The sequence below is a fragment of the Echeneis naucrates genome, chromosome 13, assembly GCF_900963305.1.
Source record: "Echeneis naucrates chromosome 13, fEcheNa1.1, whole genome shotgun sequence".
Lineage (NCBI taxonomy): Eukaryota > Metazoa > Chordata > Actinopteri > Carangiformes > Echeneidae > Echeneis > Echeneis naucrates.
In genome coordinates this window covers 13,170,360-13,284,750 of record NC_042523.1, presented here as the reverse complement: position 1 = coordinate 13,284,750, position 114,391 = coordinate 13,170,360, and the positions used below count along the sequence as shown (strand labels likewise).

Below are 114,391 nucleotides of genomic sequence, written 5' to 3'. Positions count from 1 at the left end.
ACAGCAATGTGCTATTCGTGTACCAGATAACACAGAGTTGATTTATATTGAGTACAATACAAATGCTGTGGAACTTCAAAGGCTATGTTTCCTTTAACAGCTTGACAGAAAGATAAAATGCAACCACAGAGTGTCATCGCACCATCTCACATTTCAGCATGCTGTTGGTTGTGATACTCTACATGTTGGTGTTTAGTAGTAGGGTGACATGGTGAATTATAAGACCACACATATGAGAACAACAGTAATGTATCTATATTACACTAGATTTAATATTCTAAATGCCAAATCTAATCTAATCTCAGACAAACCCAAAAAAGGATGTTGTCTGCATTAAAAACACCCTCAGCGAATGGACCAATGCTGATCATTACTAATTTTAACATTGTAAGCATTCACCTTGTTTGAGACAACAGGATTTTTTTCTGTGTGATGTTTATACTGTGTTTCTACCTCTGCCCATTTCTCACAACCCCCAGGTGCTGAAATTGACCCAGATGCAGACTTTGTATATGGTAAGTAACTAAAGCTCTGAAAAGGTGAAAGGGTATAAAATGTATTGAACTTCTGGCATTGCACACGAACAAGGAAAAGTAAGATTCTGCCAGCACATGTAGAGGTTATATGGACAAGTAAGGCTGGCATATGTAGACAGGGGGGTAAAAAGTGTTAGAGGGATGTGGGAGGAAAATTGAGGACACATAGACAGGGATGATGTGGTGACAGTGTCCTCCCTATGTGGATTTGCAGATTACCATACGCTACGTATTGGCGGTTTGGTGTTTGCTGGGGTCATTGTGTTCCTTTCCATCATCCTGTTGGCAGGTCAGTCAACATACACATCCAGAGTCTGTGTGTGTTTTTGTGTTTGATCAAACTGACGTGTGTAAAAAAAAAAAAAAAAAAAAAAAAGCTGCAGATGCACACAGAGAAAACAAACAGCTAAATGCCACAGATGTGTGTGAATATACTGTACTTCTGTCATATTATGCTGTTGGAAAGTCTAAATACTGACAATTGTTCATTTGAATAGTCACGTGAATCATGATAACAGCATATACATTGTGGCTCAGTGATACAGTATCTGCTCCCACCTTACACCTTTATTTCCATCCTTTGACAGCAGCTCTCTTCAAACAACACACTGTAATACGTAGCTCTAATTACTCATTTTCGTTTTCCTCTACAGGCAACAAGCTGACCAATTGTGGCAAACCCAAGGTAAGGGAGTCTGTGTCCAACAGCTGTGAGAAAAGATGACTTTGCAGTGGCATCTCCTGCTCACTATGACTAAATACAAATTACTAAAAAACAAAGACATTACAGTCAAAGGTTTCAAGTACCAGTCAGGATAAAAATGAAAAAAAAAAAAAAAAAAAAACTAAAAAAGAAAGAAGACAAAGTCATTGGTGAGTTACCATATTAATTCATTAATGTATTTTTTTGTCTATAGCAAAGACATGTTGAAGAGGACTGACCTGTGCTGAACCAGATAGGAACCCAGAGGAGATACAAGCTGCGACATTGTTGACAGTTATGTGTGTGAAATGTACATAAAGTGTTCCTAAAATTAATATCACTGTGGCACTGTGGTTCTGAAACCTGTGATTTTGAATGCCTTTGTGGATCAATGCAACAGGTACAAATTAACCTTGATTCTTGGGCACATGTTTAAAAATCAACTGTATGTAAACACAAATGTTAAAAACACACACACAAACACAGCCTGCTAAATCTGGATGTGACAAATTGAGAAATTAAACAAAGGCAATCAAATAAGCTCACAATAACAAGGACTATAAAGAGAAATAAGGATAAATAAAATATTCAAAGCTACATGGTTTAAACAACTAGAGGCACTTAAACCTGTATTTTAGGTGCAGGAAGAGAGTTAGAAAGGGATGAAAATAGGAAACTACTTACATTTCTATAAGCAGTTATGTCAATACTGAAAAATATTTTCAATGTTGATCATCAAATCAAATCACAAAAGTACATGGTGGAACAACAACATAAACAAATATAGTTTAAAAAATATAAGCGTATCCAAATGCATAAAGCCGAGGTTGTTAAAGTTTGGGGATCGGAAACAATACCGGAGGTTCGAGACCACCTGGAGGAAAATTTCCATTTCATGCCGATCTTTGTGAGTGCCTTCTTTTTTTTTTTGTGTCAATAAAGATCCAACATTAAAAACACCCACAGACAAACAAAGTCATCATCAATGGCCGACACGTAGCTTAAATAAAAAACATTAGATTGGAGACATGGTTAAAAAAAAAAAAAAAAAAACTAACCCGGAACTAAAGTGCCAAAATAGTGATTGAAGTCGGCAGATTAATGGCAGCGGACCAATAAACAAACTTTGACACCGAGCAGCGGCAGGTTAGTGTGAGATATAACCTCACTGATGGATTAATTTTTGACACGGACCACAAAAGTTTGCGATGGGAAGGACATCAAGTTACTGGCTGCTACTTCATTCAATTTGAAAACTTTAAGCGCATTTTATTAGCTTTGGCATTAGCATTAACTATGCTAACTATGGAGGGTGCAGGTGTGGCTCTAACCCCCCCGTCCAAAGATAACAAGTTACAGAATAACTGATGAAAAGTAAGAATATAACCGCCCAGACAAACTGTGCAAAAAATGGGATAATACACACATCACCAAGATATTACCATAACAATTGGTACCAGGCAGCTTCACTGGACATTTTGCAATTAACTTCGCAGGAACCGGGTTAAAACCCTGTTAGAGCTTTAAAACAAAGCGGTTTGCCTGGTCATGAAGTTCATGGGACTGGATTTAACAAACACAACCACAAGATGGCATCACAAGACCAGCATGACCGAAAGAGGAAGCAGGCGATCGGCCGCAACTTCCCGCCTGTCATGTGGAGAGTTAAAATCTGCTGACAGAAGAGGGACGACAAACCGTGGAAAATAAAAGTGGCTGTGATAGAGGTTTGAAGGCTCTCAGAAACCATCTTCAGCCGTACGTGTGAATAAATCCTGTGGGTTTCCTCAGAGGGCGAGTGGCAACACTTGAAACAAGAAGTGTGTGATTTACTGGAGACTGAAGAAAAATAAACCCTTCCTGCAGTGAATGTGGTCAACAACATGAAAGCTATTTGTTTGAATTTTATTTTTTACTTTCACGGATCATCACTACTTCAAACAGGATGTCCTGTTTTGCAGAGGCACCACATGTTACTGTCTCTGCTCTGCCGCAGCGCTCGAGACAAAGCGCATTAATCAAACCCCAGAAAACTGCGCCCGATTAATTATCCCTGAATAAATAAGTCGTTACAGGGAAGCGACGGGATCTGTCAGCTGGGTGAGTCCCAAGGACTCCCCGCTCCCCCTCTCTCCTCCTGCTCTCCGTTCAGCCTGCCGGATTTGTGGAGAAGTGAAGGGCCGAGCTGTAAAGGTTAACACAGCGTCCTGCCAGGCGGCGGAGCAGGAGGTTTTACCGGTTGGATCATCCCTCTGGGCTCAGGTCAGCTGCTTTCCATAAGGGTTTCAGTTGAGGTAAGCATGAGAAGCCATTTATCACACAGTTCACTGGAGCTGATAACATCACAGTACCTGGAGGAAGTGTGCAGAACACACACACACACACACACACAGATCTGCACGTGTGCTAGTGTGAGAGGACGGACCAGGTACTGTTCCCATAAATATTTAGGATGGCTCTTCTGGTCACTATGGATACAGGGAAATTTTAGGGAAAGGTGTGAATGAAATTTGTTGCCCTCACATAGTTTACACAAAATTTTTCAGAACAAGTGGTGGATAAAGTGACCGAAACACATTATGACACAGAACCTTACCTCCAGTATCTCTGCAGGTTGGTTCAGTGTCTGACTGCAGCTCTTCAGTTAGTTTACACAGGTTGTCCTTCTTCGAGCTAATTCAATTGTTTTGTATTTAGGTTTGTATTTGTGCCCTGCAGCGTAGGTTTCCGTGATCTCTTAGTCATCTCATTTTATCTTGAAAACTCAAACAGTGTTGATGACAGGAGTCATTTCATAGCTGACAGAATGTTAATTACTGGCCTTCAACTTAATATAACCAGCCTTTGTTACAGTGCAGTGAGCATTTACACAGTCCATTAAATATTTGCATTCATCTGTCTGTGCCCCATATGTTACATTTGGCTGTCTGTGAATTAAGTCTGTAAATGCTTCCCCAACCTGTTGTTTGCTCTCCAGTCAAAGCGCATGGTGTTTTTTTTAGGATAGATTTGTGAAAGTAGCCATAAAAATTTTAAATAATGAAATCATTGCATAAGAGTTAATTATATAACACTGATTGTTGAAAGTTACCAAACATTAATCAAACAAGGGCAAATTTTGTTTTTGTTGCAGACTATCTTTAGCCAAAGACTGGATGTGGCAATAAATATTTAAAGCCCAGACTAACTTCACTTGACTTGATTTAATTTATGATTGAAATAATCATCAGTTGCAGCCCTATTTGTTACTTAAGGGGCTGATGAGGTGGACAGGATTCTTGATTTTATTCAAGCTCATATACAATAAGTGGTCCCTTTTAAATCAGCTTAGGCTACTGCATGCTTTAACATATCAATTTGCCATTTTCATCAGACTAACTAAACACACAATTGGTTAAAAACAAATGCTAATCCAATCCATCGATTCAGTTTAATTTTTTTGTAGTTTAAAGGTGACAGTACTGCTGCTGAAACAATGTTAAAAATGTATTATTTTTATATTTGTCAGTACGTACATTCTTCTTCTATGTTCTTTTTGTGTGTGCTTGTGTGTTTTTATGTGGAACTGGTTAACCAGGTCTGTTACAGCGTGGGAAAGTGATAAGATCAAAGACCGGAGGGTCAAGATGGAAAGTCTGCCCTCAGCTAAGCTCTTCAACGTCCTTTTACACCTGCCTTTCCTCCACCTCCCTCCCTTCCTCCTTCTCCCTCTCCATCTCTCTTTGTCTTCATCTGTTGCTGACTTTTACACATCAGTTTAATGTTGACTTTATGTAATGTAACAGAGCAGAACTGCTAAGAGCTGAGTGTAAGCGGCAGTTTATTTGTGTTTGCTCATCCCTTATTTATATGTTACTCTGCTAAATGCCACGGAAAAGTGAAGATGCACAATCGTACAAAATTATTTACCAAATAAGGTGGTTCTGTGACTGTATGATAAGGAAAAACAGACTAGTTTTTATTTGATAACATTATTCACAGGTGATTTTTCGCTTGCATTATCCACACCAACATGTGTGTATAATAACCAGTTTGTTGACACCGTCTTCTGTCACGTTCCTGATGTGAGTCTTCATAGAGTGAAAAGGTACTACTGCATGCAGTTGTGTCAACATATTCCACTCAAAATGATGTAAGCGATGGAACCCAGGGATTTGAGATAAGTTACTGTTTTAACAGTCACAGTCTTAAGAAGGTTCTGGGTTTGAACCCCGAGGCTTTGGCCTTTCTTTCTTTATGGACTTTGCATGTCCTCCCATTTCTTGTGTGGTTTCCCTCCAGGCACTGGACTCTCACTGTCCAAAAATATACATGTTAAGGTTTATTGGTGACCCTTATTACCTGTCGACCTGAATATAATAGTTAATTTTTGTTTGTCTCAGTATATCTTGATATGTTGGTCCTGCTATGGGTTGGTAATCTGTCTAGGGTATAAATAATAAATGGATTGATGGAGGGAACAGTCCTGAGGTATTGTTTGTGTAGAAATTTTAACAATTAAAATATTTCAATATTGTTTACAGTATACAATATAAATATACATGAAGTGAAACATAGTTATCTCGTTATTTTAAAAATATATAAATGCCTGTGTCTACAGCATCTGGTTTTGAACGACATACAGAGAGAGAGAGAAAGAAAGCGAGAAAGAGAGAGTGAGGCTCAATTGGCAGGCCGGCTTTTAAGTGACAAACTATTTTGCCATACTGAAAACTGCTGAGTACTGCTGATACTGAGTAGACAGCAGCGTGAGATCTTGAGATGATAACATCTTTAATTGTCACCACTGGGTGTCACTAGATATCTCTGATCAATATCTCTGTACAAACCCCAACCAGCTTCATTTGACTAAGTCTTAAATATATTCAAATACCAATGATAAATATTAATCCTTTGCTGAGCGGTTCACAGTTCATTCTTCCCGTTATGCTTGAGGAACACGGTCGAAGTCAGAAACTGTGTTTGTGTGTCACCCACTGTGGAGAGTAAGCAGCGGTTCTCTTAAGCTGGTCCCACAGAGGACGCCTCCAGCGGCAGCCATCTTGAAAGTGGTGGTATCGCCCTGGCACAGTATGTTTTTGTCTGTGGGCGTTCTCTCTGCCTCAGAATCGCATCATTCCCCATCATTCCTTTCTCTTTTTCAGTCCCACCCTCTTTTTCCCCCATTGCCCTATACTTCCTTGTTCTCAGCCATGCAAATAGTCTTATTTGCAAATGTGGAAAAACAGGTAGGGGGAATAAAAAAAAAAAGAGAGAGAAATGGAGAAATGAACCTCTAGCCAAAGAAGGAGCCTCCTCGCACACACCACCTTCGCCTCTCACCCCTTCCTCTCGTTATCCTCCCCAGCTCATTTGAATAAATTAACACCCCTTAATGTCTACTGTGCATAAGCACGTACAAACTCAAGCAAACACTGTAGGGTAGAAGAGCAGCCAGAAATGTATGTCCTGCACTTTGCTGTTGTGTAAACACATGCTTGCACGGGTCCTCTGATAGCTGATACACTATCACACATCTGCCCCAACAATCACGAATGCTTGGTTAAAGATGAATACACTCCATTAGTTAGCGCTTTTCTGTTAATGTACTGCAGCATGGTGGTGCGAAGTTCATTATTTGCCTAATTTTCATACACAGCATGTGGAGCTAGCCAGGCAGCCCCACTGAGGGTAGGTAACGGATCAACTCAGCACACACCATGACTTTTTTTTTTTTTTTTTTTTGAGGGTCTAATTTCACTGTCATGATGAGCTTTTACTGGATTGTAATGCCACCGTTTGACCTAACATTGAATGATTTACCCTGCAATTCTTCGGACCTCAATCTTCCGTCATCATCCCTGACCTTGCACAGAGCTAAGCAGCAGCACCATGTGCCCTTACCCTCTCCTAATTCTGACCTTGCCAAGATTTCATTGGGCTGGGGGCTATGCATTAATACTGGACACATTAGTGTTAATATGATCCTAGCATGTAGTCGGTGCCTGAGGGGAGCTGTGATTGTCTGAGCATTAACATTAACATCCACATTAACTTATCTGCCTCATCGCTCTCTGTCTGCCCCGCACCCTTCCTTCCGAGTTCTCCACTTCTCTCCTGTCCTTGCGCCTCCATTTTCTTCCTCAGTCAACAAACTCTCTTCCTCTTGCTGTCTTCCTCCCCTTGCTTCCTACCTCCTTCTTTATCTCCAGGCAACAATGGAGCGGCGTGATGGATATGAGTCACATGGTGCTGTGGTTTTTATTGGCTTGGTGGCAGGCCGTACTGGGTTCAGTGAGAGTCACTCAAGCTGTCTGGGAGCTGCTTGCCTTTTCTCTGGCCTGGCTGGCCCAGCTCAGCCTGTCAACCCCCATGATGATCACTGGCTGATATACAGTACAACCTGCCTGGTGCTGTCATTCCGACTCACATCAGCCCCTTAACCATCTTGCCACGCTGCCTTTTGAAGTCCTGACTGAGACTTTGTGTTGCCATACAGAGCTGCTGGTTGGAGCATCTGTGTATGAGGAGCTTGCTTTGAGTAGCCATGTGTTATTTGACTAATTTGACATTGGGAGATGAGGTGGAGTGTACATGATGCAGAGTCAGGTTATATTTCCTGAGGGCTGTCACATTTAAATAGTGCCCATTTCACTCAGAATGCTCGATAGGCAGCACTTTTAAACTTGACTTATGGTTTGAAGCTGGAGAAGTGCATAAAACTGAAAAAATAATTTTTTCTAAGTACACATCTGGATGTACAGAATATATTACAGAAGTGCTCTTGTGCATTCTCTGTATACGTCTCTGTCATGTGGTGATTTTGTGCACATTTGTAGATCTGCGTGTGAGGAAGAGAGAGAGAGAGAGAAAGAGGGAAGGGTGTGTGGGTGTATGTGTTTCCACCTGTTACATAATAGAGTGGAGGCAGAGTGTGCTGCCTTGCCTGCCACACTTCAGTGGGAGTGAGAGAGGCCACAGCCTGCCTAAGCTTGACTCTACAACCATGACTACTTTTGGTTACAGTGCTCAAAGCTCCACATCACACCATTAAGAGAGAAAGAGAAAGAGTGATGGCAGAGGTTAGAAGGGAGTTTGTGTTAAGTAGACGGTGTTTGATGTCAGATAAGTGTGACTAAGTGGAGGACAAGTGGAGTCTCTCTCTGGTTGGTCTGAAATGAATCAACAACATTGAGCCATGCTTTGGTGTTTATTTTATTGTTTTCATCATTCTGGTGAAGAACTGAAATATGACAGTGCTGAACTCAGAGACTGTGCAGTCTGGTTGATCGATTTTATTAATAATTGATTTTGAGTAAAATATAAAGACCTAAAACTAACCATTCACTCACTCACACAGGGCTGCATCACGGCAATGCACAAAGCAGGGAATTCCAGACCTCCTTCGCCCCAGCATCACTTTCCAGTTGCTCCTGATGGATCGTAAATATTCCCAGGAGAGCTAAACCCATAGTCCCTTCATGGAGTTCCTCCTTCCAGTTTGCAATACCCTGAGAGGTCATTATCAGGTGCAAGAGCAACCTCCTGTCTCCCTTCTGTAAAAAGTAGGAGCTCCCCTGCAGGCTCCCTCCAGATGTCTAGGCTCTTTATCTTCTCTTATCACATTTATATTTATAAGATAAAGGAGTTGAACATACAGAAACTGCATCAGATGGTGGGATGTGGAGTTGTTGGGGAAATACCCTGTTTTGGATATTTACAGCGCAGACTCAACAGTGAGATGTAGCTCTGGAGTAAGATGTTTAGTTTTGTCCAGCTCAGGCGCTGAGCTACAGTATAAATACATGCAAAACAGACTTGTGTGACTGTTTGCAGGTTGTTTGTGCTGGCTCTTTCCCTGGCTCTTCACACCTCTTTGGTGTCTGCAGACTGCAAAATTAAAGACAAACTTGTGAGGCCGTGTGAATATTAATATTTCAGTTGGGTTTTTAGCGCAACCAGATGTTAAAGAAAAATAAGAGTTCATAGGCACATTTCTTACATCACTAAGCTAAAAAAGTGGCAGTGATATCAGTGGAACTGATCTTTGCCCTCCACGGTTTGTTTGTGTGCGCTTGTTTGTGCAAACAGCATCTCAAATGTCACAGATCAAATTGAATCATTCTGATCTTTTCGACCACAGCATTAAATTGTGAAACTCTTTAACTAGGCTGAAAGTGTTTGAATATAAAAAAAACTATAGTGTGGACAATAAAGTCCATTTGAATGCCACAGTGTTGTGCTGAAACAGGTGCATTTCACATTCCCATCTTCCCCTCAGTGGAAGCGGAGGCTGCAGTTCTTCTGTGCTCTCCTCTTCACCTTCCTCATCCTCTTTATCCTCCTCATGGTCCTCATAGTCTTCATCTTCCTGATCTTCCTCAGCTGGACATTGCACTTGTCTTTTCCAGTGGCACATAATGGTGGTATGGGCAATTTGACCTTCACTTCCTGCACTCAGCAAGGCACTGACAGGTCAAGACAGTGACTGATTACTGAGTTATGGAAATTCTTAAGATGATTTGATTAGGGGGAGGATGTGCGAAGACACCCCCCACCCCCACCCCCAAACACACACACCGAACTGCTGTTTCCCGATCTTGTTTGCATGATTTGTAATTTTGCCTTCTTGAGATTTTACTTGTAACTCCCTCAGTCCATCAGTGCGCGCTGTGCAGGGGTCCCGCTGGCTCTCGCTCGGTCCCTCACTGGACCTGCGCCTGGCTCACCTCTCCATCACGGCGCATCATTAGGATACTGGGGGTGGGGCAACGGCAGCCTGTCCCGGTAAGGGGAGGAGAGAGCAGGAAGCAGAGGCGGTACTTTCTCCGCGGCTCGTTTCTCGGCGCCGGAGAGTGTGGGACCAGGGCTGGAGAGACCGCCGGGGAGCATCAGCAGAAACCAGTCCAGCACGGAGCCTCGCCTGGCCGACCGCTGCGCCGTGCACTCTTCTTTGGGGACTGCACAACATTCCTGTGAAATATAACTGCTTTTAATGGCATGTGGCTTGTAACTTTACTTCTGCTGTATTCTTTGCAAGAAGGTAGGTCAGAATTGCGTCCTTTCAAAGTGTGTTGCTTATCTGCATGCTGTCTCTTCTACAATGCAATGCTGAAGTTACCCGTGCGCATTTGTCAGATTTTCAGGTTGATAAATGTTGTTGGATTGAATTGGTCGGATTCCCAGAGGAGGGGCAGAGACGTCAAATGAAACTCTAAATCACCTTTTGGAGAAAGACATAACTTTTTCTAAATGTTATAGGCTATGTTTTTCCGGCAAGCCTTAATTTCCCCCCTGGTGAACAAGTGCTCAGATTCTCTCCTGCATGCGTCCTCAGCATCTTATAATGTTGATCTGATAATGTGATTAGAAATGATATAAGGGGCTGATAGCGATCATAAAATCAACGCGCACTTAATTTAGGTGGGCACAGAGGAAACCGCAAAAATCCCTCAAGTGCACACGGTGCTCGTTAAAGTGAAAAAGACAACGGCATTTGCATTTTGCATTATGAATATGAGGAGGTGTCATGACTATGGAGTCTGTTGAGGAGGAGGAGAGGCTGATAAGGATCTGCAGGCGCGCTCACGGACAGACGGGCGAACTGGAGCGCCGGTCACAGCTGTAGGGTGTTTACTAGGAAAAGTCTAAGGGGGCGGGGGGGCAGTGGAGGGAAAGAGTTTAGCCTTATTCATTTACTCACTTTTTATCGTCTCCCTAAAAAAACATAAGGTGCCAGCGTGTGCGTGTTTGCATGTGCGCATATTTGTGTGTGTGTGTGTGTGTGCGCGCATGTGGAGATTTGGAAGAGGAGGAGGGTGGGGGTGATGGATCTCCAGATGTTAAATCATCTTTTGCATCAGTTAATTTTGTTGGGAAAAAACATTACAATAGTGCATAAAAGCCAATGTGTGTGTCTGCGTGTTAAAACAGTGAGGCAACAACGGTCAATACATTTTACAAGAGACGTGTGAACTGATGCTGGGGGGGTTATTGAGCGCCGGCCTTTAATTTGTAGATAATATGCCCCAGTTGGATATTTGAAAGACTAGGATGTATATTCCAGGTAGTTTTCATTGATCAGATGCAGGAGTGTCAGTGCAGGAACACTCAGTTATCATCACTGGTCTAATTATTCAGCCACCATTTTCTGTGGCACCAGATTCTACTGATTGGCTTCGCTCTAAATACTGCAGATGGGTGTGTGTGTGTGGTGGTGTTGGTGGTGTTGGTGGTGGTGGGGGGTTATTCTCTTGTCTTTAAATCTAAATGTTTTTGGTCTTGTGTAATGTATGGATGTCGTGGGAAGGGTGGCGGGACCAAGATTTAAATTTCTGACCTCCTCTTTAGTCGATTTCTCCTTTACGCGTCGGTTTTTTTAAGTGAAGCAGCCTGATTATGAGGCTTATTAGATAAGAGGTGTGGGATAATTTAAGCATTTGTTTATTGTTGTGGGCAGCAGAGGCTGTGTTTGATGCTCGGTCCTGGTCTCCATCACTGGCCTGTGCAGTGCCCTCTGTGCCACGCTGCAGCTGCGGCGAGGACTTCTGCTGTTTTTGTTGTATGTAATTGGATTACAGGGTCTATTTCGATTATACACACTGTACATCGCTCTGGCCCGTGACTGAACGAGATGTTCTGTGTGTGTGTGTGTGTGTGTATCTGTGTGCATATATGCGGATATGCGTGTGTGTGTGTTGACTGGAGGAGGGTTGGGGGCTGCAAACAGGCAGTGGACCGGAAAGAGTGCTTGAGATGGGAGAGATGTAGATAACGCAGTGGAAAACAAACTTCCATTTTCCGTTGCTTCTCAGCGCCATGTTCCGCTTATTTTCGCACAAATCAACTGTGATTTGTTGTCTCGAGTGGCAGCAGTGTATTTTAGATGCATCTAATTTTTTGAATAAAGTTTATTTTAAGGAGGAAAGGTAGCTCTATTATCATACATGCATATGCATTAGTACTGCGTATTTTCCTGGCTCGGCCGCGCCTCCAAGAATGGCACACAATTCTCTGCTCATTTTTCCCCCATCAGTGTGATACTAGATTTCAGATCACACCACTGCATTTATTTTAGATCATTTATTTTTATTATTTTTTTCTGTCTTTTCTGTGACTCGACATTCATTTGATCTGACTGTTTGTTGTCTTGGTTTGGCTGCATATCAGCACACCTGCACCCATGAGGGGGAGGAGTAGGAGGGAGAAGAGGGATGAAGAGATGGATGGATGGATGGATGGATGGATGGATGGATGGATGGATGGGTGTAGGGAGGGAGAGGAGGAGGAGGAGGAGGAGGAGGGAGAGGGGGTCACACTCATTCCTCTTTGTCACGGTTTGGGAGGCGTCTTGTCATTTTGAAAGAGGCTCAGCTGAGGACTGTGTGACAACGTGATATTTAGGCCTGGCAGGCCAGAGCAGGGCCTGAAAAATTGAAGGAGGCTTAAATAATTATTACAACTATGATGTGTTTTGAAAAATCAGATCGAAAAAGGAGGCGTCATTGTTAAATCTGACGTATTTCAATCAGTAGAAAATTCAAGAAGAGACTGTTATGGGGTGCTGGATATTGAAGGAGAGAGCTCCTGCTCTAATTATTTCATCAATTAATATGATTCCGGTTTTATCCAGTTTCGGTCGACGGGCCTTCTGCAACACATGCTCGACGTTAAACTGGATATTGACTGCCTGGATGTGACACACACTTATGCATGCACCTAATTTGTGTATATGATGGGCTGAGTGTAGGGTGTGTTTTTTTTTTTTCTTTTTCTATTTTTCCGGTGTGTGGATTAAATGTCACCTGTAAAGGTTATAGTGTTTTAATTGGTCTCCCCTGATTTCAGTAAAATAACAGAGCAGATTTCAGGGCCACCGGGGTTGAGGCTCCCTTTTTCCTCCTTTAGCCGGCACTCTCGGATGGTGATCTGCGTGTGATCGGTGGTGGAGAGGAGAGCCGGCTGGGGGAGAGCAGGCCGGGGGAGCCCGCTGATTGCGGGATGAGTCAGACTCTGGTTGCCATCAGGCTCCTGACGATGCGCTCACAGTTGTTGCGTCTGGCTGGAGAACTGAGGTTGACGGATGAAGTAGCAGATATGGCAGAAAAACACCCACCCAAAAATCTCTGGACTTGCCTTTCCCAGTCACCATCTTTAAATATCACGCTGAATTTCACTTGAATTTGTTATGAGGTTATTTATTGACTTGGAGCAGTCAGCAACCGCGGATGTGTATTTGTACAGTCATTTCCTCAGAACTTGGGGTGAAGGATTGTGTATGATTTTTTTTAAATTCATCTGACATTGCAAAATGTAAGGAATTGTACCACAATGTGATGTTAAAAAAGGACAGAAAAAAGGGCACACGTGATCATGCCCGTGTAGATGTTTGTGAATAGAGATCAATAATGTGATGTGGGATTCAGCAACATTAAGTCCATGTCCTATAAAAAGACTCTGTGCTCTATAAAAAGGCACATCAGGTCAAACAGGCTCAAAGGCCTGTCAGCTGTCTCTGAGAGAGTCTAACAGCTACATGTCACTCTCCTTGTGCTCCTGCGGCCAAAGCCTGCTTTCATTGTCAAGTGTTGGTTCTGCTTTTGGCAGCTGAAAGGTGCATCAAGTCAGCGGGTCTCACATCCAGACTGAAGGTTTTATTGGTCTTGAAATAAACCATCATTTCAAGTTGGCTTGATGACGCATTAAACCACATCTTTGCACTTTTAGTGAAACAGGAAATTCTCTGAAAAGCTTATCTCATGATTCTCTTTTCACCTCTCTGAAGTAAAACAAGTCTGTTAAATTCACAGACCTGCAGGCTTGGACTTGCTAAAACGGATAATCTTGCATTGAGTATATTCACTTGTCATGCACCACTCACAAAAAAAACCCAAACAAAACAAAAACAATTCCAGCGTCCCCTGTGGGCTCAAATAACTGACTGATTATGCGGCTGCATATAATATAGTCCATAGCAACAGCTTGTTGTTGCGCTGAGCCGTCGGACAGACAAGTGGGTTGTGACCAGTAACTCAACAGGTTTTACACACAGCAGAAGCGTCTGGGACGCCCCCTCTCCAGTGTGTTCAGAGAAAGATTGATAGTTCTGTCTTGAATGACAGTAAAAAAAAAAAAAAAAAATAATAAATCAAACAAGCACCCAAAACGATCACACTTTACCATCTTGCAATCAACTCTCGCTTTGACTCTGCCCCTTTTCTGTGTTCTGCTTACTATCAATTTATGGCCCCATCTCTGAGGGGGAATGGTAAAAAAAAAAAAAAAAACCTTCTCTACAAATCTGACACTCACTTTACCAGCAGAAATCATCTTTCTGAAGTGTGAGATGTGTATTTTCAAATGCTGAAATGACTGCCTAATATTTTACTGACACTGCACAAACTGTGCATAGGGGTTGTTTACCTACTCCTTCCTCCTACCTCCTCCCCCCTTATATGTGTGTATGTGTGTGGATGTGCATACATAGTAAACTCACATCCATCCAATATCATGCCATGCTGAATTTTTTCTTCTCTTGACTGCAGTATGTCTCCCCATGAAATGACACCATGTTACAAATTATTTCCTCTCTGACTGCACACAAAGCAAGCAAACACATTGTCATGCAACCCCGTAGCATATCTCAATCTGGAGTCATTGTATAGTAATCAAACGTGATAATATCATTTCTGTATTATGTTCTGCCATTTTCCTGTTGCATTGCTACAAAGACTGTATTTCCACTGGCTTCAGTGCTTCAGCTGTTATTTGACCTGAAAGTGTTTTGTGTGCCGTTATCTGTAGTGTTACATTGTTCACTGAACAGGAAATCTACTTGCTATAATGAACGCATATATGCAATCTGAAATGTATTTATGTGACTTTTTTTCTGTGTGTTTGAAGGAGAGAAAGAGTGAGAGCTGGGGGAGAAGGAGAGGGATTTATAGCCCTGTTTTTCTATGCACGTGATGGTATGAATCTCTTTGAGTGTGTGTGTGTGTTTGAATGAATGTAGATGAGACAGAAAAAGCTGCATTATGCATAGCGGTTCACCATAGGCAATATCCTTGCTTCTCCAGCATACATATTCATAATCCATTTTCATATCCACTGCAAAAACAGGAAAAACTGCAAATGCATTTGAGTGCACAGCAAAGAACGATTTGAGTCAAAAGAAAAGCAGAAAAGGAAACAGGCAACAAGAAAAGAGAAGGTTTGAGGGGGGGGGATAACAAAGATAGTGGAGGGTTCACTTGACAAGAAGCACGTTTGTGGATGTCTCAATGACCTTGTTTATTATAATCACCTTTTTTTTAGACTTGAAGAACACTATCAAAATAGAGTTCATGAATGGAGGAATGCTGCTGCTTTACTCCTTATTTTTGTCCTGGGGAAAGGGCAGAAACAGAGCCCGGGGCTATGAGAGGGCTCCGATCACCACCGGAGGTTTGACATTGCCCAAATAAAATAGAAAAAAGGGTTTTTGTCTTTCAGCTTCTTGCTCTATCGTTTATTATGATATTGTTTACTTTACTTTGCTTGTGGTCATTTAATTTAGATTTCACGAATGCTCTGGGTTTGATCACTTTTGTGTCACCGTGCGGGCAATTTGATGTTGAAGTCCAGTATTGTCTAACAAAAAGTTACGTATCCCACATGACCGATAGCTACAGCCTGGGAATGCCTAAAGCTCAGTGAGGATGCCGAAACCCACTAGGTGTGATGACCATGGTCTGTTTATATGTTGTTGTACATATCTTTGAGTGTGTATGTGAACTCAGTGACCTGAATTTTTACTGTAGGACAAAGCGGCTAGCCATCACTTCATAAGCGGCTGTTTGCTAGAGGCCTGTTTTTCTAGGGGAAGCTGTTGCAGGATCAGCACTGTTGAGTTGTTGCATCTGAGCTGCTTTGAATTATAGTTTGAAGCATCTTTGGTGACATTGCAGGGCGGTTAAAGGTCTGTTTGTTTCTGAACAAATTATTCAGTTTAAGCTTTGAGTCAGGAGTCAGATGTGAGAGGTTAAGAGATGATTAACAATCAAGAAAAGCAGGAAATACATATTTATGTGTTATAATATTATGTGTATTTATGCAGATATTTCTCCAATCTTTTTTTGGTGGGAATAATTTAACCTTTTTATATCTTTAGTTATCTGGATTGTAATTATTCAGTCTTGTCAAAGGGAACAAAAGCCAAAATGTTGAGCAACCAGTGATTTCTGACTCTGCTACAGTGTTTGAAGTGTTTAAAAAAAGTATTTCAAAAATGAGAATAGAACTTGATGAAGGAAAAAAAGATACGCATAAGCTATAGCCACATATTTGTGTTTAGGAGAAATGTCAGTACTCAAATTGGATTACAAATAGGGGAGATGTCAGATTTTTATTTATTTATTTATTTTTTAAACTGTGACAACATTGCATGCTTTGGCATGGATCCAATTCAGTTCCTTGTTCTTTGAAAAAAGTGAACAATGCCTAAATGCTGACACCTCCAGGACTGCTAATATGTATTTACATTATCAGTCACAGGCCCACCACAACCACTGTCTTTGCTGTAATGAAATATAACACAGCAATTTCATGAGACGCCTCATCTCTGAAGGCGTGCTGAAGCCTGCAAGGGGACACTGGGCAACAGTGTCCACTAGTCTGAAACATGTAACGATATTTTCAGTTTACAGGTGTTTGACAGGATGATAGTGTTCTGAACACATTCCTCTAAGGTGACATTATTACTTTTGTGGAGGCTTTTACAGTTGGAATAAGTTGTTTTAGTCATGGAAGCATTCTGCTATTTTTAACATTTGCCATTAGAGATAAGCGGGTCACAGCCAACACCTCATCTGCTAATAGTTCCTCCTCGTTACCTTGTACGAAACACTTCTGTTCACCCAGCAGTACACTGCGGTGCTCTCTTTGATGCTGAAAGTGCAAAACAGTCAGCTGAGCAGCCTGTGAGAGTGATTGACATGGATTCGAACTGTAGGATGGATTGAACTTGACCTGGATTTGGATTTTTGAACACAGAGGATCTGCTCCAATTTTAGCTGGTAGGCAGGAGAACAATGTCTCTCTACCTCCTCAGCATCTCTCTTGTGCTTGTACGCTCACACGTTTACAGTCTTGCGCTGGAGCAGCGATCCCAGCATTTTCCTGAACACCTTACACCTCCACTGTTGGCTGATTTTGACATCAAGAACTGAGGCAGTCATTTAACATTAACCTCTCGATCCCTCTGACCTTACCACACCAACACCAAACACAAACACGCATACAAACACTTGTTCACCAGGTTACATCTAAACACCTTCTCACCTCAGCACCTTTGCCCCAAGCAGCCACCCGCATCCTGTCTACAGCATTTCACTCGCACCCGGCTCTTCGATGTCTCCCTCTGTTCCACACCCACACATGCATGAGAAACAGGGAAGTCAGACGTCGGCCTCCCATTGCAGTGTGATTATAGAGTGGATAGACTGTGTGTGTGTGTGTGTGTATATGTGTGTGTTAAATGTGAGGGGAGATTATGTGGATTTAACTCTCTGTGTCTGCCATACAAATTCCAATCACATAACATTGCCTGTCACTACTGTGGCAGGAAAAGACAAGAGAAAATATGTTTGTGTCTTGCAGTTGTATCTGGGAAGAGTGAGAGAATGATGACAGATGCGAAACAAAAGGATTAGAAAAAGTAACAAAAAGGATAAGATAGACGATGCAGATAGATGCATAACGTAGCAGACAACAAACAAAGGAGTGAAAATCACCTCATGTCAGTCAGGGTGTTATCCCTGATGGCTGCCTTTCACTTTTCTCATGTGATCCATCCTGTTCATACTATTTAATTAATGTCATTATGCCATTGCACAGTACTGTTTATACTGGACAGGGCGGATTTAAAGAATGGTCTTTTGTATCAGCTATTCATGCATGTTCTCGCCATGTGTAAAGATCTTAAAAAGATGGCCACCAGGCCTCAGAATTTCATTTTATGGCTGTTTACTAATGATATCCATTGATGTAGAGGATCTGTAGAAATTACGGTTTAAATCACATCTGATAGTACCTTTATATCTCCATTGATATGCCTTAGCCAACACCATATTTCCTTCCTGCGCAGAGAGAATTAAAGCGATAGGGCTAATCCAGGCATTGTCAACACAATCCAGGAAAAGGGATTAATTAAGTATCATTGTCTGAAAAGAAAATTCTCTGGCTTGGGCCACAGCATCTTCCCCTGGCCTCCAGCCAAGCTGAGCTCAGCGCTTCTTTACACTACTCTACACCCCTGCTTCCTCCTTTACACACCCCCCCCCCCCCCCCCCCCCCCCCCCATACACACATACACAGATCTTGAAACAAACCTCAATGCCTTGCTCTGTACAAGAGTAGGGCATTCTGAAAAAGAGAGGATCTATGATAGTGTGTCTCCCCAAGGGCAACTTATCTGGCAGCAGCTCTTCACATGTGCCACAACAGCATTGTGTTATAACATCTGTGGTATCTGGCCAACTCCTTATGCTGCTCCAGCTACAGATGGAGGTTTTCCGACAGTGATATGACAGTTGTTGAGCAAGACATGCAGGGGTTTGCTATCATTCCTGTGTGAATGCTTTGTTTGTGTGACCGAGGATACAGATAATGACGACGTTACCAAAAATTCAGGGGCAGGTTTCCAAAGGACTCCCTGGATGCATTACATTAGATCAGAGATATTAGGTTAATGCATATGGGATGAGATGATGGTTTTAGCCTGGCACGCATAGACAAAGTTGTTGCGGTTGAAGTGACCTGAATGACTGTAGCTCCAGCATGCGTTCTGCTTTTTTGTGCCTGTGCAAATTTTGTTAAATCAAGTAGAGTTTTGTGTACATATTGTAAAGTAAGTAATGGTCACTTTCGGTAATTAATATTAATATACACAAATATGATTATTATTTGAAGCATTTTAAATACATTTGCAAAAAAATAAAAGTTAAAACAGAAGAACAAATCAAGAATGGAACATCAGATATAGGATTTTCTTTTTAATGGACTATTTATATCATAGTTTGTATCATATGATGTGATACATGGTTGACGTTTCACTTTGATCAAAACTTTTTCCACTCAAAACAGAACACACATCTTACAAGTTATTACCTCAGCATGCAGTTCTACATACATTTTAAGAAAGAATTAAGACAGAGAGACATTCAAGCAGTAAATAAGTAAAATCTGTACACATTGTGTATAGATACATATGTGTCTTCATGTGTTGTTTCTAAATGGAAGTTATATGTCTAGGAACAGTAATGAGAATGAGCATGATGCTCAGATTCTTTTAATGGGCAATTTTAAGTAGAGCTAAAATGAAGATTTTAGCTTTTGTCCCTTTCTTCATACCTGTCTGACCTGTGAATATCACCTGGCACTTTCCAACTAAACTGTCTCCCTTTCTCTTATCCAACAGTCAACAGTGAAGATGTTGTCTCTACGCGGCTGTACTTTGTGAACGCCTCCCTGCAGCGGGTGACCTTCTCCAGCTCGGTGGGGGTGTCCCTGCCCTGCCCTGCGGGCGGCGCCCCCCATGCCGTCCTGCGTTGGTACCTGGCCGCTGGAGACGACATTTACGACGTGCCCCATATCCGCCACGTGCATGCCAACGGCACCCTCCAGCTCTACCCCTTCTCTCCCTCCGCCTATAACAGCATTATCCACGACAACGAGTACTTCTGCACTGCTGAGAACCAGGCAGGCAAGATTCGCAGCCCCAGCATCCACATCAAAGCAGGTAAGACTGGACACCCTGGAAGTGAAACACAATAGGCTCTAAGGTATTTGATTTATCATCCAGGACACTTCACTGACTTTACCTACTTAACATGTTTTAGGTGCCAGCGTGCATTTTGAAGGTATTTTGGATCACCATTTGAGTCAACTTATCACTATGGTATCTAGCAGCCGTTAAAACTTGAGAGTAATTGACATATCAACATAAAAACAGCTGCAGTTGAACATTTGAACTATTTCTAAACATGCTCACATGAATCTTGACCATGTAAGCAAATAAAGAGCCCCAAAAGTATTCTTAGACCATGTGGATTTTCAAAATGACTGTATTCAACACATGTTGTGATTACATGTGATTACATGTCACATGGAAATCATCACAACATTACATAGCAATAACCCAACATCTGTAAAGTTGCTCACCCAAACCACACTCATATTGGCTTTTGTAAATCAGCAACTTCTCTCAGCGGGGGTGAAACCTTTAAAAGCACCGCATCTTGACCCTGTGTATTAAACCTTAACTTGAAGAAAGACACAAAGCCACAAAGACAGTTGGTTTGGTGACCTGTCTGCACTCCCTGCCAAGGTCAAAGCTGGAGAGAGGTGCTGAACACACTGAGGAAAGGTGTTACTGCTATTTCTCACAACTAACAAACACACACATAAACACCCATAACCACATGCATATGACCTAATTTGATACACACAGAATACACGTGTATACAACAGACTTGCCTGATTGTATGTTCACATGCATATCCAGACACACACACACACACACACACACACACACAAACACTTACATGCACACCAGCCTGTGCATAGCTCATGCCAGCAAGCCTCCTGTCTCCCAGTCTCTCCATCTGTCCATGGACTGGAAAGTCCCCTAACTACACACACACTCACTCACACACACATAGACAAGCAAACACACACACGCACACAGCCATTTTCATCAAGCTGGCTCTTGCTGTTTTGTTGCCAGCTCTTTGTCAGGGTGTTTGGCAAGAAAGATTTTGAAGAGTCAGCTACAGACAAGGAAAGATGTGACAAAATCATGAAAAAAAAAATTGACTCACAGGTAATGGTGTCAAAAGACATTTTGACTCCATTGATGAATCCTGCATGGACAAACTGGCGGCAGCTCAGCTCTGTTAAATGCATGTTTATGAACAAAACTAGTCTCCAAAATGCTTCTCGATTCTCCTCCTCACCATCATCAGACAAAAAACACACCCATATGGCCAGGATGGTCTCTGGAGGAAGACAGTCCTTCCAGCGTGAGAGTGACCTTCTAGCCGGCCTCAGTGTTGGGATGACCTTCCCTCTCAAATAATTACAACAATTAATCAATTAAATGCTGAGGCAACCACAACTCCACAGCTCCATAAGCAGGGCTCACGTGCATGTGTGTGCACCTCATTACCTCCATTCTACTACCCTCACTTGTGAGCTCACGCACATACACAACCATTTAGTTGCCATAGGCGACAGAGGCGTGAGCGCTAAGGTGTGGCATGCCCTGTCTCAGGTGGTGCAAGAGAATGATGACAGCTGACAGCTCCAAGTGTGACACAACCCCCCCAAAAAAACTCTGTCCCACCCCCACAACCACCTCTCTTTCCCGTTCTCTTCGTCTCCTTTCTCTTCACATCTTCAACATCTTTCTTTATCCCTCCCCCTCTTTCTCACCCTCTCCTATGCATGCTGATTGTGGTCCAATAATAGCACTAGCACCTGTCTGGATAGCTCTACATTTATGAAATTCACTATGTGGGCTGCTTTTCTTCCTGTATATATTTTTGTTTGGCTCTGTGATTGCAACTAAACTAGTTTTCAGTATTTCGCCTCTTTTTTTGTCCTTGTGCACACATTTATTCTTCTTTGAAAGATTTTGAATCGGATTTGAATGAAATTATAATAACCATTTTGGGACTCTTACAGCAAACTTGCTAAAGTTGAGTAATAATTTGTTTGTCATCTCTTGATTATTTTCCCAGTTGTGTTAATAATAGGGCTGTCAAATAATTAACATTTTTAATCAAATTAATCTTGTGGTCGCTGTGGATTAATTTAGATTAATCACAATTAATATTCATTCAATATTAATTGTGTTTCATTTTTGTGGGGGCGAAAAACTCATGAAAGAAGGCAATATATAAATACTACAAATGCGTTTACTTAAACTAAAGAGCAGATGTGGTTTCCGGATTGCAATATATTGGGGGGAAAAAAACCCATACCAGCCACATCATGTTTAGACACCACTCTTTTTCTTTCTTCCTTTTTGGCAACAAACAAATGTCCACATTGATATGGCCCTCTTATTCATCCTTTAGCCAGCTGCTGAGACACACTCACTTGTTTACTTGTTTATCGGAGAGGACTGTACAATGTTACCTGGAGTGGCGAGATATTTGTGAGCCAGCAGTGTCAGCTTTTCACGGGCTCCTGAATGAGCTGACCACAAGTGATGGAGGTATCGATATATCGATACCCACACACAACTAATTTCAGTATCATTACTGTAATAAAATATTGATACTAATAAATACATGCGAAATAAAAGCGCATGTGTCACTTCCTAATCTTTCATTGTAACTTACTCCAGGGTTTTGTGCCCTTCATAGGGGACAGACAAACTAATGCTCTGCTTTGCTGTGTACTACTTCAAAGTCACTGGCTGCGATGAATGGCAACTCCAACTCCAATTAGACAAACTTCAGACGCTACCCAAAATGCATCGCCAGAGACAGTTTTTATTTTTTTTTCGGGACTTTGAGATGCATTAATTGCGTTAAATATTTTTTATCAAATTAGTCCTGCAAATTAATTCATCTGGATTAACGCATTAATTTTGACATCCATCGTGTATATATATATATATTAATTAGAGTAATTAGAGTCTCCTATTTGGTTGTCATATAATATGTAACTTTTTCAATTAAACATGCACATGCTGGGATGAAAGGAGAGGTACGCTCAATTCAAATGTGAAAAACCTACTTTTGCACTCTCCTCACCCTGTCTCACCCTATACTTGCACCGTATGCACACAAGCATACACATTATAGTTGAGGAGGACAGTTAAGTTTTATGCTAGTAGTTACCTCATGCTCTTACTTAACTTTCTCTCATTCCTCATTGTCCTTCTGCCGCATATCACACTAACCCTGTCACCCAGAGAAAGCTCCAATCCCCATTTCCCTTGACCAATCATAATTTTTTTGGGAATACAAGAACAAAATGTATCATGTAACAATAAATCATTTATCTTTCGTTCCCTAAATGACTCGAGGCTGCATAACCAAGACAAACACTACAATTAGTTATTTAATTATTATTAGCATGAAGTTATAGTTGAATGTACAGGATGTCCTTTGCCATATACTGGCTGTACAGTAATACAGTAATAGTGTACAGGGTACTTCTACGTGTCTTTATTAGTCCCAAAACAAATATTTATAGATCATTTTTAAAACCATATATTTTGTGCATTGTTTCTTAAAATCAGTGTTTGAGTTCGAGGATGTTTTGAAACTGAATTGTACCTGAGTTAACATAGCATCTTGATGTATACCTTCGTTTAGAAGAATAAGGTTGGCAATCCGCCAGCTGTCAAACTGAGTATTATCCCAGAAAAAAGGCAGAGAAAATCAATTTCACATTGACGAAAAGATTTAGTATGAAGCCATTTTTTATGAATTGGACCCTAACCCCGTAAAAAAGCCTTTTGTGTACGTAACATATTCAGTTGTTTGTAGCATCTATGGCTTCAGGAATACTGTACTGTGTTATAAAGATCCTCTTCTCTAATTTAACACCTTCTTTCACAAACTTCGTAAAGTGAAATGAGGACACCTGTTCAATGAGATCACCTCAACTTCCTTTTGTTCTGCCTAAAACACAAACCTACATAGGCCCAGGCCAAGACAGCAGGTGTTTAGATCCTTTTCTTCCATCTGCCCTCCTCATCTTTTCTCTGGCTGACATTTTCTCACTAATACACTAAGTAGGGTCCCTGAACCTGATACACAAGAACTGCTTTTCTTATCTATTCAATAATGAAACCTGCATACACTCATTTCTCCCGTATTTCATTATTTGTCTCCTTCTCTCTTGCTCCTCTGTGTTTTTGCTGCTCGCTTTATGAATAAGTAAATGCAGTATTTGGTTTCCCCGTCGTTAATTATTGAAGTGACAGTGATACAGGACTTGCCTCCCGGTGCACCCAGTGCACCAGACCCATGTTTTAGCTCGTTCCTAGGCAACCGGACTGCATATAGTCAGGCATCAGTAACATCCTAATGATTCTGCTGCACATGTGATGAGGGGGAGTGCAATTTACACACAAATCAGTTGGGTTACCATTTGCATCCTGTCACTAGGCTTAAGAGAATGAATATGTAATGTTTTCTCCCTCTGTGTCTTTCATATCTTGGAAGAGGAACGTGTGTTAAATGACAATGCTATCACAACAGCTGCTTGTTGTGTACAAGTACATATTGCCATAAGGTAGCTAGACAAGACTTTTGTTGTTGTTGGTTCGCCAGGGTAGGAAAAGCTGAGGTCAAAGCCCAGGAAATACAAACCTCAAGTGACCTTAACATATTTGAAAATTTACTGAACTGACATGTGATGACCGTCATCATTGCACCAAACCTTTACAAGCTGTCAAGCTGATTTTAAACACTCTATGAAAGTCGCAGTGGGCATTGGGGACTTTCCCTGTTATTGATTAGAGGCAGCAGGGTCAATGAGAGAGTAAATAAATGATTGAAAGAATTGGCTTGGCCACAACAGCCGAGGCTGCTCTGTCAATTCTGAGTATTGATCTGCAGGTAGATGGCATCAATGGGAAGCAGGGGCTATTTAAATGAAGAAGTGAAATGAAGACTTAATGGAATTATTTGTCCTTTAGTTTTGATTTGCTCACAAATGAGACTTCAGTTCAGATTAGCGCTCTGTGTGCCAGGTGACCGATGTGAGAAGTGATGTGCTCCCCAGAAGATATCTTTCTGCAACCACTGATTCAGTCAAGATACAACGTCGCCAGGCAGCACCACAACTGGTGTTTAATTCTACTGTATGGTGAAATGTTAACTTCCACCAATCCTGCTCTACTCCAACATCACCTCCTGCACAAATCAGGAAAGAAAGGGTCTAAGGTTCAGCCAATTATTTAAGTAGAGCAATGTAAAAACAATGGGCCCCAATCAGACAAAGAGTTGGACGTTTAAACCTCTGATTTAAAGGTGAAAGACTCCCCACCATTTGGACAAGGACACTGGCTTTGGTTCCACTGGGTGCCAGTGACAGTGGCGGCTGGCATAAAGCATTATTAATGACCAAGGAAACTGGCCTTCAGGCAAGGCGTTAATTATATCACTGGAGAGCTGGGGGAGAGAGGGTGAACACACAGAAGGGTGGGGCCACTCTCTGTGTTGTGTGTGTGTGTATGTGCTTGCATGTGTATTTTGCATTGCTAAGCCATCGCTGTCTCATTTTTAAGGAAACCTGGTTGATAAATTCTGTTACAGTGTCATAACAGAAACAAGATGAGTCAGTCGTTCCATCTGTTTCCGATAAATTTACTTTTTTTTTTTTTTTTTTTGCATCTTACTAATGTCAAGAAGCTTCACTTTTGTCAGCTATTGTGTAAAAAAAAAATCACAACATCCTTTTTATGGGATGGAAGCTCATGCAGTTGAGCTCAGATCAGTTTAAAAAATGCAGATCCCCATTCATTTAGTCAAGCTCACGTGCCCTTGAACCACCTGTCTCTCCCTCTCACCAAAATAATCCATTAATTTAATTTCTCTTTTCTTAATTTATTTAATGAAAATTTATGCTCTGATTCAGCATTTCACATTCCTCACTAATCTGAATGTGACAGAGTTAACTGGAGAGATAATTTGGTTAGCTACAGGCTACTGTTTTCATCATTAAGCCTGTCACCACCATCCTTTCTGTACACTGGCACAGATTCACAGCCTAGTGCTCTGCATGCCATGTGCAGGGGGTGTGTTTTTGCTGCCTGGCACCTACATGTGACAGTTTCTTCAGCAGCGAGCAACCCTCGACTCCTTGCCGTCTCTTAGAATCTGTGGCGTTGTTCTTTAAAAGGCGGAGGACCACTCACTGTGTATCCCCTCAATGCAGATCCAAGGCGGCCCTTCTTACATTCGCTGTGTGACTTAGAATCTATGGCTAAAGAGAAAAACAATGGTCTAATGTCAGGGGACAGAACACAAGACAGCACAACACCAGTTTGTTTACAAGACCAGTTCCTCCTTTTCGATTGGTTAAACAAGATGAAAGGAGGTCACTGTAAAATCTTGCAGCAAGGACGATATGTTACTTCTCACACGGTGATATTACAGTACTATTAGGTGACAATAACAATAGCAGATAGACCAGCATTCAACCATAACGTATTACCAGAGGAATTTCTTTGGGTTTCAGACTGTTGTCTGGACAATACATCCGACATAGAGATGTCACAGTGGCAATTGATTTTGCCAAGCTCAAAGTTTTCGAAAAATTTCACAACCTTTTGTCAATGGTTAAGTTTCCTGAAGCTTAAAAAGGCTAAACATTCTCTGGTTCTACCTAATGTGATGCTTTGCAATGCTTTATATCATTATTAATTCAATAATTTTGTTTTTCTGTCTCTTGCTCTGACAAAACAAACACAAAACAGAAATATCAGGCTGTAGGAAACTGTGTTCTTTTACATTCTCTGACCTCTGATGGATCAACGTAGCTATTACTTGGGCCCTGACTCTTTAGTTTTACTCCCAACTGTTTCAGTTCTTTTTCTCACTTTCTAAAACATCCACTGTTACCACTGATCAACACCCATACTCTGACTAACTACAGCTATTTTCTTTACACACCAGTGTTCAGGGAGCCCTACACAGTCCGTGTGGCAGACCAGCGCTCCATGCGGGGTAATGTTGCCGTATTCAAGTGCCTCATCCCCTCAGCTGTCCAGGAGTACGTCAGCGTGGTGTCTTGGGAGAAAGACACTGTGTCCATCGTCCCAGGTAGGAAGTTAAGCAACGGCAGTCATTGCAACAAGATTTGCAGGGAAAACTGACTCCACATCTACGTGGTGTTACTGTCCTTTTGCGATTTTGCCCCCCTTAGTCAAGTGGTCTTTCTTTGTCTGACAATGTGTGTTTTATTTGGCTGAGTGTGTGCTTGCCATGTTTGATCAGTTGGTGGGTAGTAATGGAAAGCAAATCATCTAATGTCATCCCAATATGTCAGGTGACTCATTTGCCCTTCGAGAAATGAGCAATCTCTGCTTTTATTTTTATACTGAATAAATCTCAAACCACAAATTCTGAGCTGTATTGGTAACCTTTAAATTCAGATCTTCTGCTTCAGGTTTCCTTTTTGTTTGCCCTGTTTGATCATTGACAGCCTTTCATCAATACTAATCAATTTATTTGTGCCAGTGACATCTCCTATTTTGTCAGTGGGAGGAGAGAAAAAAAAAACTGCTCCGATCATTCAAGTCTGATGAAATGGCCTTTGCCTGGCGCATCCCTGGCTGTTCACTCACTAACTGACATTGGTGTGGTTAATAGCCGTGTTACAGGGATAAATCAGGCATTAGTAGACGTGTGTGTATGTGTGTGTGTGTGTACTGAGGTCTAATTTGTTGAGTGATAGATTTGTTTAGCTGCTCATCACAGTCACCCAAAGAGAGCAGCAACACCTCCAGGGCTCTGCTATGTCTGAAGCTGTTTTCTCAGCTTCATCTGATCCTCTATTCAAGTCATTCAATGTTTAGCTGAGGAATAATGATATTAGTTTGAAACTGAGCCACCAACATGCTGCTTTATGCCTGTGAATTGCTGTTTATGCAGAGTTTGTGTGTGCGTGTAAGTGTGTGTGCAGGCTTGTGTGGTGCAGTGTTAACATTTGCTCCACGGAGCAATGGCAAATTGCAGGGTGTCACATGAGGCTGTTTAGGTCAGATGATACGTATTGCTCCCTCTGCTTCTTATCTTGCTTTCTGATACAGAGCAACCCTTTCAACTCTCTCAATAGTGTTTGCAAGTGTGTGTGTATGTGTGTGTGTGTTTATAAAGGTGTGTGTCTATCTGCATTTGTGTGCCTCTTTGTATAACTCTGTCCTTCACATGGGAGCACTCATTGATCCAGCACAGCTGTAGTGTGTGTGTGTGTGTGTGTGTGTGGCCTGAGGGGGGTTTCCAGTCTGGATCGATAAAGCTTGCTGTTGGATTCCCCTCTCTCTTGTCACGGATCCCTCAGGGTGAGAGTGGTGAGACCAGGCCATTCTATGTGACTGATAGCTTTGTGTGGTCGTGTGTGTCAGTGTCTGTACAAGCCACTGTATCATGGTAGTGTGCTCAGGGGGAGTTTGTTATTGATCAGCTGATGGACGTGCTCAGTAAAACATGCACATATGAACAAGCAAGAGCATGTGTCAGCATGACCACACGCACACTAACACATGCATACGAACGTATATGTACATGAGCTACATTTTCTGGATGTGCTGGTTAGTTTTTCCTTATGTCTCAATGAGATAATTTGCCCCATCAATGGGACCATAATTCAATGTAGCTTTTTATGTGAAAATTAGTTCGCAACAAAAAGCTTTGATCATTTTTAGAAGAAGAATAATAATAAATCATATTGATTGATTTATACTCATTGTATATACTGTAGAGCACAATACAACACTAATGGAAATGATTGGTCAATTAGTCAATTATAAACTTGAAAATATTTTAATAATAGCATTTTTTATAATCCCCTTATCACTTCAGTTATTCAGTTTTGCTTGTTCTCCCTTCTCCATGTGAGGATTTCTTAGTTTCATCTGCTTTATTTCAATATGATCTTTTATATTTTTTGGTAACAGTTTGTTGACGGAGCAACACAATACAGGAAGACAAAATATCTGACATTATTAAATTTTTTTTGTGACAGTTTATAGGTGAGATTAATCAACTCATCAAAAAATTAATTGTTAACTCATTTGATAATGAAAATAATCAGCACCATCTGAATTTCCATTTGAAAAGATTTGAGAGCTCTTTTTGTTTTCTTTCCCTCTCTCTCTTTCGTTCTACAGAGCTGATGAATAGGTCTTATTAGTAACACAGTGCTCCTCTTCTTCTTCCATCCATCTTCTGCTCAAAGCCTCCTCACATCTCTCTCCCTCCCTGGTACAGACTGGTGGCCTGTGTCAGCACTGTGGTCACACAGACATGAACGCACACGTGTTTGTGTGTGCCTCTCTCACTCCACCACACACTTCATCCATCCATCCATCCATCCATCCATCCATCCATCCATTCATCTATCCATCTATCAGCTCCTGGTGGAATGGAGAGCTTTTTCTCTTTCAATAGCACTCGAGATGCTCTAGTGGTTTGCCATTTATTAGGGACAGTGCATACTAAGGTATCGGCCTGACAGAATGACACATGCCATACAGTCGGCTGTGTTGGTCAATAAAGCTGAGTTTGAACGGGCTTTGATGAAGAGGCAGGAGGGTTTTTGCTGACAGCTGGCCTCGCTGCAAGACGACCCTGCCTTAGTGTCGTGTCACTATTTGACAGCCAGATCTGTTTGCGTTGATGTTCAAGTAGCAAGTGTGTTTGGGTGGGGCGGCAGATAGATAGACAGACAGTCAAACATAGGAGGGCTTTGTGTGTTGACTGGCTATATGGTTTTTACTTGCATGTCACACCTCCCCTTCTCCTGCTATCTCTCTATCCAGCCATGTCTCTCCTTCTAATTGATGGTTTGCTGGTGTTGCTGTCGGTTAGAAAATTAGCATTTGTTTGCTTGTCAGTTAAGGAACTGAAAGAGGACGCTCCGCTGACGGATGTGTATGAAGGAACTTCATTGGTGTGTTTGTCTGTGTGTGTGAGTGTGCGTGCATGTCACTTTGTTAGTATCCGTCTCCTCCTCCAGCTGGAGCTTAAAACAGTGTGAGTTTTATCTGGTCACCATGGTAACGGGTGCGAACCAGCGGGCGGAATGAGGAAGGTGTGAGGATGCATCGCTGCCTGATTTTTATTAGTGCATCACCATGGCTCAGCTCTGCCACACTTATGTGTGTGCACACACACACAAACAGACGTAGGGAAGATAGCTGCACATTTATGCACACTTCACTGACAGGCATTGTAGATTTACACATCGTCATTGTCAAAAGTGCAGATAAACCTTTTTTTTTTTTTTTTTTTTCAACACTTTTATTTCTTTCTATATTTATCTATGATTTTATGAGTTGTAAATTTTATGGTGCATGGTCTAGAACAGGATGACAATGTTCTGTGTGTGTGTGTGTGTGTGTGTGTTTTGGGTAACAGTGCGTCCATGTGCAAACTGGGTCAGGGTATCAGCAAATATTATCATATTACAGATATACTGTTTATCTCTGTATATTTAAGCCAATAAATAACAAGAAAATACCCACATATGTCTAAAGATATTTATTGAGAGAAACATCACAACACATATCATGTCTCATGTTAAAGTACGAATTAATAGATTTGCGAAACACAGTGACATTAGCTCTTATTTTTTGAATTCCTTACACACAAACGTAGTGTTTATGTGAGTCGCATCACCTGATGTGACCAAATGTATTAAATTGAATAAGATGCCTCATTAAATGTTGAAGAAAGCTTTGACAGTTTAAGCTGTATCGTTATAATAATTTACGCCTTTACCAAACTAATCTAGTAGTTATTAGTAGTTACCACAATTTAAAGATATTGTTTACATGAATTGTAACTTGTTCAAAGGTTCCTCTGGTTTCATACAGATTTGATTCCACGCTCTACTTTATTATGTAAAGGCGTCTCAGAGATACAGAGTGATAAACAGATTGAGTTATTGATTGGTTGATATAATGGGATGGAGAGAATTGAAGGTGAAAGGGGACTGGGAAATTGTATTTTTGCATTCATTCATTCATTCATTGATATTGTTTAATCCCTCTTCTCTTTCACACATGCTGCCTCTCTCTCTCTGTGAAGTGTAGCATCACCACAGCTGCTGCAGCTTCTGTCCCAGTCTCCATTTTGTTTGCCACTCTGCAAAGGCCTTGCACTCTTTCTCTTCTGTACCTGTATTTATCCACTCTTCTCTTAACTTTATTCCTCTCTCAGCCTTCCCTTCTGGAGGCACTTATTAGGAGATGGTGAAGTGACAAAGGATCGTTGTGTCCTTCCACTCCATCAAACCTGAAAGTGAACAACAGACATGCACAAAAAATCGCAGAATAGGCAAAAAAAGAAAGACAAAGTGGCACAAAAGCATGACATGCTAAATTATGCAGATGGAAAAGTGGGCATTGGGATGGAGAAATGATGGAATGAGATGGGTAGGTATATGAGTACATAGGAGAAGATGGGCAGATGGACAAAAAGAAAGGTGCGTGTGCTCGGTTTTCTTGCTGTCCCCAGCACCCCAGGGAGTAAGAGGAGACTAGGGGCTTTAAAGCCACTGTGTCCTGCCATTAAAGATGCATCTGACAAGTGCTTAATGCCCCCAACTACCCTTTCTCCTCCATGTGTTTCTCCTCTGGACTTTTTTTTCATCCCTGTTAGTTTTTGACCATTAACCATTACACACATCGTGCCCATCAATGTGTGTTTGTGTTTAGGATGGTGACCGGTTGTCCTGAGACTGAGGTGTATGTGTGTGCACGTGTACATGTGCGTTGGGTGGTTGGTAGGTGTGGATGGGGAAAAGGGTAATGTTTACTTATTGATGTGTGCTTATGGGCTGTGGTTTGTGTGTGTGTGTGTGTGTGTGTGTGTGTGTGTGAACCTGGCAGTGATGCGTGTTAGGTTGGGTTATTTATTCAGCACTCATGTTTGGATGTTTTACAGAGAGAACAGGTGCAGAGCGACTCTGAGCTAGCACTGTTTGAGCAGACTGCGTCTGTGTGTGTGTGTGTGTGTGTGTGTGTGCGTGCGCGCATTAGTAACAGAGAGAGAGAAGGTAAAACACAGGGGCATTCACTGCTGTCCAGGACTGATAGGGCCACAGTGTTTATTTGTGTGGATAACATGATTTGAGTGTTCAGAGGAAATGATGATTTGTAGCTTTCAAGATCCATTGACTGATAAATGTCCTTGTTATTTGTAAAGTAAGGAAGAAAGAAAGAGAGATAGACAGAGACAGCTGGATAGATAGATAGATAACATGGATGTTCTTTGTAGAGATTGAAATGGCGGGAGAGATGGAGGGAGATTGAAGAAGGGAGGGAGGTAGGAAGTGAGAGAGCTGTGCACGAGGAGAATTTCAATGGCACTCCAATCATGCAGGCAGTCTCGTTAGCCCAGGGAACATTTGCATAGCGCTTCGCCGAATTCATTTGGCCTTACTCAGAGAAGATGGCTCCCTTTCCTCTCTGCTAGTTAGTTATTCATGAACCACACACAGCCAAGTTGTGCCCCAGTGCATGCCTGTGAATTCTTGTCTGCATGTCTGTGTTTGTATCTGACCTAACGACGACAATGTAATGTTTTTATACTGTGTTTGTAGTCCCTGTCATTTGTGCGTCAGATCATTGCTTGCAATGTTTGCAGCATGGCGGTGTGTCTGCAGCCTTTTTATTGAATGCCTTTTTACATTTGCATGCATATATACTCTTACAATAGTAGTGTCGGTGCATGCCAGCAGACAGATTTGCTGTCAGATATTTTGCCAAATGCAGAATTGATGTCGGAGCATTACTCATCACCCACCACGATCTCCTCGCCAACACCCTTTTCCTCTAACCGTGTTGCTGTGCCTCAACTTTGTGTATCACTGCTCATTCTGCCTCCTCCTTCTCTTCATCCTCCAGCCTAAAGAACTAATTAGGGGAAAAAACGCATGATGAGGGTTCAGACTATCAGATCTATACTTGAGGCCATCACTAATGGGGATCATGACTTGCCTTAAAAAGCATATGACTTGTAGGGTGGGATAAGATTTTTGTCTGCGTGTCAGGGGAAGCGCGGGGGGGGAGGGATCGTCGTCAGTGAGGAACCGTAGCCAGTAAATGAAGATGACATACATAATGAAGAATACAGTGGATGTGTTATTCAAATTATCCCACTGGCGCAGTGCACACGGTGTAGAAGTGTCTGTTCGTGTGCATACATTTGTAGCCAAGCATTTGCCAAAATCTGACAGTTTGTCACCTGTGCTTGTTTAGTGTGACCTTTTTTTAAAAAAAGCAAAAAAAAAAAACAACAAATGGGCTGGTTGGTCCGCACTCATCCACACTCTTATAGTATTTATATCAGCTTTATCAAAAAAGAGAGGCCATTTGGTAATTGGTAATTTAGTACCTTGAAGATGTTTTCATTGCAAAGCACTGAAATAAAAACACTATGCATACACAATACCTGCTGTGTTCGTTTATATTCGCTTGTAGCACTTTATTTAAACCTTTTTTGGCCCATGTCCCCATCTGTACTAACCAAAATCTTAACATCCCAGAATTTTTTTTTTTTTAAATAAGCCTAAACCTCAGTGACCAACACAGGTTATCAGAAATGACTGGTGTTTTAATCAATAAGAGGAAATCCTCCATTTATAATCTGATTCTTAGAAGGAGAACAAGAAATCGTAAGGTTCATCTTAAGCAAGTTGAGCTTGGCATGTGTTACTCATTTTTGACCATATGACTAACCCACTCATTAAAAATACAGATTATTTCATAAAAGCAGTCACCATGTCTGCTTCTCCACACCAGTGATGCTCTTCCACACCAACACTTGGCGTAAATACTTCATGCAGTGTCACTTCAATGATGACTTTGAGGAGTGCGATCTAATCATGTACTGAGCAGGTTGACCAACAGATCCAAAACGTTGTGAATTCAAGCAGATGCAAACTAATAAACAGAGACAAAGGAATAGAATGGTGCATTTGTGGGTGTTTGGGTTGTTGTAGGTGTGTGCCTGTTTGCACATATTTGTGTTTTAGCAGCAAGGTGGGGGCAGGGCAATATGAAAGATATCCTGTTCCAACACATCCTCTCTGTAGCTGACTTAATGACCCGTGACCTGAATATGTACATGCAAGGGAAGGAGGGAAGGTAGCTGAGGATGGACAGAAAGACAGCAGGAGCAGGAAGAAGGCAGTGGGTTGAGGAACCAGGAACGAAATGGTTGAAAACTGCAGCAAATAAAGCAGAATGACAGATGCAAATGCACCCCGCCTGATGCATCAGTCTGTCTCTCTCTCTTTCACTTTCACTGAGATGTGTCCTGATCTGACCACAGTCCGATCCTTTCTTTGTCCATCTGTCCATCTGTCAGCTCTCATTCACTTCTTCTTATTAATTTCTTTCATTGAGCTCATAAATCACAACTAATGAAAGAGGGAAAGGAGACAGCCAACAGAGCTTGGACACAGCACACAATGGATACAGGTAGAGACAGTGAGAGAAAGACGGCCTCAAGTGAGCGAAGGAGTGAGCGATAGAAATAGAATAACTCTGTAGGGGAGCAGGCAGAAGACAGGTGAGACAGACTGGCACAGTTTACCTTCATTCCTGATCAATTATTCCTTTTAGTATCTCATGCTTCATTCGACTTTTAATTCATCCTTCCCCTCCCTCACCATATATGTCCATGCAAATAGTGTAGCCTTCTGGTCTCTGGGTGTTAATGTGTGTGTGAGCCATCACTGACCTACCCAGTGAGCTATGGTATCTCTATCTCTATGCCTTATTAATAGCTAATCAATGGGCTCTGAGACGAATGGGATGCCCTGAGGACTATCACAAGACACGCACACGCACACGCATGTGAGTTAGGTTCAATGAAGTCAGTGGAGTATTACACATTTAAAGGTTACTTTGGGCCATAATGATTTTTTAAGTTTTCACCGTGTTTTTATTTGGGCCTGGTGACAAAATGATGGCAGGAGCTGTGATCCGTAATTTGTCTTTCATGTTTCCCCACTGGGTTTGTTTGCCTCATAAATCCATTCTGTCCCTTTAACTTCCTCCTTTACCTCCGCCTCCTGGAGTCCTCTTACTGCTTGACCTGACATTTATCCCTCTGAAGTGCCGTTCAGGTCCATCTGACCACCTCTTATTTTGCATCATTATTTTCCTTCCCATTCTGCTTTTTTCAGCCTGACTGCCCTCTTCCTGTTCTTCCCTAAGTTACTTATTTCTTCTGATCCGCTCTCACTCTCTTTGCTGTATTTTGAAAGTGTGGTCTGTTTTTCTTTTCTAGCTGTTTTGTTCATGTGCGGAGCCATTGTTTTACAATGCCCAGGGCAATGCAAGTTTTCTGTTCCGCTCACTCTGTCTCACTGGAGACATTTTTAAAAACAGCAATGTGAGTTTTAAACATATCTTGGGAGGAATTCTACATGTTTTCCTTTCCACCCGTCCTCACTGTGACTGAGTCAACCTTCACTCATTTAATGCCCCCTGCCCCCCTCCATCACGCATCTTCTACTTTACATGCATGAAGACCACTCTTGCCACACATTGAAATGACCCCTCAATTACACGTCCTATCTCATCAGATTCTAATCCCAATTAAGAGAAAAAGGCTGTGATAGTCTCCATTTTTGTTATTGTCACCAAATCCCTTGAGAGGCCCACAACCAATAAAGTGACTCTTCTGCTGCCTTTCCATGTTGCTCAAGTAACTGTTTCCCCACATCTTTAAAAATTGGTTACTGTAGTTACTCAATCTAACGAGATTCACTGGTCCACATACATGTGGTTGCCAAAGATTTTTATTATGTATAGTGATGAAAACATCCAGCAGCAGGACAATGTATTGGAGATAGAAGAAAAAATTTTAATAAATTATTTTAATCAGGGAACCAGCTGTCCAACTGTGTGACTCACTAACCTTTGGCCTAAACAGACAGCAGTTGCTTAAAGGATAAACTTCCAATAATTTATCAGTCACATTTGCCTCCAATGGTTTTATGGTGATCACCAGACTTGTAGTTAAGAAGTCATACAATAGCACACCACATCTTGTATAACCACAACTTGGCAGCATTTGTAAGGTTGAAGCAAAATAAATATTACATGCTAATTTAAGAGCTATAGCTGTGCTGGCTGGCCTTTCTGGACAGAACAAGTCTTGCTGTGTACTGGTTTCTTTTCTTTATTTTGCGCAAGGCAGCTGTTGTAGTGTCGACCTTTTGTTGCTATTCTTGACAAGAAAGTAAATAGGTTTGTTTATTGAAATGTAGAAATAGTGCTAGGTCATATGGCCATGATAAAAAACTGTCCCATAGCGTTAATTATCATGGTAAATAGAATTTCTTTCTTTCTCTGAAAGCTGATTTTTGCCTGTTTTAACAAGCCACATAGTTGGTTGTGGTTTTATGGATATTATGGTCATGACATGACAAACAATGGAACACAAATCAGAAATGTACATGTAACAAACAGTTTTCAAGATTGAATCTAAAGTAACCAGGTAGGATTTTTGCCAGCATTCTCAGAAAAAGGCACAGATAGTAAAAACTTTGAGGTCTCAAAAATATCTTTCATAGAGTATTTGTTCTGACACCTCCACTGCCCTCTGCACCATATGGACGCATGAAAATAAATTATACAAAATGTTTGTCAACCATTAGTTAGATTTCAATGAGAGAAAATCATATTTCAGTAATTATTGTTACCATTGTCTTGCCCAGTGTCATGCTGAATTTGGTAACTCCAAAAGGAAGTCATACATAATTTAATATTAACCTTAGTACTCATGCTTAAAACTCAGACTGACGTGAGGATTTGTGTAACTGAGAATTAAAGAACAATTTCTAGGCATTAATATTTGTTGACAGGAGGCTTCCTCTACAGCAGCACTTGGGTTGAAATAGAATCTTGACTCACTTTTATGTGACCACTATTCATACGTGTGTGTGTGAGAGAGAGAGAGAGAGAGAAGAAAATCTTTTTTACATCTGAGCTTAGCTGACTAAGACTCCCTGAAGACAAAGGAAGGAGGAGAAGAGTGCGGGAAGGGAGAGTATAGAGGAAAGAGAGAATGTAATTTGAATCTCATATACATTTCAGCTGAAAGTCATTCTAGCCTTGATGAATTCTCTCTGGAGTTGGCCTTACACACACACAAACACACACACACACTAACATACATGCAAACATGCATACACCTTCACACACACAAACAGTCCCACAACGACTCTCATGGACAAAGCTCTTGTGTCTGAGCGCAGATTGACAGTTCAGTGCTTGCACCACATTCATTCTTGTTGACTATGTGTCCACTGCCAAGTTGAAAAAAAAAATGTATGTCAGATGCAGCCCCTCCACAAAATAAAATGCATCTTAATAGCTACAGATGCTTGCACACTTAAATGCGCTGAATACAACATTTGGACCAACAAAACAGAAAGAATGGGAAGAAAACAAGCTGTGGGCACTAAAGTGTTTTTTTTTTTTTTTTTGCAGCTGCTCTTTCTCCCTCCAAACTTGTTTTTCTTTTGGCCTTGGAAACGCAATCCTTCGTCACCACCTTCTATACAAACGCAATCATTTCAGCTCATACATATCACTGCTTTGATTTCATATTTCTTACATTGCCACACAAAAGTGTTTGGGCACCGGCCTTGACTTGATAAAATACAATTTTATGATGTATCTTACGTTGGGAATCAAAATAATAGAAGTGACATTAAAATCTTTGGAATTTGCTGTTGTGTAAAGGCTTACAGCCACACAGAGAAAGGGCTACATATCACACGCTGACAGTGTCAAGAATATATGCAGATTTTCTTGACACTGCCACACACAAAAAAAAAAAAATAAAAAAATAAAAAAAAAAAAATATATATATATATATATATATATATATATATATATAAATGTATATGCAGATAATGTTGTGACTTCCTCTTCCTCTTTAACTACCTCTACTCACCAACAGAACTCATCTCCAGATTTGCCATTAGTGTGTGTGTGTGTGTGTGTGTGTGTGTGGATGTTTTCTTCGTTGCATAAACAGTGTGCCCTTCCCTTGCAGGCTGACAAGTGAAGGCCTAGTTTATTTCTGCTGAGGGGAAAACAGACGGGTATTTATTCCTTCATTCCCCCATCTACAGTTCTTTCTCTTGCTCTATTTCTGACACCTTCAGACAAACACAGAGCTGTATCAGAGCATCATACAGTAATGAGCTAATATTTCATCCAGGTGAGGTTGTTTGAATAGGACAGATGAGGATAAATGACCTTCAGGGGTAGGGGTATATTGCCATGCAGTAAACTTAATGTCGTGACAGCTTACATAGACTGTATACCAGCATTTGATGTTATGGAATAGGAAAAGGTGGACAAATATTTGTTCCAGTATAGTGTTTTCATTGCTCTCTGTGTCTGTCACTTTTGTTTGGACACATGCTGCATCATTGACTCTGTCTCATTGAACCTGTCTCTTTTTCTACGTAAGTTTAATATATGAATGATCCATAAAGTCTTCTAACAATGTTTTGTTCTACGTAGCTTTTTGTCATATAATTTCTGACTTTACATCAGAAGGACACAGCAACATTGTCTGAGGGGCCTCATGCTATATTGTATTTGCGTGGGATCTCATTGTGGGATGAGGATGAAATTTCATATGGTGTATATAAATACAGTTGTTATTGATCTAAACCATGCATGTAAATAGATGGTTGTCCAGTAAAGAGCATTTCTCAAGGTACCAGGTATTTAAAAAAGATAAATACATTTTGTCGTAGTATAATTTGTCTTTATACCCACATGCATTATCTTTTTAGACCTTTGGTACTGTGAGTTATATGCCGCTCATTTATCTACCTGTAATATCTGAACTTTCCAAACCTAATCCAATCTACCATATAAACAAAACCACTATCACTGCTGCTCTCGGGTTAGTATCCGTTGCCATGGAAACACCATAAACTTTCATAGAACTTTTAGTTGCATTAGCCTCAAGCTGAAGCTTCTGTGTTAAGACTGTTTTCAGGTCATGTGACTTCAAGATGTCTTATTAAGTACTTGTGTGACTGTATCAGCATTTTCTCCAAATGAAGTCCTGAATAGACCAAGGTAAATCCTTACATAACCCGTGGCATTGTCTGCTATGCTGCTCAGATTTATACAAGGTGAAAAATAAACTATTGCAAGGCAGTTCCTAACCAGTAAAGTAACCAACTTATTCAAGCGTACCTAAAATTTAGCTTACTCTGCACTTCTGATGCACTTTTATTCCTGATCTCTTTGCACTTTGCTTAGATTTAGCACTTCAAGGTCTTCTCCTGTACTCAAGCTCAAGATAGGCTATGCTTTTCACTTGTATTTTTTTTGGATAAATGTCTCAGCCAAATGAGTAAATTTAACTAACTACAAAATATAAACGCAAGCGCCCAGTAAGTGGTCAGTTGGGAGTGTGCCGTAAACACTGGGATGAAAGCAAAACAGACACATTTTAGAGAGATACCATTCACATTGAATTTACCCGCACAGCCCATCCCAACTATTGTTTGTATTATTGTTTGTTATTATTTCTCTTTTGTTTTTTGTGATTCACATAATATGACGTTTTAGTTGTTACATGCCAGTGAACAATGCACAGCAAGCTGAGCAATAAGATGTGGGTTAGACCTGGAAGCAGGACAAGCTGAAGAAAATGTGTACACACGCACAAAAGTCCCCCTCAAAAAAAGCAAATATCTCTCAACAGAACTATGCACTTAAATGTTGAGTTTCAGCTTTTTGAAGCTCAAGGTTGCCACATTGGCATGCATGCTTGTTTTCTCTTTCAGCCCATCCATCATTGCTATATGTCTACTTGATGTATCATATAGGCTCAATGGTTTAAGTATTCAGTGCTTTTTATTTTGCTATCTGCAGAAATGTATTCCTTGTGCTTCGTATTTCCTTGTATGGAATCATGGGTGGATGAATACAGATGGATTTGTCTTCAGATATGTTCAAAATGTTCTGGAAATAATGCTTAAAACCCAAATTTCGAATATCTGAAACTCTTACTGGATATATGGCTGTATGTGTCAGTTACCAGGATAATCTTTTCAAAGAACTGAGCTTTTACCTGTGTCTATTTAGGAGCTGACACCAAGTCACTGGGACCTCATTTGCATCTGGAAGCCTCATTTTCCATTTCTGATCTCCACCAATAGGAAGTGACCTTCAATTGCATTAATTTCCTTGAGTGCCATTACAGTTTCATATATAGTCACCTACCTATTATGCTCATTGCACACTCTGTGAAGGGCTGGTGAAGAGGGGTGGGTAATTGTGGCTTCAGTTGATAACCGGTGGACATGACTGTATGTTTTCCTCTCTAGAAGTCAACAGTGCGTAGCAGCGTTCCACTAACAGGGAGAGTGGCTCTGCATATACGCAATGTTTTGCGTATATTCTGCCACTGTCAGAGTTTCTATGTGTGTGTGCAGTGATGTGTCCTCAAAATGTTTGTGTGCCTTTCTTTTGTACATTTATATATACATATTCATGTAACTGTGTCCGCTTGAATTTGTGTGTGTTCGTTCATGCGTGCTCCAGGGTGTATACATTGATGTGTGACAGTCGTAGTTTCCCTCCAGATGAGATGAGAATGAGCGACTGATTGAGAAGAAGAACTAATGAGAAAGAGACAGAGCATAAAGAAAAAGAATGGTTGTTGAGGAGAGACTGAAAGACAAGAATGCTCTCCAGAGAGGAGCACATGGGCCCAAAGACACATTCTGCCACCATAAGCATGTTTAAAGTTTGAAGAGGCACTTAAGAGAGACAACATAGGAGTGCATATTTCTCAAACCGTGAACTTGTGGGTAAAACAGTGATTTTTCTTTTTTTTTTTTTTGGTTTGTGTGTTTGAAAGAGCAAGAGGTGTCTTGAAGGCAGAGGGGGGGAGAAAGAAGAGATGAGATAGAGTGCATGAAGGGAGGGAAGAGAGATGCAAGCTTTCTTAATGGAGGTGTTTTTGCTTCACTAATTTTAGGGCCCATTTAACAGTGTGCTGCTTTTCCACTGTCCCTCTCTCACTCCCCGTCCTTCCACCTCATCCACTCCTCTCTTTCCCTACATCTCCAGTTAATTTAATGAAGGGTTGCCCGATTGCTTTTAGCATTAATATTCCAATACCAAGTGATGTAAATAATGAATGCAACCTCCCTCAATTCTCTCTCTCTCCCTCGTCACCTCTCTCTCACTCTCTGGATGATGTTGAGCCCCATCTGTCGTCTCTGCGGTGGCACAGAGCACTCCCCAAGGATGAGAGGGAAAAGTGGGATAAGTGGGCAGAGACAAAAAAGGACAGAGAGAGCAAGAGAAAGAGATAAGTGTGTTTCCCACTTGGTGTCAATACTGAGATTTTGTGGTTATGTGGTTTGTTTCTGTCTGAAAGGGAGATTCAACTTTAATCATGAGCAGTTTCGAGAGGATGAAAATTGTCTCCTTTTTTGTGAAGCTCAATGAAACTTCAACCTCTCTGAGTTGCCATTCTAAACGAAGACAATTTTAAGTGGCACTTCTCAGCAGACCGGCACTGCAGGTTTAAGGGAATGAAGAGAGATGAGTTGCTCATCTTTGGAGTGTATAAAGCTGAAATTAATTCTGAAAATTTTGTTACACTGATTAATTGCTGGACCATATGAGAAGTATATCTTGATTTGCGCCAAAAAGTTAATATGACTGTATGTCTGACTGCACAGGCATTATCTCTATACCAGCTAACTAAGTGTGTGTGTTCATTCACCTCCTGACGGAATCTGAGCTCACCAGGAGCTTCTTTTTTTGCTGCTGCTGTTTAGTTTGGCCACTGGCCCAAGGTAAAGTTTATTGTAAGTTTGTTTTTTGCTTAAACAAAGCTTCATCACAATACTGAAAGAAGAAGTGATAGGAAGGAAAGCGAAGCGAAGGAAAGAAGGTTGGAGAGCTGGTGTCATGAGCTGGTTTAAACTGCAGGTCTCTTGCAGACTAGTATAGAGTGGAGCTAATTAATTTAGACTCTGCCAGCAGATGGCTAAAGCCACATGGCAGCCGCTGAGGGGGGCACTCCTCTTCCTCCTTTTTTTTTTTTCTTTTAAACTGCCTGTCCATTTCTCCAGCACCACTCACTGTTAGCTCCTTTGTCTGCATGAGTGTGTGTGTGTGTGTGTGTGTGTCTTTGAAGTTGTCACCAGCAGCCAGTGTTGTGTGATCGATATTCAGTGAGCAAAGGTCTTTGGGCTGGACATGGGAACTCTCCGGCTATGAAACAATTACACAAACTGAAGGTGCTTACCTCGACCTCTAGGAGACAGGGAGAGAGAGGGAGCGAGCTTTTTCCAGGTATGTGTTTGTTGCAGTATGCAGAGGAAACTGCATGGAATCATGGGAAATGGCAGATGGAAAAAACTGTGAAAAAGGGTTTCGGTTTAATGAAATTTGTCTTCAGCTCCACTCCTTCATGTAAACATCACCATCTTGTTACCCCCTCCCCTCGACTAAATACTTTCTCTTACAGTACTTATACACACACCATCATACACACATGAAGAGAGAGAGAGAGAGAGAATCCACACTACAACCACTCTCATATTTTTGCAACCAAAGCCATTTCCGAGGAGTTTTCCTGAGTACTTGAGCAGGAAAACACATTAAAGTTTAACAGGAGAAAAAGAGAAAGGAAAAGGAAATGAAAGAAAGGGGACATCAGAGTACAGTGTGGCACATAAGTTATTCTGCAAGTTTCTGTTTTTCTTCTTCTTTTAGGGTAAATGAAACGATTAAAGGATGCAAGGAGACATGCAAGGTTAATGGAGGGTAGAGAACAGCAGAGGAACAGATATTGGAAAGAATATTGATATTTAGTCTTTTGCTCTGCTGATACATTATTGTAATGCAAATTTGACACTATTCAGCAGGATTACCAATCGACAACAACTGTATCATAGTGAGCAGCTTACTGTACATTTATGTGACTTTTACATGACTTTGTTTCACCAATATTCCCCCCTGTAGTGAGTTTTCTTACTCCTGCCAAACAAGGAACGTGAAACGGTGCAGAAATAAACACAGATAAAATAAAGAGTGGAATAGCGGGAGAAAAGGGAGAGAAAGTAAAGGACAGATGGGGGAGCTGGCAAGCATGTGGCATACTTTGCATGGGATCCTATGCATGTGTGTGACACACAATAGTGGTAATTATCTCAGGCGTTGAGTGCACAGAGGGTTTGGCAGTATAGTATAGGGTGTGATGGGGATGGAGGTGGGGTGCAGTCAAACAGTAATATAATCATAGTTCTTTGTGTGAGTGAGAGCAGAGGGCAGTTCAGTGTCAGCTGTTATTGAGTGCTTATCCCCTAACGGCCTCTCCTACACACAAACACACACACACACACAATGCATAGCTGTGTCCGCATTGCACTATTCATACATTTATGCTCAGCCACTTTCACACGTCAGTTCCCTGCAAATCCATCAGTCACAGCCGAACAGTTATTTAAGACAAACGTTATGCCTAATCTGACATGCAGTGAGGGGTTCCCACTGGTTGAGACAGGTGACAATTTGAACTGCGAACACAAAACCTAATCACTTTGGTCACCTGAGTTGATGTTAGTTTTTCTAACTACAAGTTGTACAAGCATTTAGCATTCATTCACTTATCTTCCGTTACGTGCACTCTGAAATCCATCATGTTTGTGGAGAACCCAACTTCTCAAAAGTACAAAGATGTGTGTTTTTGGTCTAAGTCAAGGACCTAAAAGCTATGTTATGGGGTCACTCACTTTCAATTAAGCCGTTCCCCACAAACCATTTTGGGATTGTGTGTGGCTCTATAGTTAACAACTAATTAGTTGACAAGAAATTGCCAATGATATGTTTTTAATTAGCAACTAACCATGTACTGGTTTTTCCTTCATTATTTGACCAATTGAGTTAATCTGGATGTTGAGCTCTAAGATGTAGCTTACTAGTAAAATATTTACTGATTGTATGTAATATAATATGTCGACAAAGGTTTTAAATCACAATACATCATCAGAACTCTGCAGTAGTTAATTAGTCTATAATTTTCCCTCTGTTTCTTTCTTTTTTGAGAAACATTCACTCAATCAAGCCCATTCTAAATTAGCTTTGTGTTCAATCTTAACTAACTTTTGGAACTTTTGTCCAATTTATACGACTGTAGATGGAATATCTTTGCTTTTTGGTTAGTTATCCCAACAACACAAGTTATTTTAAAGGGCTGCCTTAAACTAACAGATATGTGGAAGAGTGAGACGAGAGAGGATAGACTTGAGCCTTTACTAAGTTATTTGAGGAGTTAGGTTTAGTGTAGTATGGAAGCCTTTTTAAGACTTATAAATAATTCTCTGGTCTGGTGTTGATCCTCCAGCCCTGGAGAAATCCCACAGCTGACCAGTGAAAATACACAGGATTCATCTTGGACCTGACCTTCTACAGTGAATCCACACACAAACACACTCTAACCTTCTTAGACATCTCTATTTCAACATAACCTCTTTCTGTCTCTTGGCCCTCACTTATTCTCTGTCTCTCTCAGCTCTGTAGGGATCCGATTTAGCTTCCACGCATCCTCAATGATAAATAAATGTTTCGCTTTGTCTCTTCATCAATAATGCAGACTTACTTTGAGTGCTGCTTTGGGGGGGCTTACATTCTTTGTCTTTTCTCTCCGTTGTTGTCTCTCAATTCTTTCCTCACCTCTACCTCTGCGTCTGATACAGGAGAGGAGTCACAAAGGGGAGACATAGAAAAGCACTCAGAATCTCTTCTGGTCTTTCAGAGATAACCTGTGGCTTTGTGAGAAGAGAAACATGGGATCAACTGTGCAACAGGAGGGAAGGGAATATATTTCAGATTAGGATGCATATATTTCAGATTAGATAAAAAAAAAAAAGCTTTAAATTTATATACAGTAATATCAAACAGGCTAAAGTTATACAGTTATTCTGTTATGGGATAGATCGCAATACTTGAAACTTGAGAAAACTAAACACAGTATCATAAACAAACTACACTACTTTCTGAGCTATTTACATGACATGCATAGTTTCTTAAATGAGTACAGGCCCCTTATTCTCCCATAGCTCCCATTGCTGTTGGTACTCTATTCATTGTCCATTTCCTTTGAATCACACTTAATAGCAACACAACAACTACACAATTTCTTTTTGTCAAGGATATCTGCAATGTCCTTACCTCTCATTTAAAGACGCATCATCTTTGGGCTTTGCAGGTCTTTAACAGTGCAACAGGAAGGTGTTTGAAGACATTATAAATTTCAAACTTGTGACTCCCTTCAGCCACATCAGTAGAGTGTTGCTTATGTTGGCAAATGACTTCAAGATGTTTTGGACTTCCATTTACGAAACTACAGTCAAGTTTACAGTCAACAGAGTTTTGTTGTGGCAGTGTTTTATTGTATGATCAGGGGATTTTAGATTATCCTACTGTTGTGGTTGGTGCAAGTTGCTCTGAGTAGGAGCATCAGTTACACATCTGAAGTGTTTTGAATGGACTGGAAAAAGGGTAAAAATGGCATGATGTTGACAAATAATTACTTTGATATATATAATACTATAACTCGTAAAATAGGAAGAGAGTCAATTCAGGTAAAGATACATGTTTGTAATTATTTTCTGGAGAATTATGAAATATAATTACACGCAGAACTGTCTTTAAAATCTATTGCCCCTCTAAAACAGATTTGGCCTGCTATTGTTTAGCCAGATTGAGGTTTAAAAACATGGTCAAAGCCTCTGATTCTATTGGTGCTACATATAATATGGGGACTTGTATGCAGATCTTCAGAAAACCTTTGTTTTTCCCACAGTGTCAGTTTTTTTTTTTTTTTTTTTGCACTTGTTCATAGATTTTATTCACAGCCTGTCCTTTCTTTTCTAAAACAAAATGGAAGTATTTACTCGTGCACACTTGAATTTCTAAAACAGACGTAATTTACAGGTTGACAAAGAAAGATTGACAACCACAAAAAATTTTACTAGTTCAATATCATCTTAAATTATTTGAATAAAACTCTTACTGTAAGAAAATGTGACTGTCAGACGAAGATGTCAGAAGAAGAGAAAGAGCAGAGAAAGTCAAAACTTTAAGTATAAAGGAGTTACCTTGGTACTCCCTGTGTATGCACACTTATGTACATGTAGTAAGTGTACTTATCTATCCCCTTTTTGAATAAGTGAGAGCACAGTTGTATCTTGTAATACAAAACCCTGACACTTGTGCAATACAAATGTTATGTAGCTGTGAGTTTTCTTTTTAAAAGCCATAGAAAAATAATATGAGCCAAACTTTATTATTGAAAATGAGTAAATCACAACTTCACAATATATTCATGAGCGTTCCCCTTTATTCTAGTTTTTTATTCCCATTTCCTGTTCCTATCTAACTCTAGTCCAGTTCTCTTAAAAGCTATTAAATACTGCCGTTGAAATCTCAGGCCTTTTTTCATAGAAATGGGAAATGCAAATAATACAATCAATCTTTTCAGTTTAATGGTCCTGGGTTACAGTCTAGGTTGGCTCACAGTCGCACTGTCATGGACATCTCAACAGAGCCATTCATTTTATTACTAATACCTCATGCCATTCCTTCAGCGACAAGTTAAAATGTCTGCAGTGCTAAAAGCACAGTATATAAAAGGTGCTGTATATTAACTTAAAGCAACCCTGGTCAGTGATTTACTACATTTACCCACAATGGCTTTGTACAACCACAGGTATGAAAAGGAAGACTTCAGCAGCTGTGCTACAGCAGAGTTAATGATGACAGATCTCCTTAAAATCCTCATATTGATTGAAATACTGCCCAAACCTGCTTCAGCTGTGTGTCAGTTTTGGAGTATGTACTGTGGGTGGATCCATTTTCGTGCTCGACCTCTTAGCATACTACAGGGCGATACTGTACACAGACATGTGTGAGAGTGTGTGTCTGCTAAATGTAAGCTGACAGTATAAAATGCCAAGAAGAGTGTGTCAGCATTTGGTGAAGCAAGTGGCGGAATCCGTGTCATTGTGGTCCATGAGTTCCTGGGTATGGAGCTGCTGTGTATTTGATGTGATGTGTAGTGTATGCTGTGTGTCACAGCAAAACATCTGTTCCTGCATAGAGCCGTTGGGCACCTGTGAGTGTGTGTTTTGTGTGTGTTTGTGCAACGGGCAAGCTGCGTTGTAGCACTGTCACTCACACAGCCAGAGAAAGACACTGAAGTTGTTTCAAACTGACACTTATCTGACTCCACTGTCCTTAACTTTTACTCTGCTCCTGGCAGATATGTGTGTTCTCGTGTTGCACAGTCACATCACATCAAACCATGACACCCAAACTTTGGCCTAAAACCCTCTCCTCTCTCTCGTTCCTCTCCGTTCTGATCTTTCTCAGATTTCCCAAACCCTAAAGCTGGGTTGATGGCTCTTTAGATTTGAAGGATTCACTCATGGATGGGCGTTATGTGCCCAGACGTATTATTTCTGTGTACAAAGAGCCAAATTATTATGGATGCAGGTACAGCTCTTGAGTGGGGATGTCATTTGGATACAAGGTCTATACAATAGCAATGGGGAGGAGCCTTGGTACAGAGTTCCCACGCATAAAGTATGGCTGAACAACTAAATTAATCAACTAATTAAACAGTCATGGTACATCCCCCTTTTATGTCATCAGATAATTAAGTAACAATACACTTATTGGAAATATTAACACTTGAAGATACATCTGCGTTATGAAGTGAAACTGTATTTGGGAAAATTCAATTTGAACCAACCCAGCCCATCAACATGAAGGAGATAGCTACTCAGAAGTGGGAATGAGGGTTAGGGTTTGTTTTCTTGTTTATGGAAGGCCCCTGTCCATCTGGGGGCTTTACAGACTGTTGAGATCCTCAAAAATTGACTCAAAAGTTTCCTTTTCAGAAGGAATGACCACTTTTAAGTGAACTACTATTACTACTACTATCGTTATATATCGCCTTGGACTATGTTTGATTGATTGATATATTGTGATATATGTTGCCTTTTTGTAAAATTTATTATTATTATTATGTTTTGGATTTGGAATCTATTCGGTTAAAATTTTTCTTTGGTTCATCTCTCCAATCGGATTTCTTATTTTCTGTTTGGTCAACTCAGTGCCATACACTCAATAATAGCATAGATCTAACCAGCACAGTGCATCCACATTAGCGGCATAGGCTCTCCACTGGCTCTGGTGGAGCCCTCTGGTTTGTGGGTCAGTGTTTTGTCTAGCTTACTTCACTTGTGATGCGCAAGGTTTGATATTTACCTGGAGTGGGTAGAGAAGTAAGTCTTTTATTATCTGCTTTAGTTCTGTTTGTAAAATAAGGTCTCTGATGTTGTTATGTTGTGAATTCTTGGGGTTATGACCATGGTACACACACACACACACACACACACACACACACACACACACAAATGCACAGGCATACGCACATGCAGTCAGCAGTCATGTTCTGCCAGCACTCCTTGTAATCCCTCAGACAAATTACAACGTCTTCTCCTCCTCCTCCCCTTTCTGCCTCCACCTCCTCTCTCCTTCCAGCTGCAATTGGATTTGGATAAAGATGGCTTTCCCTTTTCTTCTCTATTCTTCCCTGCTTTGGCTAAAGAGGGATTTGCCTGGGGAGATTAAATGCAGACACACACACACACACACACACACAGAGACATGTTCACGCTCAGACTGCTGCTTGCATTTGACGAAAAAAACATCTTTACTAACAAATAGCCCCCCTCCCCACCCTCTGCCCATCTCTCTCACTGTCTGCACTATCGCGACAAGTTCTATAGCCAGAGGTCAACAACCTCTGTTGCCTTTGCTGTCTTTCACTGTTTTGTCTCTTCTTTTCTTTCACACTCTTGCTCTCTATCCAATTATTTATCCTCTTTGCACTTCTGTCTCACGGTTTCCCATCTCCTTCATTCTCTCTTCCTCCTCTTTCCCCCCATCAACTCATTATTGTTCTCAGTGCTCTTGTTGAAGTCAGAGGAGTCGGTCTTAACACAATGTGATATTGACTCTGAGTCCTGCTTCCTCTGAGAGCTGCGCCTGTTCTCTTGCCACTCTTGTGTGAGCATCTCAACCCGGTATGCAGTTGTATTCCCTTTTTGTGTGTGCTTGTGTGCTAACTTGTCAGGGCACCATGTGATGAAGGAGTATCCATCAAAATGATCATGATGAATAACCGGGCTATTCTGTAAGGTACAGTGTAGTATTCGTGATGTTAGGCTTTTACGACATACTGAAAAAAGAAATATATGCTCCAAGGGACTAATTTGTGTGTTTATGCGTGTGTTTGTGTATTTGTTTGAGTCAAGGGGGTTGGTGGTGATGTGACTGAATAATTGAAGGACAGAGGCAGCAGATGGTCTTTAACCCTGAACCCCAGACAAGACAACAATCAATATTTAAGCAGAGAAGGAATGATACACTACATACACGAGAGACATTTCTGAGAGATGGTCCTGATACTGTCTGTGATATATGGATAAAAAGAGGAGTGGTAGTACATGTTTTTGCCAGTAATATTAGTATTTAGCGTGTCAAGATGGTTTTTGGAAAGCATGTGGTTGGCATGTAAAGATGTTTGAAAGTTGTTTTGTGTCCATGCCATGATAATATGTGTGTGTGCGCACGCACATTTAAGGTGGACGCACATCATGTATTTTGAATTGTGCAGGCAGTTAGTAAAAACCACAGTGTCTTCCATTTGTCCCCCCGTATTCCCTCTCTCTCTCTCTCTCTCTCTTTCTCCGTCCCTTCCTCTGTCTTTTCTCTCTCTTCCTGGGCCACCAGTAGTGGTAATGGGGAGGGACCTGTCAACTCACTTAATGCAGCTAATGTTTGCCTGCGCCTGGGGACACAGGCACAGAGACACACACAGTCCTGACACACACAGCGCTCCGCTCTCTCCCTCTGTCACCACTCTGTCACATTCCCTCTCTTCTGCCGGCCTCCCCCTCCTTCCCTCTTGCTCTCCCACTCTCATTCCTCCACTCATCCCTCGTTCTGCTCCAGCTTATTCTACCTCACTCTTTTGCACCTAGTTCCTTAATATTTTTCAGCTTTGTTTTTCCTCACAGCGTAACACAGTAACAGCCTTCCATGTTACTTATTCTATGTATCCTTGTTATTCCAAATGACGTGTCATATCAAAAGCACTAAACTGGTTTGTTTTGAATAGAATAGTCATAGTTCGTATTAAAATAAATAAAACTGAGAATCTAACAAAAAAGCGCCTTTCTAATGACTTTCTGACTTCTAATCTCTAACAAGTCAGAAATATATAGTTTCAACAGGAAATTCATATAAAATTGGTACATTTGTGAGTATTTATGGCATGGAGCGGTAAATGTGGGATTAACTTAAAATTGACTGCAGCATCCATGTTTATCATGAGGAAGGAACGTGTCACCCAGTGCTATTGTGTGTTTTTAATAGTTTGTGTACAGAGATCTGTGCTTTGGCTGCACGGGTGATACAAAACAATACATTCTGTAGATGATGTGGATAAAGTAATTTTGGGGTTCATTCTTAACGGGATCGTGTAACATTTAGCATTTAAAGCCAAATGACAATAAATAAAAATCTTAAGAGGAATAAATAACCATGTACCAGCTAATAATATAATATTATGATATTTGCAAAGCAACATTTTTCTTAAAGCTTTTGAATAGCACTATAGGCATGGCCCTGTAACTGAACATTACCAAGTGCAAGCCAGTGGAGAGCCTTGGAAACTACAAGGACAGGCAGGGATGACTAATAAAAAGAAATGGCTTATAGAAACAAAAAATTCTCCTCTTCTTTCTGTCTTTTCCCTCCTCCTCCTTACTGCTGCCTCCCTCCATCTCGTCCTCCCCTACGCTCTGTCGCGCTGATGCATATCACCCAAGCAAATCAGAGATGCAGAGGAATCTCTCTCTCTCTCTCATTTCTTACAGCTCTTTTCTCTCTCCCTCGTCCCTTCCCTCCCTTCTCTGTCTTGACTTATTTGAGTCCCCCCTTCTCTACCTTTACCTGATTTCCTTATCTACCTTCCTTCACTCCCCCCTTGCATATGTGAATCTCATTCTCTCTCATTATGATGACTTGAGATTCAGCTGCAGGCCCATTAAAACCAAGCAGCAGCAAGCCTAGCCTTTCCTTACACTGCAGACAGACAGCTAGGCAGCTTCATAAGATGGCCTCTACTCTGCATACTGCATTATAAGCTCAAATACTAAAATGGCCCTGGACTGCGCTGTTCTTGTACCCAAATGTAATCTGGTGGAATTCTTGCATGCAGCAGAGATTGTGGCAGATGCACAGACATGCTGAATGACCTTGGCAAATGCCACCTCTAGCCACACTGCCATATCACAGTGCCAGCCCACAATGAGACTTCCCCTTCTTTAGGGAAGGATGTTGAGAACTGTACAGGGATCGAGCGGTGGGCAGAGAGGGAGAAAGAGGAAGGGTTTCTGCTGTAAAAGATGTGGGTATAGTGGCAGAGGCCAGAAGATTGCCAAGGCTTTTACACACTATTGTGCTCTGTTGTACATGACTGGATCCATATGCATGTGTGCCCAGGGAGTTCATCCACCGGTGCATTTGGACTATCACTAACAGAAGACGTCCACAAGCATCGCAGATTTTTGATGAAGTATGTGAGAAAGTCTTGTCTGCTCCGTACTCAGTGCATTTCTATCACTATGTCCTGAGTTGGATTCAAGAGCCATTGTGGTCCTCTGCTTCTCCACCAAAGTCAGGAAAGACACCACAAGTGAATAAAATGTAGTGTTTCATTTCCAACATCAAAAGATCTTCTGGTTTTGAGCCTGTGTATTAAGTTGATTTATAGGGTTCATTTGGGTGAAAAGCCTCTGATTTGTAGCCAATTTAGAGCTTTTGCCTTCATAAAACCTTCATAAGTGGCATTCTCCTCGATGACAGATAGCAGATTAGGTCCTTTGAATGTCCTTCAGACAGAATGATCATTGGCTGTCAGCACAGCAAGGCAAACATAGTGAGTTCATCAGATAATATCTGAGAGGTGGAAGCTTAGGGGGATGAGGAAATTAGAATGATAATCGTCTTCCTGTCTCAACTTATGATGAAAGTTTGATTCAGAGGGTGAATTTGAAGTTTGGATGGATAGACATAGAATGCGATCACTGACATAAGACCGACACACAAACTTGTGCTTCATAGGCCTCTTCCTTTCTGTTATGTCTGATTTGTGATGTGATATTTCTGTCCTGTATGTTTCAGACTGTGCATGGACAAAATTATTTCAAAGCTCATTCATTTGTTTGTCCCTTTTACAAAATTTCCACATTTAAATATGTAACAAACACTGTAAATGTCTTGAAGCTATTCAAATAGTCCAGTCTAAAAGGATAGTTTTAACTGTTTTCCTAATAATGCAACCTGAAAAGATCAAAATGATATTGCAGACTACCCTGGATCAAAGCTCTAGATGAGTTTGATCCAGGGTTATCCTGTTTTCTCAAATGTTCTCAAGGTTGCCCATATATATGTATCTTTGACATGAGTTTTTCCAGCGTATTCGGAGTTTATATTTTGCCCTGCCTGTACAGCTAAGTAAGAGGTTTCAATCAGATGAGCAAATTCAAAGCCAAAGGCATTGTCTGTGAAAGGTAAAGTCAGCAGATAATGTAGGGTTAAACTTAAGCTTCTGGCAGGTGATTGTGTCAAATCTGTTACCCTCAGTAACCCCCAAAGCTGGGGCCCAGAACAGGTTCAGACAGCAGAGACCCATTATTCTTGACAGGGAGTTTGATTTCAGACTTTTAAAGTAAGACCAGGTGCTTTTGAATACCTGCTCTCTCTCTCTCACTCCATCTCCTGCTTGTTGGACAGTGGTAAATTGAGGACAACCAAAAGCAGTGCTACCGCAGATATCACCCTGGGACAGTCCTCATCTATCATACAAACCCCCACTCTTCATTTCCACCATAATTGTCATATCTACAACAGTGACAGCCTTTTTTCATCCTTCAAAGTAAAACTCTGCCAATTTTACACATCAGCGCCTGCTACTTGGTATGTTAAAATATTTCTTGGTTCTAGAGAAAAATTTCACAAAATCAGATGTGTCAGTGTTAGCTGCAGCTGAATGCAACAAGTTTGAAGATTAAAAAAAAAAATCTGGAGGTGTGAGGTTAAAAAGAACTAAGCTCACTAGACCCATGTACAGTAGTCCTGCCTGTTACTGTTGGCCGGTTCATTGCATTGTGAGCACCACGTTTTACCAAAAAACTATTTGGGTTGTAAAGAAATTAATATTTCTGGTTATTATTATTTCAGCTCCATCAATTCTGATCCATTTTTAAACTCTACGTTTTGAGTATAAATACCAAAAAACTGCATTCTCTCTTTAATATTCTATTTATTGATTTTTATTTTCACACCATTCCTGCTCACTGCTTACTATGTCTTGATATAATCCAAAGGCCACTGCTAAAATTCCTGTCCAGTGTGCTGTAGCAATGTGTAATGGTAAGAGGGATGTAGGACAGTCAATACATTTAATGGTATCAAAGCTCAGCAAAGTGAGAGAGACGTGTTGTTTATTGAACTGTTTGCCCCTGGCGGCTGTAGATTGTGGTCCTGTTGAACATACTTATCTCCAACAATCACACATCACCATGGATGTGTGATTCACTTGTCAACTGATCCAGTGTCCTGGATCAGTTGACAAGGCCACAAAGCATTCCTGAAACCTTTGTGTGTGTGTGTGTGTGTGTGTGTGTGTGTGTGTGTGTGTGTGTGTGTGTGTGTGTGTGCGCGCGCATGCATGCATGCATGTATTTTCAGCAGGGACTTTCTGCTTGACTGCTTTTGTAACTCCACATATGCTGAGTGTGGTATGTTTGTTTGACTGGGAAACAAAAGAATCCTCACAGAAGGTGAATGAAAGAGAGAAAACCTGGATAAATGGAAGCTTGTGATGGCACCTTAACTGAACCCCTCATGCTCATTTCCAGCATCAGTGTCGTCCTCATCTTCCTCTTCCTCCCCATGATCTTCCCTCCATCTTTTTCTTCCAATCCTCAATCAGTCATTCTGCTCTCACTCCCTCTTCGTTCCTTCTCACTTTCCTCCATTTTTTTTTTCTTCTTTCTCCACTCTCGGCCTCTTCTTTATGTTCCCTCCCCCTTGATCTGGCAGTGACATTGGGCTAAAGTGGGACAGAGTGTAGGAGGGCAGTGAGGCAGAAGAAACAGAGAGACAGTCATGCAGGGAGGGAGGTAGGCAGAGCTGCAGCTCTTCTGTGGTGCCCCCCCCCCCCAGCACGTACCTCAGGCACTCCTGGCCCATCCGCCCTCCCCCTAATGTCTGGGGAACCCGCTTTTAGCATGTCACCACTACTCCACTCCAATCTCCAACATCTGTCTCTGTAGCGCTTTTGCTTCCCATCATCCCTCATTTCATTCTCCTTCTTCGACTCCCCCCTCCCTCTCATCCCCTTTTGGGTCTGCGTCGCCAAGATGCCCAGCAACAGCAGTAAGGGTGCATCATCACGGTAGCACAGGCAAACGAGGGGAGCGTTCTCCCTCCTTGTCTTCTTCTTAGCCCTCCCTCACTCCTCACATCCGCCTGCCACGTAAAGTGCACTCATCCGCACACAGGCCTTGCTCTCTCTGACCTCCTGCTCCCTGAGATTCCGCATGGGTCACTGTTGGGCTGCTTACATGCTGTGTCACTGTAGTACTCCCACTGGGGACAACATGGCTTTACAAAGGGCAAGGCATTATTGATTTGTGTGAGAGTTTATCACATGCGCTTCTCTCTGTGTCAAACCTTCTGAAACACACAGAAGGAACACTGTAGAGGGGAGGCACTGAATGTGTGCAGATATCTACAGGACAACAAGGGATCAAAAATGTCACCTCAAATCTTTATCATTGCTGTTAATAAACAATGGCATTTTCCTCGCCCTTCGCTTTTTGAGCCATGCACTCTTTTCTATGTTGTGTTCATCACAAAACAAAAGGAGGGAGTCAGGTGGTATTTGTGTCACTGTTTGCATAAATGTTAATTACAACTAAGACGTGGCCGTCATTCATTCATTCATATATTTTCTTCCACTTATCCGTTTGCGGGTTGCGGGGGACAGACAGAGACAACCAAACACTCACACTCAAACCTACAGACAATTTAGAGTGACCAGTTAACCCAAATGATGTCTTTGGACGGTGGGAGGAAACCCGGAGTACTCAGAGGAAATCCACACAAGCACAGCACACTCTGCACAGAAAGGCCCGGGAACCGATCCTTCTTATTGTGGGGCAACAGTGCTAACCACTGTGGTGCATGCATGTGCTCTATGTGCCACATGGCCACCAGTGTTTTCAAGAATTTTTGAAGTTAAGTGAGCAAGGACGCACAGTTTGATGATTTCAAGGCCTGTGACTCAAGACAAAGCATTATTTCTTCAGGAGACAATTCAGTGGGGAAAGCAGCCAAAATTTACTGAGATGAAAAAAATGAAGTCATTCGAGGGTTCCAAATGGGAGTTTTGATTTTTCATTTAATTGCTGAGTTCTAAGTACTGTTAGATTTACAGAAAGTCAAAACCCGGCTTTGGAACATCTCCAATCTGTGTTTTCCTTGTTTTCCATGTCGTCCTCTTCATAATGTATGACAATCACACAAAACAGACCATTGTGTGAAATCAGACTGTTCACACACTGTTGTGTTTGCATTTTCCACAGCAGAAATAAGATCACGCTTTAGCAGAGTTCAGTCTTTGTTTGCATTACACTGCGTGTGTGTGCGTGTGTTTATAATGCATTAGACATGTCCCTTTAGTCTTATCATGACTACTGAGCATGTCTGTATCAATTATCTATGAGACTAAATATTTAAAAACAAAAGCCATACAATGTACCACATGTTGACAGGCTGGTAGTGTGTTTGTATGTGTGTCATTGTCAGTGGCCAAATGCAGCTAGAGCCATTTTCTCGTGTTTGGTTGTTTGTGTTTGCTGTCTGACATATAGAACATAACTGTTAGAGAAGAGAAGAAAGACACACATCAGTTTGAGGAAAATCTGAGCGTGTTTTTGTGTCGCTGTACTTTCATTTTCATTTTCCTTCTTCTTTATATCACATCCCTAACCCCTTTCTCTTCCTTTAGACATCTATTCCTGCGTCCATCTTGCTGTTTGAGTATTTTTGGCCATTCCAATTAAGGTTGCTTAAGTGTGGTAGAGGCCTTCAACCATCACAGAGGGAGCGAGGGCAGTGAAAGGTGGATGATCCAAACAAAAAAACACCAGATTATCAAATTTCTCCCTGTTTCTATGTCTTTTGGTTTGGATGAGTGCATTTTCCCATTTCCTTTATTTGTTTTCCTTCTTCTCCTCTCTCTCTTTCTGTCTGTAGTCTCAGGCATAAGTTACTCAGAGAGGATGAGGGGTGTGTAGGTGTACGGGGTGTCACCTTCTAACAACACATACAGAAAGAGAAACAAGCAGAGACAGCAATAGGGAGAGGGAATGAGGCAAGGAACAGAGGAGTGGAGGTAACGGATTTTGAAAAGAAGGAAAGACAAAGAAATCAGGAGGCAGGATGCTGCTGGTTTGTGGAGTGCTGGTGGTGGGGGGTGACAATTGATGGTGAAACATGCTTTGTTTTTTTTTTTTTAATGATTGCTCTAGACCTTTGCATACATATCCTCAGATCGCTGCATCACACTGAACCTTGAAAATGGATGGAACAAGGAAGGATGGGAGGATGAGAAGTTCACTGGTTGGGACTGAAAAACCTGAACATCTATAGTTTAGATAAGAATAGAATGAGTGTGTATCTGTCTTTCCTTTTCAGTTATTCTCCTTCTGGTAACTGTGTGTGCCCTGCACTCGTAAGGAGAGAGAAAGAGAAAGCCAGTGGAATTTACACAGCTCTTCTTTATTACCTTCTGTTATTTTGACACAACCTCTTCTCAATCCTTAGACAAGCTTTTGTCTCTTATTAAGTCAAAGACAGTGATAGTAATATGCTGTCCCTGTGACTCTTTCTTTGTCAGGCTTGTTCTCAGTAGCACTTAACTATTATGGACTACTTTGAATGTGAATAGAGAGGAGATAGGAGCAAGCGTCATTCATTTGAAGCCAGAGAAGGTGGGGTGGGGGGTGGGGGGGGGGGTGGGGGGGGGGGGGGGGGGGGGCTCAGATAGGGAGATAGCCTATTGTAGCTAGGTGTAGATTTCTCTTTGTCAAACACATGTCAGTTCTTCAGACCCAACAGAGGAGAGGAGAATTGGAAAATGATAGCAGCAACAGCAGAGAGAGAGAGAGAAAAAAAAAACAGATTAAGGGAGAGAGGGCGGGTGGGAAAGCGGAAGAGGAACAGAGTGGTATTGATTTGACACTCGGGGAATCACACCACAGCTCTCTTCATTTTCATTCATCTGCCCTTGTAATGGTGGTGTTAATATGGCAGGTAGGGGGAGAGGGCAGGAGGGGGATTTAGGAGGATGAGAACATTTTATTAGAATCCAATTTTTATTATCCTTCACCCCTGCCCACCTTTCAGCCCCCTACACACACAGACATGCATGCATGCACTGGTGCACATGCATGCACGCACCAACTCGTGCCTCCAGATGTGAGTGAAGGTGAAGTGAGGGTGTTAATTACATGTTGGACCTGAATGGACTCACGGCTATAGAAGTCTTGTTTTATACTGTGTGCGTGTTTGTATGTAGGTGACTGTGTGTGTGTGTTTATGATGCAAGAAAGGGGCTTCGATACAGTATGAGCAGCTGAAATGAAATAGCTTTTAGTAGACCTTCCCAGTGCCTCCTTGAAATCAGCTATAATGGGCCCATGGTAATTATCAAATAAATTAGCCAGGCGAAGGAGAGGGGGAGGATTAGAAAGAGGAGGAGTGATCAGGACTGACTGCTTTTATTCTTTTTTCATTCAGAGAACCACCTGCTTTGCCCATTTCCTTTTTGAAAATATTCTGCTTTATATATTTTTAACGTGTTTTGCAGATTGGTGTTGGGGATGGGTTTGATGCTCAAATGGCCATAATCAATTTAAGACAAGCAGATCAGCATGCCAACAACAATTAAAATAAATCTCAGATTTTCATTCATCATATTGTCAGCTTGAGCTATCACTAATGCAGATTATTATTGTTATTATTAGTGTTTTTATCATCATTGTTATTAGTAGTAGTCGCATTGTTACACTGGCTAGTCGAGTGGACATAACAAACCAATGAAAAATTCTATATTTTTTATTCAGTCAGGATGTTGAGGTGAATGCAACATATAAATAAAACAGGCAACATTTCACCAAAATCTTAATGGTAAATACCAACCGCACAGACACACTTTTTCTGTATGTCAGGATTTACTTATTTATATGGCCCAGCATCACATTTCATTGGTGCTTGCTACAGTACTCAACGACACACACACACACACAAAGTCAGTTTGCTTCTGCTCTTTAGCTATAGCTTTGTGCCCTTCTCTGATTATTTTTGGATTGTTTCTTAAAATCATCTCATCGATTATTAAGTCCTTTTTATTTGATGGCATATTTACCAATCGCAGCTTCTCTGTTCTTGTATTTCTCGGGTAGGGAGTGTTAATAGATCTGGTTGTAGCACTTGGCCATATGCAGCTACTATTTAATTCTCTGGAATAGTATCAAGTTTAACATGACGCTCAGAAACATACACAATTAAAATTTTGCTGTTTGTTGTATCAATGAGACACAAATGTTACGACTTTCCTCCAGCTGCAGAGCTGTCCGTGGTGCTACTTTTGCTTTCATTCCTGAATGATTTGCTATGTAGCTGTCCATGGTTCTGATCTGATGCAAAAACTGAACATTGCTCGGAAAGGCGTCACTTCTCACTTTATGCACATAGATTTCGACACAATTTACACCCAGTTCTGTTTTTTCTAAGGGCATTAAATCAGCAATGATTAAGGAGCAGATTAATTATGTTCACTTCTCCTGAGGTACAATACCTCTAACAGTATACCTCTGCCCTAATATTTTGCTTCTATTGGCTTTTCTTTTTTTTCTGTGAACAAATACATACACATACAAGAGGCCACTCTGACATGTGTGCACCCTTACCCATGTACCAGCCCTTTGACCTCACAGTTAAAGATGTTTAGCTCTGTGTGTGTTATATGGAAATGAGTAAATTAATTATAACTGTATGTGTGAAGCCCACTTTTTAAATAAAGCAGCAATAATAGCAACAAACAACCCCCCCCCCCCCGCCCCAAATTTAGCAATAAAAGACATAAACATTCGTCATTGCCTTGTTGGAACACAGGGAGTCATATGTGCATGAGAAAGATATAAATAAATTAAATAAGCGTTGTAATGTTGAAAAGACAAAAAAGAAATGAAAGAAAACAAAAAGTTACATCAGTATCAGGAGAAAAAGAATAAATAAGGAATGTGTAGGTGTACTCTACTGTCTGCTTGTTCCTGTGGCATCCTGTGCTGAGAATCATGCCGCAAAAAACAAAAACAAAAACCCACACTCACAATTTGTTGAGTGCACTCTGCAAACAGGTCTTGTGAGACAGGGGGAGTCAGAATGTGTATATCTTGAGACAAATTGTGAGTGTTTGGGCCATTTGTACACCTATTGTCTGATGTATTGTAGCCTTAGGCCAATTTAGTTTTGAAATCTGAAAGGCAAATCTTAACAATCATATCCACATATCATTATCCCCCCCCCAAAAAAAAGCACACACAAACTAAAGTGACATGCAGAAAGAGATGTGTGGAGCTTTACTGTGGCCTGTGGTCCAAGCTTGTGAAGCAATTTCAGATCCTTTCAGCAGTTCCTCTGCTCTGATCTCCATCGGCATCATTTAAATGGCTAATTCCAGTTTTACCTCTAATGAAGGGTACTCTGTCGCACACACAAAACACACATGAAACGCACACTGTGTGCCACTGCAGCGCCCCCTACCCAGCTGTTGTCACGTGAGTGCATGGGCCCTAGCAACAGTGAGCGAAAGAGCGAACAAAAAAGAGAGATCCTGGCAAGAGCAGGGGAGAGGGGAATGGGTAAATAGAGTGAGAGAGAAAGAGATGAGAGGGAATGAAAGAGAGAGGAAAGGAGGGAGGGGGAGCCGGAGAGCATTAATAAGTGATGAGTCCAACAGTGTGAATTGCTGTTAGTTAGCAATGCAGCAGCGCCGCCTTCATTTGCATGGCAGCACTAAGAACAAACCCCCTTACCTACACCATGTACTCTCTTGCTCTGTTTCTATCCAAACCACTTTCGTACTCGCTTTCTCTCACTCTTTTATCTATTTCTGTCTCTTTTTTTCTCTTTGGTCTCGCCAGTACCTCAAAATATATATATCTTTTCTTAGTTAGTTTCTTCACTCATCTTTATTTCCTGTCTGATCCTGTTTTTCTTCTCCCAGCCTCCCTGGTGGCTCCAGTGTTCCTGCATTAACTTGATCATTTTCTTTTCTCATTGCCTCCCTCATTATGATCGCTCATGTTGCTCTTCCTTCCCCTTCTATTTGATGATAATCTGTGGGAAATGGCAGCTATATACTGTTCAGAGATATATTTAGCCGTGCCTTTCCTGCATCCCTTCATCTTCTGCCTCCATCTTTGCCTCCTCCACTTCCTCTCCCCTCCCCTGTCTCTCCCACCTATCTCAAAGAAAGGGGTGTCCTCTCTCTGGAGGAACTTTGGGGAAGACAAGTGATGCTCCAGGGCTCACTAATCCTTTTTTCATTGTGTGTGTGCGTGTCTCTCTCTCCACCCCTTCCTGTTTTTCGGTCTTGTCATTTGCATGCATGTGTCTGTCTGTGGATTTTCTGGCATACACATACACACATACACACACACACACACTAACACACACAAATCCAGCAGTAGCTTCACTGTGCACTTGGCTCAACTTCCTGCCTCAGGCTGATCAGCTGAACTGATTCCATTACTTACAGCCCCCCCTGTAAGAAAGGGAAGAGGAGCGCAAACTAGGGGAAAAAAGCCGATATAGTAAGAGGTAGGGGCCAAAGGGGCGACAAGGAATGGAGAATAGATGTCATACTGATAAGACAAAAAAGGAGTAAAAGAAGAGTGAGAAACGGGTCAGGAAATAAGTAGGAAGTGAAGGGATTTTGCACCTCCCTTGGGTGTGGGATAGACCTCTGAAATTCTCATCCTGCCTCCCACAGCAGAAAACAAAAAAAGCAGACACAGAAGCACATAGATACACACACTCAACAACAACAACAAACTCCTGGCGGCGTAGGCAGACTAGACGAGAATTGATCTCCTCTCCCACAAGGAAAGACTTGCAAGGGGAGAAAGAGAGAGAGGGAGGGAGAGAGAGAAAAGGAGCGAGAGAAAGACATAGAAAAATTGTTTTTACCCATGTGTGTCTCTCAGGCCTGCAGGCCCCTCATCCCTCTCACTGGCTCCTCTGTCACTCCCAACGGTGTGTTTCTCTTTATCTCCCTATCTCTCCCTTCATCAATCTCCATCTGCCATCCTCCTCCCTGTAGGGTCATCCCCTTGCTCTCCTCCACTGCCTTCCAACATTGCCTAGGTGTGTTTTAGGTGTCTCACTTCTCCCCAGCCAGCAGGAGAATGGATGGAAAGGAGAAAAAATACATTTTAGATAGAAAGAGCAGCAATCCAAAGTAAAGTGAAGGGGAAGTCTAGAGAAAATGCTATTAACTCATTAGTTAATGATAAATGATTAGGGAAACATTTACAGCCTTAAGCGTTAAGACATTATCACCACATGTCACATTTGGACATACATTGTTATTTCCAAGTCACATGACGCCATACATATTCTAGGACAGGTTTTATTTTCCTTATCCAAAATCCAGCAAATACATTTACATTATAGGTCAGTGGCTTTGTTTTTCTATTTGAGATTGATATATTTGAAGTTGTCTCACTAAACTCCTCAATATGTTTTTTATATATATATATATATATATATATATATATATATATTAACAGTTTTACAGTTTATGATCTAAACAGTTAAACATTCAGAAAAAGTAATGCACAGGTTCATTGATAATGGAAATATCGGCAGCCTTTAAGCAATTTAAGTGAGATTGTGAAAGTCTAACAGAATGAGAAGAAGAATAGCGAGGAACGTTGGAGTTTCTTTCTCAACTCGTGTCTTTTCTTCTCTTCAATCTTAACCATGTGAATTTCTTGCCCCCCCTCTCTCCACCCCCTTCTAGGCTGTCTTTCTCTCTTCAGGCATGTTGTGACAGGGTGTAGCAGTGTGTTATACAGGGTTCTACTCGCCAAGTGCATATTATCCTGTAAGGCTTAATACCCAGGTTGGAACAAAAGGGCAGGCTTGGAAATTACAGCTTACGTCGTTTAGCACTCAACACAACAGTCTGACTCAGATGAAAACACATTTGTGTGAACTCTCACATATTCTTGCAGATGCCCAGGTTGACACTCCTGTATGAATACTGTATATATTCAGAAATCCGGCAGTCCGAGTATTCAGGCGTGCTCATATTTTACTTCAGATAAATTGCAGTGCTTACGGAATACATCAACTGGACGCAGATTCGATAGGGTACAATGTTTTTTATATAAACTAGTTTTGATCAAATCTATAAAAACTGATCAACTTTCTTGCTGAACAGTTACTGATTTGATGATCAGTCATTTGGGTCAAATATAGTGAAGCAGCACATGGTTGTCGTCACAAGCACGACAACAAAATTTTTAGTTAACATCATGCATCATGTGTAGTACTCTGATCAGAGTAACGTTGCACTCCTCGGTAAGTGAGAACCTGTTCACTTTGTCACTAGAAGCCTTCAGTCTTGTTAAAATGATTGTGTGCGTGTGTGGGGGGGGGCAGGCCAGTCCTATCTGTTAAATCTCCGTTGGGTGGAGCTGTGCAGCCATAATATGCATCGATTGTCATTGTTCACATTGTGGCAGGACACACACAAACGCACATTCCTATATACAGAAAATATTGATATTTTGAGCACTTTAAGCATGCAGAATTTCATACAGAAGGCTTATATTAAACAACAAATAAGAATTTTGTTAATCAAAACAGAAATAAGGACTGAATCTTATGAACAATCATAATTTGAACACAAAATGAAAACCCGCTTTACATGAAGTAGAAGAACTGCGGCTTTGACTCCCCGGCAGTTTCTCTTTATCAGCAAGTCAATACATCTACAGGCTAACACCCTAAGTGTTTCTGAATAATTTTGTTGTGCTGTGAGCCCACACTGAGCTATTGCTTAAGACACATGTGGTTTTTTTTTTTTGTGTGTGTGTTTGTGTGTGCGACACATATGTCCGATATTCAACTATTCAATACACCTGCGTTTTAGCCCAGCACTGCAAAATTCATTGAAACATCCTGTACAGCAAACAACTGCCAGCATGTTCACACACACAATACACACTCTCTCTCTCACACACACACACACACACTCGCACATACTCACACCTACACAAGCACACACACCCACACACATTCACTGCAATAGCATTCGCATAACCAAACAATCTGCAATCTACTACAAACTCTGAAGTGCACTCTGTCAAAAATAACCCTTTGGGGAAACAGAATACAAAAAGACTCAGAGAAGCGGAAAGAATCAAACACTGAAATACACTCTACTCTTCTCTTTTCCTTCAATCCCTTTCGCTCCCACTCTCTCTCTCTCTCTGTCTCACTCACACACATGTGCACAAACTCTTTCTAGTGGCATGCAGATAAATCTGAGGCAGACCAAAAAGTCACTGATGTGAAATGAAAATGACACTAATCTGCTGTTACCATAACACACAGAGACACATCAATTATTAACACCTACAATAACTCTCAGCTCTTTCTCTTCTCTTTCTCTTTCCCCTCATCTGTCTTCCTCTATTGTGTGTAGACAGAGTGTGTTAAAAGCTCCCATGTGATCACCTAAGTGCTATGCCCCGGCCTTTCCACGACATGTACTGTATATTGAAGTCATCCATCACCCCCCCTTAAATCAGTGATCAAGTACTGAGGTAATGATTGAGAACAGTAGTTCTTTCCAGTTTTTAGTCACCACCAACATATACAAAATACAGATGCTAAAGTTGGTGAATGTGTATATCATAACATGATTTCAGGAATACGGAGGGAATAAATGTGTCTTACAACATTTAGAAGAATGGTTACAACTTACTAAATTGTGGGAATTTTGCTTGTTTTAAATCAAATCAATCAGATAAAATTTTTTTGTATAGCGCCAAATCATAACAGAGTTACATCAAGGCACTTTACACATAGAGCAGGTCTAGACCAAACTCTTAATAAAATGATTTAAAGAGACCCAACAGATCCCCCGATGAGCAAGCACTTGGCGACAGTGGCAAAGAAAAACTTCCTTTCAGAGGCAGAAACCTTGCGCAGAACCAGTTTCAGGGGGTCGGCCATCTGCCTCGACCGATTGGTTTGAGAGAGGGAGAGAGAGAGAGACACACACTGAGGGGGGCAAAGTTGGGTAGAGTAGGGATAGATGAGAGGAGGAGGAGGGGATTCAAAACAGGTGCAGGCAGGAACATATGATGCTGCATGAAGCTCATAGAAATGATGCTGGATGGAGTTCATGAAGATGTGGGAGAGGTAGGTGTTGCAAGAACATGGGGTAGTGATGATTCACCACCTGCAGGATGAGGACAGGGAGAGAGAGCAGAGGAACTGGGAGAGACAGGAACTTCGGGGAAACATGGTTAGTAGTATTTAAACAAGCAAAAAAATAAATTGACTTTTGTCTTGCACAAACTACATTTCTTCACTAAAAACAATAACATATTTTATTTTGGCCCTTTGACAACAATGCATTTGAGTTTTCTGTCCCCTTCTTGTGAATGCCGTATCTCTGCCTGAGGAGCTCTGTATCAGCAGTAGTACCTAACATGCAAATAATGTGACACATTTGTTTTTATACAAGTTGACTAAATTCCTTCTCTCCTCCTCCTCCTGTTTCCTTTACACTGTCCTCCACAGGTAACCGTTTCTTCCTGACCTCATTGGGCGCTCTGTATATCTCAGAAGTGCAGAAAGAAGATGCTCTGTCCACCTACCGCTGCATCACAAAGCACAAATACAGTGGAGAGACTCGCCAGAGCAATGGAGCCCGGCTCTCTGTTATGGGTATGCAACAAGTTATTGCAACCATTAAAAAGTGCTGATCATACCAAACTCAATCAGTCTTGGCTTGTTATTAAGGTATATAGGGATAATATCATAAAGTAGATATTTAAGTTTTAGTCCACCTTTTTGGGGAATGCTTTTGCCTGTGGAAAGAGAAACAATCTGCAAGAAAAGAAGATTAAAAATACTCTTTCTGTATTATGTTTCTGCAATAATACTCTTGGTGAATTGTCAACTTTTTGTGCAAAATGCCTATCTTAGCACAAAACACTTTATACTGAATTCAAAAGGAATATATTTTACAAAATAAACAAGGAGTAATGTGTTAACTTCAGAGGTGATGTAGATGGATTTTGTTACCGTGGGGCAAAACCGGGATAGCTGTTTCTCACTTTTTCTGTTCTTTGTGCTCAGCTAATTCATGCCACAAAGATTTGTGGTGCCAATTGTCCTTTCCAGCTTCCTTCAGTAAAGTGAATAAAAAAGTGTATACCCTAAAATATCCAAGCTCTTCCTGTAAGGATCTTCAAATGGATGAAAGAACTGAACATTTCAGACACATTTCTCTGACATGTTTTACCTCCAGACCCTACGGAGTCCACTCCCTCAGTGTTGGACAGTTTCCAGTCAGGAGAGGTGCAGGTGGGGCACAGTGTAGAACTGCCCTGCATTGCATCTGGATACCCAAACCCCACAATCCGATGGCTAAAGGATGGACGGCCATTACCTGCAGACTCTCGCTGGACGCGACGCATCACTGGCCTTACCATTTCTGATTTGAGGCTTGAGGACAGTGGCAACTACATCTGTGAGGTCACCAACAGCTTTGGCTCCAAAGAGGTGACAGGTCACCTCAACATCATAGGTCAGTAAAAGAGAATACAACTTATCAAAATATTAGAATCTCATTAGCACCATTTTCAGTACTTTCAGCATGCCTCCATGTTGCCTACAAGTCACTACAAGTCACTACAAGTCACTGTCGCAAAAACATAGTGGGAGCTGGATCTCCACAGATGGCTTGTTCGACCGTTGTGCTCTCAAACCCCACTGAGGTGCCAGTACAGAGCAGAGCAGTGGGGGTCATGTAGACCTGCCGCTCTGTTTACCAAATAAGTGAGAGAATAGGAGGAAAAGGATAACTCATAACGTTTTGTGTAGCAATGAAGAATGAAAGAGTTGTGTTTAGCTGATACAGAAAAGGGGAGAGGGTGGCGGGGATTTGAGGGCGGTTGGGAAAAGGGCTTCTGTATCGGTGGATGCTGGGCAGACTGTGACCAGGGCACATCACTACACAAGCTACAAACCTGCTGTGACAGGGTGTAGAAGGTGGGACTGAGACGCACGCACACACACACACACACATATATTTGGACACACACTTACAGTGCATGCACTCATTTCATGTGAGGAAAGTTTTATACACTGCCAGTCACACACACACACACCAGCTGCTTTATTGCTCACTGACATTTTCTCCCCTATCATTTTTTCTGACTCACTTTTTTTTTTTTTTTTTTTTTTTGCTGCTTAGCGCACACACTCATACAAAAAAATCACAATATTACCAAAATATTATTTGCATTACCTGGTCAATGTAGTGTAGCTCAGTTCAAATAGTTTCCATTTGGAAATGTAAATAATACCCTGCTTTTTTGTGAGGCAAACCCGGATACACACCAAGTAGAGTACCTTCAATTCATTGTGAATGTGGAGGTATGATTGACATTTCAAAACGTATGCTACTCTTTGACTGCTTCTTTCTTGAATTTCTTATTTATTCATTTTTTATCTGCTCTACCTGGTGCTCCTTCCATCTTCAGAGCCATTGCGGGTCACCTTGTCTCCAAAGAACCTGAAGACAGGGATCAGCAGTACAGTCATCCTCTCTTGTGCCGTCCAGGGTTCACCCCACTTCACTGTGTCTTGGTACCGTAACACAGAACCTGTCCTGCCGGATCAGCACTTTTCTATCCAGGGGGCTCACAATGAGACATTGTTCATTTCTGCTGCACAAAAGAGACACTCGGGAGCTTACCAGTGCTTTGCCACACGCAAGGGCCAAACAGCCCAGGACTTCTCCATTATACTGTTGGAAGGTGAGGAGAGGCAGAGATTACTATGAGATATCACACATATATATGGAACAAAACACTGCTGTCAGGATCAAGGGTAAAAATGTTTTTTTTTTTTTTTTTTAATGCTTGAAGAAATTATTTTTGAACATACTTTACATTACGTGTTTAAACCCAAGATGTCTCTATTGCACATCTGCACTATAGTGTCTGTTACCAGGTTATCTTTTGCAGTTGTGTCTGCATTTCCAGAAAGTATTGTGGCGACGCTGCTAATGGGGGCGGCCAAGACCTGATTGATATCTATTCATTTACAAAATAAATTTATGTTATCACATCTAGTTCGATCTCTTCAATGTTTCACAACTCATCTTTTTTTTTTTTTTGATCGTTTACATTAAGTTTATGCACTCATACGTATATTCCACTTTTGATTTTTATTATGTCACTCTGATTATAACGTCATTCTCGCTATTGTAACGTGTTATTTTTCCATAGTATAGTGATTTTAATGCATCTTCCAATCATAATGAAGTTTTAAATCCAAATGTTCTAAATTTAAGTCTTAAGTCTTTGGTCATGATTGTTCCTTAGATGGCACACCCCGCATAGTCGCCTCCTTCAGTGAGAAGGTGGTGGTCCCAGGTGAACCGTTCTCCTTGATGTGTGCTGCTAAAGGAGCACCTCCCCCCACCATCACCTGGACCCTGGATGATGAGCCTGTGGCCCGGGACCTGTCGCGTGTCAGAGCCAGCCAGTACACACTCTCAGACGGCAGCACTGTGAGCCATGTCAACGTCAGCAGCCCTCAGATTCGAGATGGAGGAGTGTATCGGTGCGCCGCACGAAACTCGGCTGGTAGCGCCGAGTACCAAGCGCGCATAAACGTAAGAGGTGCCTGTCTACTTTTCAATATCAGTCATACAGAGGCTTCTCACAGCCTGACCCCTACCCCCACCCTGTACCCTTCTATATCTCTACCTCTATCTCTGTATGTGTGTTTTGCATTCCCACATATATATTTTTTGTTTTCCTCTTACTTTACTTCTTTCTGTTGTCTGTCAGTCATGACACTTTCATGTTAATCATATACAGCAGTCAGTTTTCTGTCTATCAAACAACTTTTATAAGTCGCTTTCCTGTTGTCTGACCTTCCATAGCTCTGCACATAAAAAAAGCAAATACAGCTTTATGCTCACCTACCTGTGCTCACAGATACACATTTGCAGGCTGAAAAAGTTTGAATTCAAGGACTGTAGTTTAATAAATGGAGAAAAAGAGAGGAAGTAAGATTAAACCAATGAAAGAAAGATAAGGGAAAAAGTTAAAAGAAAAAAGAAAAAAAAGATGGGGAGTGATACTTGAAGAGAGTGAATAGACGAAACAAGAGATCAGGAATGGAGCAGAGAGAAGTGCCAGTGTCTGTTGATGGTGAACTCTGGTGACAGGACTGGTGATGTCAGTGCCATTCGAGATGACAAATACGAGGAGTGACACCGATGGACTGGGCTGTATCGCTGTCTCTCTCTCGCCATTCACTGTCCTTTGGTGAGATGTGTAGTTGTGACATGTGAGTCTGCTCTGAGCAGACATGCCAGAACAATCACTGGAGTGAGAATGAGCCCCATTGCCAGAGAGCTTCAGCCCCACGAACAACGCAAACTGAACACAAATACCTCCAAGAGACACACACAAAGACGGACACACGTGCAGAACCACACATGAAAAAGAAGCAACACCTACTATGTTTTTCCACTCACAGAAATGTGATACAGTCAACTTATACCATTGAGTGAGGGGCCAGCAGCAAAGATACCGAGCCACACAGACGGGGCTGAACACACATGCATATACACACTGTAGCTGTGTTTGTGTGTCTGCGCAACAGTGCTACTGAATAATACATCTTTGACTCGTCAGTGCTAGGACTTCAAAGCTCAGCACGCACTGAGAAAGGGAGGAAAAAGAGAGAGAGAAATGTAGGGGGTAGGAGGGCTGGAAAGAGAGGCTAAAACAAAGATACAAGACGAACAATTGTGAGGCAGTCAGAGTGGAAGTGATGGATGATCATTGGTAGTTTGTGTCTGTCCGACTGTCTGTCTGCTTCTCCTTCCCCCAACCCCGGGTCTTTTGGCAATAATACATACTGAGGTAGTTTAGTTGTGTTATAAGCTCTCACATATGTATGTATTTTTAGGGCATCATTTACATGATTTTTGTTTCGGTTCATTTACGAATTACCTGTTATGACCAATGTTGCACAGCCCATGCAGCATGATCTTTTCAGAGCTCTGCACATGTCCATCCATCCTGAACAACCTGCAGCGGCCAACACAGACGAAGCAGGTGCTGGATGTAGTTACAGTAAAACAGTCGAGGGTGGCTGGTCAGCGTGAATGAAAACACCTATTAACAAATGACACTGTCCTTTCTGTACCAATCCAAGCACGTAGATGTGCCAGCTTTCAGTAAGCTGAAAGGCTCCAAATAAGGTACAAAATTAAATGTTTACTTTTTCTCATCTGCTTCACCCACTTACTTTACCTCTGCCTGTTATTCTATATTAATTCATCATGCAGTGGGCCTTATAAAAAGTCTGTTTGTTAAAATCTTAGTTACATTAAATAGAATTGCCTTCGCTTTTTCAAGCTGGCTTGTCAAGAATAACACTATGGCTGCTGCTCTGAAGGTCTGGCATCCCTTTATGTTTGCATCTAGTTAATGTTTGCTACCTTCGGCTCCTTCCATCTGAAGTGCCAACATTTGCTTTTTTGCAGAGACTTTTTTCAAATTCATGCCTTAAAGGCAACTTAATAAACAGCTGAGTAACTGCACTTGTCTAGAATTGAGAGTCTAAAAGACATAAGTGTGTCTGAGATGGACAAAACAGTTTTCCAGACAGCGGGTGGGAAGGTGCACATTAGTGGAATGGCACAACTAAGCAAAAATGGTCAGATACTGTGCAGCTGTGTGTAGATGCTCCTCCAGAAAAGATGCAGTTAATTTTTAACATTAAAACAAGACCTTCTACTGTCTCTCTGTCTCCCTACACACCGACATGCTTTTTTCCCTTTCTGCCCCCCCCACCCCCACCCCACAGTCCCTTCCCTATCACCCCTCCCTGATATTCCTAAAATTCCACGACCTGCTTCTGACACCATGAACTAATGATCTTCTTGTCTCCCTCTCTTCTCTACCTCTGGTCAACCCATGTCCTCATATCTCTCTCGCTCCCCATTTTTCTCTCTCTCTCTTTCTTGCTTTTTCTACCTCCATCAGGCCCTCCGAGAATTCGGCCTATGAAGAACATTACTGCGGTGGCAGGGAGAAACACTTTCATAAACTGTCGTGTGATTGGCTACCCTTATTACTCAATCAACTGGTACAAGGAGGGACTTCTGCTGCCTGATAACCATCGCCAGGTGGAGTTTTCTTGCTCTTCTTTTCAAAACTAACTTATTTTCCATATTAAATTAAACAGCATCAAAATACAGAACATGATCTTAGTATCATTTTATTTAAATTCCCAGCTATGTAAAGGAACAAGCCTGAGCATGTATCGTTTTTCGATATGACTCTACTGATGTCTGCACAGGTGGTGTATGAGAATGGGACTCTGAAGCTCAGCGATGTTCAAAAGGGGATGGATGAAGGAGCCTACGTTTGCAGCGTGCTCATCCAGCCACAGCTGTTCATCACGCAAACTGTTTATGTCACTGTCAAAGGTCAGTCACAAGGTTGAGTTCTTTTAATTAATACCTGTTGGAGGGCGTAGTGGGTTTTTAATATCTTCTCACGCTGAAAAGCCATATTCACACTCACATTCATTCAGTGATAACACAAGAGCACATCTATTCTTTTGTGTTTTGCAATATGAAGAATATGCTGTATGTTCCAAAATATGGAATTGTACTTAAAATTATTCAACATTTGCTTTACTATGCCATAAAAGGTTGTAGAAAAAATTATGAATGTGAATGAGACTGATTAAGGCCGAGTAAGGCTGTTTTGGAGCAGGAGGGCGTAAGTGCAAGAAGAAGAGAGGAAAAAAGAAAGCTGTATGCATTGCCTCTAATAACCCCTGATTAAGGGGCGGGGTGGCCTAGTGTGCTCACTCAACCACTCAGCAATTACATTGAGCAGAAGTGGTATTGTATAAGCTTTGTGTGTACATGTGCCACAGGCATACATATGTGTGCGAATGACAAGGAGTGTGTGTTTGTGTATGTGTTTGTTCTGCATGTCACCCTGCTCTCTGCGGTGGTAGCATGACATGTTTGTTTTAGGAAGTTGTCGAGTGTGATTGTGGGCTGTGCGTGTTTTGGCCTGACATTGGTGAATGTGTGAAATTTGTGGCAGTTGGCCTTCATATACATGCGTTTGTGTGTAAACAAGCATACTCAGGTGTGTGTGTGTGATTTTTTTTTTTTTTTTTTTTTTTACTGTGTCTGGGTTTAGGTATGGGCTTGTATCAATGTGTGCTCGTCATGTCTCTGATTTAATTAGATGAATTTTAACGAGGCCCAGATTAAATCCCCCAGATGTCTCAGCTGTAACCCCCCCACACACACATACACACACACCGCCACCAAGACCACCACCACCATCTCCCTCCCCTCTCCCTGCACTCCAAACCACCGCCATCACCTCTGCTGGTCTCCATGGCAACGCTGTTCTTCCCCCTGTGGATGGGGCTCTAATTAGAGCAGCTATTATGGTCTGGCTTTAGCAGGGCATGGCGGGGTGGAGAGGAGGGGCTGGTAGGGGGTATAAGCAGCTGCAGAGTGGGTAGCTGGCTAGCAGGCCAGGCTGTGGTGCCGGGGAGGCTTTGAGGGTCCCACTTTAAGGCAACAAGGGGACGAATCAGGTTTATGACCAGCTTTGGTAACAGACAGATGGACCTGTAGTTTACAGACTGCCAGGTGAAAATAACAGGTTGTGAACCATGCCCTTCAAAAAATAAATCTAACTCTGTCTTTTTGCCTCTCATCTCTGTTCCTCTCTAACTCCACCTCTTCTCCCTTTCCCTCACTCCCCCCCCACCCCACCCCCCGTGTCCTCTCGATGCCCCTGAATCTTAAAATCTGTGTCTACTCATATTCTCCCCGTCTTCACATCTCTCCCTATTCTCAATCCTTCACTTTTTTACATCTGCTCAATCTTCACCTTTTACTCACCCCTCTCATTTAAAAAACCCTGCAACTGTTTCCATTCATCTTTCTTGCTTTATTTTCGTTCCCCCTTTGCCTTATTCTGTCCTCTTTCTACCTTCCCTTTATTTCATTGTTGCCTGTCCCTGCTCTTTCATCCCATCACTTTCCTCCTCATCATATATTTCTTCGATTCAATCTAAACATTTTATCTTCTCAACCCCCCCCTTTTTTTTTACTGTGAATTCCTATGACTCCACCATATCTGTATTCACTCTCCCTACCTTTCAACCCCTCTTACACTACTTTGCCGTCCTACCTTCACCTCTCTTGCTCACGCTTTCACACCCTACGCTCTCAGTTCCTCCATTGATCCAGCCATTTGACTTTCCACCGACTTCCATTGGAAAATTGATGTACATTGCTTGTGTGGTCTCGTCTGGAGACATGCCCATACGCATCACATGGCGCAAGGACGGGCAAGAGATCGTGCCCTCTTCAGGCATCACAATCGACACCAAGGAGTTCATGAGCTCCCTCCAGATATCCAAGGTGTCGCTTAAACACAATGGGAACTACACGTGTATTGCCAGCAACGACGCTGCCACAGTCAGCACAGAGAGACAGCTAACAGTTACAGGTAAGAAAAACAAAGAGTGTGAGAAGATAAAGAATAGAAGATTATATTTAACAAGTGCTGAAAGTGTCAGGAAAGTTGTTGTTTTAAATAAAATGACTAAGCACTGACGCACCATAAATCATCATTAAAAGTGAAGACTCGATATTTCTCTGGCTAAAATGCAGAATAATTGAATCTTTAATTCAGTTTGTAAGGCAGGCTGTCTGTGAAAATTAAAGTCTAATGACAGTTAGTCTTAACAAAGTTCACACAACGTATGCAACAGGCACAGGAGAGCATATACGAACCACCTGTACATGTGGGGGAAATGGGGACACTCCAAGTTGGTCCTGCTACATTTGGCTGGCCAATGATGGAATTATGATCCCCCAAGGACGATCCCTCAGTCAGTCAGTCCCTTATTCGTGGACATTTGATTTGATTTGATTGATGGTCCCATGGTTGTAAAGTCCAAAAACTACTGAATCTGGTTGTGAAAGTCAGTTATTCTTGTTAGATCCCACATTTGGTGTATTTCATCATAATGCCTATGAAAGGTTCCAGCTCTGTGGTACAGTCATACTACTGTAATGAACATGTTGACAGAACTGTCTTTTCATTGACTCCTCCTCTTCCCTCCCTCAGTGCCTCCTCGGTTTGTGGTGCAGCCCAACAACCAGGATGGCATCTATGGGAAGGCAGGAATCTTGAACTGTTCTGTTGATGGATACCCCCCTCCCAAGGTCATGTGGAAGCATGCCAAAGGTACACTAGGTACGTAACCCGTCTTTTATTCTCCTTCTATATACGGTGATGTGTTTTCTTTGCACATGATAAGAGTCATTTTTTCATGCTATAGTCTGCTACTATAACCTAATCACCCGCCCCTGTTGTTTTCTCTATTTTTCCATGCAGCAGGTATTGGGAACCCACAGCAGTACCACCCTGTGCTTCTGACAGGCCGCATCCAGATCATGAGTAACGGCTCTCTACTTATCCGACATGTCCTGGAAGAGGATCGTGGGTTCTACCTCTGTCAGGCCTCCAATGGGGTTGGCTCAGACATCAGCAAGAGCATGGTTCTCACAGTAAAGAGTAAGTATACTAACCCACATAGGTCAATGAATCACAGCATGACTTTTTCATAGCGTAGATTACTGGGGTGAGGCCATCTAGGATGCTCCAGTGCTCCGGATTTATTAGTCTTTGTGCACACACGCATTCGCCAACTGTGTCAAACCAATGAGCCAGCTCACAGTACTCTCCCTGTGCTATGTGGGCAGGGGCACACACACACACACATGTTCAGTGATAAATTGGTGGAGCAAAGGTGACCATGGACATAACACCAAAACAATCGAGAACAGCAACAGTGAGGATAAATGTAAATACATAAACAGGCATACTATTGTCAATATTATGCAGGGCTTTCTATCAGTCCAAGATCTTTTTTTATCATCTCAAACATTGATCTTACATAACTATTTTACTCACAGACACGCATAAACAGGTGCATATAAGTGCATCTACTTGTTTCACCATGTTCTGCTCTCACAGGTTTGCATCCCTCTCTCTCCCTCTCTTGCTCCCTCTCGCTCGCTTCTCTCCTTCTGGTGTTAGTGTTATTGATTGAACCGTTCCTCTCCTCTGCTTCCCTCAATTCTGTCTGTTTCGCTCAGCGGAGAGGGAAGAAGAGAGGGAGGGTGAGATGAATAAGTGATGAAAACAAAACAGCAGAACCCTCCTCAGATCGATATTGTGTGTATGTCGAGGCGTGTGTGTGTGTTGGCCAGAGAAGATTGAATGTGTGAGCGATGTTGTGTACGAGAAAGGTAGAGTGTATCGTTTTTTCCTCTTCATTCACCTAGACCCCAACGTTAACTATTGGAGAATGAGAGGGGAGGTTTATTGACTTTACCTCATTGACCATAGCTCTTCATTACTCCACTGCAATGGAACTATGTAGCTCTGAACTACACCTTTTTAACTGCCACCTGTCCTGCCCTTCTCCTCTGCGCTCTTTCACTTCGTTCTTCCTTTGCACTTAAACTGTGCTTATTATCCAATCACACCTTTCTTTCTCTCCACCTTCTCTCTGTTATCTGCCTCTGTTGTCCCACTCATCAATCTGTTTACTGTCACCATTTCTCCCTGCTTTTAAACCACACTCCCATCATCTCACACTCCATTTCCCTTCTCTCTTCAGTCCCCGCAATGATCACCAGTCACCCCAACACCACCATGGCTAAGAAGGGTCATGTGAAGGAGCTGAACTGCACAGCCAGGGGAGAATGGCCCATCATCATCCGCTGGGAAAGAGGCGACACAGTCATTGACCCTGACCGCAACCCTCGATACTCCATTACCACCAGTCCCAATGAAAAGACTGACGAGGTCTTGTCTACTCTCAAGGTAAGAAACACTTATATATGGTAGAGCCTTTAGTTTTTCAAATGGGACGACAAGAGTGTGTGGCTCTTACACTCTATGAAAGAATCCATTGTCATATTAGCTGGTGTCTTATGGTTGATAAAGGCTGGTATCAATCATGGTCAGTCACAGCAGGGCTTCTAATTATTGAACAACTGTGAACAACTGGTTTGATGCATATAACAGAACAGAAGCACTGGTATAGACTTGGCAGCTGTTACTGTGGTTGGAACAAGTTCCCCTCCTAAAAACAGAGACCTGAAATTTAACACAGCACCTGCTCCTCTCAAATCATTGTATAGGCAGTTATGTATTACCGGTAAGACTCAGACATAAATATTTCCCGTGTTATTAACTATGAAATGGTATTTTTGCACCTATTGATTAAAGATGTTTTACATTTAAAGTACAGGCAAAAATGTGCGTGGTGGTCTGTATGGATCCACCTTCAGTAACAAAAATAGCACAGTTATAACGTTTAATTTTAAATTTAAATTTTTGACATAATGTGCTACCTGATTGGTGGCACTCCCGTATTGCATCTCTCTTACCAATTCATTGAACTGTAAGTCAGAAGACATACCCCTCCATCTCAAAGCTGTAATTCCCACAATTTCCCTGCACATAGATGAAGCTGTTTATCTTTTTGACATTTCTCTTTCTACCTCTCCCTACAGCTAAAGCCAGCAGAGCGTGAGGATTCAGTCTTCTTCTCCTGTCACGCCATCAACTCTTATGGAGAAGGACGAGGCCTTATCCAGCTCACTGTGCAAGGTAACCATTCTTGCACAAATGCCCTCACATGTACCGTTTCCTCTTCATACTACTAAAAGCTACACAAACCTGCTCTACGCACTTCCCTCTTTTGCTTTTAAACTTTCTGTATCTCACCACTCCCTCTCTTTTGAATCCTCAGAGCCCCCAGACCCTCCAGAGTTGGAGGTACGAGAGGTGAAAGATCGTAGCATGAATCTCCGGTGGACACAGAGATTTGATGGAAACAGTGTCATTACCTCCTATGATATTGAGTATAAGAACAAGACAGGTAAATAAAAAGAGCATATAGTCAGAAAAGTGACTATGACAGTTGAATAAAGTGCTATGTTGAGGGCATTTTCGTGCTACAGGATTGTCATGGACGATCAGCTTAAAATCATTGTCAAAATTTCAAAAATGACTTTACTTTTGTAAGAAGATAATGCATATTGACTAATAGAGGGAAAAGAAAAACAACACTAGGATGATATTCTCGTTTTCTTTCTTCAGACACCTGGGAGCTGAAGCATGCCACTCGAAACATCTCCCCTACCAACAATCAGGCCAACATAGTGGACCTTCACCCTGCCTCTGTCTACAGCATCCGCATGTACTCCTACAACTCTATAGGAAAGAGCGAGGCCAGTAAGGAACTCACCATCAGCACCGAAGAAGCACGTAAGTATCTGGACAGCAATGCTTTTTACCAATTTAAATATGAGAGTATTAGCCTCTGCATGATAATGATATCTGTTCTTGCAAAAGCATTTTGTATTGAAGGATTTACAGGAAAAACAGTTTGGAAGATTGAGGACCCCTCAACTGCTAACACCTCAAATCTTCTCTCTGTGCACCTGCAGAGCCTGATGGTCCTCCCATGGATGTCCTCTTGCAGCCTGTGACCTCTCAGAGCATCAGGGTCACCTGGAAGGTAAACTGTTTACCTTCTGGCTGTGTAATGTTCCCTCGTCTCACTTATCATATTTGTCTGCTTGCAAAGTGATAACTTTTTGCCCAGATTTTATTTGTGAGGTTTTGAAGGTGCCTGTATATGACTAGATGAGTGTGATGTGGGTATTATGTTTCCTCATTTTATCCAATAGGCTCCCAGGAAAGAGCTTCAGAATGGCGTGATTCGGGGTTACCAGATTGGTTACAGAGAGAATGGCCCAGGCAGTAATGGTCAGTACAGCATTGTGGAGATGAAGGCTACTGGAGACAGTGAAGTCTACACACTAGACAACTTGAAGAAGTTTGCCCAGTATGGAGTGGTTGTCCAGGCCTTCAACAGAGCTGGCACAGGGCCCTCTAGCTCTGAGATCAATGCCACAACACTGGAAGATGGTGAGAGTTGTGATAAATCAAAACACGCACATCACAACTCAACATACATGGCGTCTCTGTCTGTTTAGAAGTGTAACGTTCTCCACTTATGTGATAAGAAGCAATAAGGGAAATAATTTAAACTGCAGGGTGCGTTATATACAGTGGAAGAGTAAACTGCCAGTCCTATTAAATATCACCTTCTGTCTGCTTTGGCTTTGATTCACAGTTGCTGCACTTGTTTCTGTTGCCTTGTTCTTTTTCCTTCTTCTCTGTCTGATCTGTGTCAATTCATGCTGCGCTTTGTAACCTAAAATTACTACTTTCTCTCTATTCTCTCAACACGAATGTATTTTGGCTTCAGGAACCAACATCAAAGACACATGGTCTCATAGTCAGAGTACACATTCAACAGGGCAGCAGAGAGGATTGGGCAACTTATGTTTAATGAGACATGTGGAGATCATGCCATGCATCCTCAAAGCTAACGGGCATCATATCTAAAAATCTATGAAGGGATGGATGAAAAACAGAAGGACTGAACTTCATTCAGTTTGTCTGTGAATCAAATTTTCAAAACCCCCTGACAGCTATAATTTACTGGGCAAGAGTTTTCCTTTTTATTACTCTAAACTGTTAATTGACTTTTAGCTTCTTAGAAACAGAAGAAAACCACAAATTGTCAGCTAGTCGCAAAGAAAAAAACTTCTTTCTCTAACAGTAATATCTAAATATTTTTCTTTCGCCCCTTTTGCACTCTTTATTCTTTGATATTAAGTTGCAGTTTAAAAAAAAATTAAGAAGTCAGAAGTCAGAACCTCATATCATATTTCATCCAATTTTGCCTGAGTTCCTCCACCAACAAATACAAACAAAGCACATACACACAGACACACACACACACACACACACACACACACGTCACATACATACTTCCACCCAGTGAGCAGTTGGCTCAGCTCCATTGGTCCAAGGCAGACAGAGCCCTCCAATTCTTCCCTGTGGCTGTCACCGTGGTGACAGAGATATTGATGGCCATTATGATAATAGTGATAATAACAAGCATACTAAAAATAATTATAATTAGCTTGTCTCTCTGTCCGTCGCTCTCTCACGTTCCCTCTGCTAGCTTCCTGCTGTAATTATCCACAGCTGAGCGCATTGTCTCTCCGCTCCCTCTTTTCATCTTTTTCTGCCCTTCCCTTGCTCCACTTGCTTTTAACTCCCTTCCTCCCTTCCTCCCTTCTTCCTCTGCCCCTCACCCCCATCTCCTCCACTCTGTCGCCCCAGTCCAAAAACTGCCTTTCATTATGTTCCTGTATTGCTACTTTTTTATTCTCCAGACTTCTTTATGTAAAGATATTTGTTACAATAACAACCTCTGATTTATTAAACTTTTTTTTTTTTATCTGACTTCTTTCATCAGTTTAATCCAACATAAACACAGACGCAGGCAACTTGGAGGCACTTTTTTATTCACTGCCTCGCTTAGTTTCTATTTTTTTTTTTCTCATAGGTGAGATTTTGAAGGGAGTAACTGGGCTATGTTTTGGTGCCTTCTAATAATTTAAACTCAGTACCTAAAGGCTTATTCATGCAAAACCCTGTTTTGTTTTGTTTTTTTTATCCTCCTTTCTCCCCTCCCTGCCTTCCTCCATCCTCCTCCCCACCTCTTCTCTCCTCACCAGCTGCAGAGAAATTCCCTGGTGGAGTTGGCCCCATCTCTCTCTTTCATTGCTCTCTGTCTTTTAGTGGACTCTCTTCCTCTCTTCCTGCCCCTCCTTGCCTCACAAGTTGACTTCTGTTCATCTTCAACAGTGTGCGTTATTCAAAGCCTGAAAGACTAATGGTCAGTGGTAGCCAACAAAAGAGACACCTGGTCAGGCAGGGACAGAGGGAGACTTGTACAGAGACAGAGAGACAGCGGTGTTAGAGATGCTCCTATACACCAGACTGGATGCATGTCATGGGCTTTATCTATCACTAGCCTATGTGCTCACTGCTGGTTTGATATTGAAATGCCTTTTCGGATTTCAGCAAGGGTTTATTTATTTATTTCTCAGATATGGAAAACAGTTGTAATTTGAATGGACATCGACTTTAGATTGATATGAAAATGATGCACATATTTCACCATCACAAATCTCTTTTTCAAACCCACTGAACTTAAATACAAATTACAATTGATGACAAATATTTCTTAGGTTCTGAGAAATATGTGTAAATTGTTACAAAAGACATCCATTTGTAGGAATGATCCATCCCTTAAAAACAAGGAGTCGTGGATTTGTAATATTTCTCAAACGTCCATTCAAAGCTGTAGGAAACGTATCTAAAACATGTCAAACAGTTGTTGTTGTTGTTTTTTACAACCTTAGCACTACATAAAGGCAAAATGAAAACATTTGAACATGGCTGACTAGCTGGCAGGCCAGATTGCTTCCAAAAGTTACCAAATATGGTGAGGAAATGGGCAGCTGGATCAAACTGATAAAGAATGTAATGTATTTGGATTTTGTAATATTTTCACAGCGGAGAATAAGATCATCTTCCAGCCGTGAAGCTACTTGAGGGGTTAAAGGTGTCAAGGATGAAGGAATTCCTTGATTTTCTTCAGTTTGTCTGTGTATTTAGCTAAGTCATCAGACAAGCTGCAATTGTTTTTCACCCCTCACTGAGCAGACCTTTTCAATTGAATTAAACTGTGAAATACAAGCTTAGATACATGTTTTAGATAACTTATCTGACCTTTTCTTCTCTCTCTCTCTTGCTTTCTTTGTCTCTAGTGCCCAGCCAACCTCCTCAAAACGTGAGGGCCATTTCTGTAACATCAGACGAGGCAGTCATCACATGGGCCGAGCCTCCCAGGATGACACTGCATGGCGTACTGAAGGGATATCGGGTCGTGTTCTGGGCTGTCTTTCCGGATGGAGGTGTCTCCAGTCACCTTATCCTGACAAGAATGATATGACTGATAGCAATGCTGTCCCCTGGTCTGAACATCTCTCTTTTTCTTTTTGTCTGTCAGAGTGGGGTGAAATGCAAAACATCACAACCACCAAAGAGCAGGTGGAGCTTAGAGGCCTGGAGAAGTTCACCAACTACAGCATTCAGGTTCTAGCCTATACTCAGGCTGGGGATGGAGTGCGGAGCAACGTCCTATATATCCAGACTCGTGAAGACTGTGAGTTCAGTTATGTATATACAGTAGAATGTAAAGAAAAACCTAATAATGAAATGGCTTTGACTGCATCTTAGGTGCAGGACCAAGGTTCGGTGTGGTTTAGGCAGCAGTGTGAAGGAGGCAGACAGCTGGGGGGGCAGTCTTTGTAAGGCTGAAGTTACTGATTAAAACCTCTTTGTGTTCTGATGTGCTATTACCAGTGCTAATGAGAATTATGAAGCCAAAAAGTGTGTGTGTGGTTAAGGGCCTAAGGGTGTGGGTCTATGCATGCGGATATGTGGAAGTGTTAGTGGGGGGTGTTAAGAGTGTGTTTGCATGTGTATATGTCTTAGATTTGGTGTGTGTGTCTACATGCACTATTGTTTGTGTGCAAGTCTAACTCTGCACCCAGCACAAGGAGAGGGATTAATTCTTTGTGGCTTAGAGAGAATTAATTTTGTGCTTACACTGGCGGGCTGTGGATTACATCCATATCCGCCTCTCCTCTCCCTCCCTGGGGCCAAGCAGAAGAGGAGGCAAGTGTCTAGAGATAGAGAAAATTAGGTAAAGAGCAGAGATTGTAAGAGGCATCATTTCAGAAAGAGCCTTCATTCTGTTTCTCTCACTATATCTCCATTTTATGAGCTGGCCTCGCCGCAGTAGCTCTTCAAATATTTGTATTAAATCAGTGTTTGAGTGGGTGTTTATCAGGGGGAAAGCTCTTTTTCTCTGATGCGGGTTGACACTGTGTCCAGGGGCAACCTCTTCACATACATTTACTGTTCTCTGTCTCACTTGGTCTCATCTCTCTCTTCTTTGCCCTCAGTTCTCTTTATAGCATATGGAAGTGTTTGCAGTGCAATTGTGCAAACAGCCAGTTCTCAACCTGACCTTCAGACAGAGCTATAGTCATGGCTGCATATTATCATTGAGTTATTACCATTTACACTATGTTCATATATCTTTCCAATGCAGTGAGGCTGCTGGTCAAATAAGCAGTACACACAATGAGTTTTGCAATGGAGAAGGAAAGATGAGTGAACAAGGCTGATAAAGTGGACATCCAGCCACAGTTAGGTAAATGTACTGGACAGAAGCAGCATATGGCAGGAAAGGAGAGATAGTGTACATTAAATTACTTTGAAGAGGTACACCAAATTACTCAAACCAACCAATGCGACGAGAACTGGAGAAATTTAGTTATGATGATTATTATGAAAGTTATGATGCTGCCATGGAACCAGCAAAGTCAGTCAGATAGGTCAAGTACCAGCAATTTAGCCAGGGGTCAACTTGGATGTTTTTGTTGCATGTATAACTGCCAATTAATCGCTAACAATGGCAACGAATGGAATAATCTCACCAGAGCACCTTTATGCTGAAAAGAATTTAACCATTTCCTGTTTTCTCTGCTCTCTATTTCCCATCTTTCTCTCCTTTGTGACTCAGACCCTGGACCCCCAGCTGGCATCAAAGCTGTGCCCTCCTCCGCCAGTAGTGTCGTGGTGTCCTGGTTACCCCCTCACAAGCCGAATGGAATCATCCGCAAGTACACCATCTACTGCTCCAGTCCCGGTTCAGGCCAACCGGTGAGTTACAACAGGGGTGTGGAGAGTTTCAGTATGAGTAGATGGATGAAAGAGGAACAGGGGGAAGAAGACCATCCAAACATGGCTGGTGATGACAGAGACAAGGTCTTTTTCAATGTAGAATATAGTTTGTGTTATACACTTATGGCATTCTGCATTTCTGTGTGCACGTGCGTGTGTGTGTGTGTGTGTCTGTGTGTATGTGTGGTCTACTGCTGCAGTCTCAGCAAGATGTGTGTGCGAAATGAGCTCTCCTCTTACCGCAGTGTGTGTGCGTGCAAGCTCACCCTCCAGCCTCATTTGCATATCTGCGTCTCATCGCGTTGCCAAGACAACCTCATCCGTTCATCAACGGGGGCAGAAAACAAGCCGACAGCAATCACACACTCTCATTTATGCACAGACATGGACACACACACACACAAAGGTGTCACACCAAGATTGTAAAGGTAGAGACATATTTGCCATTGATGTTTTTCTGACTTTTTATGTGAATTTGAAACCATTCTAACACACACAGATGCACACACCATGTAAATGACTTATGAATATACATACATCGTGTTGCTCTCCTTCATTCACAAATCAGCATTTCTTTTTCCATATCTCGTCACTTATCTCTCTCGCTTTCTCTTTTTTTCTGTTGCTTGTCTCTGTCTCTGTCTTCCAGTCCTTCTTTTTTCTCTCTGAAGCCCCCATGCAGAGTTCGGGATGATTACTATGTAAATGAGTGCGACTGGAGAGAAGCAAGGAGGGATGGGGGGGTCAGATACACCGCGTGGGGAGTACTTTTGTTCCTCTTTTCATTATCTCGCTCTATCGTTCCCCGGATCACTGCTATCTCCACGCCGGAGGAATATTTTAATATCCGTTACAGCAACACACACTCTGTCACTCCTCCCTTCCTCCTACCATCTACTCACCCATCTCTCCATCCATACAACCATCCATCCCGTTGCCACTACCTTTTCCTGCAGTGGAGGATATAGAGACATATGTACAAAAAGGGGAGAGCAGAAGAAAAAAGACACTGATATACGTTAAAGTCAGAGGGAGAAATGCAGAGACGATGTACAACAGAGGGGGGTATCAGTGGGAAGATAGTGGGAAGATGGAGGGAAATGCAAGGAGTAGGCCCACACATGGCAGGGAAATGTGGAGAGGGACAGGGAAATGAAGAGGGGGATAAAGAGCGATTGCAGGAGGAGAAGGAAAGGATGGCGCAGTGGGATAAAGGATAGGCAGAGAAGAAAATACAGAAAGGATAGACAGGAGGAATGGATGATGAATAAGGAACACAGGGAAGTAATAAAAAGCCCGGTGGATTCCTCCATGACGGCCTGCTCATAAATGTGAAAAACAACAGGAATACCGGAATCTATTTGCCCAGAATAAACCGTTCTGCAGACAACAACCCAGCAGGCGAGGACAGAGCTCAGCAACACTGCAGCGTACTGGTCTGCCACGTTTGCAGACTCTTCAAACCATTCGACACTTGTATCGCAGTCATTTCATCTGTGCACAAGCGTGTGTCAGTCAGAAATTTGAGTCAGTGTCAAACTGGTGGGGTGCAGTAAAATGTGTGTTTTAGATGCCATCAGTTATAGTTAGGTGTCCCCTTACACTGTTTCTATGTGTGTTCAATTTGTAATTGTGTTCCCTTTTTTTTAATTCTATTAATAGTTAAGATGAACAGCACATTGAAAGGATGTTTTGTGTGTGTGTGTGTGTGTGTGTGTTTCCACCTGGGTTTTGGGACAGCTGAAGAATATATGAAGAAAAGGAGTGGAGGGAGTAAGGGTGTAATTGGTGGGTAGGTGAATAGTGATTGGCAGGCAATAAAAAAGAAAGGCTGTGTGTTTTAGTGTTGTGTAGTATGTGTGTGTGTTTGGGAAGGGACAGTAATGCATATATGTCTAGACAGCAGACACATGGCTGGGTTAAACACACTGCAATTACACGTCCAGCTCCAGGTCATGTATGCCACTGGATGTGTGTGTCTATCTGTGTCAGCGTATGCATGCATGCGTATTTGTGCTTTGCATGTGACTATTCCTCTTCCTGTCTGTTTATGTGCCTCTCCTCTCCTCTCCTCTCTGTCATCGCTGATGCCTGCAGTAGATAGACCTCATTAGTGTGTGACTGTTCATGATATCTCTGACTTTCTCATTTGTCTGTCCCCCATTGTCTTCCTCTCTTTCATATCTCAGTTTGCCCTCCCTCAGGAGAACAGAGGAAGAGGGGAGCTGGCTTTGCTCCCCCTAACCCAGCCCTCTCATCTCTGTCTCTCACTTTCCCTCAAGCTTCATCTTTCCACAGAGTTTTGGCTTATCATAATATGCTCTAGAACATCTATATCCTCAAACCCATCCTCCTCTCTTTTCCTGTATTACTGACTCAAGATGAGAATACGGGGCTTGGTTCACATTAGAATGATGTTCACTCAGCTCTCAACATGACTCCTGGGAAAAGTGACAAAATGATCCTGTCTGTGGCATCCGCCAGGAGATATAATACAACAGGAAATACTGAAAATATGGACTCTTGGTATATTTCAATGTGATTTTTAAGTTTAGGTTTGTTAATAATATGGGAAAATCCATCCTTCCCCACAGCAAATCTGTGGTATAATGTTCATATGTTACACAGATGTGGTTACGTACCTGACAAATAACGCTGCTTGTTTCAGCAAAGCGAAAGAGAAACTGCATCAGAACTAAGTGTTTGAGACCACAAGCAGATTTATTGATTGATTGAAAGTGAAAATGCCTTTTCCTGTAACATTTCCTTTTTTACCTGTTCCCCCCCAGCTGCCCAGTGAATACGAAGCGAATCCAGAGCTGCTTCTATACCGAATCACCCACCTCAACCATCGGCAGCAGTACTTGATCTGGGCCGCAGCTGTCACCACCGCAGGCCGGGGTAACTTCAGCGATAAAGTCACTGTGGAGCCAGCAGCCAAGGGTGAGTCCCCCACAGAGACACAGTGCAGAGCTTCCAAGCCCAGTGAGCTTTTAGTTAAGTAATTTGCAGGTCAAAAGGCATCTCGGCTATTATGAAAAGAAAACCTGGACGTGTCATGGAGGTTCAAATAAGCCTTCCTTTTGACACATTTAAACAGGAAGTATGTCTGTTTAACAAACTCTGAGTAGCCCAACTGAAGCACCCGAAGGCTTTTTTGACTTGCATCAGCTGTTGTGTGGGTGAGACCACAGTGTCTATATATATATATATTCTTTTATTTTCTTGAGCTCTCTGGGTCTTTGTTTGTTCTGTTTCTCTCTGCGTCTGCCGTTTCTCTCTCAAGAACTGTTATGACACTGCAGCTGACAGTGTAATATTCCTCTTTAAGATTCTTATCGACAATGCCATGAGCTAAAAATAACACTTCTTAAGGGATGTTTTACTCTACATCCCCCATGACTCTGCGAATCATGTAAATGATTTCCCTCTTACTCTGTCACTTGCTCTATATACCACATCTCTTTTCTGCTTGTTCAACCTTCTTTCCTTTTCTGTTTATTTTTTTTTTTACAGCCTGTTCTGATTTAACAAAGGTGTTCTTTTGATTTTAGAATTCAGAGGGTGTCATATAAATTGCCCTCAACTAGGGATATGACAGGAGGGGGAGCAAAGGGTAGAAATGCAGTTAGCAAAAAAATAAATAAATAAATAAAACACAACAGGAGCAGAGCAAGCAAATACACAAGACAATAGAGGAGCATAGTATTTAAGAAAATGAAGAGAGCAGTGAAATCAATAAACTTTGGATTAAAAGACAGGAACAATAAAGGAGAAAGAAAAGAACAGAGCACTAACACTTTCCTCCATGCTATCCTTTTCTTTTGTCTATTCATTCCTTTGACTGTTTGATGCAAAGGTTTGTGAGTGAGTGCTTGGGTGCATCAGCTGATTGACATCTGTAAAAGGCAGTGTCCTCCAGGCTAGCCCACTCAATACTTCATTCAGCCTTAACATAAGAGCACTAGAGTGCAAGCATTAAGATGCCAGCTTGAGAAAGGAAGAAAGTGAAAGAGAATGGGGACCTGACAGAGAACATGAGGTTTATTTACTTGAATGGATGCACGTTTTTTTCACATCCTGTCTTCTAATTCTTTGTCCCCTCCTATATATCTTAATTATATTCTATTCTTGACATGACAATGTCACATTGAGTACAGATTTCTTCTGCTGCCAAGTGTGAATCAGAGGAAATACAATACACATCCCCATCCCTAGTAAATGCTTATTTAAAGAATCTTGAATGGCAAACGAATCAATGCATTTCATGTCAACCACCTCAAGGTATTGATCAAAACATTCTGAAACAGCATTAGTTTAATAGGTTTGAAAATTGTTTATTTGACAACAGCAAGATTATCTGATTGGTGCATGTTAATTGGCCTGTTGCTCTGTTTATATGATGTGATGTTTGAGTGTCAACGCAAAGAGCAATGCAGCTGCCTTTACACACTCATTGTTTTTCATGCTTATCTCCTTCATTCACCAGCCCCAGCAAAGATTTTGTCATTTGGGGGCACCATGACCACTCCTTGGATGAAAGAGGTACGGCTGCCTTGTAGCTCAGTGGGAGAACCAACACCGACCATAAAATGGACCAAAGACAGGCAAGTCTTCCAATTGCCCCAGAAATACTATAAAAAGCTGAGCTGTTGTGACGTTTGGTAGAGTCTACGAGTGTTAATTTATGTCAGATGGTTCAGAATGAGGTCAGTTTGCCAGTAGTGTGTATACAAGTAGTTCATCTTCAGAAAGATAGCATGCAGCCTTTTGAACACAAACTCAGATTCTGAGCGGACCTTAATGTTAACCTGACGTCCTCGGATGCTTTCGCTGCCTACAGCATCAAAATAAAAGCATTTCAATATGAAATGCATTAAAATAAGTCTCACAGTGTTGTCTCTCCTTGATTTCTGTCAGTGAGGACACAGCCATCCCAGTGTCTTTAGATGGACAACGTCTCATTCTGGCCAACGGGACATTAGTGCTGCGCTCTGTCAAAGCTGAGGATTCTGGTTACTACACGTGCACAGCCACCAACACCCTGGGATTTGACACTATTATAGTCAACCTTTTGGTACAAGGTAGGAAAGTTCTACTTGTGACACATGTACTTTTACTGTGTCCGTTGTTCTTCCCTAAAATAAGAAATGTGGTACAGTGTTTATTATTTCTCCTTTAAAAGACTTAGTTTACTATTTTACAGCTCAAATATTATTGAGTTGTTTACTCTGTGTGATCCTCCTCAGTCCCTCCAGACCAGCCTCGTCTAACTGTGTCCACCACCTCCACCTCTTCCATTACACTGGCCTGGATACCAGGAGACAACGGCGGCAGCTCTATCAGAGGTAGGCAGCCCACCACAATGAGTCTTTCAGTAGACTCACATCTCTTTGTTTTCCTCTGCTTATATGTAGAAAAGTGAATATGTCGGAGTTATGCTGCAAAATGTGAATCAGTTTAAAAAACCTTCCCTGTGAACTCGAATTTTAGTTTATCCTTCTTACATTTTTATCTTCAACTTTGTTAATGTGCACACAAATCTCTGCAGGCTGGTGTCCTTGTTTTCCTGGAATTATCTACATGACTGTATGTTTATCTTGTAGTTGCTGAGTTCCACATGAAAATGGATTTGACTTGTGTATCCGAATGGCCATTCATGCAAATGTGGTTTAAGCTCTCTTGTTCATATTAATTTGATGTTGCAGGGGCGTCACTCTGACCTGTGGTTGAAGACACTGGTCTGGACCCACAGAGAGTTTTTGTTTATATGTGTATGTACAAACAAATGGCTGCAGACCTTGAATGAACATTCATAAGATCACAAGATCAAAAACACCTCTTTAAACCATTCAACCAAGTGTAACTTAGAGCTGTCAAAATCTGAAGCAATATAATATTTTTCTCTGACTTGTGTGGGATCAGCAGATTGCCAGGAACACCCAGAGAAAGACACTAGTTTGGATCCAATCGTTGCATGGATACCAACAGTAATAATGAACAACCAAATTTCTATTTGTATACATCATTCACTGAGTCATACATCTATGAAGCTGACATGCATGTCTTGAATGTGTAGCAGAATGCCTGTCTGTTTGTGAAGGCATCTGCACAGTGTCAGCAGTAAACAAAGCTGAAGTATGTCATCGCACGTCTATTTTGCGTGACTACTGCAGTGGTATAAGCAAGTTTTTCATTAATCAGCTGATTATGCAGCCTTTTGGAATTTGTCAAATTAAGATAAAAAGAGTCAGATAAAACAATTAACAAACAGTGTGAGTTTGTAATCCTGGAGTATCACTTGGAGGGAGTCTGCTTTTGTGTTGTTCTGTTGTGTTCTGTGTTTTTCTCTCCTGGTCTGTGGCAGACAGAGGGTGACTGGAAAACTTAAAAAAAAAAAAAAAACCCAAATACTGCCAGATCTGCACATGTTAGCCCCTCTAAGGTTTTTGAGTCTATTGTACCATCTGTTATAGTGAAATGAAGAGACAAAGGATGTTTCAAAGAAGGAGACATTTGTATATACATAATTATTTACCAGCAGAAGGAAAGACAGACAGAGACAAGGACTCGATGGAAAGTGTCTCAGAGCAGGAGGGAGTTGGCTCTATAAGGCAGCTGATTATAAAAACAGTCACCATATTGCATACACTCATTTGCATAGATGCTTAGTCAGCACCATCCCAGTCTTAGGGTTTGAAGGTAACTAATGGCAGCATACTGTCCTCCAGTTGATGTCTAGCTGGGCCAGAGTTGTACAGCCTGACACTGCCATCTAGTGGTCATTTGTGCCAAGTTCGGCAGGATTGGGACCAAGAGGTTTTCATCTTAACCACGAAGAAAATAAAATTAAATAAAAGTTTTCTCTCTGTGTTACCAGGTTTTGTGCTCCAGTACTCTGTAGACAACACCGAGGAATGGAAAGATGTTTTCATCAGCTCCAGTGAGCGCTCCTTCAAATTGGATAACCTGCGCTGTGGCACCTGGTACAAAGTAAAGCTGGCTGCCAAGAACAGCGTTGGAGCCGGACGCATCAGTGAGATCATCGAGGCAAAGACCCACGGGCGAGGTGAGAAGCTAGTGTCGGTGGATGAAAGTGGAAAAGCTACATACACAAAGACGAGAACATCACCTTAGTGTCATGAAACAGGCGTAGAGCAACAGCACGTCTGTGCGTCCGACACACCGCATGCCATTCACTGATAAGCATTCCTGTGAAGCTTTAACAGTTAAGCATTAATTCAGCAACAAAAGAACCCTACAATCCATAAATGCTGGACCTTTTTGAGTTTTGAAATTGTTGATAAAATATTGTGCAAAATACTTCCTCTCTGTTTATGACAGATTAGGCATCAGCTCGTTGCATGCCACAATTTACTTTTTGGTGCAATATTAGTAAATTTATAGTAATATATCATAATGTTACTTCTTGTGAAGAACCCCAGTTCAATAAGGATCAGCCAGTCTTCACCCACATTAACTCCAGCCATGCCCGCCTCAACCTGCAAGGGTGGGCCAGTGGAGGCTGCCCAATCAGCGCTGTCACGCTAGAGTTTAGACCAAAAGGTGAGTCGCTGCATTTTATCATACACAATATTTTTAATGTTTGAGGTGACTGCATAGCCACAAATAAAAAAATACGTGAAACTGAGGAATTCATATTGATGAAGTGTAACTTTGCAGAAACCAGGAAATGAAACATTCCTCATTTGTTGCAGGGACATGGACGTGGCAGAGTGTACGTACCAATGCCACCACAGATGTATTCCTGGCAGAGCTGCGTGAGGCTACCTGGTATGAGTTGAAGATGAAAGCATGTAACAGTGCTGGCTGTGGCAACCAAAGCTCTCAGTTTGCAACACTGGACTATGATGGCAGTGAGTAGAGGACTTTACTGCTTCAATAAGAAATAATGTGGAGTAGCAATGACTGACCTCTGCTCGCTGTGCGTTTGTGCAGGCACAATCCCACCAATCAAATCGCCCCTGGAAAAGAATGATGATGTCAAGAAGCTTTTCTCTATCGGCTGTCCTGTGATCCTGGTCACTCTCGGTGTTGCGCTGCTCTTCATCATTCGCAAGAAACGCAAAGAAAAAAGGCTGAAGAGACTAAGAGGTGAGAGTGGAAGAAAAAGGGAAGCAGGCGGGTAGAGGGAATGAATTGGAGAAAAGAACAAAGCAGCCTCGAGAGAGGTTCCTAAAGTAGACTTCAGAGAGGATCCTGAATGCAGCCTCTAGAGTTGCATTTATTTTAAAAGATTGAAATGTGTGTCAGGAAAAAATATAATTTGTTGTGTTCTCTGCTCTTTTTAGATGCCAAAAGCCTTGCAGAGATGCTGATCAGGTAAGGCAGCTGTGTCTAGTCCTTTTTGCAAAATTATTCCACAAGTATACATTTTACTTTTATTCAAAACAATGAATCTTTGTGTTTGTGTGCTTGTGTTGTGTCGGTGGATTAGTAAAAACAACCGCAGCTTTGACACCCCAGTGAAGGGCCCTCCTCAGGGCCCACGGTTACACATCGACATCCCCAGAGTGCAGCTGCTTATAGAGGATAAAGAAGGAATCAAGCAAATTGGTGAGAGGAGACGCTGTGTGTCAACGTGTTCTGAGCGTTGGATCAAATGATCCTTATATCAAATGTGTCATGAACATTTGGATAGATTAAACTTTAAGTCGCAGTTGCTGCTTTTTGTGATATTTGTTCTGCCTTAACAGGTGAGGACAAGGCAACCATCCCAGTAACAGACACAGAGTTTAACCAGACCGGGAACCCTCAGAGCTTCTGCACAGGAGTGTCCGTTCATCATCCTGCCCTCATCCAGAATACGGGTCCTCTGATCGACATGTCGGACATCAGACCAGGAACTAGTAAGTGCTCTGTCCTCTTCTTCCCTCGCTGTCTGTTTCATCTGTAGTCTGAGGCAATTTGTTGTTTGTTTATAGTTTCTTCATTGACAACAGTACTGTAAAGTAGACACGTGGTGTACTCTTTGAATTCTGCTTAGTTTAATTCTGTTATTTATTTTTTCACCAAATGCAAGAAATAATCATGAAGTAATCATATCCTTTTCTTTGCTGAAAGCATTTTACTTTTCTTTTCTTGATCTGATGTTTTGTAAATGGCTTTAGTCAGCATCAACACGTGCGCGTCCGTCACATTTCTTTATCCGCTTACCATCAGACCCAGTTTCGAGGAAGAGTGTCAAGTCTGCCCACAGCATCAGGAACCGATACTCAAGTCAGTGGACTCTGACTAAATGTCAGGCCTCCACGCCAGCTCGCACTCTCACCTCAGACTGGCGTACAGTTGGCTCGCAGCATGGCATCACTGTCACAGAGAGTGACAGCTACAGTGCCAGCCTCTCACAGGACACAGGTTAGTGCATGGGTGAAGTGACACGCACAGCCATAAGTGTGCACGTTTAAGAAATGCTATTTTTCTGACCTTTATTTTTTCTTCTCTCTCTTTTCCATAGATAAAGGTCGCAACAGCATGGTATCGACTGAGAGCGCCTCCTCCACCTACGAGGAATTGGCAAGAGCTTACGAGCATGCCAAGCTTGAGGAGCACCTGCAACATGCCAAATTTGAGATTACAGAATGCTTTATCTCTGACAGCTCATCTGATCAGATGACCACAGGCACCAACGACAATGCTGACAGCATGACGTCCATGAGCACACCGTCAGAGCCTGGCATCTGCCGTTTCACTGCCTCTCCACCTAAACCCCAGGACTATGACCGGGGCAAGAATGTAGCCGTGCCCATTCCACACCGAGCGAAGAGTGAGTGAATTCACATTCACCTTTGCATTGTTTTGATTAAGCAAAAGCCTAGTCAACCAACGTTAAAGAAATAATCCAGTCCGTCCAGATTTGTCTTTTACAGACTTTGGCAGCCACATTAAACTGACCTTTTTCCTTCCAGGTGACTACTGCAACCTACCCCTCTACATGAAGTCCGATCCTTTCTTCCGAAAGCAGTCAGAGCATCATGACCCATGTCCAGTGGTTCCACCACGTGAAGCATCTATTCGTGGCCTGGCCCAGCGGGCATACCACACCCAGGGCCGTCATGTGACTATGGACTCAGCAAAGCAGCAGGCCCTAGCCATGGGCCACTCTGGCCTGTCCAACCTCACTTCCTCTGGGGCTTCCTCTGGAGGAGCATCAGGAGGTGGTGGTGGAGGTAGTGGGAGTGGAGCGGCGTCTGCTAGCTCCAGCAGCTCTACGCTTCCCCAGAGGACTCTCACCATGCCCGGCTCCTCTGCTGCAGTGGCACAAAGTGCGGCCGCAGCTGCTGCTGCTACCGCTGCAGCTGCTGGAGCGTCGTCATCCTCCGGTGCAGGTGGGGCAGTGGGGGCCACAGGAGGGACTCCTGGAGGTGCTTCTTCATCCTCCTCCAAGATGGGAGGATCCAGAGACTCTCTCCTAGAGAGCAGTTCCTCTGGCTTAGGCAGACTGCAGAAGCAGAGAGATGGAGGGGCAGGGGCCTACTCCAAGTCCTACACGCTGGTGTAGCCTGCCATTACTGCGGCCTCTCACTGTAACTCTTTCTAGATTGCTGGTCAAGCTGGCACTCGCCTGGAGCCTCTATACAAAAATGGGGTGAGGAACACACAGATGCACAGCTGACCCGTCAGTGCCCGTGCTGTGCCGGGCTGCAGGGGGCTGGTTGGGTTCCCATCTACGCTTCTGTCTGAAGGGGTCAGAGTTGGGTCTCCACAGCAAAGGGGTTTGCCTTTCTTTCTGCCTGATTGCTTTCTATTATTAGTGTGTCATCCTTCTTTATCGCTTGTTTCATCACACCGGGAATCACTTGCCAAAACATAAATGATTTATCTACTCACTTCATATTTTCATTTTCTGGTAAGGACACTGTACTTATGCACAAAATGCTTTCCACGTGCACTGTTTTGTCTTCTAGATCAAGACAGACATAGAATGAACCAGGTTGCTTGAGTTTCACAGTGTGTGTTAAGATTTTTTATGTTTTTAAATGTTTCTTTTCTGGTCTCTGTGATGGAAGAAGAGCTCATATCACAGCATTGTGCCATGGCAGGATGCTTTTACTGTATGCATAAACCACCAAATCTTGGTGTTACACTGGCTCTGAGTTGCTCTATCGTGGATTCATACATTAGAGGCAGTGGAAGGACTGTGGTCTCAATACCAGTTTTGAGACATGGGGGATTTTCTTATACATGCAATGGATGACTCAGCATAGTGGTCTTAATTGATGCTTTATAAACAGACTCAAAGTGGAGGAGAAAAAAAATGTCAAGCATCACAGAATGAAAGATGAATCTAAACTTTTTTTTTTGTTTCACCAGTTCTCTTTATTTTTCTGATGATGGAAATATAATCTCATGTGCACTAAGAACAAGATAGAATGGATACAAGTAACAGGAACCTTCACAAGCCTGCTTGTGTGTGCGTGTGGGTGTATATGTGTAAATATATATATGTATACATGTGGCAGGCACACACCAACAGTGGACCTTTTAAAAATCAATCTGTATGCTGACCTCTCGGCCAGACGTCTGTTTCAAAGCTGAACCCCACCACTCCCCATGATTGATTTTGTACCTGTGAAAGGGGATTCGGGGACAGATGATGATGCTGACGAACGCTATGATCCTAATTTGGTCCGGCATTTTCAACTTTGTTTTGCTGAGTGTGATTGAGCAAAGGAAATGAGAAGAACCACAAAGAGTGATCACAGATAGTAAGAAATAGTTTTTTCTTTCTCTTTCACACCCACAGAACAAAAAAAAAAAAAAAAGGAAAAAAAAAAAAAAAGAGACTCTTTTATAACTTATCATGGTGCCAGAATACCATCTTTTCTTAAACTCATTTTACCTTTATCCCTTTCTGTCTTTTCCCATATTCACCTTTACCCTCCCAGTCCCCCATCATATCCATACACTGTCACTGTGACCTACTGCTAGCATCCAGGCTAGTTAAAACTACAGACTGACTGAGAGAAGAGGTCTAATATGTACAGACGGGCAGAAATGCTGTTTGACATTCAACGACAACTTAAACGGAGAAAGAAGTTGGAGATATACAGCAAATTTAGATGTATACAAGAAAAAATCACATCGAATGAAGTGATCTAGAATTCATGAAAGGACAATGATGTTGATATTACAGAAGGAGAGATCAAGTGTTAAAAGAATTTGCAGTTGTGTTAGTGAAACGGGGGGGCGGGGTTACATAGCTGAGAGATACAAGTTTTCTTCAAAAATAAGTGATCTTCAAACAAAAACATGTTTTCAAGTCCCTCCACCTCACTGGAATTGATTTTAGCTTTATGAATAGTACTGTATCTATTTTGTTTTTATTTTTCCCATTTCTTCTCCCAAAGCTTAATCCCATAACAAAGATCGTTCCAAAAAAAATAAGAGTTGCTCCAAATGTTTTGCAATTTCGTAAAACGTAACATCAGGGCTCTCGCAATAGAAAAAATAAAAAGATATGATATATGTTTGTTTTCAAAAGTATGTACATATATATTTCTATTCAAATATATAGCAAATATATGGATATTGAAAAAAGCAGAGAAATATAAAAGCCGTTCTAATTGAAAATATATATTAAAAAAATCACAAGACAATCGCTCAGAGTGAAAAACTGGAAGACGTAAGGAAGAAAAAGAAGAGGGAAGCTTAAACGGGTAGCACAACCATAGATGGGAGATCTTGGAGAGAGAGGAAGTGGTGGAAGTGAAGTTTGAGGGATGATAAGATGACCCCTCCTTGTGATTTTGTAAATGTTCCAGCTGCAGAACCTGTGTGGCAGGTAGTGGCTGAAAGCACAAGCACAGTTAAGTCAAATTATAGTGTGAGATTGTGTCGCTGGTTAAGTGTGGTCTATGGCTCAGTGCAGAAATCTGGTGTTGAAAAAGAAAATAGTTAAACAAGGACAGCCCATACAGTAAGTGAGCCTGTTGTAATATGTTGTATTGTACCTTCCAAAGGTGTGTTCACAAACTCAATGCCATTACCTGATTATACTTAATGAAGACAAAAAGACCTTGAAGTATTTCTGTTTCTTATCTGTCTAAGCAAGTCCTGTCCGAATGTCAGGACTGCAGGCCAATAACATAAGTATTCACATGCTATTTTGTTTTAGAGCTACACAGGAGAGAAATGAGTTTAGCTATCCACATTTGATGGTTACGATGCCTTTCATTTTGGCCTTTATGTTTCCAGTTATGCAAATACCTGTTTTCAAATCACGTGAGTTCAGGAATGGGGCAGCAACCAAAACCAGAGGCTTCTTGACTCTAGTTGTATGGATATTGGATGGAGTGATGAAATAAACTCTCCAACCTGCTTTCCTCAGTTCTTCAGTGAAGTTGCTTCTACTGTAAAACACTGATTCACTGTCAGTTTGTTCAAAGGAAATGTGATGTCTGTCTTGAAGGAAACTCCCACCCTGGTACTTTTACACAGCCTGTCCTTAATGTGTGATGGTTAATGAATTCCTCTTGTAGTGTGATAGTGTGTATTCATCTGTGTGATTTGAGGATTGACATATGCTTTAGGCTGAAGTGCATTATAACAGATATAGACCCATTATGGTTTAACTTGAAATCATATGCGGCAGTAAAATCATTCAAATATTTATATGAAACTATCTGAAATAAATCTGACAATTTCTCAACGTGCTATCAGAGCAAACTGAAAACCATCACATAAATCTGGCAAAAAGAAAGTCAGTCATAGCCTCAAACTCACATTGTCATTGGCGGAGCAGTATTTCTTTGCATTGAATGTGACAGCTGCAGGTTATTTGAACATTTGGCCAGCAGTGTTGTGATGATTTACAGTGTTTAAGTGATGAGTTAATGGTGGGGTGGATTTTTCCTTGAAGTGCAACTACATGCTTTCAAACTGACGCAGTCTCTGTTTGTAAAGCCAACTTCCTGTTTTTCCTCCCAACCTTTGCCACATCCGCCCAACCAATCAGATCTTTCCCTCTCACTGTCCCCTTTTTCTTACCTAAACAACATAATTTCTACTCCATAATAGAAGACTTGTGTACATAGGAAAGTGTTTTGTATAAATGAGTACTATTTTCGACATCTTCACTAGAAACCAGGGCACAATGTACACTCTGAACTGAACTTATTGTAATGAAACAGAAGAGGACTTAATGAAAAACTATAGAATTATACACGCGTTGCTTTATCTTGATTTCTGGATCAGTTGAAACATGCCAGAGTGGACCATGCATAGTTAATAATGGTTTCTTCTTTTACAGGACATTTGGTTGCATTGTCTTCTTTAAAAAGGAAAAAAAGAAAGTTTTTATTTTCTATTTTTCTTTTTTTGCACTTTGTCACTGGCTGCTTGATTTGGAGTTTGCCTTTTTTTTTTTATTCCACTTTTTGGGGGGAGGACAGCAGCATTGCATGTTCTGAAAATTTTGCTGGTTATAAAAGAAAAAGGGGTAATGGTGAATTGAACAATTTAAAAGGGTGTTAATTAAAACATTTTAAAAATGCAGAGGTTGTTCCTTAAACTTTTATGGGGAAACGTTGCTTCGATTTGCAATTGCTTGTGTTTAACTCTACATTTTCTTTTCTACAAAAACAAACAAAAACAGAAAAAGAGTACTCAACACCTTGTGCAATAAAGCTATCTTTTTATGAACTGTGATGATATTGTTCATTCTTCCAGAACCATGTATTTTTAAAATGAATTAGGGATTGAGCTGAACTGATTTAATTGACAAGAGTTTGGCTTTTTTTATTTTTTAATTTATTTTACGTTCAACAGATTTCATAATGAACACAAATTAAAAAAGTAATGAAAATATACTCAACAAAAAACAGAAAAACGTTGCGTTGAGGTGGAAGCAGTTTAAATGGTTGATCAAAACCTGGAAAAATTAAACCACAAATTTCTGCATGTGACACCGAAAATGGTGAGTAGAATTTCATTTTGCTTTTTGAAATGCATGCACATCAACGGCTGATTGATATTTATACAATTCAATGGCTTAGCAACCACCTGTGGATTAAACCTTTATGCCTTTACAGACTATTATGGAGGACCAAACATACAAACAAAAAAAAGTTGAGCTGACAGCTTGCTTGGTAAAATTTTTTCCTATATTTATTTGCAAAAGTATTTTTTGGTTTATTCAGTTTTTTTGTCATTGATTTATTTAATCCTGAATAACCTGATAATTTATTGTGTGAAAACGATCCCGCTGAAGTGCTTTAAGGCTGCTTTTGCATTATGGGTGAACTGCATTTTCAGCTATTCGTCCGGAATTTGATTCAAATCCTGATCAAATCACTAGAGGGCAACATGCTGCAACGAAACACGGTACAGACTGATGGAGGAGTTTATTGAAAGAGGCTCATAAAATTTTAACGCGTGTTAACAATCTTGACAAATGTAGATTTTTTTTTCCATATTTATACACTCAAAATACATCACATATAAATGAAAACATTCACATTCACTCACATACTGTCAGTCACTCTGTCATCACGTCACATTCAAATTCATTCAGCATGTACATTTATAAATATTATTCACATGGAATTTTAAATGGCTTTTACAAGCAGTCTTGTGAGATGTAAGCTATTTTTTTTGTAATTATTTCTTCTGTGTGACTAATCCAGACTCTCTACTGAGCATTTAGTTTGAATGCACATACATGTGTGTACATTATGCATTTGTGCACGTCATCATGTTCATCCCTCCTTTGGTGAATTAACATTTGTCCCACCTGCCTCCTGTTGTCTCGTGCTGCACCTCTGCCATCGTCTTCCTTTGTCTGTCTATTTGCCATTCTTGTGTTTCTTCTGCTGGAACTTCCTGAAATGGGTCTGGATGGTAGCAGCGGCCTTCTCAACTTCGACAGGGCTGAGAGGAGGAACAGCAGGAGCCGTGCATGTCCCATTGCTGATGTTGGAGTCTGAGCACGACAGGACACACGGTATAGCCAGAGAGGCAGAGGCAATAGCCTTGGAGACATAGTCTGTGGCAATAATTGAGTTCAAACACATTGTATATACATATTAGCTTGGATCCAAGTGGGCTATTTTTCTGAGTGGGTTTAATTTGATGCCTGATTTGAGTAGTATTTTTTATTTTTTAAGATGATGAATTATTACAGCAGAAAAATAGCCACCATTTAAATTGAATAGTAGTATTACTTACTCTTTCTGTATACACCTATGCTGTTTCTCCTGAGGCCATCAAACTGTAAAAGAAAAATATTATTGTGTGTCAGCGTTTAATGTGCCATCAAAAACACAGAAGATGGAAAAGCTGAAGAGACAGGGGAAGTGTACAAGAGGCATCAGATGCCTTTCAGGTATGATAAAAATCACAGCCACCATCTAATCTGGAATTTAAAACTGAAACATTGTTCTCATACCACAACTGAGACAAAAGACAACAGATTACATTAGAGCTCTTCGTGAAATGTCTCACTTGTACAAAATTTGCATTGCTCAGGGGATGAGTGTTTAATGTACTGCAGATGTGTGACTTTACTTGTGTGAGTGTGCGTCCTTTCTATCTGCAGTTAGAATAATGACCTCAAACACAAATCCCCCTGATTGGGATTACACCTCAAGCAGCACAGCGACAGGGGAACCACAATCTGAGAGATGGACCAGCTTAGCCTGCATACATGTCAGTGTGGCCTCGAGTCCCTCCCACATGCTGACCTCATCAGCAAGCTCCTTCTGACTCCTTCTGCGTAAGAGGTTAACTGGAATGTGACCTGGGCTGGTTAGACACATGAGGCATGTTTCTTCAACTTTGGCTATATCAGGTTTTTCCCTCCCTGCCCACGTCATAGGATTTTTTTTCTCAGATGTAGATGTGGGGGCAGCATGGCATAGTGGTTAGCGCTGTTGCCCAATGTGAACTGGGCGAGGGCATCTGTCCGGTTATTCATCAGACTAATGTTCGTTACAGGCAACTTTAAGGCCAATTACCTCAAAACATGAAAATGTGACAAACTGTCCACTACCAGATGAACTGAATTGGATGATTCCAAACGTGGGAGCCTGAAGAATATTCAAATAATTGCAATGTTATGAACATTGGACTGATGTTGTTTTACTTTAAAAGCACAAATAAATCTTAAGTAAATCATCCTCCTCTGAAATTTAACCAGCTTATATGCTGACATGCTGAGTCATGCCTGACTGCTGAACTTCCCACATGCTCCGTCTATCTGTTTAGAAATCGGAAAATTAAATTAAATTTACATGTGAAAATAGTCAACACACTAGCAGAAGACTGTGTCCACTTCCTCAAATTCTACCGAAATGAAAACTACAACCCAGAGGAAACCCCCAGCAGAGCAACTCAGTTCACAGAAAAAAATGTGATTATCGTGGGTGGGAAGTGTATTAGCTGAACAATTTGCAGCTGCACTGATATCTTGCTACAACCAACCTCTTCTGCTTTGCTGCTCCTCCGACTGTGTGACACTGAGTGAACCTGCCAAGGTAAAGGCTGGGACACCATATAAGGTAAAGGGTCCTGTTGCCGTGCGAAGCGTACCCCTATCTGAAAGAGGAAATGAATAATGTTGGGTAAGATAGGGAAAGATAAGCAACGTCATCACTGTACGTGGAAAATGCATGTCAGGTTTGCTCATCAAAAATACAGTTGACTTCTGGTATCAGGCCGTGCAGTTCACTTCTGAAGTGATTAACATTTTCTCAGGGAACATGAAGCCGTACAAACTACATGAAAGGGAATCTGCAAATGAAAATTTTAAGGAAACATGAATTATATTCGGCTGGTTTATATTTGATTAGTTTTATTTTGAGCCTGATCAAATTCTGATCCTATCCTTGCAAACTCCATCTGTTCTCGACACCTGGGTAAGGAAACAATAATGTAAGCCACAGTTCCAATTTGAAAACATTCTTGATGATTGAGATGTAGAATGTTTCAGTTCAAAGTAAGCTGGAAATAAATGTCAAATCAAATTTGTCCAGAATAAGTAAATAATAAAAATTCTTATTTTAGCTCCGTGTATCTAATGATCTTACCGATTCTACGACTCTGACCATCATGTACATGGCTGTTAGCATGGTGATCAACATCTTGACCACTGTTCCTTTAGTATCGCTATTAATCCTTAATATTCTCCTGGTTTTGTCAATTGCTTTCCGCAGGCCTGCAGAAGGAAAGATAAGTCCACACAGGAACCGCAATCAGTGATGTGAAGGGCTGCTCGGGGGAAGGACAAGACGCGCTGTTGATTTCATCCACTCACACCAGATTCTCAAGTGCACACAAACACACACTCACACACAAACAGACATGCACACACGGAAATGTGCATTTCATTCCCTGCAGTCTCTGACACATGAGGGTAAGACTGCTAAAGAGCTTTGCAGGACAAGAATAGAGAAGCAGTAATCTATTCCTCGTCACAACACTTATCCCTCAGGTGTTCTTCTACCTCTGAAATAGCTGCGACTGATCAGATTTGTTTCCAGCATGAAGGACCAAGACAAAACAAAACAAACCACAATTGTATTTTCTCTCTTGTACATTTATCTGCATTTTAAATGTGCAAGCCCAGAGAAGCTCATGTGTACTCGTTCAATGAAGCTACAAGTGAAGTCAATGTTTTTAAATCATTGAATGTGTTCAATCATTTTACCAACTCATTTTTATAGATCATTAAAAAGCTATTAGAAATAAATTATTAGTCTGTTTTTCAATCATCTATGCTGGATGCCTGGAGACTTTGATTTGATAACATTGCTGTTGGAGTAAATCCACCAATAAATACCTCACCACTTTCTTTTGAATGTTTTCTGGTTCAGGAGGTCAAAGGGATATCACACCCAACTTGTAAGCTTTAATATTAATGCACGTTGTCTATAAATTACTCCTTATGACCATAAGTATATGAGGGTGCTTTTGATATATTACCAATAGGTATTTTTGGTAAGCCCTTCATAAGAAGAGATTTTAGAAGAAGGGGAGCTCGTATGAGGTTTAAATCTACCTTTGTGCTAAAATCCACAACAGGCACCTCCCATTAGTTCTACTTTTTGGGCAAATAATGGAATTTTCTGTATTTATATTAACTGGATGTGCAGTTAATTGTGTTTAATGACTGTCTGCAAACCAAGACCTTTTTTGGATAATTAAGTTAAAAGTAAGGGATATCACAACTGACCACTCTTATCATGTTCACCATCTGAACCTGCTCCAGAGTTTTCTAGGAAAGAGATTGCTATAAAAAAAAAAGAGCCACAGTATGCATCAGTATGTCAGTATCTCTGTTGTGATCAGATAGACCTTAAAGATCAGCTAAGTGTGCGTCAATGACGGGAGCCTCAGCGTACCAATGATGATGTTTTTGTATTGTACCTGTGAATCGTTTCACCAACACACATCGCAGTGAGCAGGTGCATGGGCTGCTCTTATCAAGTCTGACTATCAAGGTTATCATCTTAAGAATGTGTTTTTACATAACCACTTTCATAGCCATTGGTCCATTCTTGATGTGTGCAGTCAGTCTGCAGTCATGTTGCACTTGTGGGATCAGATAGAAGCATAAGGTATGTGTCTCATGACTGCATAGACAAGTATAAAAGCTGCACACAGTAACAAAGCCACCTGGTTACAGACAGAATGTGAAGCGAATTTTGCTCAAGGAATTATATGAAGAAAAGCAGGTAGGAAAATGATCACTTAGTAGAGAGCTAGGATATTACTAGACAACCACCATCAAAAGGATAATGGGCTGTTGTATTGGTAGAATTAACATGTTTTTGTCTTGCATGAAGCGTGTTTCATGAGAATACTTTTTTTTTTGCTCGTTCATAGAGCTGCACACATCATTCACTACTGTATAATCAAGCACGGCTGAGGATGGCCGACTGAATAGGCTGTGGTTCTCTTTTTTTTCCTCCAGTAGAAAATCACATGGATTAGATGAGCTAGAAAACACAAAGGCAATGGAAAACTACTTCTTTTCATTTAATATTAATCTACCAGGAGGCATATTTACTTCATCATTTACTTTATTATAGTAAAAAAATATATATAATGGTGGCCTGTTCAGAATATTATGTACTAATATTATGTACTGTTTTGATAAAGTCATCAAATAACATTTTACTGATAATGTTGCTAAACATTTACTTTACCTTTAAATGCAGAACCCATTTTCTTTCTTTCGTAGTGAATTACATGACATTAACTAATGTTATTTTAATAGCCCCTATTCTTAAATATTTCTGTCTGACAAGTGGTCAACCTGACAGTCTTCTGCGCTAAGGAGAAGCCATTGTATCAGCATTTTTATGTTCAGCCTGTCATGGATCAAGTTTCATTGTTGCTACAAAGCAAAATGAAATCGGGAGCAGAGTTTTGAGTCAGCGGACCTTGCTGGATAACAAAAGTCTGAACGTACCGTCCCCTTCCACACTCTGAATAGGCAAGCTACTGTGGGAGAGGTTTTCAAATTTGTATATACATGTAATACTACAACAACAAACTTTACAGGTACAGTGTGCAGTATTGTGATGCCTTTTCTACTCCAGTAATAGTTATGTTCCAATTATTTATCCTAGGAGTCCGGGCAACACTCCACACTCTCAGGAATGTGGTTAACCACAGAAGGAAAACTCATTTAATAAGAAGACGAAGGAGACGCAGCTGATTTATCATGTCAGTTAAGCTACCTAACAGGCTGAGCAGCAAGAAGAAAAGTATGTTATTTTATTTTTTGTGGGCTGTATCATAATAGAAATATGTTTCATTTCATAACTCACCTGAATGGAGTGTGAATATGATGTTTGTACTACTTGCATATATATATATATATATATATATATATTCTTTTTTTTTTATAAGGAGGATACACAAAAAGTAGAATTAATGCTCCTTGTTTTATATAATAAGAAATCAAAGGTTTTCATTAATTTATGGCATTTCATTCTACTTATTTGAGCAAAGCCATCTTTTGTTACTTTTGATTGAAATTAATCAAAGACAACAGCTGTAACCTACACAGGCCATGATTTACTGATCAAGAACAACTCAATGCACGCTTATATTTGAATATAGAAATAATTTGTTTATACTTGAGAATGTACCTCTCTCCGAGTAAAATTAGACCTTTTGAGCCACCTCAAGTCAAATGAAAGGAACGTCTTTTTCCAATATTATATAAAACTTAATTTTACATTTAACTGGACGAAACTATAATAACACCAGATTAAAAATTCCCCAGTGCTATGTAAACATTTCCCTTGTTTTCAAACCAGAGCCTGCACAGGATAATGTCCAGACAGAGGTGCTACAGAGGCTGGGCCTGGAGGCCTATGGGACTGCACTTTTGGATCCAGCATCTATGTTGGACATCAGCACTTGGAATCTAGAGAACCAAGCTCCTCTAGAGCCCAAAGATCTGCCAAAAGCTTTTCTCCAGCGCCTTTGGCTGCTGAGCCCAGATGCCCGGAGTACTCGCTGCAAACCTCGCAATGAGGGCCTGAACACTGCCAACGATGCACCTCTGGAAATGATGAATGGTTTTGGAGAGGAAAGCCACTATGCTATTAATCCCCTTGATCTCGTTACAGCTGTCTTTATGTCTTCCAACACCTTCCTTCACCAGGAGATGATGGTACACATGATGCAATGCCAGTTTGCTGTGCCCCTGGTCCTACCAAGCATAGATACAGAAGAACCCAGTCGCTTCCTTCTTTGGCCTATGAGAAGTATCGTGAGCCAGTGGAAATCTCACTCTCTGGAGAAAACCAGGAGGGTTCAAGAGGGGGATTTGGCGAGTACATACATGCCATTGATTTCTTGTGTGAAGATTGGTCATTGTGGTGTCTCAAAGTCACAGGTGCTCAACCATGTCATGAGTGGACTTGAATCCTGCAATGAAACATTTCTCCATAAGGGAATGGATGGAGGAAAGCTGCATCGGAAACTTTCCAATGGCCTTGTAGAGATTGGATGGTGTCTGCCCACTGGCAACCCCGCCAGAGATAATTTTCCAGTCCCCGTGGTCATCGCCAACCTACGTGGAGATGCCAGCACACATGAGAAATGCTTCAGCCTTCTATGTCAAGCTTCCTCGGCGGTGATCGTTTTCTGTGGGACTCTGAGGGAGAAAGACAAACAACTTATTGCTTACTGCAAAGATGCTGCAAAGAAGTTCATATTGATTGACCTTTTAGATGCTGAGAAAAATGAGAACAGCGTTGTGGGGTTTGTTGGTCAGAGTGTTGAAGAGGCCATAGGGCTTCCTGAAGGGTCAGCGCTGCAAGGTAATGATTTAAGTGAGGAGGAGCTGGCTAACAGGCTGTCTGACACCCTCAAAGAGCTGCTGCCAGATAAGCTGACATTTGTCACACTGGAAGAAGCAGCAAATTTAGCAGCACATCTTGGCCTTACTGTGGATGAAGGAGCAGTCTGTAAAAAGGCAATGGCCACAGTAGAGGAGGTATTGAAAGGTTTAGAAGAGGGATCATCCCACTTTAAGGAGAAACAGCTCCCCTTGCAGGGGCATTTATGGAGGAGGCTGGCTGAAATAGAAAAAGAGGAGAGTAAACCAAAAAAAGGAAACCAAAGTGACCCTGAAAAACAAAAAGAAAAGAAAGTAATCTTAGTTGAGTTAAGTAGCTACAAAATGACCCCAGCGATGAAGATTTTCACGGATGCGCTTTTCACAAGAGATAAAATAGAGAGAACTTATTTCTTATGTTGCATGAAGCAAATGCTTCGGAAGAAGCAAACAGAAAAACAAGAAGGTCAGCAGGATCTATTCACAAACGCACAGAAAGAAACGAAAGATGACGCACCTGAATGTACCAATGGGCTTGAAAATGGAGCTGATGATGGGCTTGAAGACAGTGACAGTTTCTGCACAGACTCAAGCTTTGAAGAAGACGAAACTGGAGAACAGCTTTTAAGTCTTCAACTGCAAGTTCGTGATCAACAGCTCAACACTGAGCAAGGGCTGGATAATGTAATACTGAAGCCTCCATATGAAGGCATAGAACCGCAGACAGAAAAAAAAAATCTTGAGCCCAGACCTAATCCCACCATAGAACAGAAGTTAAGCATGAGCTCAAGCGAGAAAGAGACTCAGGATGAAGACAGGGAAATAACTGAAAATGAAGTCAGTGTGGAAGAACAACTTTCAAATCCAGTCTACGAGAACCAAAACTGTAATTTGGAGTCTGGGGAAAGATTAACTTTGAGCTCCCAGGGTGTACCACAAGATGAACCACAACTTATGCTAGAAACCTCAGATTTCACATCTTCCCAACAACAAATGTGCCCAGAGTCTTCCTTCAACCCTCAGGTGGCATGGAGATCAGAGCTTTTCCAACCTAATCCATCCTTTCTGGGGCTCGAGCACTTTTTGCGTGAGGTGGGGCTAATTTTTGAGTTTACACACATCAGCCCTGGCAGTGGTAGCCACAATATATTGCGACTTCCCAGCTTAGCTGCAGATATGCTTCTCTATGGGGTACCCCTTGAGCTAATGGATGGAGATGCCACAAACATTCCCATCCACTGGCTGGGCTGTGTTTTTGCAGAGCTCAAACGCCGCCTTCCCCAAGAAAAATGCAGGACCCGAGTGCTGACAAACCTTGGAGTACATCATGCAAGGAATGCTGAGGTACTTTCGGCACTATTTGGGGTAAAATTCCCCGAAGGAAGGCAAAGATCCATAAAAGGGGTATATATGCTTGCCCTCTGTCTCCCTGATGGCCTTAGTGAGGCGATGCAGTGTAATTTCCTCTTGTTAGTTGATGTAGAAGGTCTCTGCTCAATGTCTTATGACAACGATGGAAAAACCCAGATCCATGACAATGAGATGTCCACTGTTGCAACAGGACTCGGTGATGTTTTGATTCAGAACATCTCTTCACATTCAAGCTCTGAATTTGAAACAGACTTAACAGTCATAGTCAATGCTCTCCTACGCATCAAAGAATGTGGCTCCATGCCCAACAGTCAGCTCCTGCTCCACAATGAAGGAATAAACGGTTTATTACAAGCCACACAGTTAAGACGCGTGTCTGATATGCTTCAGACCGAGACAGGGGACAGAGCAAAAAGTATCGATGAGCAACACCAGACCTCAAGCTGTATCACCTTTATCAAAGGGCCATGGTCAAATAACACCCTTTGTGAACCAGTTGATACACAGTATGGTCAGGCTGTGTTAAAGCTGAAGAAAAATCTGTTTGGGGCATTGAGGCAATGTGCAGCTAAGTCTGATGCAACAGGTTTGCCAGAAATTATGATCCGCTTGTGTGCTGTTTGGGATAAAGTGAAAGCAGAATCATTTTCAGTCAGTCTGCAAAATAAAGACATAGCCTTGGGATTCTCTCTGTTGTGCACAGAGCTTTCTCAGTGGAAGGATACTTTTCTGGAGCACATGGACAGCTGGCTTCTGGGCGCCACACAGAAAATTGTCACAACTAACGCTTTAGATGCTGCAAAACAAAATGACCTTCTGAGTCAGTTGAAGGATGAAGCTGGTGAGGAGGTGAAGTCAGAAGTGGGCAAACTCAAGGCAAAAGTAGAGGCCTATTTGATGAAAGATGATGCTTTAAAAGTGAGCACTGAAACGTTCAAGCCAATTCTAATGAGCAACATCAATCACCTCCAGGAACAGGTATCTGAAGAGGTAATACAAAGGTTGGAGACCATCAAAGAGAGCCATTGCTCTTCCACACAGCTCAGAAGATTTGAGGCCTTATTGGCACAAGAACAAGAGTCCCTGATACAGACACTGGTGGAGAACAGCAAGTCAGACAAAGTTATCCTTCAAGACGCCGAGTTAGAGGAGGAATTTGAGAGCATGTGGAGTAAGATGCTCATGGATTTTGACTTCAGGCCTTCAGAGAGAGATGATATATCTGCAAGAGTGATGGATATTCTGAAAAAGAATCTAATCAGTCGTGACCTCCGAAAACACATGAAAAAAGTGGAAGTGAACAGCAATGACCAGACATCCACGTTTCAAGTTTATGATGAGCACTTTGGATACCGTACCAGATTAAAGCACATGTTCGAGGACAACAACAGAATCCAGAGATTAGAGGCTCAACGGCTGGCAAGCCAAGTGATAGAGGAATACCATCAGTGGGTAGCTGATAAATGCAGCTTAGCAGCAGATTTCTCTGACAGCTACATTGTTGAACTGTTAGAAAATGTGGAAAAAGCATTGAGCAAAAAATCTATGGAAATCCGATCAGCTTTTGAAGTGGATTTGAAGGTCTATCTCTGTGGCTCTGCATGTCAAGACTTCCAACGGCTACATGACCACTATGCAAAGGACAGTGAGCTTTTGACATGTATCGCTGCTAGTAAGAGCAGGTACAAGGCAGAGTTTATCTACCAGTTCAGGAAGAGAGACCAGTGTCAGAGGATGGCCCAAGCATTCACCTCCATGGTCATCAAACCTACAGTGATAGACTACATCTATAGACCACTGGGGACATATATCATAGAAGAGATTCAAGTGAAGGAACAGCAGTACAAGTCTCAACATTCTTTCAATCAAAACTTGCTGGAAGAACTAATTAAGAACGACAGCTCTGAAAGCTTCTTGGAATATCTGGTTTCCTATGACAGCTTCAGACTCAAAAGGATCCAAGAGACAGTGTTTGCTCACCTCTCTGGATCCACCAATGTGAACACTTGGAGGCAACACAGACTTGGAGAAATTGTAGGAAAAATTGCCACAGCAGTGAGCGAAACAGCAGAAGGTACCAACGGAGTGCTGAGCGACACAAAGCCGTTGCTGGAGAGAGTGTGTCTCACTCTAGAGAAATCTGGTGAAATGGACATCACCAGGGCCTGTCTGGATGGGCCTCTCTTCAGTATCACAACTGAATGGGATCGCTTTGTTACGTGTTTGATGGCATTACTGGCTGAAATGCGACTGGACTTCGCCCAGGAGTTCTCCCAAAATGTGGACGCTGCTCACCTACTTGAATGTCTTCCAGTTCAGCCCATACACTTGCTCTTCAACAAAGTGAAAGGCTGTGACAAGCTGTGTCCTCTTTGCGGAGCCCCCTGTGAAGTTGAAGAAATAGGACATGAGGTTCACAGCTCTCTGCTCCATAGACCCAAAGGCATACTGCCCTGTGACTCAGCTTTGAGTTTCTCTGAAAGCAACCTTAACACAGCCCAAAAGGAGGACACACAGAATATATTTATGGCGTGCATTGACTTCCACTCCCTCCATCCAGACTGGAACCTCCCTGTTGAGCACCCATGCAGCCAGATGCCTGCTACTTACTGGAGGTACTGTGTGGTTAATAATACTAAACGGTGAAATTTGTCTTCATATTATCTGTATATAATACAGATTATACAAAGAGTTTAATGCCCTCTATTTTTCCAGGTATGTGTTTGCAAGATTTAATGAGAAGTTTGCGAAGGAAAATGATAATACGCCAGCAACAATTCCTGAGGAGTGGAAGAAGATCACAGAGGAGGCGGCTTTAAGCAGTCTGAAGGAAGCATTTCTCACTTAGTAAGACAGTGCTGATGTAAAAGCTGTCTGGTGCTGCGGTAACATAACATTTTATTGATCAAGTTAGGGTTTGATCTCAGATTAGAAGTCTTAAAACAAATAAAAAATTACTGGTGATGTTGCTATGATGGACAAAAGATGAATCAAAAGGATCTCCTTTGTCTTCTTCTGTCTGAATCCTTAGCTTTTTCTTTTATTGTTATTTCCCCAATGAGACTGGAAAAAGTATCTTTACAATTAATTGTGAATGCTGATGTCTTATAGTGATCTCACTCTCTATTGAAAATTTTAACTTTTTTAACTAAGCTTAACTTGAGTAGAAATATAAACACTTAAGATCATTTAGAGTATATCAATTTGTTCTGGAAACTGTATTTAGAATGTGTCCATTATTACTTGCATTTTTTATAGGCAGATATGAGTATATTTTCATATTTTTGCATACAATTCAAATATCAAGTTTTTATGAAAATAATTTCAATCGCAAGACTGCATTAACTGGCCCAGCCGGCATGATCTTTATCACAACAAAATTCATGTGAAAGATATAACATTTATCTTTGCCTCAACTCTACTGAGCAACTATGAAATGCAGAAGAATGACTACCGTGGAAGGGAAGAGTCACATGGTGAAACCCACAAGAGGGCAATGCTGAATGGGACTCAGCGCTCAGTGGTTTGTCTGGCTGTTGAACCGTGCCATATACTGTATTAATTCCACCATCTACCCATCCGTTCACTTTTTATCTATCTATATCACTTACATTTTCATCATGCACCATCATTATCATTTCACCAATGTTATTCTTAACTGTAATTTACTCAACAAGCTACCTGATGTGCAAACAACATAATAAACATAAACAAATATAAATATATATATATATATATATATATATATATATATATATATATATATATATTATTGCTGTTACAAGTGCTCTTTTTGGATGCTTACATAAAAGAACATAACAGTGACCTGCAGTAACCTGATAGATCTCTTCAGACAGGTGACAGAGTGACGGCAGAGGTCACCTCTGGTCTTTAGCTTGGATTCTGCACAGCCATGTGACCACAAGGACCTCAGGCTACATGTGAAGGCTTGAGGGTTTAAGGGCTCAACAGTTGGGCTTGAAGCCCAGACCTCAAGAGCTTTAAAATTTGCTAAATATTTTATTTTATTTTTATAAAGCAGGAACTGGTCACATTTTTGTTGAAATTTAAATAATCTACAGCTAGTCTTAGTCAGCCTGGAAGTATATACTACTTTCATCAATTAAAAGAAAAGAAATCTTACCCCACACATTTGAATGAATTAGTTCTATGTCATTTGAGCTGACAACAATTTTAAAAAGACTTTAGCATTCATCCTATAGGAATTCATCAAATCTAACCTTTTTTTTCTTGGTTTAGAACATAATACATGTGTGGCACGCACAAGTGTAGTGTGTGGTTAACCAGAGGTTTAAGTCACAAACATACCTCTGTAACTCAGATGTGACAATGCAGCCCAAGGAATTTGAGCCTTGGATTCCTCTGACACAAGTATAAATGTCAAAGGCACTGAACTTTGTTTTATTTATATACGAGAGAGAGAGATGACATCTTTCTAGTGTAACAAAATTTAATAGAGACCCAAAGAAAAAAGGAAAAGTTATCTGTGCTGAGGCCTATACCAGCGGGAGGACACAAGTTCGAAAGGAGGTGCAAACCTCAGACACAGAAAAAAAGAGGGACACCAGGACCATGTCAGCTCTTTGTAGCAGAATAGGATAAACACACAATAAATGGGGTTTGAACAAAGAAAGCCAAGCACTACTGAACACAAACAAAAATAATGCAGTTGGCGGCCAGACTTAAACAAAATAAATACCAACTACAGCGAATCACAGGTCATACAACGCTGTAACGCAAAACTAAAAAGAAAACAACAAAACTTGCTGACTCAAACTTAAAACTATAAATGTCAAACAAAGTGCACGTGAGCCAGCAAAATAAACCAAAATCAAGTGTGTCACTGATGTTTTTCTGAGACCAGTCATCAGTTTGGGAAGAGGTGCCTCTCTTGCCACATGTTGCTGTATTCATCAGTAAATCATATTTCTTAAAATTTACTTCCACAACATGAGAATTCTCATGCTGTACAACCAGAAACAGTCTCACACACACACACTTACATAAGTTCACCAGCACTGACCTTTAATTCTTTGTAAAAAGGAATTCAACTAAATCAGCAATGACTGACCTATCCAAGACAGAAAATATTCTCATATGGTGATGGCTGATTTCATCTGCCATTATTCATCAAAATATTTGAACATCCCACTTTTAGCAATTTTTGTTTGTTTGTTTATTTTTCTATTGTGAATAAACATGTGTAAATGTATCACAGAATGGGTCTATCTGCTTTGCATCCAGAAAGACTGGCTAAGCCCACAGCTCTCTCATCTTAGCTAAGAGATTGGTTACAGGAAATACCCTGAACCCAAGCTAACCAATTGGGTCACACCTTTGAAAGAAATGATGTGAAATGAATGCATGCAACTGCTTTCAGTGATAAACCCTGATAATAATGACCATCAACTCTCAACTAGAATTATGAATATGTACTTTGTTTTCCTGTAAGATTTTTAGAAATACATTATTTTGCATGTATTTTGCCCTAGATTGTTGCATTGGACAACTTGCCACCATCATAATGATTATAGTTTATAATGTGGAGGCATGAATGTTTGTATGACCTTAAATGTGAACCCAATGGTGGATCTACAAGGAAATTCAGGATTGGGATTCCTCCTGAGACAACTGCTGTGAATGAAACTGGATCTATATCAGCTTCTTTAAGCTTTAAGCTGTTGCTATTAGTATGTTTCTTATTAATCATCTGTCAAACATGTAAACTTTCCATGAATAGCTCATTGAGTCAAAATGTCAGGACACCGATGAAAATGATGTCATTTTGAGTAAAAAAAAAAAGAAAAAAAAAAAAAGATCACAGATCAGATCAAAAAAAAAAAGAACTTGCAGCACCGGCTGTGCCAGTATTTCACAAGGCAATAACAGCCCCTCTCAGCATGGCCAATATGATAAGATGTTGCTTTGTTGAGGCAATGTGTCCTGCAAATCAGAGCTGCCTCGGCTAAAAGAGGCATTCGAAACCACAGCAGATCACAAGCATAGAGACATTTTGCTTGATTTGTCGGATGGGTCACTGATTATTTTGTCCCCAGTTGGCTGCACCATTGATTTGTTGGGACAAAAATTAGCTGAGGGCTTTTGTTAAAAAAAAAAAATTAACAGGAATTCTGCGAAAGTGGTGTTGGTGGAAATCTTTTTCCCCTCCATCTGTCACTTTTGAGTTTTATCAAGCAGTTTTACTCCTGGAGTGAGTACTCAAATACTTGTTCTCACAACTCTGTGGCAATTTCTGCTTTAGTGCAATCAATAAAAGACATTTTTTCTTAATCTTTGTGGTATAGCAAGGAGGAAGGTCCGCTGATCTGGGTATTTTCCCTTTATCATGTGTGCGGCATTCAAGCGTGAATCAAAATAAATTGGTACAAGTTCTATCTTTTGTATAAAGCTTACTTATAATGAAAAACAACTTTTAAATACCCCTTATTTTGTTGTGCATGCCCAATCTCTTTCCAAACATCTAAACACATCTTATTTTCATTCTTATTTTCTTGCAGTCGCTAAAAATGTTTAATCTATTTCATGAATCATTTATAGAGTTTTTGTCCCCACAGGATTTCACTTCAGCCACTAATAATCTTTGCGTGGTCACCTCAGTTTTCTCTCTGCCTCATCTCGTTCCTCACTTTCATCTCTGAAGCATTCCTCCTTCCTTGAAGTAGGTTCATGTTTATACCGACATATGGAGGTCAGAGTAAAGACAGATGAATTAATCTACCATGACTGTTTATTGCTAAAGGTGTCCTTAAGAGGCACAGAATCAACACAGAAAGACTCTGACATTTAGTAAGGCAGATGGAAAGCACTGCTGCACCCTCAAAGCACCAGAGTTCAGCGTGAATCAAAATCAAAACTGAAATATGCTGTGACATAACCTGACTCCATAATTTAACAGCAAATATGTATATATCTTTAAAAAAAATAAAAAAAAGTGCTACCAAGCCGAAGTGCAGTAAAAATAAAAAAGTACTTTTTCCTCCACTAACTCAATCATCTACCTGACCTGATTATTTAATCTCATTGGGGATCAGCTTCACCACTTCACCACTACAGGTCTAAATGAAAGCACAGACAATGAGGGATGGTTGCAGTGATCAATGCAGCTGTGTGTGTTCAGTTGGTCTGTTCAATACTTTTTTTTCCCCCCCTCAAACACCATCTCAAACTGGAAAGTTCCACACAAAAACATATTCATACACTCACACAATACCACAACAAAAAGACTCAGAGTTAATTCATTAATTGCACAGATTATTTCCCTGGATCATTGTCTGGACTGTAGCTGTGTAGAACAATGGAGGGAATCTCTGCCTACACATGAGCTATTCCTGAAAGGAAAAACTGTTTCAAACTTCTCAAACACACTGCAGGTCTCCCACTGCAATGACAAATTGATATAATTTTCGTTTTTTTTGGCTACTGCTCCCTCTTAACGCTTAACTCTAAGTTTGGCTGTAGCTCCTCACCAGTTACAGATGCATTAGTACTTGTGCAAACTTCCAGGTTAAGCTGCCTGACTAGCTCCAGATTTGCCAAGTGGTGACAGTCTAACACATAAAAATAACAAAAAGGGTGGGAACAATGGCCAGAAGTCAAGCAAGGTACATTTTAGATATTCAAACAGGCCTTGGATTGTTTATACAACGTGGTTATGTTCTCACGTCAGATGGAGAGGGGTATGGCTGCCCCCTAATTGTCATTCTAAGTGCTTTAAGATTTATATGTCACTAATATAAATCAAACCACAAGCAATTAGGAGTTGGCAAAACAAGAATGGTAGCTAGCTTTAGGGGAAAAAATAAAAAATAAAAGTGTGACTGTTTGATACTGGTCACGCTATCAACCCTTTATATGCCAATCCATATCTGCTGCTTTTCCCCAACAGTGTCTTTTACCTTGCATTTTTTATAATGTGTTCTACTGAGTGGTCCATCTGCTACTGAACTGGTGCTTTGGCTGATGTTATGTGGAATAAGTTAAAAGAACTGAGAGCACATTTCTAAACTCAAATGTCAGCTCTTCATAACACACACACACACACACGCACACGCACACGCACACGCACACGCACAAATGCACATGCACATGCACATGCACACTTTCAAAGTAGCTGCCTTCATTATAAATAAAATTACGTGACGTGACACATTAATGTTTCCAGCACCTGGTTTGGATTTTGATAATAAAAGTGAAGATTATTAATATATGATTGGGGTTATACAAATGTATTTATTTTTTGTTTCCAATTCTAAATCATGCTGGAAATGCAGGTGTATTTGATCTTCCCTAGTTATACCTTGCCCATACATATGATTAGCA

General features: G+C 41.3%; 2 protein-coding genes across 6 annotated transcripts; both read left to right on the top strand.

Moving 5' to 3' along the window:
* The first annotated feature begins 10,084 nt into the window (after nucleotides 1–10,084).
* dscaml1 (Down syndrome cell adhesion molecule like 1) lies at nucleotides 10,085–97,213 on the top strand. 5 transcript variants are annotated; one of them, XR_003841401.1, is made up of 36 exons: nucleotides 10,085–10,261; nucleotides 19,676–19,996; nucleotides 26,901–27,047; nucleotides 65,069–65,215; nucleotides 65,802–66,080; nucleotides 67,039–67,314; nucleotides 67,885–68,184; nucleotides 70,570–70,712; nucleotides 70,886–71,015; nucleotides 72,802–73,080; nucleotides 73,705–73,833; nucleotides 73,975–74,154; nucleotides 75,266–75,471; nucleotides 76,167–76,263; nucleotides 76,406–76,534; nucleotides 76,756–76,923; nucleotides 77,106–77,176; nucleotides 77,349–77,589; nucleotides 80,355–80,501; nucleotides 80,597–80,752; nucleotides 82,181–82,320; nucleotides 85,131–85,284; nucleotides 86,831–86,948; nucleotides 87,262–87,425; nucleotides 87,591–87,689; nucleotides 89,222–89,410; nucleotides 89,779–89,907; nucleotides 90,060–90,218; nucleotides 90,301–90,456; nucleotides 90,654–90,684; nucleotides 90,800–90,918; nucleotides 91,059–91,211; nucleotides 91,525–91,719; nucleotides 91,820–92,128; nucleotides 92,271–92,950; nucleotides 97,132–97,213. XR_003841401.1 is itself a non-coding variant. In XM_029517271.1 (36 exons), the coding sequence occupies exons 1-36, from the start codon at nucleotides 10,219–10,221 to the stop codon at nucleotides 92,861–92,863; spliced, it is 6,207 nt and encodes a 2,068-aa protein (XP_029373131.1). In that variant the 5' UTR covers nucleotides 10,085–10,218; the 3' UTR covers nucleotides 92,864–97,011. The 5 variants fall into 5 exon arrangements, 4 of the variants coding, with proteins under 4 accessions (XP_029373131.1, XP_029373130.1, XP_029373129.1 ...); XM_029517271.1 differs by lacking the exon at nucleotides 97,132–97,213 and having other exon boundaries at nucleotides 73,705–73,824; nucleotides 73,978–74,154; nucleotides 92,271–92,468; nucleotides 92,547–97,011; XM_029517270.1 differs by lacking the exon at nucleotides 97,132–97,213 and having other exon boundaries at nucleotides 73,978–74,154; nucleotides 92,271–97,011.
* Nucleotides 97,214–101,968: 4,755 nt separating this feature from the next.
* On the top strand, nucleotides 101,969–109,293 carry gvin1l2 (GTPase, very large interferon inducible 1-like 2). The gene is made up of 4 exons (XM_029517778.1): nucleotides 101,969–102,035; nucleotides 102,936–103,073; nucleotides 103,632–108,645; nucleotides 108,746–109,293. The coding sequence occupies exons 2-4, from the start codon at nucleotides 103,031–103,033 to the stop codon at nucleotides 108,876–108,878; spliced, it is 5,190 nt and encodes a 1,729-aa protein (XP_029373638.1). The 5' UTR covers nucleotides 101,969–102,035; nucleotides 102,936–103,030; the 3' UTR covers nucleotides 108,879–109,293.
* The last annotated feature ends 5,098 nt before the right edge of the window (nucleotides 109,294–114,391 follow it).

Bases quoted from the DNA above. Each gene is read 5' to 3' on its own strand.
- gvin1l2 (XM_029517778.1), top strand. From the start codon at position 103,031: ATGTCAGTTAAGCTACCTAACAGGCTGAGCAGCAAGAAGAAAA. The intron at 103,074-103,631 runs GTATGTTATTTT...TTTTCAAACCAG, and splicing joins GCTGAGCAGCAAGAAGAAAA to AGCCTGCACAGGATAATGTC. The intron at 108,646-108,745 runs GTACTGTGTGGT...CTATTTTTCCAG, and splicing joins ATGCCTGCTACTTACTGGAG to GTATGTGTTTGCAAGATTTA.
- dscaml1 (XM_029517269.1), top strand. From the start codon at position 10,219: ATGTGGCTTGTAACTTTACTTCTGCTGTATTCTTTGCAAGAAG. The intron at 77,177-77,348 runs GTAAACTGTTTA...TTTATCCAATAG, and splicing joins GCATCAGGGTCACCTGGAAG to GCTCCCAGGAAAGAGCTTCA. The intron at 82,321-85,130 runs GTGAGTTACAAC...GTTCCCCCCCAG, and splicing joins GTCCCGGTTCAGGCCAACCG to CTGCCCAGTGAATACGAAGC.